This window comes from Salvelinus fontinalis, chromosome 28, assembly GCF_029448725.1.
Source record: "Salvelinus fontinalis isolate EN_2023a chromosome 28, ASM2944872v1, whole genome shotgun sequence".
NCBI classification, from domain to species: Eukaryota; Metazoa; Chordata; class Actinopteri; order Salmoniformes; family Salmonidae; genus Salvelinus; species Salvelinus fontinalis.
Window position 1 is genome coordinate 30942893 of NC_074692.1, and position 130785 is coordinate 31073677.

General features: G+C 43.3%; 1 protein-coding gene across 1 annotated transcript; it reads right to left on the reverse strand.

Annotated features, from left to right (window-relative positions):
• Positions 1 to 12994: 12994 nt before the first annotated feature.
• LOC129826586 (NMDA receptor synaptonuclear signaling and neuronal migration factor-like) lies at positions 12995 to 93910 on the reverse strand. Its single transcript, XM_055887487.1, has 16 exons — positions 93526 to 93910; positions 79375 to 79436; positions 71743 to 72510; positions 64683 to 64755; positions 60477 to 60482; positions 58150 to 58227; positions 46871 to 46935; positions 40179 to 40268; positions 37126 to 37253; positions 30077 to 30160; positions 29817 to 29850; positions 29598 to 29668; positions 28018 to 28097; positions 27779 to 27881; positions 20863 to 20938; positions 12995 to 18944 (listed from the first exon to the last, which is right to left on the reverse strand). The coding sequence occupies exons 1-16, from the start codon at positions 93594 to 93596 to the stop codon at positions 18847 to 18849; spliced, it is 1887 nt and encodes a 628-aa protein (XP_055743462.1). The 5' UTR covers positions 93597 to 93910; the 3' UTR covers positions 12995 to 18846.
• Positions 93911 to 130785: the final 36875 nt, after the last annotated feature.

The following is a 130785-nucleotide window of genomic DNA, read 5'->3' on the forward strand; positions in this document are numbered from 1 at the left end:
CAAACCCACTGGTTCCAGGTCATCTACAAGACCCTGCTAGGTAAAGTCCCCCCTTATCTCAGCTCGCTGGTCACCATAGCAGCACCTACCTGTAGCACGCGCTCCAGCAGGTATATCTCTCTAGTCACCCCCAAAACCAATTCTTCCTTTGGACGCCTCTCCTTCCAGTTCTCTGCTGCCAATGACTGGAACGAACTACAAAAATCTCTGAAACTGGAAACACCTATCTCCCTCACTAGCTTTAAGCACCAGCTGTCAGAGCAGCTCATAGATTACTGCACCTGTACATAACCCATCTACAATTTAGCCCAAACAACTACCTCTTTACCTACTGTATTTATTTATTAATTTATTTTGCTCCTTTGCACCCCATTATTTCTGTCTCTACTTTGCACTTTCTTCCAATGCAAACCAACCATTCCAGTGTTTTTTTAGTTTTTATTTTACTTGCTCTGTTGTACTCACTTCGCCTCCATGGCCTTTTTATATTTTATTTATTTATACATATATCTGTTTGCCTTCACCTCCCTTATCTCACCTCACTTGCTCACATTGTATATAGACTTATTTTTTTTCACTGTATTATTGACTATATGTTTGTTTTTACTCCATGTGTAACTATGTGTTGTTGTATGTGTCGAACTGCTTTGCTTTATCTTGGCCAGGTCGCAATTGTAAATGAGAACGTGTTCTCAATTTACCTACCTGGTTAAATAAAGGTTAAATAAAAAAAAAAAAAAAAAAAAAAACATGCTGGTCTCAATGGGTGAGGTCACCGCATGTGTGGGAGGTGGGACAAAGGAGGTATCAGAGGTACGGAGAGTGGAACTACGGGGTCCATTGCAAACCAAAACAAATGATAACTAGCCTGAACAACAGTATACAAGGCATATTGATATTTGAGAGAGACATACAGTAAGGCATAAAGTGATTGCAGGTCTTGATTGGGAGAGCTAGCTAAAACAACAGGTGAGATAACAGCAGCTAGTCAGCTAACACAGCAACAGCAGGTAAAAATGGCGACGACTAGGCAGAGAGGGTCGGATTAACTACACACAGAGCCTGAGTTAAAACACAGAGCCGACAGATAAAACACAAATAAACAGAATGGAGTACCGTGAATTCATGGACAGTCCGGCAGGCATCAGCTATGTAGCCAAGTGATCATAGTGTCCAGGCGGCAGCCGTAGATGGAGTTAAAAATCGAGAAGAGATAGATATGTTTTTTTTTTTAATATATACAAGAAATACGAAAAATACCAACTTCCACGAGAGGAGAAAACAAAAACACGTCTACAATGCTACGCCATCTTAGATGTGGATAGGGGGGTGCTCCCTCTGCTGTTTCCTGAAGTCCACAATCATCTCCTTTGTTTTGTTGACGTTGAGTGTGAGGACACCACACTCCGAGGGCCCTCACCTCCTCCCTGTAGGCCGTCTCGTCGTTGTTGGTAATCAAGTCTACCACTGTAGTGTCATCCGCAAACTTGATGATTGAGTTGGAGGCGTGCATGGCCACGCAGTCTTGGGTGAACAGGGAGTACAGGAGGGCTCAGAACGCACCCTTGTGGGGCCCCAGTGTTGAGGATCAGCGGGGTGGAGATGTTGTTACCTACCCTCACCACCTGGGGGCGGCCCGTCAGGAAGTCCAGGACCCAGTTGCACAGGGCGGGGTAAAACAAGGCCACATTGATATTGCATTGGCTAAAATGATTGCCACCGATTTCCAGCCATTTTCGATCGTGGAGGAAAGAGGTTTTAGAAATTATAGCAATAGCCTAAATCCAATGTGCACAATTCCAAGCAGGAAAACACTTTCAAAATCACTTATTCCACAACTGTACGAGAGCACACAGGCTTCAGTGTGTGAAAGAGTCCAAAAAGCTACTGCAGTTTGCCTTACTGGACATCAAGGGTAACCACTTCTTACATGTCAGTTACATGTCAATTCATTGAAGATATTTCGATGTCTAGCTGTCTTCTGGACTGCTTTGAGTTCAGCGACAGACACACCTCAGGGAACATGACAGAGGAACTGTTGAGAGTGGCCAGAGAATGGCAAGTAGATGGAAAAGTGGTCTGTTTTGTTAGCGACAATGCAGCGAACATAACCAAAGCCATGAACATTTTAAAATGGACCCATCATCCATGTCTTGCCCACACAATCAACCTGATTGTAAGAGATGCTCTGAAGGTGATGAAGCCCACTGTGGACAAAGTGAAAGCAGCTGTGGAATACTTCCACAGGAGCACAGTAGGTGCTGAAAAACTAAAGTCTACACAACGCCAGATGGGGATGCCTGAGCAGAGGCCTAAACAAGACTGCACTACAAGGTAGAATTCAACATTTTATATGTTGAAGTGGTTTCTTGAGTCAAAGGATGCCATCATATCTACCCTGGCCATTGTCAATGCACCTGTTGATGCTCTGACCCAAGAGGAATGGGAGGTGGTGGAGGAGGTGTACAGAGTCCTGGAACCCTTTGAGCAGGTCACTGTGGAGATTAGTGGAGAGAGGTAGAGTAAGCAGTTATTACTACATCATTATTTAATCCAGTATTATATATGTATATGAGTAGTAGATGATAATGTAGTATCAGTAGACAAAACATGAACCTGAACTAATAAGTTACTGTTCTCTCTTTTCAGCTATGTGACAGCCTCAAAAATGATACTCCTGTGTAAGGGTCTGTAGTGAATCACAGCCAGCCGCCAGAGAGAAGCAAATGTAACCACAGGACATGTGACAGAGTTCATGGACACCCTATCTTCATCAATGGACAGAAAATTCCACAGAATGGAATATAATCACGTGCTATCAGAAACCGTTGGACTTGACCCCAGGTTTAAGAAGTTAGCATTCAGTGATGCCAGAGCGATTGATGAGGCTCTTCAAAGAATAACCTCAGCAGCAGGGAGGGACAGCCCCAGCAGTCAGCTGGCTCAAGCACCAGGGCAACAGGAAGAAGAGGGATCAGATGGAGCAGAAGCACCAGCAGTAGTGCCACAAACGTCTGCGGTTTGGATGCTGTTTGACGAGAGAGCAACTGGGGACGCAGCACGAAGGAATCACTCAGCAGATGCCATAATGGAAGTCCGATCCTATTTGGAGGAGATCTGTTATTTATTTTTCTTTGATATGGTGCAATATTCTATTATGCTGTTCAGATTACATTCGTTTTGAATGGTCAGATTTATATGCACTTTGTTTATATACATTAAAAAGTTTGATTTTAATTCAAATGTTTAATAGCATTTTATTTTCATAACAAACCAATGCATTTTTAAATACATTGTGGTTAAGGTAGAGTATGATTTCATTTAATACTTGAATTAGAATTGTTTTAATACCAATCATAGTCAAACTATCGCAAACTATCTGACTTGAAAAAATACAAAACATTTTTTTTTAAAGAGCCGTTTGTGATCCAAAAGAGCCGGCTCTTTTTGGTGAGCTGAGCCAAACGAGCCGGCTCACTGAACAGAGCCGGAATGTCCATCACTACTGGCTGCAATGTTTGTGCGTAGTTCTAAAAATAGAACACACATTGGCCGCATGGGAAGCAGTGGTGCTTCTGCTTACATGCAAAAGTGAAATAGGTGTACTTATGCTGTTGTTGAAATGCACAGATCACTTTATACATTTTCCCAAAGAAACAACCACTAACTTGAAAACTTGGCATAATATTGCTGTCATGTGCTTTGTTGACAATGTGACCCCGCCCAGCTAAGGTTATTCAGCCAATCACAAACTACCACTGATTACCATCCTAATGGTATGAGGAAATATTCTGTCATTAAATAGCAGAAAACAAATCATTCAGTAGACATTAATGTCAGGTTTTGGCCAGGACTATTCAGGTTTTGGTCACTAGATGCCCCCATTGCGCCTTTTTGAACCTTTTGTTTTTCCCTTGTTCTAGTTATTGTTTGCACCTGTGCCTCATTTCCTTGTAGGTATTTAAACCCTTAGTGTTCATCAGTTCTTTGCTCTGTGTTTGTATGTTAGCACCCAGCCATGCTGTGAACATATTTTTCTCTAGTTGGATTTTCCAGAGGTACTCTGGTTTTGTTTGTTTATTTTTGATTAGTCATTTGAGGTTGTTTTTTCCCTGCTGTTCTTACCACTTTGTGGATTTTCATTGTATTTTGGGGGATATTCATTTTTTCACTTGGCTTTACTTTTGACGTTGTGGATTTATATTTTTTGCCTGAAGATCTTTTACCTTGATTAAACCACCGTCTCTAGTACTGCTGTGTCTGCGTCATCTTCTGGGTTCTGCCGACTATTAGTGACTGTTTCTCACCCCGGGTCCTGACACATTAATACCAGTTATAGACTATGGTGATATTGTTTATAATATGAATGCAGCTATCACTGTCTTGAATCTATTGGACACATTTTATCATAGCGTGAAAGTAGGCTGGCCCTCTTTGAAGTCTCATATATCGATGCATTAATTAAACTCTTTTGATTTATAAAGCCCTCCTGCATATTCTTCCGCCTGACCGTACTTCATTGTTACAGACATATGAGATTCCAGAACCGTTCTCAGGGATGGCTAATGCTGGATATCCCTTCAATCTCCACTGAGTTAGGTAAATCTGCTTTTAGTTTTTTTGCACCTTACTTATGGAAGAATCTCCAAGGCTCTCTAAAATTGGATGAATTGGTGCCTCTAGGGCAATGGTCACCAAGAGGTCGACAAATATTTCTGTAAAAAAAACAACTATAAAGCCTTCCTTTCCTATTTTCTTTTATTCCTCTCAAACTTTTGACGGTAGGTGCACCCGATTCAGCTGCCCTGAGTGCTGGGTAGGCGAAGTGTTCCCATTTTTAACCATTTCATGTGTCTGAAGGTACAAACTCTTCCTTCCCGGTGGGCCCGGACAGAGCAAATCAAGTGCACTATAGGTCTCCTGCTGGCTAATCGGATGTCTCAGATGACTTGGTCTGCAGTAACGTAGCAGGCATAAAAGAAAGCTACAGCAAAGCTGATACTATGAGATTTCAAAACTTTTAAGACCATAACTAGAGAGACTGTCAACGAATACAGAAAAGAGATGCTGTTTTTATGAGTGAGTTCATGTTTAAGTTTTACTCAGCCATGTCAACACTTTGTATTCAACACTTTTATAAGCCATAAAATGCACTTTCTTCCTACCTCCACTCGCACTACAACCAGCACTGCAGCTGTAATGAATGAGTAGGAAAGTGTATCTATAGGCTTGCATTGTTGTTGTTATGAGCGACTTGGGTCTTTTTTTTTATTTCGAGGAATATTTCACTTTCTCTGTTCATAGGAGTAACAACATTAATTTGTGAGACTGACCTTCAGATGCAGGCACCATCAGCCCAGTAAAAAAAAATGCGAATTATTTAAATGTATGTTCACTCAGCTGTGCCTCACATATAATACAACAGCTGGTCTATAACCAGTGTGATCCTATAGCCTATAGCCGATGTTTAAAGATACTCTATATATTTTTAAGCGGTCCGAACGACAATGCATTGGCAGGGAAATTCAAGCAAAGCCAATATGTGGTGATAATGTATTGGCCAATAGCCTACTGCACAATCCTCATTGCTACAGAACTGTTTTTAATTGGTTAATGTTGCGTAGGCTTACGTTTTTAAGTCATGTTAAAAGAAAATCTGAGCGGTAGATCTCGGCTTGCATTTTGACTCAGAACGTGATCTTGACTCTGCTCTAGGGCAATTCAAAAGGCTGACGGAGGACCATTTTACTGAAGAACATTTATTTTTATTTTTATGATTGTGTTTTGTTTCATGTATTCATGTGAATATTGACTGTATATTGCTGTGTATATTGCAGGACTCTCCACCCCTGTTTCTGTAGGTTTTCACTCCAACCCCAGTTGTAACTAACCTGATTCACCTTATCAATCACCTAATTATTAGAATCAGGTGCACTAGATTGGGGTTGGAGCAAAAACCTAAAGGACAGTAGCTCTCCAGGAACAGGGTTGGAGGGCCCTGGTATAGTGTATATTGATGTGTATACAGGGCTCATCTGTAAAAGAGACCTTGGTCTCAACATGACTCCTTCTCAAAATGAAGGTTAAATAAATAGAGGTGGACTACATCCCTAATGGCACCCTATTACCTATATAGTGCAGTACTTTTGACCAGGACTCTGGTCAAAAGTAGGGAACTCTATAGGGAATACGGTGTCATTTGGGACTCAACTGTGGGATGGAGCTGCAGCAGAGTGGGCTCCCCTGTCCCAGGTAATGAAGACGGATGCTTGGCCCAGTGCCGGGCAGCGCTGGGCAGGCAGACACAGCTGAGCACTCCCTGCTCCATGGTCCCTGACTGTCAGCCAGCCCTGCTGTGTAAGCGGGCAGAACCATGTTTGACCTTGTCCCAAATGGTACCCTATTCCCTATTATAGTGTACTACTTTTGACCAGGACCCATAGAGCCTATATAGGGAATAGAGTGCCATTTGGGACAAAGTCGTGCATGGTGTTTCCCGCTTACACACTGCTCTATTTCTGTCCACTTTTATTAGCAGGATTTGGTCTGTGTGCTCAGTGCTGGCGGGTGTATTATGTAATTATACCTGCCAGGGTATATCACATAAGACACTCAGCCTATGTGTGTGAACTGTGATGACGCATCGGGAAATATCGGGGGGTCTTGTATTGTATACTGGACAATCTCTTGATGCTCATAATATCCCAGCCAGTGCAGGATGGTGTGCCTCTATATCTTTTGAGGAGGTAAATGAGGGCTGGTTAATACTAGTGAGGGATGGTTAAGACTGGTTAGGACTAGTGAGGGCTGGTTAGGACTAGTGAAGGCTAGTTAGGAATGGTTAGAACTGGTCAGGATTAGTGAGGGCTGGTTAGGACTAGTGAGGGCTGGTATGGATCTCATTTGGGTGGAAAGCCACTGAGAGGTAGTAACTAGATTGTGGAACATGGAGTGTGTCCTAAATGTATACAGTAGTGCACTACTTATGACCAGACCACTATGGTGAAAATAAGTGCATTTTCAAGGGAATAGGGTGCCATTTGGGACACATGCTTATGCTTGCTGGGGTGCATCAGGCATTCATCATACATACTCGATATGGCGGAAGGATGGTTATTGAGCTCGGCAGTGATGGTAGGTACTATAGAGTACATTTATATTTTAGACATTTCAGCCTTCATGTACATCTCTGAAATTGATGTTTAGCTCCTAAACAAAATATTTTATGCTAGTGAAAAGTTTAAATATTGAGATTTTTTTCAAAACCGTTTTCCGTTATATCAACCTGTCTAATGCTATTAATGTGCAGAAAACACACTCATAATAAGTACTCCTTCAGATACGACAAATTCAGTCATTTTTGTAACTACTCGTGAAACAAAAATAAATGGTTACAATTTAATTAGTTCTGATTGTAATAATCTTCAATGCTAACCAAGGAAACAAACCAATGAGATTCTAAATCTAATCTTTAGAATATTTGATAACAGTGGAGTCTCCTCAGAGGATAAAGGGGAGGACCATCCTCCTCAATAAATTTCATTTAAAAAAACAGTGAAACATTAAAAAGCTATTATTTTCAGATAAAACTGTACTAAATATATTCACGTCACCAATAATAACCTTAAGCACACAGCCAAGACAATGCAGGAGTGGCTTCAGAAGAAAACTTTGAATGTCCTTGTTACGCTCGTCATTTGAATGAGGAGACCAAGGTGGAGCGCGGTAGGCGAACATCTTACTTTTATTAAAATGAACACCGAAAAACAACAAAATACAAAACGAACGTAAAGTTCTGCAGGCTACAAAGCAACTATACAAAATCAAGATCCCACAAACTAAGGTGGAAAAAAAGGCTGCCTAAGTATGATCCCCAATCAGAGACAACGATAGACAGCTGCCTCTGATTGGGAACCATACCAGGCCAAAATAGAAATACAACATAGATTGCCCACCCTAGTCACACCCTGACCTAACCAAATAGAGAATAAAAAGGCTCTCTAAGGTCAGGGCGTGACAGTACCCCCCCCCCAAAGGTGCGGACTCCGGCCGCAAAACCTGACTCTATGGGGGAGGGTCCGGGTGGGCATCTAGCCTCAGTGGCGGCTCCGGTTCGGGACGTAGACCCCGCGGATCCCTCCGCTTCCGTGGAACCGGCCCGTGGATCGTCGCCGGAGGTTCCGGGACCGTGGTTCGTCGCCGGAGGAACCGGAACGTAGATCGTCGCCGGAGGAACCGTAGATTGTCCCCGGGGACTCCGGACAGTGGATTGTCGCAGGAGGAACCGAACCGTGGATCCTCGCCGGAGGAACCGGACCGTAGATCGTCGCCGGAGGAACCGGACCGTAGATCGTCCCCGGGGACTCCGGACAGTGGATCGTCGCAGTTTTTAGTTTGTAAAAAATTTCAGTTTTTAGTTTGTAAAAAATGTGCAAAACCTTTTTTGCTTTGTCATTACGGGGTATTTTATGTAGATTGAAAAAAAAATATTAAATACATTTTTGAATAATGCTGTAATGTAACAAAATGTGGAAAAAGTATAGGGGTCTGAATACTTTCCGAATGCATTGTATATATTTTTTTGCTTTCACTTACTTAGCTAGCGAATGCAGCTAGGTAATTTAGCCTACTTAAACACCTGGCTCAAACAGAGAGGGATGTTATGTTAGCTAGCTGGCTATGGCTATCTAACACTGGAACTCTTCCAAGTCAAGGTAAGCTTTTGGTTTTATTAATTTATTGCCACAGGGGCCCGCAGGTGTAACTGTTAAACTGCTTGTTGTACACTGTACTGCATGATTGTAGCAGGTTTACTAACGCATTACTTCTAGTATATTGACTATGACGTTAATATGGAGAAATGATGTAGGCAGTTAGCAGTTATGTTTTAAAAGTTTGGCTTGCAAGGTTTTTTTCGCCTGGTTACAGACAGCTGTTGTATTGTGCACTGAAGTCCACAAGTGAAGGGAAAAGGTGAGAGGAGGAAAGAGTGTAGAAACAAGAAGTAATTATATACACAACGAGCAAAGTGATCATGCAGTTTATATGCTGCTGAGTTCTGTGATTGCATGTATTCATCCCACCGATTCTGTTGAAAAAAACTAGGATAAACATACCTGAATTTGTCCAATAGAATCTCTCGTTTGCAAATGTTGGACAATTACAACTTAGATCAGCTAGATGCAGACAAGAGTGTGCAAGGTGGTATTGAATGTGTCACTGTCTGTCACCTTGCTTACGGTAATTTCTCTCGACCTGCTAGGCTAGGTTGTAGCAACCTCATGTACAGTAGTAGCCTAAACCTATCAATGTTACATTGAACTGGGTGAATGGAATATGAATGACAGTCATCCAATATGCTGTAATAGAAATAAGGCCATGCTCCTCATTTTTGTTGTTGTTATAATTCTCCCTCCCTCCCTCAAACGGCACTGACCACCACTGTTGGATAATGATTTTAAGATGGTGGTGATAAATTGGTCGTGCGGAAATGGCAATGAAGTCCTGTGCTGAAAAAAGAAATGAAAATCACTGTGTAGGAGGAGGACTATGATTTATAGTTCCTTTCTAAGATTTAAGGGTTTAACAGAAACAGTAAAGCCTTGTGAGGTGTGCAGAGTATTGAAGTGAACCAGGAGGGTCTGCTCCTCACTGTGTTCCAAATTGCAGTCTTTCCCCTATATTGTGCATTACTTAATTAGAGCTCTATGTGCCCTGGTCAAAAGTAGTGCACTATATACTGTTGGGAATAGGGTGCCATGTGGGGCGCATCCTATGAGGGAAGTGCAATGACGCTGTGCCTTTGGCAGAGCAGGCGCCAGGGGGGAGAGGCAGTATGCTGTGTAGTGTGGAGTATAGCACCCTTCATCAGTGAAGACAGCGGTAGGGGAAGGGTTGAAAGGGACGCAGTCTGCCTCCTAAGTGTGTGTCAGCCTGTCATAGGGTGGTGTGGAGCTAGATCACAGTTCTTACTGGCCCTCATTTATACAGCCTGTTAATGCCCAGTGAAACCTACTACTTGGGAGACACACGAGTCCAGCTGTAAAATGCTTGTAAAAGCCATTCTTCACTCCACTCTGAGACATGCATGCACGTACACAGGCACATACACACACGCAGGCACATACACACACATTTTCAAGAGCGCTCTCTACTCTCTCTCTCAGCCAACCAGTCAGCCAATCCTGTGAGTGCTCAGCACCACTTTGTTGTTGTTTTGCAGTGTTGGTCCCTTCAATTATTCACTGCCTGCTGTAACAACCACCGCTCCATGAAAATACACACTTTAGCACATCTCCTATGAGCTGACAACCTATAAGCACCAGCTGAAGACCAGCCAGAGTGTCTGAGATGTGTGTAAGAGATTGGGATTGTGTGTGTGTGTCTCTGTGTGTGTCAGAGTAAAGATAGTTTATCAACCATAGGGTTGTACAGGCGGAGAGGCGAATAGTGGAGTAACTGCTATGGTTACCGATCATTGTACCACTTATTCCCCATCTCTAAACCAGAGAAAGCTTAGAAAATATAAATTCTCTGCAGTTTGTGCAGGTTTTTGCCTTTGTGATCTTTCTCCTCCTTTTCTCTCCCTCCCTCTCCTTCCCTCTCCTTCCCTTCCTCCATCTACAGACCTCTCCTTCCCTCCCTCCCTCTCCCTCCCTCCCTCTCCTTCCATCCCTCCCTCTCCTAACATCTCCTTCCCTCCCTCCCTCTCCAGACCTCTCCCTCTCCAGACCTCTCTTTCCCTCCCTCCCTCTCCTTCCCTCCCTCCCTCCCTCCCTCTCCAGACCCAGTCCTCCCTCTCCAGACCTCTCCTTCCCTCCCTCCATCTACAGACCTCTCCTTCCCTCCCTCCCTCTCCCTCCCTCCCTCTCCTTCCCTCCCTCCCTCTCCTTCCCTCCCTCCCTCCCTCCCTCTCCAGACCCAGTCCTCCCTCTCCAGACCTCTCCTTCCCTCCCTCCCTCTCCCTTCCTCTCCCTTCCTCTCCAGACCTCTCCTTCCCTCTCCCTCTCTCTCCAGACCTCTCCCTCCCTCTCCAGACCTCTTCCTCTTCAGACCTCTCCCTCCCTCTCCCTCTCTCTCCAGACCTCTCCCTCCCTGCTCTATTTCTGTCCACTTTTTTCTTTTCTTTTTCCCTGCTCTATTTATGTCCACTCCCTCTCCAGACCTCTCCCTCTCTCTCCAGACCTCTCCCTCTCTCTCCAGACCTCTCCCTCTCTCTCCAGACCTCTCCCCCCCTTTCCAGACCCCTCCCTCTCCAGACCTCTCCCTCCCCCCCTCTCCAGACCCTTCCCTCCCTCTCCAGACCCCTCCCTCCCTCTCCAGACCTCTCTTTCATGTGTTTCATGGCAATATAGAAATAATGAAGACACAACTTGATTAGAATTAGATCATTTTTTTACTGGGGGAAAAAAACACTTTGAAAACATTTATACTGGTTACTACCATTGTTGTACAATGTGAAACATACTGTTCTGCTTGTAAAGTTAGTTCAGTTACAGCAAGAACAAAAAAAATGGACTAAATTCTCATGATATACAGTGCCTTCGGGAAAACTAGTCAGACTTTTCCACATTTTGTTACATTACAGCCTTAATTCTAAAATGGAAAATTGTTGTTGTTTTTCTAATCAACGTACACACAAAACCCCATAATGACAAAGAAAAAACAGTTTGACATTTTTCTAATTAATTAGAAATAAAAAACGACATATTTTATATACACTGCTCAAAAAAATAAAGGGAACACTTAAACAACACAATGTAACTCCAAGTCAATCACACTTCTGTGAAATCAAACTGTCCACTTAGGAAGCAACACTGATTGACAATAAATTTCACATGCTGTTGTGCAAATGGAATAGACAAAAGGTGGAAATTATAGGCAATTAGCAAGACACCCCCCAAAACAGGAGTGATTCTGCAGGTGGTGACCACAGACCACTTCTCAGTTCCTATGCTTCCTGGCTGATGTTTTGGTCACTTTTGAATGCTGGTGGTGCTCTCACTCTAGTGGTAGCATGAGACGGAGTCTACAACCCACACAAGTGGCTCAGGTAGTGCAGTTCATCCAGGATGGCACATCAATGCGAACTGTGGCAAAAAGGTTTGCTGTGTCTGTCAGCGTAGTGTCCAGAGCATGGAGGCCCTACCAGGAGACAGGCCAGTACATCAGGAGACGTGGAGGAGGCCGTAGGAGGGCAACAACCCAGCAGCAGGACCGATACCTCCGCCTTTGTGCAAGGAGGTGCACTGCCAGAGCCCTGCAAAAATGACCTCCAGCAGGTCACATTTGTGTGGCTGCCTTAGGGCTAAAGTAAAGAGATAAAAAGAGGTAAAGAGAGAGAAAGCTCTTCAGTCTCATTGAGAGAGAGAATCCTAATGCACATTTGTGGCCTGCTGGAGGTCATTTTGCAGGGCGCTGGCAGTGCACCTCCTTGCACAAAGGCGGAGGTAGCGGTCCTGCTGCTGGGTTGTTGCCCTCATACGGCCTCCTCCATGTCTCCTGATGTACTGGCCTGTCTCCTGGTAGGGCCTCCATGCTCTGGACACTACGCTGACAGACACAGCAAACCTTTTTGCCTTTTTGCTGGAGGTCATTTTGCAGGGCGCTGGCAGTGCACCTCCTTGCACAAAGGCGGAGGTAGCGGTCCTGCTGCTGGGTTGTTGCCCTCATACGGCCTCCTCCATGTCTCCTGATGTACTGGCCTGTCTCCTGGTAGGGCCTCCATGCTCTGGACACTACGCTGACAGACACAGCACATTGATGTGCCATCCTGGATGAACTGCACTACCTGAGCCACTTGTGTGGGTTGTAGACTCCGTCTCATGCTACCACTAGAGTGAGAGCACCGCCAGCATTCAAAAGTGACCAAAACATCAGCCAGGAAGCATAGGAACTGAGAAGTGGTCTGTGGTCACCACCTGCAGAATCACTCCTTTTTTGGGGGTGTCTTGCTAATTGCCTTTAATTTCCACCTTTTGTCTATTCCATTTGCACAACAGCATGTGCAATTTATTGTCAATCAGTGTTGCTTCCTAAGTGGACAGTTTGATTTCACAGAAGTGTGATTGACTTGGAGTTACATTCTGTTGTTTAAGTGTTCCCTTTATTTTTTTGAGCAGTGTATAATGTAATTTAACTAGGCAAGTCAATTAAGAACAAATTCTTATTTTCAATGACGGCCTAGGAACAGTGAGTTAACTGCCTGTTCAGGGGCAGAACGACAGATTTGTACCTTGACAGCTCGGGGATTTAAACTTCCAAACTTTCGGTTACTAGTCCAACGCTCTAACCACTAGGCTACCCTGCCGCCCCTATATGTTTTAGACCCTTTACTCAGTACTATGTTGAAGCAACTTTGGCAGCGATTACAGCATCGAGTCTTCTTAGGTATGATGCTACAAGCTTGGCACACCTGTATTTGGGGAGTTTCTCCATTCTTCTCTGCAGATCCTCTGAAGCTGTCAGGTTGGATGGGGAGCGTTGCTGCACAGCTATTTTCAGGTCTTCCAGAGATGCTCGATCGGGTTCAAGTCCGGGCTCTGGCTGGAACACTCAAGGACATTCAGAGACTTGTTCTGAAGCCACTCCTGCGTTGTCTTGACTGTGTGCTAAGGGTCGTTGTCCTGTTGGAAGGTGAACCGTCGCCCCAGTCGGAGATCCTGAGCGCTCTGGAGCAGGTTTTCATCGAGGATCTTTCTGTACTTTGCTCGGATCATCTTTGCCTTGATACTGACTAGTCTCCCAGTCCCTGCCGCTGTAAAACATGATGCTGCCAGCACCATGCTACACCGTAGGGATGGTGCCAGGTTTCCTCCAGACGTGACGCTTGGCATTCAGGCCAAAGAGTTCAATCTTTGTTTCATCAGACCAGAGAATCTTGTTTCTCCTGGTCTGAGAGTCTTTAGGTGCCTTTTGGCAAACTCCAAGCGGGCTATCATGTGCCTATCATTTACTGAGGAGTGGCTTCCATCATGCCATTCTACCATAAAGGCCTGATTGGTGGAGTGCTGCAGAGATGGGAGAACCTTCTAGAAGGACAACGATCTCCACAGAGGAACTCTAGAGCTCTGTCAGAGTGACCATCGGGTTCTTGGTCACCTCCCTGACCAAGGCCCTTCTCCCCCGAATGCTAAGTTGGCCGGGTGGCCAGCTCTAGGAAGAGTCTTGGTGGTTCCAAACTTATTCCATTTAAGAATCATGGAGGCCACTGTGTTCTTGGGTACCTTCAATGCTGCAGACATTTTTGGTACCCTTCCCCAGATCTGTGCCTCGACAAAATCCTGTCTTGGAGCTCTACGGACAATTCCTTCGACCTCGTGGCATGGGTTTTGCTTTGACATGCACTGTCAACTGTGGGACATTAGACAGGTGGACTCCAATCAAGTTGTAGAAACATCTCAAGGACGATCAATGGAAACAGGATGCACCTGAGCTTAATTTAGACTCTCATAGCAAAGGTTCTGAATACTTATGTAAATAAGGTATTTCTGTATTATAAAAACCTATTTTCGATTTGTCATTATGGGGTATTGTGATTAGACTACAACATGTGGAAAAAGTCAAGAGGTCTGAATACTTTCCGAATGCACTGTACGGCTAAAAGTACACTACCCAGTGTATTTCCTTTAGTATCCTAGTATCAAATTCACCAGAGACATCAATCATTATCACTATGATAATTATCATTTTAAACAATACTTTTATCAAGACATTTGGAGATTCAACCTGACTAAAGATTTACAGTAGTAATAGTTATCACTGCTAAGATCTCTCTTTGACTTGTAGGATGCTACACAGATCTACTGAAAATGCAACGCACCGGCCCCTACATGTAAAGAAAGTTAAGTAAGACAGACAATACGAGAGTGTTGTGCGCCCCCCCCCCCCCGTCCCAAAATACAATCACTTCCCAACATGAGACATCAGAGCAATCAGAGCTGCATCAATCAATCATCAAAACTCAAACAGCTTCCCAACACAGAGCAGAGAACCAAGCAACGGCTGAGTCCCAAATCACACTCTTTTCCCCATAGGGCACTGGTCAAAGTAATGTACTATATAGGGAACGTTGTGCTATTTGGGATGCATATAATCTCTCTGAATAAAGTGGCAGCAGAATCAATGTGGGATAAACTCATCAATTAAAAATAGAATGTAATTCATGGATATGTCTTATTTCTTATTGGAGATGACAGAAGGTTTCATTTTGTATTAATAGAACTTGTGAGGCGTTGAAGATGGATGTCTTGATTTGTGTAATGATATTGCTCCTTGGAGAAATGGAAATGGCCATTTCATTGGCCAGGATGAGAAGTCAAACCACGATGAGCAGTCAGTGCACGCGTTGCTGGGTTTGGCTCCAGTATAATACATTACAGTGTATAGCCCTATGGGCTCTGGTCAAAAGTAGTGCACTAAATAGGGATTAGGTTGCCATTTGGGACACAGCCACTAGCTCTCATCTGATTAATAAGACAAAACTTCTCATTCATGTGTCTTTTGTCGCAATTGTAAAGTTCTAATATCTATCCATGCATGACATCTTAACTACCATCACAAATCACTTCTAGTGTGCCAACTCACAAAAGAGATTGCGATAGCCTTCGTACAGTAAAGTACTCTTCTTAGCTTCCTGGAGTCCATATACCATTTGGGACACATCCCACATATTATATATAAACCATATCTTAAAGCATAACCATACGTCAATGATTCATTAAAAAGGATTTCATTTACTGTACTTCAATGTTCTCAATTCATTCATTGTACTCAATTAACTATATTTCCATTTCCCATTACAATCCTATTTGTGTTAAAACAGAGGCATAAAATATTGCCCATTGGATGTCTTTTGATACAGTTACAATTAATGTATTGGTAATTCTTAAACCTAATCTCTCCCTGGGTTTGCCTTAAAGACAGGTACCAGTGAAGACTGAGGAGAGGAGGAAGGGGAAGGCCAGCTACTGTAGGGTGTCTAAGACCACACACAGTAGGCTACTGTCTGTGGAGCAAGATACACACAACCTCATCATCTATAGCACTGTACCTCACATATCAAATGTATGTAAGGTAATGCTACGCTGTATGTCACTGCCTCTCTATCTCTCTCTCTCTCTCTCTCTCTCTCTCTCTCTCTAATTCAATATCAAAGTGAGTAATGTTGGAGATTGCTGTGCCTTAGGGACAGTGTCCAGTTGGGACCAAAACAACACAAAACACATTTTCTAATGACAGTATAGGAAATGTTAAAAAGTATTTTGCTACAGGATATAGGGGTTGTATCCTTGGTGTGTCACACAACACAAATTAACAGTTTTGTAAAGGTACACATCAAACAGAGAAGTGAGTAGATATACAATAACCCATGTTAAAATGACTTCACAAGAGAGTAAAATACATGGTGTGCATCCCTCATTCTAGGAAGGTGAACAGAGAATTATTAGAAGTGTACACTATGTACCATCATTAATGAATACAAGCAAAAGTGGTCAAGGAATATAAAGAAAAGGGCCTCTCTCTTTTCTCTCTCTCTGTATTCAGCATGTCCACACAGATCCACAGCTCAGTGCCACAACCCGCTATGTTTCTGAGAAACACACACTCACACGTTAGCATGCATGCACACACAGACACACACACACCCACACTCACACACCCTCAAGAGGAGCAGCAAACACATTAGCTTATTTGCTCTGGTGGAACAGTTTAACGAGGAAATTTGAAAATCTTCCTTAAATTGTATTATTCTGCCACCTGAGCACAAGCAAAGGTTGGAAAGTAATCATTACAGGCTCCACAGAACTGCCCTATGTGTGTATATGACATGTACTGTATCACTGCTGATTGGTATCAAAGGCTGGACAGGAAGCCCATTAGTTAAGACCCAATAGCACAATACACAGGAAGTGGATGACAATAATATTAAGAGGCTGGTTTGATATCAGAATAGGGTGCCATTTGGGACACAGTCAAAGTTTTCAGGTAGGAAGGAGAAGGAGATATCACTATCCAATTTGTGTATCTGATCAAAACAAAAGTGGTGTTTTCACAGGAAAGGAGCAGTGTATTACAGATGTAGGATTCATTTGAGCAAGTTTGCTACAGCAGGAAATACATCCTACAGCAACAGGACATTTTAAATATTATGTGGATTATAATTAATGGACATTTTTGTAGGGGTTGATACATTTTTTTGTGAGGGAAAATAAAGGCTGAATTTTCAATGTGGAAATGACAGATTTATGAAGCCTTTTTAAACCTCAAATACATTACAAGTTTTCAATTTCCTGTAACAGGGTGATCAAAGGAAGATACTACATCTGTAGATATGATTCCAGTCATTTTGGTTTGTGCTATTGCGCCTCGGGAGTACATCATACAAGCATGAAGTAAAACACATACAGGACAGAGAGTAAATGAAGCAGCAATACAAGTTAAATATGAGTAAATATACTGTAGATATAAAGATAATAACCTTTCCCAAAATCAGTGTGACACAAGTCATCTAGGCTAGGTCTTGTCCACTTTCCATAAACCTCATGATAACAGTTATGTTTAGTTAACAATGTAATGCAGAGTAAGACAGAAGGGTCACAGCATAAGGGTATCAGTCCCTGGGTGTGAACTACAAGAAAGAAAAGCCTGTGTCCGTAGTTCAGTGTCACTAATGAATGCGTAATGAGTATTATGGCTCGATTCAATCCGTATCGCTGAAGTTCAGCGCTATGGAAAAGGTAATTTCCGATTGAGATGACATATGCAGCGTGTGCCGTGAATGCAGTCTCTGCGAACCCGGGAACATTGCCTTTAAATTTCAATCGCGCTATAGCGCGATACGGATTAAATTGAGCCCTTGAGCTACAATTGACCTAGTCTATGAAAAATCGTATCTATAAAACAACCTCCCTCATTCCAACACAAACATGTGCACGGTCAGACATAAATGGTTTCCCTGACAACTACTGTAAAATCTCAGATTCTATGTGTTGATATAGAGGCTGGGTGGAGAGGATCGGATGTAGCCGACAGACATCTCCGTACTATTCTGTCCTGATGGTGAAGTGACAACCGCTGCCAAGTAATAAACGAGGGATAGCAGTAACCCTGAGTTATTCAATTCAAACAGTCCATAAGAAATACCAATACAGGTAGTTAGAAATAAAAGCTGTATTATGTATAGATACTTTGAATTATTGGTATACTCTCTCTTCTATTTGTGGTAGATGTATAGATATTGGAAATCTATTCTCTAAAGCTCTGAAAACAACCAATACACTTTATAAATACATTTCCATCCTAAGGGAGATCTACGTACTTTTCTGGAAAAAAAAGCTTTCATCCATGTACGTCCTAGTTCACACAACAGACATGTAGGTAAGGGAGAAAATCTTTCACAATCTCTTCTCCCTTTCACAGTCTCTCTCTTCCCTGCAGCTGCTGCATCTCTCTCTATGACTAATTTAAAGAAGACTTGCTTGGCTCCCGAGCTCCAAACCTAGCTCTATTTTGTGTCTCTTGACACAGAGGCTAAAGGATGATCTCTCACTTCTCTCTTTTACCTTCTCTCCCTCACGGGTTCTCTGTCAGTAGAGGCATTTGGTTGAGACAGTGAAAATGGATGGGGGGAAATATACAGTTCACCTCTTGACAGTAATTGCTACTGCACTTGGTCTGAGAGCAGGGGATTGAAGCCTCCTCAGTGAGCAAAACTACCTGAAGCCTGTCGTCCACCTCTTCAACAGAGCGCTCCCGTCCAGGACCTCTCAAGGAAAGCCGTCACCATAGGCTATCGGTGATGAGATACACAGCCAATAGGCTGACAAAGGTCAGAGGTGAGCAGTGTCACAAAAGGTCATCATATTCGAGCATCTTGGCGTGCTGGCGGGTTTTCCACAGGCGGAATAGACGGAAGTCAAAGTACATCTCGATCATCTCCTTGCCTACGGGGGGGGGGGGGGGGGTCGAGGGGGAATGGATAAGTACAGATTAATTTATCTTCACCTCTCCCCTAGCTAATCTTTTTTTGTAAAGGAAGATAATCAACGTTTTTCTCTACCCAAATAGCTACTCTCAAACGTTGATTGAAATATAGTGTTGATTGAAATACAAGTGTTTATGTACTGTTGGGGTTAATGAAAGAATGGAGGAGAGACAAGAAAGAGAGATAGAGCGGTGGAGAGATAGAGGGGCCTCGTGGGTCAATAGAAGAGAGGAAAACACTCAGTGGAGATAATTATACTGAACAAAAATATAAATGCATTATGTAAAGTGTTGGTCCCATGTTTCATGAGCTGAAATAAAAGACCCCAGAAATGCTCTATAAGCACAAAAGGCTTATTTCGCTCAAATTTTGTGCACAAATTTGTTTACATCCCTGTTAGTGAGCATTTCTCCTTTGCCAAGATAATCCATCCACCTGACAGGTGGGTCATATCATGAAGCTGATTAAACAGCATGATCATTACACATGTGCCCCTTGTGCTGGGGACAATAAAAGGCCACTCTAAAATGTGGAGATTTGTCACACAACACAATGCCACAGATGTCTCAAGTTTTGAGGGAGAGTACAATTGGCAACCTGACCGGAGGAATGTTCACCAGAGCTGTTGCCAGAGAATTTAATGGTAATGCCTCCTCCAACGTAATTTTAGAGAATTTGGCAGTAAGTCCAACAACCACAGACCACGTGTAACCACGCCAGCCCAGGACCTCCACATCTGGATTCTTTCCCTGTTGGATTGTCTGAGACCAGCCACACGGACAGCTGATGAAACGGTAGGTTTGCACAACCAATTAATTTCTGCATAAAACTGTCAGAAACCGTCTCTGGGAAGCTCTTCTGCATGCTCGTTGTCCTCACCAGGTTCTTGACCTGACTGCAGTTTGGTGTCGTAACCGACTTCATTGGGAAAATGCTGACCTTCGATGGCCACTGGCACACTGGAGAAGTGTGATCTTCATGGAGGAATTCCTGTTTCAACTGTACCGGGCAGAGAGTGTGTATGGCATCGTGTGGGTGAGCGGTTTGCTGATGTCAACGTTGTGAACAGAGTGCCATATGGTGGCAGTGGGGTTATGGTATGGGCAGGCCTAAGCTACGGACAACAAACACAATTACATTTTATCGATGCCAATTTGAATGCACAGAGATACCGTGAGGCCAATTGTTGTGCCATTCATCCACTGCCATCACTTCATATTCAGCATGATAATGCATGGCCCCATGTTGCAAGGATCTGTCCCAGTTCTTCTATGGCCTGCACACTCTGTCCCATTTCTTCCATGGCCTGCATACTCACCAGACATGCCACCCATTGAGCATGTTTGGGATGCTCTGGATCTACGGGTATGCCAACTTGTTCCAGTTCCCGCCAATATCAAGCAACTTTGCACAGCCATTGAAGAGGAGTGGGACAATATTCCACAGGCCACAATCAACAGCCTGATCAACTCTATGGAGAAGGAGATGTGTCACGCTGCATGAGGAAAATGGTGGTCACACCAGATACTGACTGGTTTTCTGATCCATAGATTAGGGCCTAATTAATGTATTTCAATAGACTGATTTCCTCATGAATCTTTGAAATTGTTGCATGTTGCAAAATAAATATATTTTTTGTGTTGTTGAGAAGTAATTAGCATGACATCAATAAGTCTCAGGGTGAAAAGATTGATGAAGTGTGCGTTCAGACTTGTCTGCCAGCGTGTTCACTAATGTCCTGTTCATCTCAGTCTGCCTTGCTAGGTTTGATTAATGTTCAATATTTACATCCAGGGAACAATGTACGGCAAAAATAAGACAATGGAAAATGCATGTGTGTATGTGTGTGTATATGTCTGTGTGTGTCATACACTCACCCTGTGCAGACAGCTCTAGCGGGGATTTGAATTCGATGGCATGAGGTCTCATTAGCCTCTTCAGATTGTGGATTAGCTGTGGAGGAGAACATTTTACATATCAAAACACCCATCTGGCAAAACAGACAACCTCTTGAGAGGAGAGAAAAGTGTTCTGTTTACAATAAGAACAAATGCAGACATATTGCCACCCATTCTCTTTACAAAGGAAAATAACTGTCAGTTGTACTTCCAAGAGCAATACAACTGAAAAGGTCAAAATGTCATAACATCAGATTAAAATAACGGGAACAATGCATACAGCAGAATGGGAAGTGACCTGTGTTTGTCTCATTATCTGCTGTTGGGTGAGCTGTAGCGGGGCTGTTGTGTACGAGGAGAGTGCTTATTGCTGGAGAGAGCCTATCAGAGCACATTACCTTACATCAATCTCTCCCGTCCCTCTCCTTCCCACATCTCTGGCCTCTCTCTGCATCTCCCATCTCCCTACACCTCCCCTCTCCTGCCCACTACTCTGGCCTCTCTCTGCATCTCCCATCTCCCTACACCTCCCCTCTCCCGTCCCTCTTCTGCCCACTTCTCTGCTCTCTCTCTGCATCTCTCCTCTCCCTACACATCCCCTCTCCTGCCCACTACTCTGGCCTCTCTCTGCATCTCCCATCTCCCTACACATCCTCTCTCCTGCCCACTTCGCTGGCCTTTCTCTGCATCTCTCCTCTCCCTACACATCCCCTCTCCTGCCCTATACTCTGGCCTCTCTCTGCATCTCCCATCTCCCTACACATCCTCTCTCCAGCCCACTTCGCTGGCCTTTCTCTGCATCTCCCATCTCCCTACTCCTCCCCTCATCTCCCATCTCCCTACTCCTCCATCTCCCATCACCTCCCCTCTTCCTCTTTTCTCCTGCCCACTTCTCCACCTGCTACCTGCACCTTCCCGTCTCCCCGCTCCTCTGCAACTCCTCTCTCCGTGCACCTCTCCTCCCTTCCATATATTTTCCTCCCCTCTCCCTGCACTTCTCTTCCCCTCTTCTCACCTCCTCTCGCGCCCTGGGGTCTGGACCAGCGAGTGCCACCACCCCACGGTGCCTCGCAACCAATTAACATGTTTTTCCAGGAGCCAGTTTCCTCTTTGCTGACGCCATTCACACAGCAGCAGCAGCATGCTGAGGCACTAAATCAATCTACAGAACCTCTGGGGAGTCTGTGTGTGTATGTCTATGGATGAGGTCATGGTTCACGGCCCCTAGTGAGACTCTGACGCTGCTAATGTAACGTTCTGCAGGGTTATATTAACCTCAGCTCCCCTGACTAGGTTGACAAAGATAAACGACAATCCAGCTCATAATTAGTTTGTACCCTTACAACCTGGTCACTGTTTTAATTGCAGACTGGAATACTGTACAACAGTAGGATTTGGTCAGCAGACATCAGCAGACCCAATGATTAACAGAATCCAGAGGAGGAACTACTTGTTTTTGTTTTGTCCTTTGTAGACTAGATTAATGATTACTCGCCAAAAGAAGACAGTGATTAAATCAAATTAAAAGAGCGGAATGGGCTGTTTAATTAAAAGAAGCAGTATAACGAAGTAAAGGTCTGTGTCCCAAATTGCACCATATTCCCTATGGGCCCTGGTCAAAAGTAGGCTAGTTGTAACGGTAGTCTTCGTCCTCCTCGTCTGAGGAGTAAGAAACGTCCGACCAAGATGCAGCGTGGTGAGTATCCATTTGAATAGGAATACGTGAAACAAACAAAATAACAAATAAACGAACGAAGACGCAACAGTCCCAAAATAGTGAACACTAAACACAGGAACACACGAACAGGAACAATCACCCACAAACCACAATACAAAACAGGCTACCTAAATATGGCTCCCAATCAGAAACAACGACAAACACCTGCCTCTGATTGAGAACCATATCAGGCCAAACACATAGAAATAGACAAACTAGACAAACAACATAGAATGCCCACTCAGATCACACCCTGACCAAACAAAACATAGAAACATACACAGAAAACTATGGTCAGGGCGTGACACTAGTGTACTATAGAGGAAAAAGGTTGCCGTTTGGGAGACACACAAATTCAAGGAGATAGAGTTGAGTTGGTCGTTCCACCAACTTGTTCAAAAAAACTTTTGATTTTACATAATTTTAACATTCTGTCATAAAGAGTACATGTTCAACTTCATAAAAACATGTTTTCCAATTTTAAATAAAATATTTAACAAAAAAAGAAGAAAAAAAAGAAGTGTAAGTGCCTATCAGCAGTAGCAATGTTGACTGTTACAGGGTTCATCGTAAAAGGGTTGACCATAACAGGGTTGACCGTTACAGGGTTGACCATAACAAGGTTGACCGTAACATGGTTGACCGTAACAGGGTTGACAGTAACAGAGTTGACCGTAACAGGTTTGATTGTAACAGGGTAGACAATAACAGGGTTGAAGATTTAATGTTAAATCAGACATAAATCCCCTTGTGACATGGAAACTTAAAAAAAAGAAATTGCTAAAACACTTCTATCCTGTCTGTCTATAGATAGCAAGATAGAGTGCTGGAGGCAGGTAGAGGGATCATGAGGCGAAACTGTCACACACACACTGTGGGGCTGGGGACACCAAGACTGACACACCCAATCATCCCCCTCTGACACTCAGGTGTGCTCTCACACACACAGACACACACAAACGTACATACACACACACAGACACACAGACTCTGGAGAAAGGTTGAAGTGTTGATGCTCAACCTGCTCAGTTTTCCACAACAAAACACCAGAAAATGGCCAAAAAGAGTAGAACCAGCTCACCTGCTTTTACACTATGATTTGACTATTAGATGTTCAACAACCCAGGTACTGAAGGTAGGCTGGCTGTGTCCAGGTACGTAGGTCTCTGAAACTAGCAGACTATAAATAGACAGATGACTAAATCTTTCTGTTTGCATCACAGCTGAGGTAGCAGAGGAGAACATTGTTAAAAGCTCCATAAAATGCTTCACTATTTATTTTTCCCTACTGTGACTTCTACACAAAGACACAGACACACGCACACACACAGACACACACACACTGTAAAAGGGTCAGATAGACTGGAACAACACTGCTGTCTGTGTCAGACTATGGGCACAACCACACACTACCACGCTGCCATGCTATCAACCTACCATGCCAACACACTACCACACTACCCAGTGTGCTGAAGTGTTCCTGTAACCATGTTTGACTGCCTAACAGCGTACAAATACAGTACATTTCATAATTTCAATGAGTAAACACACATACTGTAGCATGTGTATGGAGTGTTGTTTCTTTGTGTGAGTGCATGGGCGTGTGCGTACATGCATGTGTTTACATGAAACTGTTTTTGTGCAGAGCAGCTTGTTCCCCGCAGTGTCTGTCAGTGTGGCTTCGTCTCTGTGGGGGTTGGGAGCCAGGGTCAGGGGAGTGTGTGTGTGTGTGTGCGTGTGTGCGTTTGCCTGTGTGTGCGTGTGCATGTGTGTGTGTGTGCGGAGTGTGTGTGTGATCCTCCTCGTAGCGCCTCTACCTGCCTCCAGCACTCTATCTGTCAACATGACAGCATGATGACAGTGTCAGTTTAGGAGCCAGCTATGCAGCTTAGGGCTTAGGGAACTGGTCACATCATACTGATGCATACTGTACATTCACAGTGTGTAAATTATGTACCACTGGTGTGTGGGTGGTGGGTGGCACGTGGCTCAATACTGACTAAAGTGAACCATGAATAAAAAGAGAGGGAGAAATACAGTGCATTTACTCTATAAAGAAGCAGTAAATTAAGTGGTAATAAAGAACAGCTCAAATCAAATCAAATGACAGTCACATGCGCCGAATACAACAGATGTAGACCTTACAGTGAAATGCTTACATACGAGCCCCTAACCAACAATGCAGTACAAATAAGAATAATACATAACAGTAACAAGTAATTAAAATAACAGCTGTAAAATAACAATAGTGAGACTATATACAGGGGAGTCAAGGTGTGGGGGCACCGGATAGTCAAGGTAAATGAGGTAATATGTATATGTAGGTAGAGTGATTTAAGTGACTATGCATAGATGATAACAACAGAGAGCAGCAGCGGTGTAAAAGGGGGGGGGGGGGGGCAACGCAAATAGCCTGGGTAGCTTGGGGGTAGAAGCTGTTAATAAGCCTCTAGGACCTAGACTTGGCGCTCCGGTACCGCTTGCCATGTGGTAGCAGAGAGAACAGTCTATGACTAGGGTGGCTGGAGTTTTTGACCATTTTTAGGGCCTTCCTCTGACAACGCCTGGTATAGAGGTCCTGAATGGCAGGAAGCTTTGCCCCAGTGATGTACTGGGCCGTATGCACTATCCTCTGTAGTACCTTGCGGTTGGAGGCCGAGCAGTTGACATACTAGACAGTGATGCAACCAGACAGGATAGTGCAATTGTAGAACCTTTTGAGGATCTGAGAACCCATGACAAATCTTTTCTGTCTCGTGATGGGGAATATGTTTTGTCGTGCCCTCTTTACGACTGTCCTGGTGTGCTTGGACCATGTTAGTTTGTTGGTGATGTGGACACCAAGGAACTTGAAGCTCTCAACATGCTCCACTACAGCCCCGTCGATGAGAATGGGGGCGTGCTCGGTCCTCTTTTCCCTGTAGTCCACAATCATCTCCTTTGTCTTGATCACGTTTAGGGAGAGGTTGTTGTCCTGGCACTACACGGCCAGGTCTCTGACCTCCTCCCTATAGGCTGTCTCGTTCTGTCTGTAATCAGGCCTACCACTGTTGTGTCATCGCCAAACTTAATGATGGTATTGGGGTCGTGCCTGGCAGTGCAGTCATGAGTGAACAGGGAATACAGGAGGGGACTGAGCACGCACCCCTGAGGGACACCTGTGTTGAGGATCGTCGTGGCGGATGAGTTGTTACCTACCCTTACCACCTGGGGGCGGCCCATCAGGAAGTCCAGGATCCAGTTGCAGAGGGAGGTGTTTAGTCCCAGGGTACTTAGCTTATTGATGAGCTTTGAGGGCACTATGGTGTTGAACGCTGAGCTGTAGTCAATGAATATCATTCTCACATAGGGGTTCCTTTTGTCCAGATGTGAAAGGGCAGTGTGGAGTGCAATAGAGATTGCATCATCTGTGGATCTGTTGGTGCGGTATGCAAATTGGAGTGCTTCAACATTGCTTGCTGTTTGGGGTTTTAGGCTGGGTTTCTATATAGCACTTTGTGACATCGGCTGATGTAAAAAGAGCTTCATAAATACATTTGATTGATTAATTGATTGATTAGGTCTAGGGTTTCTGGGATAATGGTGTTGATGTGAGCCATGACCAGCCCTTCAAAGAACTTCATGGCTACAGACGTGAGTGCTACGGGTCAGTAGTCATTTAGGCAGGTTACCTTAGTGTTCTTGGGCACAGGGACTATAGTGGTCTGCTTAAAACATGTTGGTATTACAGACTCAGACAGGGAGAGGTTGAAAATGTCAGTGAAGACACTTGTCAGTTAGTCAGCACATGCCCGGAGCACACGTCCTGGTAATCCGTCTGGCCTTGCGGCCTTGTGAATGTTGACCTGTTTAAAGGTCTTACTCACATCGGTTGCGGAGAGCGTAATCACACAGTCTTCCTTTTTTATTGATCGAGTCACTGATGCTTCCTGCTTTAATTTTTGCTTGTAAGCAGGAATCAGGAGGATAGATTTATGGTAAGATTTGCCAAATGAAGGGCAAGGGAGAGCTTTCTATGCATCTCTGTCTGTGGATAAAAAAGGAGGTCCAGAGTTTTTTTCCCCCTCTGGCTGCACATTTAACATGCTGATAGAAATTTGGTAAGACCGATTTACGTTTCCCTGCATTACATTTTCCCGGTCACTAGGAGACCCGCCTCTGGGTGAATGTTTTCCTGTTTGCTAATGACGGAATACAGCTCATTGAGTGTGGTCTTAGTGCCAGCATCAGTCTGTGGTGGTATGCAGACAGCTATGAAAAATGCAGATAAACTCTCTAGGTAGATAGTGTGGTCAACAGGTAATCATGAGATTCTCTACCTCAGACGAGCAAAACCTTGAGACTTCCTTAGATATTGTGCAGCAGCTGTTATTTACAAATATACATAGTCTGCCAGCCCTTGTCTTACCAGACGCCGCTGTTCTATCCTGCCAATACAGCGTATAACCAGCCAGCTGTATGTTGATAAAGTCGTCGTTCAGACACGTCTCCATGAAGCATAAGATATTACAGTTTTGAATGTCCCGTTGGTAGTTTAATCTTCCGCATAGGTCATAGATTTTATTTTCCAAAGATTGCATGTTTTCTAGCAGAATGGAAGGCAGTGGGGGTTTATTCGATCGCCTACAAATTCTCAGAAGGCAGCCCGCCGTCCGGACCCTTTTTCTCCGCCTTCTCTTCATGCAAATGACCGGGATCTGGGCCTGTTCCCGGGAAAGCAGTATGTCATTCACGTCGGGCTCATTAAAGGAAAAAAAGGATTCTGCCAGATTGTGGTGAGTTCTCAGTTCTTATGTCCATTAGTTACACAGAGATAGCAACAACATTATGTACAAAATAAGTTAAACAATAAATTACAAACACTGCAAGGAAACAACAACAAAAAACACAATTGGATAGGAACACGTAAAACATCAGCCTTCTTCTCCAGCCTTCTTCTCGGGCCCCAGCTGTTCAAAAGTGTAAGTTAACTGGATAAGGTAGCAACATTTCAGTAACTTTACCAAAAAATGCATTTTTTGCAGAGATCCCGGTTGGAAAATTCCCGGAATCAGGAAGGGTAACAGCAGGAAATGTAGGAATCTCCCAACTGGGATTTCTGGAAAACCTACATGGCGAATTTTGGAAAATGTTACCAGCATTTTGAAAGCCAAGTACAGGGAAAGTAGAAATCCATACCTTTTCTCCATTGGCGCTCCCCAGAACATAGCAGCCCATTATATGAATGAGGTTGGGCTCAGGATTCAGCTTGCTCATAAACTGACTCAACTTCTTCCAAAACCTGTCAAAGAAGAGAAGGAGAGATGAAATTATTCTACATGTCTGAAATAGTGTATGACTTTAGTCTACACTGTATGTATCTGAAATACAGTGACAGTTATCAAGGTGATATTGTTGTCAGAAGTGAGTTGTCTTACTGGATCATATCCTCCTCCTTCTCCACTTTGGCAAATGTGGCCACTTTGTTCTTGAGCAGGTACAGATGCCCCGGACCTCCCTGGAGAAACAGTTCATTTCAGTTACAGTATGTTCATGTAGAAATAACGGCAGCAGCAATAAGCTGACCTGAACACTGATTTTCAAACAGTAACACCACATTCTCACAGAGTGTTCTTTAATGGAAGCATTTCCAACATAATCCAGGTAGAGGCATACCCCAGGGCAGCTGTCGAGGCCCCCTGCTTTTTAAAGTGTTTACTAATGACCTGCCACTGGCACTGAGTAAAGCCTGTGTGTCTATGTATGCTGTCGACTCAACATTATACACGCCAGCTAACACGGCAAGTTAAATCACTGCAACACTTAACATAGAGTAGCAGTCACTTTTAGAATGGGTATCAAGTATTAAGCTTGTCCTACATATTTCAAAAAATAAAAGCATTGTATTTGGGACAAATCATTCACTAAAACCTAAACCTTAACTAAATCTTGTAATGAATAAGGTGGAAATTGAACAAGTTGAGGAAACTAAACTGCTTGGTGTAACCCTGGATTGTCATGGTCAAAACATATTGGTGCAACGGTAGCTAAGATGGGGAGAGGTCTGTCCATAATAAAGCGCTCCTCTGCTTTTTCTTGACATCGCTATTAACAAAACAAGTCCTACAGGCCCTAGTTTTATCACACCTGGACTACTGCCATAGACATAGGCAAATTACAGTTGGCCCAGAACAGAGCAGCACGGCTGGCCCTCAAATGTACAGGACGAGCTAAGATAAATAACAATCTCTCCTGGCCCAAAGTAGAGGAGAGATTAACTGCATCACTACTTGTCTTTGTGAGAGGTATTGACATGTTGAACAACTAGCACACAGCTAAGACACACATGCATACACCCACAAGACATGCCACCAGGAGTCTTTTCACAGTCCCCAAGTCCAGAACAGACTCCGGGAAACATACATTACCAGATCAAGTAACTCACACAGACAGAGCCCTTTCCTGCAGTCAAATAACCTATTGGCTTAATTGGTGGAACGTTATTCATATTTTTCATAATTTCATAATTAATCAACATTGTTTTTTAAACGTAGACAATCCGGTGTTTCTATGCCGAACAGTTTTGTTATATTTCTGTCTTCTGTGATGTAATATTAGGATGCAAACTAAAAATGTAATACATTTCAACTCTATTGCTGACATGGTACAAGTATGTTATTTTTTAAGCACATAACCATGTGTGTGAGATGTACACTTTTGTTTAAATGTAGATTTGTTTAAGACTACCAATAAACACTCTGTGTGGCCCTGATTTAGCTCACTGCAGAAAAAGGTTAAAAAACATCAAACTACACCTTATGGAACGACGCAAACTGTGAAGAGACACACACACAGGCATACACACACGCATTGTAATGTTGTAATATTGTTGTATTGTGGTATTATAAATGTTGTATTGTAGATATGTAGTGGTCGAGTAGTGGTGTAATAATGTGTTGTATGATACTGTTTTATAAAAAAAAAGGTTCTCAACCAGCTTCTCTTTCCTCTCTCTCACCTGACAGAAGATGAGCATGTTCCAGATCTTACAGCCTTTCCTATAGGCCGTCAGCTTCTTCTCTATCTCCTCTGTGATTGGAGGGAACGAAAGAGAAAGAGAAATAAATGTTACTTTCTGCTGTCATAAGACGGGAGAGAGGTCACATACGGTACTATGGACAGGATCCTTATTCAGTGCACGCAATGAATCTAAGAAAACATCACACAATCTACTTACCAATGATGTCATCGAATGTGGCATGTTCATGATCCTACAGAAAAAGTTCAAATAAGAGGACCCAATAAGACATCTACAAGACAGTTCTAACTACCGGGTGGTTTACGTTAAGCAGTCGATATTTTCCATATGAACTGTTTTCATTATGAAGTGTAGAAGAGACTCTCCAAAATCAATAGTACAGTAATCCGAATGTCTAAGGTATTATCATAACATACAGTAGGAGTCGCGTAACGGATGAGTAGATGAGAGGGACTCACATAAAGGATGGGGATGACGGAGGGATCATCCCTACGGATGATGTTAGGAACATATTCAGCCTTCGGGACCTTGGAAGATATCAGCTGGAAGAAGACAGACAGAAAGTCTCAACAACTAAACTAATGTCAATGAAAAGCTGTCTACAATGGGTACATTATATACTGTAAGAAATATCGCAATAAGAACAGAAGTAGTACAAATATAAGTTCAGAAACCAATCTACTTAGTGCCATGATATCGGTTGAAGGCAGTATTGCATAGAGCTAGAGATGTATTATACTACAGTTTACTCTTTTAATTCATAACTACACACTGTTAATGACTATTAACAACAACACACTTATTAACTATTAACAACAACACTGTTATTAACTATTAACAACACGCTGTTATTAACTATTAATAACACACACTGTTATTAACTATTAATAACACACTGTTATTAACTATTAATAACACACTGTTAATAACTATTAATAACACACTGTTATTAACTATTAACAACACACTGTTATTAACTATTAACAACACACTGTTAATAACTATTAATAACACAATGTTATTAACTATTAATAACACACTGTTATTAACTATTAATAACGCACTGTTATTACCTATTAATAACAACACACTGTTAATAACTATTAATAACAACACACTGTTAATAACACACTTATTAATTAATAACAACAAACTGTTATTAACTATTAATAACAATACACTGTTAATAACTATTAATAACACACTGGTATTTACTATTAATAACAACACACTTATTAACTATTAATAACACACTGCTATTAACTATTAATAATACACTGTTATTAACTATTAACAACACACTGTCAATAACTATTAATAACAACACACTGTTATTAACTATTAACAACACACTGTTATTAACTATTAACAACACACTGTTATTAACTATTAATAACGCACTGTTATTACCTATTAATAACAACACACTGTTAATAACTATTAATAACAACACACTGTTAATAACACACTTATTAATTAATAACAACAAACTGTTATTAACTATTAATAACAATACACTGTTAATAACTATTAATAACACACTGGTATTTACTATTAATAACAACACACTTATTAACTATTAATAACACACTGCTATTAACTATTAATAATACACTGTTATTAACTATTAACAACACACTGTCAATAACTATTAATAACAACACACTGTTATTAACTATTAAAAACACACTGTCAATAACTATTAATAACAACACACTGTTATTAACTATTAACAACACACTGTCAATAACTATTAATAACAACACACTGTTATTAACTATTAATAACACACTGTCAATAACTATTAATAACAACACACTGTTATTAACTATTAATAACACACTGTCAATAACTATTAATAACAACACAATGTTAATAACTATTAACAACACCCTGTTATTAACTATTAACAACACACTGTTATTAACTATTAACAACACACTGTCAATAACTATTAATAACAACACACTGTTATTAACTATTAATAACACACTGTTATTAACTATTAATAACAACACACTGTTAATAACTATTAATAACAACACACTGTTAATAACACACTTATTAATGAATAACAACACACTGTTATTAACTATTAACAACACACTGTTATTAACTATTAACAACACACTGTTATAACTATTACCAACACAATGTTAATAACTATTAATAACACAATGTTAATAACTATTAATAACACACTGTTAATAACTATTAACAACATCATGTTAATAACTATTAATAACACAATGTTAATAACTATTAATAACACACTGTTATTAACTATTAATAACACACTGGTATTAACTATTAATAACAACACACTTATTAACTATTAATAACACACTGTTAATAATTATTAATAACACACTGTTATTAACTATTAATAACAACACACTGCTATTAACTATTAATAACACACTGTTAATAACTATTAATAACAACACTGTTATTAACTATTAACAACACACTGTCAATAACTATTAATAACAACACACTGTTATTAACTATTAACAACACACTGTTATTAACTATTAACAACACACTGTCAATAACTATTAATAAAATACTGTTATTAACTATTAATAACACACTGTTATTAACTATTAATAACAACACACTGTTAATAACTATTAATAACAACACACTGTTAATAACACACTTATTAATTAATAACAACACACTGTTATTAACTATTAACAACACAATGGTAATAACTATTAATAACACACTGTTATTAACTATTAACAACACAATGTTAATAACTATTAATAACACACTGTTATTAACTATTAATAACACACTGTTATTAACTATTAACAACACACTGTTATTAACTATTAACAACACACTGTTATTAACTATTAACAACACACTGTCAATAACTATTAATAACAACACACTGTTAATAACTATTAATAACAACACACTGTTAATAACACACTTATTAATTAATAACAACACACTGTTATTAACTATTAACAACACACTGTTATCAACTATTAACAACACACTGTTATTAACTATTAACAACACAATGTTAATAACTATTAATAACACAATGTTAATAACTATTAATAACACACTGTTAATAACTATTAACAACACAATGTTAACAACTATTAATAACACAATGTTAAAAACTATTAATAACACACTGTTATTAACTATTAACAACACAATGTTAATAACTATTAATAACACACTGTTATTACCTATTAATAACACACTGTTATTAACTATTAACAACACACTGTTATTAACTATTAACAACACACTGTCAATAACTATTAATAACAACACACTGTTAATAACTATTAATAACACAATGTTAATAACTAGTAATAACACACTGTTATTAACTATTAATAACACACTGTTAATAACTATTAATAACAACACAATGTTAATAACTATTAACAACACAATGTTAATAACTATTGACAACACACTGTTATTAACTATTAACAACACACTGTTATTAACTATTAACAACACACTGTCAATAACTATTAATAAAATACTGTTATTAACTATTAATAACACACTGTTATTAACTATTAATAACAACACACTGTTAATAACTATTAATAACAACACACTGTTAATAACACACTTATTAATTAATAACAACACAGTGTTATTAACTATTAACAACACACTGTTATTAACTATTAACAACACACTGTTATGAACTATTAACAACACAATGTTAATAACTATTAATAGCACAATGTTAATAACTATTAATAGCACACTGTTAATAACTATTAACAACACAATGGTAATAACTATTAATAACACACTGTTATTAACTATTAACAACACAATGTTAATAACTATTAACAACACAATGGTAATAACTATTAATAACACACTGTTATCAACTATTAACAACACACTGTTATTAACTATTAACAACACACTGTTATCAACTATTAACAACACACTGTTATTAACTATTAACAACACAATGTTAATAACTATTAATAACACAATGTTAATAACACAATGTTAATAACTATTAATAACACACTGTTATTAACTATTAACAACACAATGTTAATAACTATTAATAACACTGTTATTAACTATTAATAACACACTGTTATTAACTATTAACAACACACTGTTATTAACTATTAACAACACACTGTTATTAACTATTAACAACACACTGTCAATAACTATTAATAACAACACACTGTTAATAACTATTAATAACACAATGTTAATAACTATTAATAACACACTGTTATTAACTATTAATAACACACTGTTAATAACTATTAATAACAACACAATGTTAATAACTATTGACAACACACTGTTAATAACTATTGACAACACACTGTTATTAACTATTAACAACACACTGTTATTAACTATTAACAACACACTGTCAATAACTATTAATAAAATACTGTTATTAACTATTAACAACACACTGTTATTAACTATTAACAACACAATGTTAATAACTATTAATAACACACTGCTATTAACTATTAACAACACAATGTTAATAACTATTGACAACACACTGTTATTAACTATTAACAACACACTGTTATTAACTATTAACAACACACTGTCAATAACTATTAATAAAATACTGTTATTAACTATTAACAACACACTGTTATTAACTATTAACAACACACTGTCAATAACTATTAATAACACACTGCTATTAACTATTAACAACACAATGTTAATAACTATTAATAACACACTGTTAATAACTATTAATAACAACACAATGTTAATAACTATTAACAACACAATGTTAATAACTATTAACAACACAATGTTAATAACTATTAATAGCAAAATGTTAATAACTATTAATAACACAATGTTAATAACTATTAATAACAACACACTGTTATTAACTATTAACAACACAATGTTAATAACTATTAACAACACACTGTCAATAACTATTAATAACACACTGCTATTAACTATTAACAACACAATGTTATTAACTATTAACAACACACTGTTATTAACTATTAACAACACAATGTTAATAACTATTAATAACAACACACTGTTATTAACTATTAACAACACAATGTTAATAACTATTAACAACACACACTGTTATTAACTATTAACAACACACTGTTATTAACTATTAACAACACACACTGTTATTAACTATTAACAACACAATGTTAATAACTATTAACAACACACTGTTATTAACTATTAACAACACACTGTTATTAACTATTAACAACACACTGTCAATAACTATTAACAACACACACTGTTATTAACTATTAACAACACAATGTTAATAACTATTAATAACACAATGTTAATAACTATTAACAACACACTGTTATTAACTATTAACAACACACTGTTATTAACTATTAACAACACACTGTCAATAACTATTAATAACAACACACTGTTAATAACTATTAACAACACACTGTTATGAACTATTAACAACACAATGTTAATAACTATTAATAGCACAATGTTAATAACTATTAATAGCACACTGTTAATAACTATTAACAACACAATGGTAATAACTATTAATAACACACTGTTATTAACTATTAACAACACAATGTTAATAACTATTAATAACACACTGTTATTAACTATTAATAACACACTGTTATTAACTATTAACAACACACTGTTATTAACTATTAACAACACACTGTCAATAACTATTAATAACAACACACTGTTAATAACTATTAACAACACACTGTTATCAACTATTAACAACACACTGTTATTAACTATTAACAACACACTGTTATCAACTATTAACAACACACTGTTATTAACTATTAACAACACAATGTTAATAACTATTAATAACACAATGTTAATAACACAATGTTAATAACTATTAATAACACACTGTTATTAACTATTAACAACACAATGTTAATAACTATTAATAACACTGTTATTAACTATTAATAACACACTGTTATTAACTATTAACAACACACTGTTATTAACTATTAACAACACACTGTTATTAACTATTAACAACACACTGTCAATAACTATTAATAACAACACACTGTTAATAACTATTAATAACACAATGTTAATAACTATTAATAACACACTGTTATTAACTATTAATAACACACTGTTAATAACTATTAATAACAACACAATGTTAATAACTATTGACAACACACTGTTAATAACTATTGACAACACACTGTTATTAACTATTAACAACACACTGTTATTAACTATTAACAACACACTGTCAATAACTATTAATAAAATACTGTTATTAACTATTAACAACACACTGTTATTAACTATTAACAACACAATGTTAATAACTATTAATAACACACTGCTATTAACTATTAACAACACAATGTTAATAACTATTGACAACACACTGTTATTAACTATTAACAACACACTGTTATTAACTATTAACAACACACTGTCAATAACTATTAATAAAATACTGTTATTAACTATTAACAACACACTGTTATTAACTATTAACAACACACTGTCAATAACTATTAATAACACACTTCTATTAACTATTAACAACACAATGTTAATAACTATTAATAACACACTGTTAATAACTATTAATAACAACACAATGTTAATAACTATTAACAACACAATGTTAATAACTATTAACAACACAATGTTAATAACTATTAATAGCAAAATGTTAATAACTATTAATAACACAATGTTAATAACTATTAATAACAACACACTGTTATTAACTATTAACAACACAATGTTAATAACTATTAACAACACACTGTCAATAACTATTAATAACACACTGCTATTAACTATTAACAACACAATGTTATTAACTATTAACAACACACTGTTATTAACTATTAACAACACAATGTTAATAACTATTAATAACAACACACTGTTATTAACTATTAACAACACAATGTTAATAACTATTAACAACACACACTGTTATTAACTATTAACAACACACTGTTATTAACTATTAACAACACACACTGTTATTAACTATTAACAACACAATGTTAATAACTATTAATAACAACACACTGTTATTAACTATTAACAACACAATGTTAATAACTATTAACAACACACACTGTTATTAACTATTAATAACACACTGTTATTAACTATTAACAACACACTGTTATTAACTATTAACAACACACTGTCAATAACTATTAACAACACACACTGTTATTAACTATTAACAACACAATGTTAATAACTATTAATAACACAATGTTATTAACTATTAACAACACACTGTTATTAACTATTAACAACACAATGTTAATAACTATTAACAACACAATGTTAATAACTATTAACAACACAATGTAAATAACTATTAATAGCAAAATGTTAATAACTATTAATACCAATAACTCCTCTCCTTGCACTACTATTTTTATTTTCTTATTTTTTATTTTTGCTATGAGAGGCTGAATAACTGGTATCTTAGGTGACCTGAGCATCTCACCATGATTTTGGGTGGGATGAAGTCCTCTCCCTCACAGGCTGCTCTCTCCATCTCTCTCTCCTCCTCCCAGTCTGCATCCTCCTGGGATCCTTCATCTAGAGCCCCTGAGGAGGACTGCAAGTCCCCACCTAACACACACGCACACACACATAGCGGGGGAGAGATGAAAGGATAGCAAACATACTATTAAAGGAGAGTTTGCAATCAGAAGCGGCACACCTGGCAGCTGGCTGTTTGCAGATTGAACATAGAACAGGCATCATAGAGACAACCAGAGGAAACAGAACACATTATCCCTTCCCTAGACATCAACATCAATAAAGGAAATATAACACATTATCCCTTCCCTAGACATCAACATCAATAAAGGACACAGAACACATTATCCCTTCCCTAGACATCAACAACAATAAAGGAAACAGAACACATAGACCACAGGTTACAGAGATATACAAAAAATGGAGATGAAAGACAATTCTTTGAACAGACAAGCACAGAGCTTGGAACAGACAATCATAGAGCTTGGAACAGACAATCATAGAGCTTGGAACAGACAATCACAGAGCTTGGAACAGACAATCATAGAGCTTGGAACAGACAATCACAGAGCTTGGAACAGACAATCACAGAGCTTGGAACAGACAATCACAGAGCTTGGAACAGACAATCACAGAGCGTGGAACAGACAATCATAGAGCTTGGAACAGACAATCATAGAGCTTGGAACAGACAATCATAGAGCTTGGAACAGACAATCACAGAGCTTGGAACAGACAATCATAGAGCTTGGAACAGACAATCACAGAGCTTGGAACAGACAATCACAGAGCTTGGAACAGACAATCATAGAGCTTGGAACAGACAATCACAGAGCTTGGAACAGACAATCATAGAGCTTGGAACAGACAATCACAGAGCTTGGAACAGACAATCACAGAGCTTGGAACAGACAATCATAGAGCTTGGAACAGACAATCACAGAGCTTGGAACAGACAATCACAGAACTTGGAACAGACAATCACAGAGCTTGGAACAGACAATCATAGAGCTTGGAACAGACAATCATAGAGCTTGGAACAGACAAACACCGAGCTTGGAACAGACAACCACAGGGCTTGAAACATACAAGCACATATTCAGACAGACCCAGGACATACAGTGAGGGAAAAAAGTATTTGATCCCCTGCTGATTTTGTACGTTTGCCCACTGACAAAGAAATGATCAGTCTATAATTTTAATGGTAGGTTTATTTGAACAGTGAGAGACAGAATAACAACAAACAAATCCAGAAAAACGCATGTCAAAAATGTTATAAATTGATTTGCATTTTAATGAGGGAAATAAGTATTTGACCCCTCTGCAAAACATGACTTAGTACTTGGTGGCAAAACCCTTGTTGGCAATCACAGAGGTCAGACGTTTCTTGTAGTTGGCCACCAGGTTTGCACACATCTCAGGAGGGATTTTGTCCCACTCCTCTTTGCAGATCTTCTCCAAGTCATTAAGGTTTCGAGGCTGACGTTTGGCAACTCGAACCTTCAGCTCCCTCCACAGATTTTCTATGGGATTAAGGTCTGGAGACTGGCTAGGCCACTCCAGGACCTTAATGTGCTTCTTCTTGAGCCACTCCTTTGTTGCCTTGGCCGTGTGTTTTGGGTCATTGGCATGCTGGAATACACATCCACGACCCATTTTCAATGCCCTGGCTGAGGGAAGGAGGTTCTCACCCAAGATTTGACGGTACATGGCCCCGTCCATCGTCCCTTTGATGCGATGAAGTTGTCCTGTCCCCTTCGCAGAAAAACACCCCCAAAGCATAATGTTTCCACCTCCATGTTTGACGGTGGGGATGGTGTTCTTGGGGTCATAGTTGGCCCCCTCCAAACACGGCGAGTTGAGTTGATGCCAAAGAGCTCCATTTTGGTCTCATCTGACCACAACACTTTCACCCAGTTGTCCTCTGAATAATTCAGATGTTCATTGGCAAACTTCAGACGGGCATGTATATGTGCTTTCTTGAGCAGGGGGACCTTGCGGGCGCTGCAGGATTTCAGTCCTTCACGGCGTAGTGTGTTACCAATTGTTTTCTTGGTGACTATGGTCCCAGCTGCCTTGAGATCATTGACAAGCTCCTCCCGTGTAGTTCTGGGCTGATTCCTCACCGTTCTCATGATCATTGCAACTCCACGAGGTGAGATCTTGCATGGAGCCCCAGGCCGAGAGAGATTGACAGTTCTTTTGTGTTTCTTCCATTAGCGAATAATCGCACCAACTGTTGTCACCTTCTCACCAAGCTGCTTGGCGATGGTCTTGTAGCCCATTCCAGGCTTGTGTAGGTCTACAATCTTGTCCCTGACATCCTTGGAGAGCTCTTTGGTCTTGGTCTTGCTTCTGTAGACACGTGTCTTTTATACAGGTAAGAAACTGAGATTAGGAGCACTCCCTTTAAGAGTGTGCTCCTAATCTCAGCTCGTTACCTGTATAAAAGACACCTGGGAGCCAGAAATCTTTCTGATTGAGAGGGGGTCAAATACTTATTTCCCTCATTAAAATGCAAATCAATTTATAACATTTTTGTTGTTATTCTGTCTCTCACTGTTCAAATAAACCTACCATTAAAATTATAGACTGATCATTTCTTTGTCAGTAGGCAAACGTACAAACTCATCAGGGGATTAAATACTTTTTTCCCACACTGTATACATAGGACGACAGAGACGTACAGTATGGGCGTAAAGAACGGACAGAAACGGTAGAGCGTCACAGTCTGACGTGAAGAGGACGTGTGTGTGTGTGTGTGTGTGTGTGTGTGTGTGTGTGTGTGTGTGTGTGTGTGTGTGTGTGTGTGTGTGTGTGTGTGTGTGTGTGTGTGTGTGTGTGCTCACAGGCACGTAGTGTAGATACAAGCTTTTCATGTTTGTGCCTGAAAATAATAGTTACAAAAATTATGTACATGCTTATGCCGAGTATGCTTGAGTGAAGGTGTGTTCGCGTATGTGTCATTGCATGTCAGCTTGCGTGAGTGTGTGTATAGTATTTGTGTGGACTCACTGTCTCTAGAGCCATGGAGAGAGTCAGGCTTCATGGGGATGGGGTCACTCCAGGAGCGGTTAAAACTCTTGGCTCGGCGGTCAGCATATGCTGATGAAGGAGAATGACAATGACTGGAGGATGACGAGGGGGATCCCACATACACTTTCCCTAAGTAACCCCATACACACACGCGCGAGCCCTAAACACACACATCTATATTCTCCTGAAGTGTACACTATTTCCCACAAATCTGAAAGCATTGGATTGGTGGAGGCTAGAGGGAGTTTTCACCATACTTTCAAATCTGTGAATGAAAGGGAGTAGTGATAATTGGGACATAACCACTCAACACAGACCCCAAAACACACTTCCCAAATGTACAACACATGCCGTTTCATTTAAATCTGCGCCCGTTTGGATGAAAACAGTTTAGTTGTATTCCTCTTACCGAGTCATCATAATGATATAGTGGCACTGAGTGGGTGAGCATCTGGTGTTCCAGCTCACAGCTGGGGCTGGCGAATCCAAACAACCCAGTCACTTAACGCCTGCTAATGAGATCCATTCCTCTACTAGCTTCTGCTAACAAGACATCCTACTGTAATACCCCTGCTAATATAATCCATTCCTCTACCAGCTTCTGCTAACAAGACATTCTACTGTAAAACCCCTGCTAATATAAACCTTTCCTCTACCAGCTTCTGCTACCAAGACATCCTACTGTAAAACCCCTGCTAATATAATCCATTCCTCTACCAGCTTCTGCTAACAAGACATCCTACTGTAAAACCCCTGCTAATATAATCCATTCCTCTACCAGCTTCTGCTAACAAGACATCCTACTGTAAAACCCCTGCTAATATAATCCATTCCTCTACCAGCTTCTGCTAACAAGACATCCTACTGTAAAACCCCTGCTAATATAATCCATTCCTCTACCAGCTTCTGCTAACAAGACATCCTACTGTAAACCCCCTGCTAATATAATCCATTCCTCTACCAGCTTCTGCTAACAAGACATCCTACTGTAAAACCCCTGTTAATATAATACATTCCTCTACCAGCTTCTGCTAACAAGACATCCTACTGTAAAACACCTGCTAATATAATCCATTCCTCTACCAGCTTCTGCTAACAAGACATCCTACTGTAAAACCCCTGCTAATATAATCCATTCCTCTACCAGCTTCTGCTAACAAGACATCCTACTGTAAAACCCCTGCTAATATAATCCATTCCTCTACCAGCTTCTGCTAACAAGACATCCTACTGTAAAACCCCTGCTAATATAATCCATTCCTCTACCAGCTTCTGCTAACAAGACATCCTACTGTAAAACCCCTGCTAATATAATCCATTTCTCTACCAGCTTCTGCTAACAAGACATCCTACTGTAAAACCCCTGCTAATATAATCCTTTCCTCTACCAGCTTCTGCTAACAAGACATCCTACTGTAAAACCCCTGCTAATATAATCCATTCCTCTACCAGCTTCTGCTAACAAGACATCCTACTGTAAAACCCCTGCTAATATAATCCATTCCTCTACCAGCTTCTGCTAACAAGACATCCTACTGTAAAACCCCTGCTAATATAATCCTTTCCTCTACCAGCTTCTGCTAACAAGACATCCTACTGTAAAACCCCTGCTAATATAATCCATTCCTCTACCAGCTTCTGCTAACAAGACATCCTACTGTAAAACCCCGGCTAATATAATCCATTCCCCTACCAGCTTCTGCTAACAAGACATCCTACTGTAAAACCCCTGCTAATATAATCCATTCCTCTACCAGCTTCTGCTAACAAGACATCCTACTGTAAACCCCCTGCTAATATAATCCATTTCTCTACCAGCTTCTGCTAACAAGACATCCTACTGTAAAACCCCTGCTAATATAATCCATTCCTCTACCAGCTACTGCTAACAAGACATCCTACTGTAAAACCCCTGCTAATATAATCCATTCCTCTACCAGCTTCTGCTAACAAGACATCCTACTGTAATACCCCTGCTAATATAATCCATTCCTCTACCAGCTTCTGCTAACAAGACATTCTACTGTAAAACCCCTGCTAATATAATCCTTTCCTCTACCAGCTTCTGCTAACAAGACATCCTACTGTAAAACCCCTGCTAATGAGATCCATTCCTCTACCAGCTTCTGCTAACAAGACATCCTACTGTAAAACCCCTGCTAATATAATCCATTCCTCTACCAGCTTCTGCTAACAAGACATCCTACTGTAAAACCCCTGCTAATATAATCCATTCCTCTACCAGCTTCTGCTAACAAGACATCCTACTGTAAAACCCCTGCTAATATAATCCATTCCTCTACCAGCTTCTGCTAACAAGACATCCTACTGTAAAACCCCTGCTAATGAGATCCATTCCTCTACCAGCTTCTGCTAACAAGACATCCTACTGTAAAACACCTGCTAATATAATCCATTCCTCTACCAGCTTCTGCTAACAAGACATCCTACTGTAAAACCCCTGCTAATATAATCCATTCCTCTACCAGCTTCTGCTAACAAGACATCCTACTGTAAAACCCCTGCTAATATAATCCATTCCTCTACCAGCTTCTGCTAACAAGACATCCTACTGTAAAACCCCTGCTAATATAATCCATTCCTCTACCAGCTTCTGCTAACAAGACATCCTACTGTAAAACCCCTGCTAATGAGATCCATTCCTCTACCAGCTTCTGCTAACAAGACATCCTACTGTAAAACCCCTGCTAATATAATCCATTCCTCTACCAGCTTCTGCTAATAAGACATCCTACTGTAAAACCCCTGCTAATATAATCCATTCCTCTACCAGCTTCTGCTAACAAGACATCCTACTGTAAAACCCCTGCTAATATAATCCATTCCTCTACCAGCTGCTGCTAACAAGACATCCTACTGTAAAACCCCTGCTAATTTAATCCATTCCTCTACCAGCTTCTGCTAACAAGACATCCTACTGTAAAACCCCTGCTAATATAATCCATTCCTCTACCAGCTTCTGCTAACAAGACATCCTACTGTAAAACCCCTGCTAATATAATCCATTCCTCTACCAGCTTCTGCTGACAAGACATCCTACTGTAATACCCCTGCTAATATAATCCATTCCTCTACCAGCTTCTGCTAACAAGACATTCTACTGTAAAACCCCTGCTAATATAATCCTTTCCTCTACCAGCTTCTGCTAACAAGACATCCTACTGTAAAACCCCTGCTAATGAGATCCATTCCTCTACCAGCTTCTGCTAACAAGACATCCTACTGTAAAACCCCTGCTAATATAATCCATTCCTCTACCAGCTTCTGCTAACAAGACATCCTACTGTAAAACCCCTGCTAATATAATCAATTCCTCTACCAGCTTCTGCTAACAAGACATCCTACTGTAAAACCCCTGCTAATATAATCCATTCCTCTACCAGCTTCTGCTAACAAGACATCCTACTGTAAAACCCCTGCTAATGAGATCCATTCCTCTACCAGCTTCTGCTAACAAGACATCCTACTGTAAAACACCTGCTAATATAATCCATTCCTCTACCAGCTTCTGCTAACAAGACATCCTACTGTAAAACCCCTGCTAATATAATCCATTCCTCTACCAGCTTCTGCTAACAAGACATCCTACTGTAAAACCCCTGCTAATATAATCCATTCCTCTACCAGCTTCTGCTAACAAGACATCCTACTGTAAAACCCCTGCTAATATAATCCATTCCTCTACCAGCTTCTGCTAACAAGACATCCTACTGTAAAACCCCTGCTAATATAATCCATTCCTCTACCAGCTTCTGCTAACAAGACATCCTACTGTAAAACCCCTGCTAATATAATCCATTCCTCTACCAGCTTCTGCTAACAAGACATCCTACTGTAAAACACCTGCTAATATAATCCATTCCTCTACCAGCTTCTGCTAACAAGACATCCTACTGTAAAACCCCTGCTAATGAGATCCATTCCTCTACCAGCTTCTGCTAACAAGACATCCTACTGTAAAACCCCTGCTAATATAATCCATTCCTCTACCAGCTTCTGCTAATAAGACATCCTACTGTAAAACCCCTGCTAATATAATCCATTCCTCTACCAGCTTCTGCTAACAAGACATCCTACTGTAAAACCCCTGCTAATATAATCCATTCCTCTACCAGCTGCTGCTAACAAGACATCCTACTGTAAAACCCCTGCTAATTTAATCCATTCCTCTACCAGCTTCTGCTAACAAGACATCCTACTGTAAAACCCCTGCTAATATAATCCATTCCTCTACCAGCTTCTGCTAACAAGACATCCTACTGTAAAACCCCTGCTAATATAATCCATTCCTCTACCAGCTTCTGCTGACAAGACATCCTACTGTAATACCCCTGCTAATATAATCCATTCCTCTACCAGCTTCTGCTAACAAGACATTCTACTGTAAAACCCCTGCTAATATAATCCTTTCCTCTACCAGCTTCTGCTAACAAGACATCCTACTGTAAAACCCCTGCTAATTTAATCCATTCCTCTACCAGCTTCTGCTAACAAGACATCCTACTGTAAAACCCCTGCTAATATAATCCATTCCTCTACCAGCTTCTGCTAACAAGACATCCTACTGTAAAACCCCTGCTAATATAATCCATTCCTCTACCAGCTTCTGCTGACAAGACATCCTACTGTAATACCCCTGCTAATATAATCCATTCCTCTACCAGCTTCTGCTAACAAGACATTCTACTGTAAAACCCCTGCTAATATAATCCTTTCCTCTACCAGCTTCTGCTAACAAGACATCCTACTGTAAAACCCCTGCTAATGAGATCCATTCCTCTACCAGCTTCTGCTAACAAGACATCCTACTGTAAAACCCCTGCTAATATAATCCATTCCTCTACCAGCTTCTGCTAACAAGACATCCTACTGTAAAACCCCTGCTAATATAATCCATTCCTCTACCAGCTTCTGCTAACAAGACATCCTACTGTAAAACCCCTGCTAATATAATCCATTCCTCTACCAGCTTCTGCTAACAAGACATCCTACTGTAAAACCCCTGCTAATGAGATCCATTCCTCTACCAGCTTCTGCTAACAAGACATCCTACTGTAAAACACCTGCTAATATAATCCATTCCTCTACCAGCTTCTGCTAACAAGACATCCTATTTTAAAACCCCTGCTAATATAATCCATTCCTCTACCAGCTTCTGCTAACAAGACATCCTACTGTAAAACCCCTGCTAATATAATCCATTCCTCTACCAGCTTCTGCTAACAAGACATCCTACTGTAAAACCCCTGCTAATATAATCCATTCCTCTACCAGCTTCTGCTAACAAGACATCCTACTGTAAAACCCCTGCTAATATAATCCATTCCTCTACCAGCTTCTGCTAACAAGACATCCTACTGTAAAACCCCTGCTAATATAATCCATTCCTCTACCAGCTTCTGCTAACAAGACATTCTACTGTAAAACCCCTGCTAATATAATCCTTTCCTCTACCAGCTTCTGCTAACAAGACATCCTACTGTAAAACCCCTGCTAATGAGATCCATTCCTCTACCAGCTTCTGCTAACAAGACATCCTACTGTAAAACACCTGCTAATATAATCCATTCCTCTACCAGCTTCTGCTAACAAGACATCCTACTGTAAAACCCCTGCTAATATAATCCATTCCTCTACCAGCTTCTGCTAACAAGACATCCTACTGTAAAACCCCTGCTAATATAATCCATTCCTCTACCAGCTTCTGCTAACAAGACATCCTACTGTAAAACCCCTGCTAATATAATCCATTCCTCTACCAGCTTCTGCTAACAAGACATCCTACTGTAAAACCCCTGCTAATATAATCCATTCCTCTACCAGCTTCTGCTAACAAGACATCCTACTGTAAAACCCCTGCTAATATATTCCATTCCTCTACCAGCTTCTGCTAATAAGACATCCTACTGTAAAACCCCTGCTAATATAATCCATTCCTCTACCAGCTTCTGCTAACAAGACATCCTACTGTAAAACCCCTGCTAATTTAATCCATTCCTCTACCAGCTTCTGCTAACAAGACATCCTACTGTAAAACCCCTGCTAATATAATCCATTCCTCTACCAGCTTCTGCTAACAAGACATCCTACTGTAAAACCCCTGCTAATATAATCCATTCCTCTACCAGCTTCTGCTAACAAGACATCCAACTGTAAAACCACAACTTGGAAGCTTTTATGCCATACAGTTAATAATCTTGACTCTTGGACCACTTTGAGGAGACTGAGAGTTCTGATCTCCTCACATATTTTATTATTTCCCAGACAGGTTTAAATGGTAATGGAAACTAGATTTACTTCCTAAAGTGTTTCCATTCCCCTTCATATTTAGAGTGCACCGAATCTAGAGGGGAGAATATGTGAAAAGTGGTGGGTGAGGTGGAATTCGATGTGTTTAGGAGACTTCACTACTAAAGCTGCACCACGCCCCCTGCACTGGACCACTTTCAAAGACGTGTGTTCGTTACTCTCACTGCAACTTGAACTAGATAATATGGAGCTATACCAAACTTAGTTCTAAATGCATACATCTACCTTTAATCTACCATACTGTCCATTCTATCCAGCACATGTACTGTATAGGCTACATGCATTTAGCACAAGAACACTAATGAAGTCCACATAATAATAAGCTACGACGCCACACTCACTGGGGAACTCACTCTGAGCCTTCATTCTGCGGCTGCCCACCATTCTCAGGTGCTTCCGGAAGTTTCTGTTGTAGAAAAGAAAAGAGGAGAGAAAAGAGGAGGGAGGGAGGGAAAAAGGGAACGAGTAAGAAGAGGGAGGAGAGAGAAGGAGGAGAAAGAGGGAGGTAGGGATGAGACAGAAAAGAGAGAAGGAGGGGCGAGGATTTCAGCATACAGGGAAAGCCACAGACACAGAGGGTGAAAGGCAGAAGAAGATGAACAGCTTAGTAACTTATCTGGACAGGAAAGTGAAACAGCTTTTCAATCAATGCCTGGTCATGGACTGCATTATCGACTGTTTGAAGTTATTCAGTCATATCTGATTCAGTTCAAACTCTCTCATGACCTGATCCAACTGCATCAGAAGAGATGAACTCTTTCACAAAGGTTGGCCGGTCTGACTCATCCAAAAACTTCTCAGAAAAAAAGATCTAAAACATTGTGGAACTGTGAGAAAACTATTCAAGCTTGTGAAACATGTTTCTGTCTGTGATTCAGCCGTCATCCACTGACAACCTCTTGAAAAAAATTATAAACATGTCAAGTTAGTCACACAGAAAGTGTTCTCAATGTAGGACACTGTAGAGAATATTTAGTAGTGAGTAGAGATAACCTTGTTACCTGAGCCTTGTACATTGCCTCCTCATAACCATGAGAAAAACAAATGTTTTATCTCTTTATTTGAGAGGCAATTCATAAAGGCCTTTTTCCTGAAACACATTCGATGATATGGCTTAAGGTGCAACTCATGTATGGTAAACCTCTTCTCTTTCTATCCCTCTCTCTCTGACTTAGAAGTTTAATACTGCCATCCCTCCCTCTCACCCCTCATTACTCCTCCTCTTTTCCACCCACTTCATCCCTTATTCCCTTGTCTCTCGCTCTACAAAGCTGTGTGTCTGGCATCACGCATCCATGGTTATTATGTATGCTTGCGTGTGTGCGCACGTGAAAGTTATTGTCTTCAGTTTACCCACAAACACTGCATGCCTTAAAGGATGAAAAGAGGGAAAGACAGGAAGTAGAGAGGGAAAGAGATAAGGTGAAACAGAGGAAAGAAACAGCCCGAAGTGAAACACAGTGGAAGAATTGAAACAAGCCTAAAACAGTGTTTATCATAATTCATGAAGGCTTGTTTGACTCATGGTGCTATTGTGCATGCATGCCTCTGTGAGACAGCTTTAGCGCCGTTGTCCCTGTTTTAGTGGACTATCTCAAAGTTATTTGTTACCACGTGTTTTCCAGCATGCATTACTGAACCTCTCTACTGTTGTAGTGGGGTCATTCTTGAATTGCAGTGATAAATGCTGTCCCTTGACTCGCAGAGGTGTAGTGATGTTGGGTATTTATAGATATCTACACTACATGACCAAAAGTATGTGGACACCTGCTAATTTTACAGGGTGTCCACATACTTTGTATATATAGTGCATTTATTATTTTGAATGCTAGAAAGTCAACAAAGTACGTAATGTAGTTTGTAGATCAATAAAAACAAAGAAGGCTATTAAAATACATTTTTTTATTAGTTTAATGTGTATCCCTCAGTTTTATGTCAGTGGTGTTACCATTTTGAAAATCACTTATTACTAAGATATACAAGGACCTTGAGCATTCTCTCCAGTTGCAAACTGTTATTTACTTAATCACACTATGTCACAAATTTGAGGATTCCATTGCTGATTTGGTGTGTCTCAGTGGAGGCTGCTGAGGGGAGGACGGCTCATAATAATGGCTGGAATGGAGTCAATGGAATGGCATCAACCACATGGAAACCACGTGTCTGATATGTTTGATACCATTCCATTGACTAGACATTATTATGAGCCGTCCTCCCCTCAGCAGCCTCCACTGGTGTGTCTAAATCCAAAGTGTCAAAATGAAAGGTTGATGACCTTAGATTTTAGCATTTGTAGCCTCCATTTTAGAAAATGTAACAAATGTATCTTTGGTGATACCATCAGTAGCTAGGTTTCCATCCAATTGGCGACAGAGTTCCATGTAAATATTTAAAAATCTGCATAAAAACAATACGTGCATTTCCCCACCAGAGAATTGTTTCCATCAAATTGACTTGTTGCAGATAAAAGTCTGTGCGTAAATATGTAGTGCACATAAAAATACAGTTTGCGGTTATATTCCCCTGTACCGAATAAAAAATACAATTTAAAGGTGTTTCCATCGCATTTTCAATTCTACTGATGGTTTTCTCACAAAAAGGTTTACTTTATATAGCGAGTGTTCCCACTCTGGTTTTGGCATGCGCTCTAGCCAACAGCACACAGATGCAGATACTGTATATGCATGCTGTTGACTAGAGCACACATATAGCCTACATGATGAGATTGTTATGGACAAAAGAGCAAGGTTATTTTTATTTGTCAAATGGCAACCACGCATTGATGATCAAGTCACCAGAATAAGACCCTCAATATTTATTGGAAAGGAGCATCAAACTCATCACCTTGTGCTTTCACCACCCTGATAAATTCATAATGATTTATTTAATCTGTAGCCTAATAAACTGCATGTTTTCTAGACGAGTCGTAGTGGGAGGCACAACATGTCATCGTGTGACTAAGTTTAGTTCGATATGAGGGATATTATGTCAACATTTGGGCAAAAAAGCGTTTCCACTGAATTTGTCACGTTCTTTCAAAATCGAACCCAGAAGCAGACGAGGACAAGGAGCATAGGAAGAAGGTGAGTATTTATTTACAAGTGAATGGGTAGATATATCCAGGTGGCGTAGCGGGCAGCGGTGGTGAGTTGATGGGAGTAAATAGGTGAATCCAATGGGGTAGCGGAATCCTCCGTCGACCAGGCAGGAATGGGGTAAATGATCCGGGTTAGTAACTGAAGACAAAACAAACGGAGGTAAGTTTAAGGCAAGCAATACGTAAAAAACAACAAAACAAATACTATCCAACTTGAGGCTGATACTATGGCACAACATACTGTTCATGGCTAACGATCTGGCAGGGAATGGATGTCAGGTCCGGGCTTATGAAGAGGAGAGATGATGATCAGGACCAGGTGTGCAGATAGCTGATGGGATACAGGTGCGGGTAATCAGAACTCCCAACTGGCTACATTGCCCGGCAACCAGACAGGGTGCGTTCCAGGACGCCGGAAAAAACACTCCAGGACAGAACACAGGCAAAAAAACGACTCAGGAAACGGGATTCGTGACAGTACCCCCCCTCCGACGAACGCCACCGGGCGGACTACCCGGAGCGCCAGGGTGGAGGCGGTAAAAGTCACGAAGCAGGTCATCGTCAAGTATCTGACGCCGAGGAATCCAACTCCTCTCCTCTCTGATACCGGTCAGAAACTCTAAGGAGAGCCTTCCTGGCCCGATGCCAGGTCCGGTGGCAACGACGAATGTGGATCTGGACAGAGGGAACCGAGAGATCCCTTTCCTGAGAAGGAAACAAAGGAGGTTGGTAACCGTACAGGCACTGGAAGGGAGACATCCCAGTAGCAGATGAAGGGAGAGTATTATGGGCATACTCGACCCAGGGTAATTGAGAGGACCAAGAGGTGGGATCAGAGGAAACAAGACAGCGCAGCGTGGACTCCATCTTCTGGTTGGCTCTCTCCGCCTAACCATTAGATTGGGGGTGAAATCCAGAAGTGAGACTGACTGTAGCTCCAATGGCCAAACAGAAGGATCTCCAGACAGCAGAGGTAAACTGAGGACCACGGTCAGAAACAATGTCACAGGGCAACCCGTGGACCCTGAAAACCTCCCTAACCAGGATCTCGGACGTCTCAGTGGCAGAAGGCAGCTTGGAGAGGGGGACAAAGTGAGCAAACTTGCTGAATCTGTCCACAATGGTCAGATTAACCGTGTTACCAACAGAAGAGGGCAACCCCGTGACAAAGTCCAGGGCCAGATGCGACCAAGGTCGCCGGGGAATAGGAAGAGGGTGAAGAAGCCCAGAGCTGGGCCGATTGGTACTCTTATTCTGCGCACAAACAAGACAAGCGGCAACAAACCTCCGGGTATCTTCTCCCATAGCAGGCCACCAAAATCGTCTGCGCAGTAGCGCCATAGTCCGAGCAATGCCAGGGTGACAAGCTATCTTGCTGGCGTGGGACCACTGAAGGACAGCAGAACGGACCGACTCAGGCACGAACAACCGACCGGGTGGACCGTTACCGGGCCCGGGCTGCGTCCGAAGGGCAGCCATCACATCCTCCTCAATCCTCCATGTAACGGCTCCCACGACAACATTCTGGGGAAGAATCGTCTCAGTCTTGACCCCACTCTCCTCCGTCTTAGAGAACATCCGGGACAGGGCGTCCGCCTTCCCGTTCTTCGACCCAGGTCGGAATGTCAGGGAAAAATTGAAGCGTCCAAAAAACAAAGCCCACCTGGTCTGACAGGAGTTGAGACGTTTAGCCGATTGCACGTAAGCCAGATTCTTGTGGTCAGTCCAGACCACAAACGGTTGCTCCGCTCCCTCCAACCAGTGACGCCACTCCTCCAAGGCAAGCTTCACAGCGAGAAGCTCCCGGTTACCCACATCGTAGTTTCTTTCAGCTGGAGAAAGACGACAAGAGTAGAAGGCGCAGGGATGGAGTTTACCGTCAGTGGAGCTACGCTGGGACAGGATGGCGCCCACCCCCACATCAGACGCGTCCACCTCAAAAACAAACTGACGGGAAGTGTCAGGTTGAGAGAGAATCGGGGCGTTGGTGAATCGGCTCTTCAAGTCCAGAAATGCTCGGTCTGCCTCAGGAGTCCAACAGAAATTTCTGGTGCAAGACGTCAGGGCAGTTAAAGGAGCGGCCACCCGGCTGTAATCACGGATAAACCTCCGATAGAAGTTCGCAAACCCCAGGAATCTCTGGAGCTGCAATCTCGTACCGGGCTGGACCCAATCCCGAACCGCCCGAACCTTCTCTTGGTCCATCTTGATCTCTCCCATGGAGATGATGTACCCGAGGAAGGACGTCGTGTGGGCGTGAAAATCACACTTCTTAGCCTTGACGAACAGACGGTTATCCAATAACCGCTGCAGGACCTGCTTGACATGCTGAACGTGGCTAGAAAGCTCCTTCGAGAAGATGAGGATATCATCCAGGTAAACGAACACAAAAATACCAATCATATCTCTCAGAACGTCATTCACCATACTTTGGAACACAGCAGGAGCGTTGGTCAGTCCAAACGGCAATACCTGGTACTCAAAATGTCCCATCGGAGTATTGAACCCAGTCGTCCCCCTCTTTGATCCGAACCAAATGATAAGCATTACGTAAATCAAGCTTCGTAAAAATCGTAGCGCCCTGTAAGGAATCGAAAGCCGAGCTCATCAAGGGCAGAGGATACTTGTTCTTGACCGTAATATCATTCAAACCCCGATAATCAATACACGGTCGAAGAGAGCCATCCTTCTTGCTCACAAAAAAAATCCTGCTCCTAGAGGTGATGACGAGGGCCGAATGAGACCTGCAGCTAGAGACTCCTTGATGTAGGTCTCCAAGGCCTCACGTTCAGGTCGAGAGATACTGTATAACCGTCCCTTGGGAAAGGCAGCTCCAGGAAACAGATTAATCGCACAGTCATAAGGTCGGTGGGGAGGAAGGGACAGAGCCTTCTGTTTACTGAATACTTCACCCAACTCGTGATATGTTTCTGGAACCAGGGACAAATCAGGAGGAGCAGAGTCACTGACCTGACTGGAAACAGCAGGAGAACAGGCAGTTAGCATGACACTCAATGCTCCAACTAGTTACCTTAACCGTCACCCAATCAAACGAGGGATTGTGTTCCTTCAGCCAGGGGTAACCAAGAACCAGAGGAACATGGGGCGAGGACAGAATGAAGAAAGAGATAAACTCTGAATGATTCCCCGACACCAACATCTTAACCGGTTCAGTCCTCATAGTGATCCGTGCCAGACTACTGCCGTTCAGAGTGGTTGCTTCAATGGCTTCCGGCAATTGCTCCTTGGAAAGCCCCAGCTGTTCCACCAAGTCGGCATCAATAAAGCTGCCATCGGCACCTGAATCGATAAGAGCGTTCATCTCTAAGCTCTGATCCTTATTCATAAGGGTCGCAGGAAAACGGGGTCTGACAGGATCTTTGAGAGGTTGAAACTGGCTCGCTAACATTCCTCCCGAAACTAGCGAGCCGGGCAGTTTAACGGGCTCTGTGGACAAGCAGAGATGTAATGTCCCGAGCTACCACAGTAGAAACAGCTGTTGGTCTCACGTCTACGTTGGCGCTCCTCCTTAGTTAGCCCGTGTCGTCCCACTTGCATTGGTTCAGAATCTGGTGGCAAGACCCCTCCACTAATCCCGTGTGGGGAATAACGATCAATACGTTCTGGTTCACTTCCTGAACCGAATGGTACCCGAGTTGCTGATTGATTGGATGGACCCCACTGCTTCTCCCTCCTCTCTCGGACTCTATTATCTACCCGAATAGATAAAGTGACCAAGCTGTCTAGGTCACTAGGCTCTGGATAGGATATCAGCTCGTCCTTGAGTTGCTCCGACAACCCCTTGTAAAAAGCCGCTTGTAGTGAATCCTCATTCCAACCACTCTCCACAGCCAATGTCCTGAACTCGATCATAAAGTCTGCCACACTGCGAGCTCCTTGGCGAAGAGTGAACAAACGTTTAGCTGCGTCCTTACCTCGGACTGGATGGTCAAAAAACTCTCATCTCTCCCGTGAACTCCTGATATGAAGCCATGCAGGTCCCCTGTCGTTCCCAAACGGCTGAAGCCCATTCCAGAGCTCTTCCACACAGCAGATCAATAACAAAGGCTATCCTAGCCTTGTCAGTGGCGTAAGAATGGGGCTGCAGATCAAACACTACCCCACACTGCATAAGAAACGAACGGCATCTTCCCAAATCCCCTTCATATTTATCAGGCGTCGGTACCTTGGGTTCACGGAAGGAAACCGCTCCAGACACGGCAGGTGAGATGGGTGAAACAGGTGGTGAATGAATCGCCGGCAAACTGAGCTGATCCTGGATTTGTGTCAAGCTAGCAGATAAGTTCTGGATTGAACCCACTATCTCCTGTAGCGCCGTCTTGTGTTGTCCCAATGTCTTCCCCTGCTGGGTAATGGCATGGCAAACGGAGTCCAGGTCCGCTGGGTTCATCCTTGGCCGGATCGTTCTGTCACGTTCTTTCAAAATCGAACCCAGAAGCAGACCAGGACAAGGAGCGTAGGAAGAAGGTGAGTATTTATTTACAAGTGAATGTGAATGGGTAGATATATCCAGGTGGCGTAGCGGGCAGCGGTGGTGAGTTGATGGGAGTAAATAGGTGAATCCAATGGGGTAGCGGAATCCTCCGTCGACCAGGCGGGAATGGGGTAAATGATCCGGGTTAGTAACTGAAGACAAAACAAACGGAGGTAAGTTTAAGGCAAGCAATACGTAAAAAACAACAAAACAAATACTATCCAACTTGAGGCTGATACTATGGCACAACATACTGTTCATGGCTAACGATCCGGCAGGGAATGGATGTCAGGTCCCTGCTTATGAAGAGGAGAGATGATGATCAGGACCAGGTGTGCAGATAGCTGATGGGATACAGGTGCGGGTAATCAGAACTCCCAACTGGCTACATTGCCCGGCAACCAGACAGGGTGCGTTCCAGGACGCCGGAAAAAACACTCCAGGACAGAACACAGGCAAAAAAACGACTCAGGAAACGGGATTCGTGACAGAATTTCTCGCATAATTAAATTTACCGACACAAAAAGATCCCACCGTGTCTAGAGTATTTTGTTTTGTTGACATTTGGAAAGTTCACAGGAACATTTTCTGTTTCCATCAGGCCTGTCATTTTTATCTGACGTGTACTTTAGGCACATACAAAGGTTGAATGGAAACCTGCTTATTGGTGTTACTACTCCTACTGGTGGCTCAATGTTATCAACATGGTAAATGTGCATTATTTAAAGTCATTACGCTATCATGTACACTGAACGAAATATCAATAAAGTGTTGGTCCCATGTTTCATGAGCTGAAATAAAAGATCACAGAAATAATAAATTATGCACGAAAAGCTTATTTCTCTCAAATTGTGTGCACAAATTTGTTTATATCCCTGTTAGTGAGCATTTCTCCTTTGCCAAGAGAATCCATCCACCTGACAGGTATGGCATATCAAGAAGCTGATTAAACAGCATGATCATTACACGGACGCACCATGTCTTGGGGACAATAAAAGGCCACTCTAAAATGTGCAGTTTTGTCACACAACACAATGCCAGATGTCTCAAGTAGTTTTGAGGGAGTGTGCAATTGGCATGCTGACTGCAGGAATGTCCACCAGAGCTGTTGCCAGAGAATTTAATGTTAATTTCTCTACCAAAAGCCGCCTCCAACGTCGTTTTACCGAATTTGGCAGTACAACCAAACAGCCTCACAACCGCAGACCAAGTGTAACCACGCCAGCCCAGGACCACCCGGCTTCTTCACCTGCAGGATCATCTGAGAACAGCCACCCGGACAGCTGATGAAATTTTGGGTTTGCACCACCGAAGAATTTCTGCACAAACTGTCAGAAACTGTTTCAGGGAAGCTCATCTGCGTGCTCATCATCCTCACCACGGTCTTGAGCAGTCTGTAACCGACTTTGGTGGGAAAATGTTCACCTTCGATTGCCATTGGAACGCTGGAGAAGTGTGCTCTTAACGGATGAATCCCGGTTTCAACCTTCCCGGGCAGGTGGCAGACAGCATGTATGGCGCCGTGAGGGAGAGCGGTTTGCTGATGTCAACATTGTGAACAGAGTGGTGGTGGGGTTATGGTATGGGCAGGTATAAGCTACGGAAAAGGAACACAATTGCACTTTATCAATGGAAATTTGAATGCACAGAGATACTGTGATGAGATCTTGAGGCCCACTGTCATGCCATTCATCTGCCGCCATCACCTCATATTTTAGCATGAAAATGCACGGTCCCATGTCGCAAGGATCGGTACACAATTCCTGGAAGCTGAAAATGTTCCAGTTCTTCCATGGCCTGCATACTCTCCATACTCCAATTCCTGCTAATATCCAGCAACTTTACACAGCCATTGAAGAGGAGTGGGACAACATTCCACAGGCCACAATCAACAGCCTGATCAACTGCGATTTAGATGGTGGTCACACCAGATACTAACTTGTTTTCTAATCTGTGACCAACAGATGCATATCTGTATAGTCATGTACAGTATATCCATAGATTAAGGCCTAGTGAATTTATTTCAATTGACTGATTTCATTATATTAACTGTAACACAGTAAAATCTTAGACATTTTTGCATGTTGCGTTTTTATTTTTTGTTCACTGTAAATTGATTTAGAATGAGAGATGTACCCAAAGATGTACCCAAATAAAAATATAGAAAATTAAAGTTAATTTTTTCCAAAATGCCATGCCCAAATGCCACCGTAATTGAAGAATGACCCAGTGTGAATATCCTAATTAGCTAACCATGTTGGAAAAAGCATACCTCATGCTGTGCATTCTGCGTCCAATTTATAATGGTTATTCATTTCCCAAACTATTTCCCTGAGACTGTTGCCCAAAAGCTTGCATTAGCAAGCCAAAGGTAATTTGTGTTTTCTAGACAGCTGGGTTTCAAATGAAATATTGTCAAGGTCTCTTACACAAATCAACTGGATGCCTGTGATGGCACGATGTTCTGCCTGGAATGACTACCGAATGACTCAGAGAGAGAAAGAGAGAGAGAGAGTTCTCTGTGAGCTATAAAGAACACTATAAAGAACAGATCATGTGTGTTGGTGCTGACTGATATTATCCTTCAGACCTAGATTAATAAGGAAGGTTCCGGTGTGCATGCGTGTGTGTGTGTTACTCTTCTTCATCCTATCGCCACCCATCCATATTTTTTCCTTTCATCTAAATATAATAAATCTAACCAAATCGATACAATCAAGAGCCCATCTTATACACATGAGAACACTGGTGCACTGAATACACTGACAATATACGGTACCCTTCATGCTGTAAGGACAGAGCTACACTGTGACACATTGATGCATACAGTCACAGCCAAACAACACTATCCAGGGGAAACGTGAGCTACACTCCAGTCTCGATGAACACAGTCACACCTCAGTGTGCACTGCAGCAGCTCAATGTTTAAAACGGTCACACCAACACCTGCACCATGAAAAATGGCAAACGTTGATTCATCGGCTATTGTTGCACAGCCAACGGGACTGCGGATTGAAAAGTAGAACAATTTAGCAAATGGCTACATTTGACCAAAGACTTATGGGTCCTGATCAAAAGTAGCACACTACATAGGGAATATGGTGCAATTTGGGACAGCTGTACCGCTGTAGATGGGACCAGGAGCTGGGTTGGAGTTAGTGAGACTGACACTGTGCTACAATAGCCTTCCTCCTTTTTCCACCAGCCCATCCATGTCCAGACAGCAATCACAGCAAACCAGACACTCACGCACACCAAATTACTATTGACTTCTGGAGTCAATTGTCTGGCCCTTTCTGGTGACAGGCAAAGGTTTCCCTGATTTTTCAAACCCTTTCTTTATACAACAGCAAAATACATCAGAAAAGGATCTCCAATAATATTTTGGTCAGGGTAGATTTTGTAACTTTAACATGGCCACCTGTCAGCATACTCCTTTGGAACGCTTGGAAAATGTGTAATTTGAGGGTATTGTGAAAATGCCATAATCTGAAAAAGTTCAAAGTTATATGATTTTAGTGTACAATTTTACATGTCTCTGAGCTCACATGCTCGACATTGTACTGTTGAGAATGCAATCAGAACTCCATTTCACGTTTTACATTTGATCGAGCTATTCCAGTTAGGAAATATACCGGGCCTGGGATTTTAAAGTGGTTTTCACAAAGTGTTGTATCATAAAGATCCTTAGAACAGTGAGAGGCTATTGAGACAAGGTTGGTCATTAAAGTTGGTCTGACGGTCTGTGTGTGTGTGTGTGTGTGTGTGTGTGTGTGTGTGTGTGTGTGTGTGTGTGTGTGTGTGTGTGTGTGTGTGTGTGTGTGTGTGTGTGTGTGTGTGTGTGGGGGGGTGGGGGGGGGGGGTGGGGGACACAACAACAATGCTAGAAGGTACAGTGTGTGTGTGTGTGTGTCTGTCTCTGTTTACGTGCGTCTGTGTCTCTGTGCAGGGGTTGTTGGGGCGTGGGGGGGACAACACTACAGCACTACGTACAGGTGCAGGACAGTCAGGTCAGACATGGATCGTACCTCTCAGTCTCGGTTACTGGAGCGGTTGCCTCTTGTTCCCTTTTCCTCCTCTTTCTCTCAGCAATGCCCCGGAATGCCCTGCTGGGATGTCACAGTGTTAACGGGGTCAGAGGTGAGGGGCTAAGGGTGTGAGTGCAGGGTTATAGAGCGTTAGTGAGATGGGATCCACGTCACAGAGGGTTAGCCACTACAGTGTTGCAACAGGTCAGCGGCTAGTGGGTTAGAGCCAGCAGAACAGGAAAGTGTTGTACACCACACACAGACATGGTGCACACTGCAGACTGATAAACACCGCAAACTCACACACACTGCAGACTGACACACACTGCAGACTGACACACACTGCAAACTGACACATACTGCAAACTGACACACACTGCAAACTGACACACACTGCAAACTGACACACACTACAAACTGACACACACTACAAACTGACACACTCTGCAGACTGACACACTCTGCAGACTGACACACTCTGCAGACTGACACACACTGCAGACTGACACACACTGCAGACTGACACACACTGCAGACTGACACACACTGCAGACTGACACACACTGCAAACTGACACACACTGCAGACTGACGCACACTGCAGACTGACACACACGGCAGACTGACACACACTGCAAACTGACACACACAGCTAACATACACACACTGCAAAAATGCACACACTGCAAACATACACACACTGCAAACTGACACACACTGCAGACTGACACACACTGCAAACATACACACACTGCAAACTGACACACACTGCAAACTGACACACACTGCAAACTGAAACACACTGCAAACTGACACACACTGTAAACTGACACACACTGTAAACTGACACACACAAGGATACTACCAAGCCACCAATCAGAGACCAAGAGGAGCAGAGCTTAGACAGAAACAGGGCCATAAAGGTAAAGTACACAGGAAACTATCCATTGCACCAATTGTGTGTGTGTATGTGAGTGTTTGAGTGATTGAGTGATTGAGAGTGTGGGTGGTTCCCTCTGAAATGGATATATGCTGTGACAGGGTGCCAAAAGAAGTAACCATCATGTCTGACAGCATTTATCAGAGTCCTATCCATGTCCTACGCACTAGGCTCAAACATTGTCAGACAGATGATGAGAGCTGTGTGTGTGTGTGTGTATAAACTAGACTGTTGTATGCTGTGGTATAAAATAATAATCCCTATCAAGACGATACAATAGATTACTTTACAAGCAGGTCTAAACCAGATCTATGAATACTGAACAACTCCCATGACATATAATCTATTCACTCTCTGTGCGTCCCAAATGACACTCTATTCCATTTGTATTGCACTACCTTTGACCAGGGTAGTGCACTATAAAGGGAATAGGGTGCCATTTGGGATGAAACCTCTTCTTCTATCTACACAGGGACCACTAAAATTATTAGTGGTATAATTACTTCATCTTGGAACTACCTACAATGTGGACTTTTCATTACACCTACTGTAGGTATAATACAATACTGCGTAACTATAGTACATTACTGTAGGCAATTCTCTGTTCCTTCTGAAAGGTTGTCCTTTTGTTGCACTGAATTAACTCAGATAGAAGAGAATGATGTGTGTGTGTGAGTGTATACAGTATATATATATATATATATATATATATATATATATATATATATATATATATATATATATATATATATATATACATATATATATATATATATATACCAACTCCTGCCTGCACCAACTCCTGCCTGCACCAACTCCTGCGTCTACAGAATATCGTGAGTCTCCTTCCCTCAGTAATGTTTTATATATATATATATATATAGAGGTATTACCCTGGCTGTGTCTGGTACAGAGGAGCAGAACACTATGCTACCATCTCATCTGACTCATTGTTCTATATAACTCTGTCTGTCATAAATTCTACCTTGTTGGATCCATATATTAATACAATATAATACTAGCTATACTGTAAGACAAACCAGTTCAATTGAAAATCTTTATTAATGGACGATAAAGATGTTTTTTTAAGCCATCTAGTGATAAATCAATCTATGCTTATTTACAATTTAGACCCATTATGTTGAATATGTTTATTCATTGGATATTTTGAAACTCAGTAATGTTTTATTCATTGGAGATTTGGATACTCAGTAATGTTTTTCCATAACTTCAAACACTCAGCCCAGCAAGGGGGTTAATAGAGGTTAATGAGGACACTGGAGACGGTAGGTAGTAGCACAGGAAGAGATAGATAGCCAAGAGTCAAAAGGAGAGTAAATTGTCTGAGGCGCACAGGGAAGGAGAGGGAAGGAGGGAAGGAGACTCACGATATTCTGTAGACGCAGGAGTTGGTGCAGGCAGGAGTTGGTGCAGGCAGGAGTTGGTGCAGGCAGGAGTTGGTGCAGGCCAAGTGGAGAGGGAAGGGAAGAGAGGACAAAAAAGTTAGACACTTCAGTAATAAATATTGGACTTGACAGACAGATATACTGTACACTTGGGAGGGTTAGCTGTTAATCATATGATATTCCAGTCAAGGACACTGTATGCATCCCAAATGGCGCCGTATTCCCTACAATGTACACTACTTTTTACCGGTCAACAAAGTACACTATATCTGGAATATAACACAGGGCCTGTGACACCAGGTGTGGATCCAAGGGGAGTGAGTACTAAGTAAGAGGAGAGGACAGGTGACGCAGAGGAACGGAGTGACAGAGACATGTGGAGAGATAAGGAAACAAAGACATTGAGAGATGTGCTCAAAGAGGGAGCGAGGGAGAGAGAGAGCGTGGGATCCTGAGAGACATCCGGAGAGGAGAGGATAGATGAGTGGAGCGAGAGAGCAGAGAGAGAGAGAGAGAGAGAGCGTGGGATCCTGAGAGACATCTGGAGAGGAGAGGATAGATGAGTGGAGCGAGAGAGCAGAGAGAGAGAGAGCGTAGGATCCTGAGAGACATCTGGAGAGGAGAGGATAGATGAGTGGAGCGAGAGAGCAGAGAGAGAGAGCGTAGGATCCTGAGAGACGTCCGGAGAGGAGAGGATAGATGAGTGGAGCGAGAGAGCAGAGAGAGAGAGAGCGTGGGATCCTGAGAGACGTCCGGAGAGGAGAGGATAGATGAGTGGAGCGAGAGAACAGAGAGAGTGTGGGATCCTGAGAGACATCCGGAGAGGAGAGGATAGATGAGTGGAGCGAGAGAGCAGAGAGAGAGAGAGAGAGAGAGCGTGGGATCCTGAGAGACGTCCGGAGAGGAGAGGATAGATGAGTGGAGCGAGAGAGCAGAGAGAGAGAGAGAGCGTGGGATCCTGAGAGACATCTGGAGAGGAGAGGATAGATGAGTGGAGCGAGAGAGCAGAGAGAGAGAGAGAGCGTGGGATCCTGAGAGACATCCGGAGAGGAGAGGATAGATGAGTGGAGCGAGAGAGCAGAGAGAGAGAGCGTAGGATCCTGAGAGACGTCCGGAGAGGAGAGGATAGATGAGTGGAGCGAGAGAGCAGAGAGAGAGAGAGCGTGGGATCCTGAGAGACGTCCGGAGAGGAGAGGATAGATGAGTGGAGCGAGAGAACAGAGAGAGTGTGGGATCCTTAGAGACATCCGGAGAGGAGAGGATAGATGAGTGGAGCGAGAGAGCAGAGAGAGAGAGAGAGAGAGAGAGCGTGGGATCCTGAGAGACGTCCGGAGAGGAGAGGATAGATGAGTGGAGCGGGAGAGCAGAGAGAGAGAGAGAGCGTGGGATCCTGAGAGACGTCCGGAGAGGAGAGGATAGATGAGTGGAGCGAGGGAGCAGAGAGAGAGCGTGGGATCCTGAGAGACGTCCGGAGAGGAGAGGATAGATGAGTGGAGCGAGGGAGCAGGGAGAGAGAGAGAGCGTGGGATCCTGAGAGACGTCCGGAGAGAAGAGGATAGATGAGTGGAGCGAGGGAGCAGAGAGAGAGAGAGAGCGTGGGATCCTGAGAGACGTCCGGAGAGGAAAGGATAGGATAGATGAGTGGAGCGAGGGAGCAGGGAGAACAACAGAGGCGCGCTGGGAGGGCAGAATGTGTGTGTGGGCCGTAATTACGAGTTCAACCAGACAGGTGATAATTAAGCAGTCAGCAGAGAAAGTGTGCGTCTGTGTGTGTGTGTGTGTGTGTGCGTGCGTGCGTGGAGAATGGGGTTGCAAAGCTACCTGTAACTTACCAAAGTTACTAAAATCTTTAGTACTTTTGGTAATTAACAGGTAATCTATTTTAACTTTAGTCATGTATACTCGAATAACTTAAAAAATATATTTTCATATATAGTATAAATGTTTTATATCTGTGTCATATTGTCCATGAGTTTCTAGTGGATAGACCATATGGTTCAAGAGAAAATAGCTTTTTTAATGAAAAAAGTATCTAATCAAAAATTGCATTATATACAATTAACTTCTTATGGCTGGGGGGCAGTATTGAGTAGCTTGGATGACTAAAGTGCCCAGAGTAAACTGCCTGCTACTCAGGCCCAAAAGCTAGAATTTGCATATAATGTAGATTTGGATAGAAAACACTCTGAAGTTTCTAAAACTGTTTGAATGATGTCTGTGAGTATAACAGAACTCATATGGCAGGCAAAAACCTGAGAAAAAATCCAACCAGGAAGTAGGAAATCTGAGGTTTGTAGGTTTTCAAGTCTTTGCCTATCCAATATACAGTGTAAAATGTCGTCCGATTGCACTTCCTAAGGCTTCCACTAGATGTCAACAGTCTTTAGAACATTGTTTCAGGCTTCTACTGTGAAGGGGGAGAGAATAAGAGCTGTTTCAATCAGGTGTCTGGCAGAATGCCATGAGCTCAGTCAGGAGCGTGCCCGTGAGAGTTAGCTGCGTTCCTTGTCCTTTCTAAAGACAAAGGAATTGTCCGGTTGGAATATTATTGAAGATTTAATTGCCTCTTGAATTTGGATTTGTGAACTAAACGCGCAAACAAAAAGGAGGTATTTGGACATAAATGATGGACTTTATCGAACAAAACAAAACATTTATTGTGGAACTGGGATTCCTGGGAGTGCATTCTGATGAAGATCATCAAAGGTAAGTGAATATTTATAATGCTATTTCTGACTTCTGTTGACACCACAGCATGGCGGGTATCGTATCTGTATGGCTTGTTTTGGTCTCTGAGCGCTGTACTCAGATTATTGCATAGTGTGCTTTTTCGAAATCTGACACAGCGGTTGCATTAAGGAGAAGTATATCTTTAATTCCACGTATAACACTTGTATTTTCATCAACATTTATGATGAGTATTTCTGTAAATTGATGTGGCTCTCTGCAAAATCACTGGATGTTTTGAAAGCAAAACATTACTGAACATAACGCGCCAAAGTAAACTGATATTTTTGGATATAAATATGAACTTTATCGAACAAAACATTGTATAACATGAAGTCCTATCTATGAGTGTCATCTGATGAAGATCATCAAAGGTTAGTGATTCATTTTATCTCTATTTCTGCTTTTTGTGACTCCTTTCTTTGGCTGGAAAAAATGGCTGTGTTTTTCTGTGACTTGGCGCTGACCTAACATAATCGCATGGTATGCTTTCGTCGTAAAGCCTTTTTGAAATCGGACACTGTGGTGGGATTAACAGCAAGTTTATCTTTAAAATGGTGTATAATACTTGTATGTTTGAGGAATTTTAATTATGAGATTTATGTTGTTTGAATTTGGCGCCCTGCACTTTCACTGGCTGTTGTCAAATGGATCCCGTTAACGGGATTTCATCCATAAGAAGTTTTAACTCTGCGACTTTTCCAACTATTTACTTTTTTCACAACTGCCACCAGTTTGGTGCCAAAACATTTACAAGAAAAACATATTCACATAGTAAAATAAATAAGTGTTTAAAAAATATATAAAGGATATTTAATGCTGAAACCCCCATACCCTCATATGGGGCGGCAGGTAGCCTAGTGGTTAGAGCATTGGAAAGGTTGCAAGATCGAATCCCCGAGCTGACAAGGTAAAAATCTGTTGTTCTACCCCTGATCAAGGCAGTTAACCCACTGTTCCTAGGCCGTCATTGAAAATAAGAATTTGTTCTTAACTGACTTGCCTAGTTAAATAAAATATTAAACACCAATTTTATTCACTATGTTGATGGTTAATATTTAGGATATTGTTTTCCAGCTGTCATCAAATGTATTACATAAAATGTGTCCTATAAAACCACTGGCCTCCAACTGTCCCCTATAAAACCACTGGCCTCCAACTGTGTCCTATAAAACCACTGGCCTCCAACTGTGTCCTATAAAACCACTGGCCTCCAACTGAGTCCTATAAAACCACTGGCCTCCAACTGAGTCCAGGGCACAGCCATGTGAAGGAGTCTAAGGCTACATCCCAAAAAGCACAGTATACTGAGAACTACTGTGTATAGGGAATATTGTGCATATTTGGGAGGCACTCTAGAACTCATCCATCATTAGCACACAGAACTCTTTGAGGCAGCCATGTCGTGTTCAGTAGGAGTGGAGCAGAGTTGTGAGGTTATATCTGGTATCCTATACTCACGCCTGCATTGTTGTGGTAGCCGTCTGGAAGCTGAACATGTTCTCTTTGGGGAACCAGCTATTAGGGTTGTCCTCTACAAACAAAGGAGACAAAGCAGAAGTTTAGCCCACAACATTACACTTCAAATGTTGTTGTCTGTCAGCTGTTACCCTTCTCCACACAATGTGCTTTGAGTTTGAGAAAAACATTATACCGCAAATGAGTCTTATCACAGGGGACAAGGGATGGGGATAAAGAGACACAAAGACAACTAAAGGCCCCACTCCCCTCCATCCTCCTCCATCATCATCATAATACTTACGTAAAATTCGGTAGAAATTGGATTTCAAACAGCTAAATGCTTTTTCAACTGTATTTTTGAAAAATGTCAATCTGGTTTTGTGCCCACCACAGCACAGAGACAGCCATTTTATTGTGTTTTTTTTATTGTAAATTCAGCAAAATAAGAAAACATCCTCTCACTGTCAATTGCGTTTATTTTCAGAAAACTTAACATGTGTAAATATTTGTATGAACATAACAAGATTCAACAACTGAGACAAACTGAACAAGTTCCACAGACATGTGACTAACAGAAATTGAATAATGTGTCCCTGAACAAGGGGGGGTCAAAATTAAAAGTAACAGTCAGTATCTGGTGTGGCCACCAGCTGCATTAATAAGTACTGCAGTGCATCTCCTCCTCATGGACTGAACCAGATTTGCCAGTTCTTGCTGTGAGATGTTACCCCACTCTTCCACCAAGGCAACTGCATGTTCCCAGACATTTCTGGGGGGTATGGCCCTAGCCCTCACCCACTGATCCAACAGGTCCCAGACGTGCTCAATGGGATTGAGATCCGGGCTCTTTGCTGGCCATGGCAGAACACTGATATTCCTGTCTTGCAGGAAATCACGCACAGAACGAGCAGTATGGCTGGTGGCATTGTCATGCTGGAGGGTCATGTCAGGATGAGCCTGCAGGAAGGGTACCACATGAGGGAGGAGGATGTCTTCCCTGTAACGCACAGCGTTGAGATTGCCTGCAATGACAACAAGCTCAGTCTGATGATGCTGTGACACACCGCCCCAGACCATGACGGACCCTCCACCTCCAAACCGATCCCGCTCCAGAGTACAGGACTCGGTGTAATGCTCATTCCTTCGACGATCCGACCATCACCCCCGGAGAGACAAAACTGCGACTTGTCAGTGAAGAGCACTTTTTTTCAGTCCTTTCTGGTCCAGCGACGATGGATTTGTGCCCATAGGTGACATTGTTGCCGGTGATGTCTGGTGAGGCCCTGCCTTACAACAGGCCTACAAGCCCTCAGTCCAGCCTCTCTCAGCCTATTGTGGACAGTCTGAGCACTGATGGTTGAATTGTGCATTCCTGGTGTAACTCAGGCAGTTGTTGTTGCCATCCTGTACCTGTCCCGCAAGTGTGATGTTCGGATGTACCGATCCTGTGCAGGTGTTGTTACACGTGGTCTGCCACTGCGAGGACGATCAGCTGTCCGTCCTGTCTCCCTGTAGCGCTGTCTTAGGCGTCTCACAGTACGGACATGGCAATTTATTGCCCTGGCCACATCTGCAGTCCTCATGCCTCCTTGCAGCATACCTAAGGCACGTTCATGCAGATGAGCAGGGACCCTGGGCATCTTTCTTTTGTTGTTTTCAGAGTCAGTAGAAAGGCTTCTTTAGTGTCATAAGTTTTCATAACTGTGATCTTAATTGCATACCGTCTGTAGGCTGTTAGTATCTTAACGACCGTTCCACAGGTGCATGTTCATTAATTGTTTATGGTTCATTGAACAAGCATGGGAAACAGTGTTTAAAAACCCTTTACAATGAAGAACTGTGAAGTTATTTGGATTTTTACAAATTATCTTTGATAGACAGGGTCCTAAAAAAGGGACGTTTGTTTTTGTTGCTGAGTTTCCATCACATCTGGATAGATAGTACTTATACTGTACAATATACATTGTGTTTTCAGTCATAACTATTCTAGAACATGAGCTTTAAAATCCACCCCTAAGTCCATCCCACCTATCTCCCTAAACCACCATCTTATGATTTCTATGAGCCATGTCGAGAGCTTCTGGTCAGCGGGGTGGTGGCACCGGGATCCTCATCTCTCCCAAGTGGTCATTCTCTCTTTCTCCCCTTACCCATCTGTCTATCGCCTCCTTTGAATTCCATGCTGTCACAGTTACCAGCCCTTTCAAGCTTAACATCCTTATCATTTATCGCCCTCCAGGTTCCCTCGGAGAGTTCATCAATGAGCTTGATGCCTTGATAAGCTCCTTTCCTGAGGACGGCTCACCTCTCACAGTTCTGGGTGACTTTAACCTCCCCACGTCTACCTTTGACTCATTCCTCTCTGCCTCCTTCTTTCCACTCCTCTCCTCTTTTGACCTCACCCTCTCACCTTCCCCCCCTACTCACAAGGCAGGCAATACGCTTGACCTCATCTTTACTAGATGCTGTTCTTAAACTAACCTCATTGCAACTCCCCTCCAAGTCTCCGACCACTACCTTGTATCCTTTTCCCTCTCGCTCTCATCCAACACTTCCCACACTGCCCCTACTCGGATGGTATCGCGCCGTCCCAACCTTCGCTCTCTCTCCCCCGCTACTCTCTCCTCTTCCATCCTATCATCTCTTCCCTCTGCTCAAACCTTCTCCAACCTATCTCCTGATTCTGCCTCCTCAACCCTCCTCTCCTCCCTTTCTGCATCCTTTGACTCTCTATGTCCCCTATCCTCCAGGCCGGCTCGGTCCTCCCCTCCCGCTCCGTGGCTCGACGACTCATTGCGAGCTCACAGAACAGGGCTCCGGGCAGCCGAGCGGAAATGGAGGAAAACTCGCCTCCCTGCGGACCTGGCATCCTTTCACTCCCTCCTCTCTACATTTTCCTCTTCTGTCTCTGCTGCTAAACCCACTTTCTACCACTCTAAATTCCAAGCATCTGCCTCTAACCCTAGGAAGCTCTTTGCCACCTTCTCCTCCCTCCTGAATCCTCCTCCCCCTCCCCCCCCTCCTCCCTCTCTGCAGACGACTTCGTCAACCATTTCGAAAAGAAGGTCGACGACATCCGATCCTCGTTTGCTAAGTCTAACGACACCGCTGGTTCTGCTCACACTGCCCTACCCTGTGCTCTGACCTCTTTCTCCCCTCTCTCTCCAGATGAAATCTCGCGTCTTGTGACGGCCGGCCGCCCAACAACCTGCCCGCTTGACCCTATCCCCTCCTCTCTTCTCCAGACCATTTCCGGAGACCTTCTCCCTTACCTCACCTCGCTCATCAACTCATCCTTGACCGCTGGCTACGTCCCTTCCGTCTTCAAGAGAGCGAGAGTTGCACCCCTTCTGAAAAAACCTACACTCGATCCCTCCGATGTCAACAACTACAGACCAGTATCCCTTCTTTCTTTTCTCTCCAAAACTCTTGAACGTGCCGTCCTTGGCCAGCTCTCCTGCTATCTCTCTCAGAATGACCTTCTTGATCCAAATCAGTCAGGTTTCAAGACTAGTCACTCAACTGAGACTGCTCTTCTCTGTATCACGGAGGCGCTCCGCACTGCTAAAGCTAACTCTCTCTCCTCTGCTCTCATCCTTCTAGACCTATCGGCTGCCTTCGATACTGTGAACCATCAGATCCTCCACTCCACCCTCTCCGAGTTGGGCATCTCCGGCGCGGCCCACGCTTGGATTGCGTCCTACCTGACAGGTCGCTCCTACCAGGTGGCGTGGCGAGAATCTGTCTCCTCACCACGCGCTCTCACCACTGGTGTCCCCCAGGGCTCTGTTCTAGGCCCTCTCCTATTCTCGCTATACACCAAGTCACTTGGCTCTGTCATAACCTCACATGGTCTCTCCTATCATTGCTATGCAGACGACACACAATTAATCTTCTCCTATCCCCCTTCTGATGACCAGGTGGAGAATCGCATCTCAGCATGTCTGGCAGATATATCAGTGTGGATGACGGATCACCACCTCAAGCTGAACCTCGACAAGACGGAGCTGCTCTTCCTCCCGGGGAAGGACTGCCCGTTCCATGATCTCGCCATCACGGTTGACAACTCCATTGTGTCCTCCTCCCAGAGCGCTAAGAACCTTGGCGTGATCCTGGACAACACCCTGTCGTTCTCAACTAACATCAAGGCGGTGGCCCGTTCCTGTAGGTTCATGCTCTACAACATCCGCAGAGTACGACCCTGCCTCACACAGGAAGCGGCGCAGGTCCTAATCCAGGCACTTGTCATCTCCCGTCTGGATTACTGCAACTCGCTGTTGGCTGGGCTCCCTGCCTGTGCCATTAAACCCCTACAACTCATCCAGAACGCCGCAGCCCGTCTGGTGTTCAACCTTCCCAAGTTCTCTCACGTCACCCCGCTCCTCCTCTCTCTCCACTGGCTTCCAGTTGAAGCTCGCATCCGCTACAAGACCATGGTGCTTGCCTACGGAGCTGTGAGGGGAACGGCACCTCAGTACCTTCAGGCTCTGATCAGGCCCTACACCCAAACAAGGGCACTGCGTTCATCCATCTCTGGCCTGCTCGCCTCCCTACCACTGAGGAAGTACAGTTCCCGCTCAGCCCAGTCAAAACTGTTCGCTGCTCTGGCACCCCAATGGTGGAACAAACTCCCTCACGACGCCAGGACAGCGGAGTCAATCACCACCTTCCGGAGACACCTGAAACCCCACCTCTTCAAGGAATACCTAGGATAGGATAAAGCAATCCTTCTGACCCCCCCCCCCCCCCCCTTAAAAGATTTAGATGCACTATTGTAAAGTGGCTGTTCCACTGGATGTCATAAGGTGAATGCACCAATTTGTAAGTCGCTCTGGATAAGAGCGTCTGCTAAATGACTTAAATGTAATGTAAATGTAAATGTAGTTTTAATCTGTGCTGTGATGTTTTACATACATTCTGAACCTGTCTAATCGCATGGTATCTACAGATTGCGATTTAAAGATAAAAGTATTATTATATTGTTGATTGCTAGACTATGGCTTTCTAAATCTCCCAACAGTGTTATTTATAGGGTTAATTTTAGATACATGTTGTGAGACAGCCTTACAGCTTTCTGTACGTTTGGATTGAAATGCTGCATTTGACACTGTTGACAATGATGTCCTTCTGGACAGACTGGAGAGTTGGGTTGGCCTCTCTGGTCCAGTTCTAAATTGGTTTAGGACCTATTTAAGTGGTCAAGAGTTTTTTGTCACCCTTGGTGAACATAACTCAGAGAAAATAGATATCGCACATGGCATTCCACAAGGTTTGATTTTGGGTTTTACATACAGTACCAGCCAAAGGTTTGGACACACCTACTCATTCAATGGTTTTGCCTTTATTTTTACTATTTTCTACATTGTAGAATAACAGTGAAGACATCAAAACTATGAAATAACACACATGGAATCATGCAGTAACCAAAAAAGTGTTAAACAAATCAAAATATATTTTATATTTGAGATTCTTCAAAGTAGCAACCCTTTGCTTTGATGGCAGCTTTGCACACTCTTGACATTCTCTCAACCAGCTTCATGAGGTAGTCACCTGGAATGCATTTCAATTAAAAGGTATGAGTTGTTAAAAGTTAATTTGTGTAATTAATTTCCTTCTTACTCTTGAGCCAATCAGCTGTGTTGTGACAAGGTAGGGGTGGTAAACTGAAGATAGTCCGATTTGGTAAAAGACCAAGTCCATATTATGGCTAGAACCGCTCAAATAAGAAAAGAGAAATGACAGTCCATCCTTACTTTAAGACATGAAGGTCAATCAATACGGAAAATTAAGGTCAGTCAATACGGAAAAGTGCAGTCGCAAAAACCAAGAGCTATGATGAAACTGGCTCTCATTAGGACCGCCACAGGAAAGGAAGACCCAGAGTTACCTCTGCTGCAGAGGATAAGTTCATTAGAGTTACCAGCCTCAGAAATTGCAATTAACTGCACCTCAGATGGCAGCCCAAATAAATGCCTCAGCGTTCAAGTAACAGACACATCTCAACATCAACTGTTCAGAGGAGACTGAGTGAATCAGGCAGTCATGGTCGAATTGCTGCAAAAAAAACATGACTAAAGAACATCAATAACAAGAAGAGACTTGCTTGGGCCAAGAAACACGTGCAATACTTTGGCGGCTAACAATTCCCTTCAGCTAAATCAAGACCAGGCCGAGGTTCTTACTGTATTATTGGAGCCAAAGCAATAAAGATAAAACACCAGGAAAAAACCTAGTTTCAAATTTCAAATCAAACATTAGGAATGTGACCAAAGTAGCTTTTCACCACCTGATGAACATTACCAAGGTGCAGTCGTTTCTATCTCAGGCTGATACAGAGACTCATCCATGATTTTATTACAAGCAGGCTTGACTACTGTAATGCTCTCCTGTCTGGTCTACCCAAGAAAGCCATTTGTCAACTGCAAAACATACAGAATGCTGTAGCACGGGTACTGACCAAGACCAGACGAAGAGCACACATTACACCGGGTTTGATGTCTCTGCACTGGCTGCCTGTGGGTTTTAAAATTAATTTGATTATTGTTCTATTGGTTTTTAAATCAATCCACGAATGTGCACCCCAATACATGTCAGACATACTTTGTGTTATGAACCCAGTAGGTCCCTCAGGTCCTCTGGCACTGGCCTTTTAACTATCCCAAAGCCTAGGACCAAGAGGCATGGAGAGGCAGCCTTTTAACTATCCCAAAGCCTAGGACCAAGAGGCATGGAGAGGCAGCCATTATTAATTATGCCCCCAGCCTCTGGAATAGCCTGCCAGAGAACCTGAGGGGGGCCGAAACTGTGGACATATTTAAAAGAGATCTTAAAACACACCTTTTTAATTTTGCTTTTCCTTAGGGTGCTTTTTAGTCATTCAGTTTTTATTGTTATTCTTTTGTTTTTGTGTAGTAAAGATTTCTGTTAATTTTCTTTATTTTTCTTCTTTTCCTGTGAAGCGCATTGCATTGCATTCATGTCTGAAATGTGCTATATAAATAAGCTGGATTTGATTTGGTCATCATCATCCTCCTCCTCCATCCTCCATCCTCCTCCTCACCTCTCTCCTCAGCAGAGCCTCGTCTGTCTCTGCCTTGGTCTTGGCTGTACATCCTCTCTAGCTTCTTCCTCTGTTTTCCTCCGTCTCGCGGAGACGTCTCCAGATCCAGGGAGCGCTGGCTCGGACATGGGGCCCTGATGCAGGTGACACAGTCTGGGGTGCAGTCCTCCCGCGAGCCCCCCCTCCTCACCACCCAGTCCCGGATGTTATGGGCACTCCCTGAGCTCTGCAGGGGCTGGGACTTGGGCCTGTGGCCCTGTGGGCCATGACTATGGTTGCCGCGGGGGTGTTTGCTTCCTGGTGGTTGTTGGTTGGAAAAGGAGGGCTGGTTGGCGGAGGGAGGAGGGGACAGAGGCTGCTTCAGCACCTCCAGCTCCAGACTCTCCTCGCTGCCTCGCCCCCCAAGCATGCCTCCCTCCCTGGTGATGGTGTAGACCCGCTGGGCAGCTGGCTTCAAGCTGGTCAGGCTCCCCTCAGAGGACCTGGGAGGTGGCTGCTGCTCCTCGGAGGAGAAACTTCGTTCTGCTGAGAGCCTGTGCTTGGAGGGGCCTGTGGACTGCAGACTGCTTGGCTGCAGGGTGCTGGGCTGGAGACTGCTGTGATGGGGATGCAGTGTGCTGAGCTGGGACTGAAGACTGTGGGCCTGGGACTGGTCCTGGCTGGCCTTGGCCCCACAGTGGCTCTGAGGGTGTAGGTTGTTGTTGTGAAGATGACTGATGTCAGGGGAGTCTTTGTCTTGGCCAATGAAGGTATTAGATAGAAGCTGATCTGGAGAGAGCAAGCGCAAGAGCAAGAGAGAGAGGACAAAGAGATGAGCTGTTCATCTTGTGCTCTAAAGGGCTTGGCAACATTTGAGCAAACATCAGAGAGCAAACAAAGCTTTTCGGAGATGAGAGGAGGAATGAGATGTGAAGAGATGGATAACGGAGAAAGAAAATGAGAGAAGGGAGGAAATTAGGAGGTATTTTGAAAGGATGAGTTGGAAGATAGAAGGGGTTTGGCAGACTTACCTGGTCCTCTGCCTCGGGAAGATACACCCTCTCACAGTGAAATTTGCCAGATATAGTGTGGTAATGATTTCAGAGCATTTAGTGCTGCTATACAGTGGGATGAGAGGAAAGCCATGTGATGAGGAAAGTTACAGGAAATGTGAAGCCATGTGATGAGGAAAGTTACAGGAAATGTGTAGCCATGTGATGAGGAAAGTTACAGGAAATGTGAAGCCATGTGATGAGGAAGGTTACAGGAAATGTGAAGCCATTTGTGACTCGTTTCAGGAAACTAGGCGTATGTTGTGCGTCACTACTTCACAGCAGAGGCATTTGAACGTTAGCTTCTTTGTCAGAAATGCCTTCTGGAACATGTGAACTTTCATGTGCCTTAATAAAAAACGTGTATGCCATCTGAAAATATGAATAAAATTGTTAATTTATGAGCCTAGTTGGTTTAGCTACGGAAAAATACTTTCCTGCTAGCCATGACTGGCTGAGATAATGGATCGGCTGGACATGCTGAGAGATGAGCTCGGATTGGTATGCCATGTAGCCCGCTTCTGTCTAAAACATAAGCTAGTCAGTAGGTGTCGGTAATCCTTTCTAACGCTGCTTTTTTGAAAGATATCACGTAGTATTACTGCAAAAGTGTTGTTCTCCACTTTCTGGGGGACCGAGTTTTGAAATCAGTGGAATTCCGATGGAATTAGAATATGATAACTAAGGAGATGGAGAAAATTCTGGCGTTTGATTGCAAATATTCAGAGGGAGTCGAAAAGAGAACACTGTTGTATAAAACACCTGTCTCCGGATTACATCTTCAAACTAATGGCAACCATGGCATCCGTGACAGAGAAGGAGAATCGTCCATCCGTGTATACGGGTAAGATATTCTAGATAGCTACATTTTCAGATGTTATACGTTTCTAATTTTGGCAGAAAGTATTTTTCATTTCAAGTTAAAGCATACTGTTAGCTAGCTAGCTAACGTTATCTGTCTCGCTAGCTAACGTTACGTGTATGATCTGTGTACTAATATTATTTGTATCTCAGAGCCATTTGCATTGCTAGTTATAGCCTAATGTTAGCTAACTAGCTAACATTGAAGCTGGTTGCCTGCAGATTCATGCAAGTAGTAACGTTATAGGTTGAGATTATGGTTCATTGTTTAGCTAGCTAGCTAGAAAGCTACATGTCTTAACAAAACACTCTACTATGCAAGTAACCATTTCACTCTATCTTCTGTATCCTGTGCATGTGACAAATTCAACTTCAATTTTATTTGATATATTATGTGTTAACCAGAGACGGTAATGTGGAGAACATGACCTGCACCAAAGTCAAATTAGGATATAACGTTAGGCAACTGTGTCCATGTTCTAAAATTCTCAGGTCGAATTCCCTGCTTTTATTTCATCACACTCACAATCATAAGCTATTTTCTGTAACTGGCTCGCCATTAATTTCCTGTAATAATGAAGTCGAATGAGCTAAAGTGAAGATGTTGTCATCTACATGATATGGTCATTATTTGAACTGGCTAACCAGCTAACTTAACATTAGCTAGTTAGCTAGAAACGAACCAAAACATTGTTTAGACAGTTGCTTTTAGTTGCCTGGTTTGATAGACTGACATACAGTACAAGTCAAAGGTTTGGACACACCAACTCCTTCATGATTTTTCTTTATTTTTACTATTTTCTACATTGTAGAATAATAGTGAAGACATCAAAACTATGAAATAACACATATGGAATCATGTAGTAACCAAGAAAGTGTAAAGTAGCAACCCTTTGCCTTGATGACAGCTTTGCACACTCTTGGCATTCTCTCAACCAGCTTCATGAGGTAGTCACATGGAATGCATTTCAATTAACAGGTGTGTCTTGTTAAAAGTTAATTTGTGGAATTATTTCCTTCTTAATGCGTTTGAGCCAAACAGTTGTGTTGTGACAAGGTAAGGGTGGTATACAGAAGATAGTCCCAATTGGTAAAAGACCAAGTCCATAATATGGCAAGAACAGCTCAAATTAGCAAAGAGAAACGACAGTCCGCCATTACTTTAAAACATGAAGGTCAGTCAATCCGGAAAATTTCAAGAACTTTGAAAGTTTCTTCATGTGCAGTCGCAAAAACCATCAAGCGCTATGATGAAACTGGCTCTCATGAGGACCACCACAGAAAAGGAAGACCCAGAGTTACCTCTGCTGCAGAGGATAAGTTCATTAGAGTTACCAGCCTCAAAAATTGCAGCCCCAAAAAATGTTTAACAGAGTTCAAGTAACAGACACTTCTCAACATCAACTGTTCAGAGGAGACTGAGTGAATCAGGCATTCATGATATAATTGCTGCAAAGAAACCACTACTAAAGGACACAAATAATAAGAAGAGACTTGCTTGGGCCAAGAAACACTAGCAATGGACATTAGACAGTGGAAATCTGTCTTTTGGTCTGATGAGTCCAAATTTGAGATTTTGAGTTCCAACCACCGTGTCTTTGTGAGACGCAGAGTAGGTGAATGGATTATCTCCTCATATGTAGTTCCCACTGTGAAGCATGGGGGAGGAGGTGTGATGGTGTGGGGATGCCTGTCTGTGATTTATTAAAGATTCAAGGCACACTTAACCAGCATGGCTACCACATCACTCTGCAGCGATACGCCATCCCATCTGGTTTGCGCTTTAGTGGGACTATCATTTGTTTTTCAACAGGACAATGACCCAACACATCTCCAGGCTGTGTAAGGGCTATTTGACCAAGAGGGAAAGTGATTGAGTACTGCATAAGATGACCTGGCCTCCACAATCACCCGACCTCAACTGAATTGAGATGGTTTAGGATAAGAGGGACCACTGAGTGAGGGAAGAGCTGCCAACAAGTGCTCAGCATATGTGGGAACATCTTCAAGACTGTTGGAAAAGCATTCCAAGTGAAGCTGGTTGAGAGAATGCCAAGAGTGTGCAAAGCTGTCATCAAGGCAACGGGTGGCTACTTTGAAGAATCTCAAATATAACATATATTTTGATTTGTTTAACACTTTTTTGGTTACTACATGATTCCATGTGTGTCATTTCATAGTTTTTATGTTTTCACTATTATTCTACAATGTAGAAAATAGTAAAAATAAAGAAAAACCCTGGAATGAGTTGGTGTGTCCAAACTTTTGACTGGTACTGTATACTAAATTCCTTTTTAAATGGGTGGATTTATTGATGTTAAAACAAAATACACTAGTTATACTATTTTGGACCACCAGGCTGCTGATGTCGGACCACAATAGAATATTAATGATGTCACTGCGACAACTGTAGATAGACCTAGTATTAACCAGCCTTTAGTCTTCAAATCTTTGGTTGTTTTAATACATGGCCTCACATGTGAATCCTTAAAGAGCTGGGTGGGGCTAAAGCTTAAGAGGGTGTGAACGATGCTGAATGGGTGTAGACAAAGAAGAGCTCTCAAGTAGGTTTACCAAAACTTTCAAGTGGAATTTTCTCAAAAGTGAGGTTACAAGTTTATCAACTTTCAAAGCAGAATAACTTTCCCACTGTTCCTCAACTGTGGTTGTAGTGTATGATATACCATTTTCTAGCTCTGAGTCTCTACTTTTATTCAATGTAAAAAACACATTTTCAAATTTTGCCACATAAGACATAATTGAGCCGGTGGGTTACATTTGAAGAGGAAAGTTATAGGATATGTGAAGCCATGTGAAGAGGAAAGTTATAGGACAGGGGTCGGGAACCTATGGCTCCCGAGCCAGGTGTGGCTCTTTTGATGATTGCATCTGGCTCGCAGATAAAACAAAATATTCTCACTTTTTATTTATTTATCACTTTTTTGGTATCCAATCGCTAGTAATTACTATCTTGTCTCATCGCTACAACTCCCGTACGGGCTCGGGAGAGACGAAGGTCGAAAGCCATGCGTCCTCCGAAGCACAACCCAACCAAGCCGCACTGCTTCTTAACACAGCACGCCTCCAACCCGGAAGCCAGCCGCACCAATGTGTCAGAGGAAACACAGTGCACCCGCCCACCTCGGTTAGCGCGCACTGCGCCCGGCCCACCACCTGAGTCGCTGGAGCGCGATGAGACAAGGATATCCCTACCGGCCAAACCCTCCCTAACCCGGACGCCACCCGGGACCACTGCGCCACCCGGGAGGCCTATTCTCCCTTGTTTTAATCCATTCATCGATTTTTCACTGCTCATGTCCTGTTCAGGGCTGCAGGAGCAATTGTCCATTATTTTAATTAAATGATACTGGCCTACGTTGGCCGTTGCTAGGTAAAACAGGTAAACGCCTCCTTTTGAATCAGTCTGCTCGGTCATTAGCTCAAAGCTAACCCTTCGACGAAGAAGATGGCGAAAAGAAAAAAAGATGACGAGTATCGTACATTTCAGGACGAATGGACCGAAGAATTCGCCTTTGTGGAGAGAGCAGGTTCTGCGGTGTGTCTAATTTGCAATGACAAAATTACATCGATGAAACGGTCGAATGTAAAGCGGCACTTCGACAAATTCAGAGGCTTATTATACTGACATTTAGTTGAATTCACTTTTAAAATATATTATATGGCTCTCAATAAATTTCCAAATGTTTTGCTTTCATGGCTCTCTTAGTCAAAAAGGTTCCCAAGGCCTCCCGGGTGGCGCAGTGGTCTAGGGCACTGCATCGCAGTGCTAACTGCGCCACCAGAGTCTCTGGGTTCGCCCCCAGGCTCTGTCGCAGCCGGCCGCGACTGGGAGGTCCGTGGGGCGACGCACAATTGGGCTAGCGTCGTCCGGGTTAGGGAGGGTTTGGCCGGTAGGGATTTCCTTGTCTCATCGCGCTCCAGCGACTCCTGTGGCGGGCTGGGCGCAATGCGCGCTAACCAAGGGGGCCAGGTGCACGGTGTTTCCTCCGACACATTGGTGCGGCTGGCTTCCGGGTTGGAGGCGCGCTGTGTTAAAGAAGCAGTGCGGCTTGGTTGGGTTGTGCTTCGGAGGACGCATGGCTTTCGACCTTCGTCTCTCCCGAGCCCGTACGGGAGTTGTAGCGATGAGACAAGATAGTAATTACTAGCGATTGGATACCATGAAAATTGGGGGGAAAAGGGGATAAAAAAATAAAATAAAATAAAATAAAAAAAGGTTCCCGACCCCTGTTATAGGATATGTGAAGCCATGCGAAGAGGAAAGTTATAGGATATAAGAAGCCATGTGAAGAGGAAACTTATAGGATATGTGAAGCCATGTGAAGGGGAAAGTTATAGGATATGTGAAGCCATGTGAATAGGAAAGTTATAGAATATGTGAAGCCATTAGAAGAGGAAAGTTATAGGATATGTGAAGCCATGCGAAGAGGAAAGTTATAGGATATGTGAAGCCATGTGAAGAGGAAAGTTATAGGATATGTGAAGCCATGCGAAGAGGAAAGTTATAGGATATGTGAAGCCATGTGAAGAGGAAAGTTATAGGATATGTGAAGCCATGTGAAGAGGAAACTTATAGGATATGTGAAGCCATGTGAAGAGGAAACTTATAGGATATGTGAAGCCATGTGAAGATGAAAGTTATAGGATATGTGAAGAGGAAAGTTATAGGATATGTGAAGCCATGTGAAGAGGAAAGTTATAGGATATGTGAAGCCATGTGAAGAGGAAAGTTATAGGATATGTGAAGCCATGTGAAGAGGAAAGTTATAGGATATGTGAAGCCATGTGAAGAGGAAAGTTATAGGATATGTGAAGCCATGTGAAGAGGAAACTTATAGGATTTGTGAAGCCATGTGAAGATGAAAGTTATAGGATATGTGAAGAGGAAAGTTATAGGATATGTGAAGCCATGCGAAGAGGAAAGTTATAGGATATGTGAAGAGGAAAGTTATAGGATATGTGAAGCCGTGTGAAGAGGAAAGTTATAGGATATGTGAAGCCATGCGAAGAGGAAAGTTATAGGATATGTGAAGAGGAAAGTTATTGGATATGTGAAGCCATGTGAAGAGGAAAGTTATAGGATATGTGAAGCCGTGTGAAGAGGAAAGTTATAGGATATGTGAAGCCATGTGAAGAGGAAAGTTATAGGATATGTGAAGAGGAAAGTTATTGGATATGTGAAGCCATGCGAAGAGGGAAGTTATTGGATATGTGAAGCCATGCGAAGAGGAAAGTTATAGGATATGTGAAGCCATGTGAAGAGGAAACTTATAGGATATGTGAAGCCATGTGAAGAGGAAAGTTATAGGATATGTGAAGCGGAAAGTTATAGGATATGTGAAGTGGAAAGTTATTGGATATGTGAAGCCATGCGAAGAGGAAAGTTATTGGATATGTGAAGCCATGCGAAGAGGAAAGTTATAGGATATGTGAAGCCATGTGAAGAGGAAAGTTATAGGATATGTGAAGCCATGTGAAGAGGAAAGTTATAGGATATGTGAAGCCATGTGAAGAGGAGAGTTATAGGATATGTGAAGCCATGTGAAGAGGAAAGTTATAGGATATGTGAAGCCATGTGAAGAGGAAAGTTATAGGATATGTGAAGCCATGTGAAGAGGAAAGTTATAGGATATGTGAAGCCATGTGAATAGGAAACTTATAGGATATGTGAAGCCATGTTATGGGATGTACTAGATGAGGCTGGACACTGATAGAGTACCTGATCCGTTGCGGTTCTCAGGGTGTGTGTGAGACAGGTAATCTCCGAAAGCTCTGGCTGCTCTGCAAAGAGAAGCACAACACAACACTCTGATTAGCACTGGACCACTGGCTGCCTGACTCTCACCGTGAGCCTGACTGGCTGCCTGTCTGTTTGCCTCTCACTGTGAGGCTGCCTGCCTGTCTGTCTCTCACCGTGAGCCTGACTGGCTGCCTGCCTGTCTGCCTCTCACTGTGAGGCTGCCTGCCTGTCTGTCTCTCACCGTGAGCCTGACTGGCTGCCTGTCTGTCTGCCTCTCACTGGGAGGCTGCCTGCCTGTCTGTCTCTCACAGGGAGCTTGCTGACTCCAACTGAGAGTGACTCACCACTCACCAGACCAAGACATCTCCTACTCAATAACAGCATCCCAAATGGCACCCTATTCCCTATATAGTGTACTACTTTTAACCAATAAGGTGTCATTTTGGAAGAAACCAGTGTTTTATGATTGTCCCACCAAATAATTGAATAACCTGAACATTTGTCTCATTAGCTTTCCATCCAATTGGCAACAAATTTTCATGCAAATATTCCAAAATATGCGCATTTTCCCAACAGAGACGTGTTTGTATCAAATTGACTTGTTGCAATTCAAACACGGTGCTGATGACGTAGGGCGAAGAAGAAAAAAAACTTTTGCTAAACAAGTCCCATGTACCGGATAAAAAATATATGTTTAAATTGGTTTCCATCCAATTTTCAACTCCCACAAAAAAACACTCTGCTATTGGCTCGTGCGCTCCAGCCTACATGATGAGATTATTATTATGGACAAAAGAGCTAGATGATTTATCAAACCGCAGCCAAGCATCGATTATCAAGTCACCAGAATAAGACCCTCGATATTTATTGGAAAGGAGCATCAAGCGCATCGCCTTGCACTTTCACCACCCTGATAAATTCATAATTATTTATTTAATCTGTAGCCTAATAAATTGCATGCTTTCCCGATTAGTCGTAGTGGTGCGCATAAAAGCGTCACAAAAAGCGTATTTTGTCTAGAGTATTTTGTTTTGACGACAATTGGAAATTAGGCCTGTCATTACATTTTTCATCTGACATGTACTTTACCCGCATAAAAAGGTTGAACGGAAACCTGGTTAGTACCTTGGTTTTACTCGGATTTCCCTATGGAACTGTCTTCTTCAACCGACACTACTCGAGGTCTCTTGACGCTGGTGATCTATCTATACATTCCGAACATGTTCATGACACGTGCCGAAACCATTATTTTGAGTGTGAAATCCAATATGCAGGTGTGTTCCAGACCGGTTTGATATGATTCCTCGCTCTTGTACACGGCTCTAGGGCCACACATATGAGTGGCGATAGTACAGTAGGGGAGTAAACCCTTTCACATTTACACACACAGACAGCGGGAGGGGAGAATTGCCATGGAGAGTGTAAAGAGGGATATGGGAGGCTGAGTATGTACATGAGTTCAATCTATACCTTCATCAAACAAAAAAGCACTTATTTCATGTGTCATAAATTGCATCTCCCCTGTGGTTCACTGAAGTGGGTCTGGGGATGGATTTGCAATATGAAACAAAAGATGTGTGAAATTCTTTCTCCTACATAATATGGCCCAACATGTACTGTACCACACACATCATCAGGGTAATTTTGTGTTTGTTCTATTGTTCTTACTCTCTTAATTGGCAACAGAAAATAACATGGTCATCTGTACTATGTTGTTTAATAACTCTCCCACACAAACACATTTCTATAGCAAGTACTCCCACATAGCTACCCATACTGCACATAATGTAGGCTAGAGACAAGAGAGGATATGGGCTAACACAAGCAATGCACGTGTGTGTGTACACACAGTATATATACACACACAAAGACACGCATGCACACAAACACGCACACACACACACATGCACACACACACACCTACAGCAATACACATTCCCACAGTCAGTGAGTTGTGCTGGTGTTGGGCAGTCTGTACACATCTCTGTGTGGATGCTGCTCTGAAATGCCATGCCGCCCTCCCTGCTACGACACACACTCTAACTAATTAAATATGAAGTAGCAAGTGCAGCAGCAGAGGAGAGAGAGAGAGAGAGAGAGAGAGAGAGAGAGAGAGAGAGAGAGAGAGAGAGAGAGAGAGAGAGAGAGAGAAGAGAGAGAAGAGATAGAGAGAGAGAGAGAGAGAGAGAGAGAGAGAGAGAGAGAGAGAGAGAGAGAGAGAGAGAGAGAGAGAGAGAGAGAGAGAGAAGAGATAGAGGGAGAGGAGAGGAATGCTTTCATCCCTTATCTCTCTGGCTCTCCACTCATTCCTATAAACATTCTAAAGTGCTGTGTATAAAGGTAATGCGGAGGACCACACACATCCAAGACAACCACTTCCAGAGGACAAACTAGCTACTGTCATGGAGCCAATTATGGAACTACTATGTGTAACAGTGTTCCTTCCATCCCTATCCTCGCCCCAACCTGGGCTTGAACAAGGGGCCCTCTCAACACATCGACAACAGTCACCCTTTGAATCATCATTACCTATCGCTCCACAAAAGCCGCAGCTCTTGCAGAGCAAGGGAAACAACTACTTCAAGTAAGTGACGTCAGCAATTGAAATGCTACTACCGCACACCACTAACTAACTAGCCATTTCACACCGGTTACATATGGTCCAATACAACAACAACAACTGATATTTCGCTGATACTAGTCCAGCCTGCATTGCAATCAGCAGTAAACCCATTCCATCATGTACTTCCCCCAACTCATAGAATTACAGTATATATAAAATCCTTAATTATAGGAGCTCTATGGCTCAACTCATATCTGTGGCTTCCTTCCTTATGCTCCGTAAATGTTAATGTCTCTGCTTCTCAAGGACAGTCCACAGAGAACCAGAGACAGTATGTAGATTCAAGCGTAAGCCAATTACACAGCCACCATATTAATACATTTCTTTTTCCCCCAGCACTTTGAACATCGATTAAAAACCACAAAAGAAAACTCAGTGGGGAAGTATTAAGACATTCATTAGAGAGAAGAGTGGCATAGTTAGATAGGAGGAGTGTACCACCCCCATGTATCTCTCTGTCTCCATCCCAAATGGCACCCTAGTCCCCTTACAGTGACTTGGTCAGAAGTAGTGCACTATATAGGGAACAGGTTGTCATTTTGGACATATGGTCTGTGTGCCTTGCCTTGCTCTGCCCTCACGTTGTCTGCGAAAACTGTCTGGCAGATTGTATTGTGCTTTTATGAGCAAAGATTCCTGCATGTTTTCAGCCATGTGACGAGGGGAGCGAAGGGAGGGGGGAGACGAGTGGGCCGGGGAAACAGGAAGACGATGACAGTGGGGAGATGTGTTTAAACAACATAAATAGAAAGCAGGAATGATAAGGATGAGAGGTTTTTTAAAGAAAAAAAGCAGCGAAAAGAATTGAAGAAAGGAGATGTACTGTACTATGTAAACCCTAAATGCATGTTCTGTAAAAGCAGGGCAAATGCAGTGCCTTGCAAAAGTATGCATCCCCCTTGGCGTTTTTCCTATTTTGTTGCATTACAAACTGTAATTTAAATTTATTTTTATTTGGATTTCATGTAACGGACATACACAAAATAGTCCAAATTGGTGAAGTGAAATGAAAAAAATAACTTATTTCAAAAAATTCTAAAACATTTTTTACGGAAAATGTGAAGCCCCTAAATAAGCTATGAAGCCCCTAAATAAGATCTGGTGCAACCAATTACCTTCAGAAGTCACATAATTAGTTAAATAAAGTCCACCTGTGTGCAATCTAAGTGTCACATGATCTCAGTATATATACACCTGTTCCGAAAGGCCCCAGAGTCTGCAACACCACTAAGAAAGGGGCACCACCAAGCAAGCGGCGCCATGAAGACCAAGGAGCTCTCCATACAGGTCAGGGACAAAGTTGTGGAAAAGTACATATCAGGGTCGGGTTATAAAAAATATCCGAAACTTTGAACATCCCACGGAGCACCATTAAATCCATTATTTAAAAATGGAAAGAATATGGCACCACAACAAACCTGCCAGGAGAGGGCCGCCCACCAAAACTCATGGACCAGGCAAGGAGGGCATTAATCAGAGAAGCAACAAAGAGACCAAAGATAACCCTGAAAGAGCTGCAAAGCTCCACAGCGGAGATTGGAGTAACTGTCAATAGGACCACTTTAAGCCCCCAGATGTGCCCTGGACACCATATGTGAATTGATCTTCAGAGTTCGTACTGTTAGGTGACCTAAGCTGGGATATGCTTAACACCCCGGCCATCCTACAATCTAAACTAGATGCCCTCAATCTCACACAAATTATCAAGGAACCTACCAGGTACAACCCTAAACCCGTACACACGGGCACCCTCAGAGATATCATCCTGACGAACCTGCCCTCTAAATACACCTCTGCTGTCTTCAACCAGGATCTCAGCGATCACTGCCTCATTGCCTGCGTCCGTAATGGGTTCGCGGTCAAACAATCACCCCTCATCAATGTCAAATGCTCCCTAAAACACTTCAGCGAGCAGGCCTTCCTAATCGACCTGGCCCGGGTATCCTGGGAGGATATTGACCTCATCCCGTCAGTAGAGGATGCCTGGTTTCCTCACCATCTCACCTCACCAAGTGCTTTCCTCGCCATCTTAAATAAGCACGCCCAATTCAAAAAATGTAGAACTAAGAACAGATATAGCCCTTGGTTCACTCCAGACTTGACTGCCCTTGACCAGCACAAAAACATCCTGTGGCGTACTGCATTAGCATCGAATAGCCCCCTCGATATGCAACTTTTCAGGGAAGATAGGAACCAATATACACAGTCAGTTAGGAAAGCAAAGGCTAGTTTTTTCAAACAGAAATTGCATCCTGTAGCACAAACTCCCAAAAAATGTGGGGCACTGAAGTCCATGGAGAATAAGAGCATCTCCTCCCAGCTATCCACTGCACTGAGACTAGGAAACACTGTCACCAGTGAAAAATCTATGATAATCATTTCAATTAGCATTTTTCTACGGCTGGCCATGCTCTCCACCTGGCTACCCCTATCTCGGCCAACAGCTCTGCACCCCCCACAGCAACTTGCCCAAGTCCCCCCCCCCCCCCCCCCCCCCCCCCCCCCCCCCGCTTCTCCTTCACCCAAATCCAGATAGCTAATGTTCTGAAAGAGCTGCAAAATCTTGACCCCTACAAATCAGCTGGGCAAAACAAACAACAGTCTCTTTCTAAAATTATCTGCTGCAATCGTTGCAACTCCTATTACTAGCCTGTTCAACCTCTCTTTAGTATCGTCTGAGATCCCTATAGATTCAAAGGGGGAGACACTCTAGACCCAAACTGTTACAGACTTATCCTGCCCTGCCTTTCTAAAGTTATATATCTATCCTGCCCATCTAAAGTCTTCGAAAGCCAAGTTAACAAACAGATCACCGACCATTTCAAATCCCACGTACCTTCTCCGCTATGCAATCTGGTTTCCGGGCTGGTCATGGGTTCACCTCAGCCACGCTCAAGGTCCTAAATTATATCATAACCTCCATTGATAAAAGAGAGTACTGTGCAGCCGTCTTCATCGACCTGGCCAATGCTTTCGACTGTCAATTACCGCATTCTTATCGGCAGACTCAACAGCCTTGGTTTCTCAAATGACTCTCGCCTGGTTCACCAACTACTTCTCAGATAGAGTTCAGTGTGTCAAATCAGAGGGCCTGTTGTCCGGACCTCTGGCAGTCTCTATGGTGGTGCCACAGGGTTTAATTCTCAGGCCGACTCTCTTCTCTGTATACATCAATGATGTCGCTCTTGCTGCTGGTGAATCTCTGATCCACCTCTACGCAGATGACACCATTCTATATACCTCTGGCGCTTCTTTGGACACTGTGTTAACAAACCTCCAGGCGAGCTTCAATGCCATACAACACTCCTTCCGTGGCCTCCAACTGCTCTTAAATGCAAGTAAAACTAAACGCATGCTCTTCAACCGATCGCTGCCCGCACCTGCCCGCCCGACTAGCATGACTACTCTGGACGGTTCTGACTTGTGGACAACTACAAATACCTAGGTGTCTGTTAAGACTGATCTCTTATTCCAGCCTCACATTAAGCATCTCCAATCCAAAATTAAATCTAGAATCGGCTTCCTATTTTGCAACAAATCCTCCTTCACTTATGCTGCTAAACATACCCTCGTAAAACTGACTATCCTACCGATCCTTGACTTCGACGATGTAATTTACAAAATAGCCTCCAACACTCTACTCAGCAAATTGGATGTAGTCTATCACAGTGCCATCCGTTTTGTCACCAAAGCCCCATATACTACCCACCACTGCGACCTGTATGCTCTCGTTGGCTGGCCCTCGCTTCAAATTTGTCGCCAAACCCACTGGCGCCAGGTCATCTATAAGTCTTTGCTAGGTAAAGCCCCGCCTTATCTCAGCTCACTGGTCACCATAGCAACACCCACCCGTAACGCACGCTCCAGCAGGTATATTTCACTGGTCATCCACAAAGCCAACACCTCGTTTGGCCGCCTTTCCTTCCAGTTCTCTGCTGCCAATGACTGGAATGAATTGCAAAAATCACTGAAGCTGGAGACTTATATCTCCCTCACCAACTATAAGCATCAGCTGTCAGAGCAGCTTACCGATCATTGCACCTGTACACAGCCCATCTGTAAATAGCCCACCCAACTAAAACTGAAATTCTGAAATTCTTGTAGGAAATCCTGTTTCAGTCTTCCAGAGATTTGAGACTGGGACGGAGGTTCACCTTCCAGCAGGACAATGACCCTAAGCATACTGCTAAAGCAACACTCGAGTGGTTTAAGGGGAAACATTTAAATGTCTTGGAATGGCCTAGTCAAAGCCCAGACCTCAATCCAATAGAGAATCTGTGGTATGACTTAAAGATTGCTGTACACCAGCGGAACCCATCCAACTCTGAAGGAGCTAGAGCAGTTATACCTTGAAGAATGGGCAAAAATCCTAGTGGCTAGATGTGCCAAGCTTATAGAGAGATACCCCAAGAGACTTGCAGCTGTAATTAATGCAAAAGGTGGCTCTACAAAGTATTGACTTTGGGGGGATGAATAGTTATGCACGCTCAAGTTTTCAGTTTTTTTGTGTTATTTCTTGTTTGTTTCACAAGAAAAAATATTTTGCATCTTCAAAGTGGTAGGCATGTTGTGTAAATCAAATGAAACAAACCCCCCCAAAAATCTATTTTAATTTCAGGTTGTAAGACAACAAAATAGGAAAAATGCCAAGAGGGGTGAATGCGTTTGCAAGCCACTGTGGCTTATCTCTTTGGTTCTGTAGGGTATAAGGGAATAAACACACTCATGTAAACAGTGGCCTGGTCAGACATGAATACTGTAGCCAACAGTGGAGGCTGCTGAGGGGAGGACGGCTCATAATAATGTCTGGAACGGAACAAATGAAATGGCATCAAACACATAAAAACTTTGTGTTTGATATCATTCCACCTATTCTGCTCCAGCCGTTGCCATGAGCCCGCCCTCCCCAATTAAGATGCTACCAACCTCCTGTGGTAGCCAAGCCTATACATCAAGCCGCTGTGGTAGCCAAGCCTATACATCAAGCCACTGTGGTAGCCAAGCCTATACATCAAGCCACTGTGGTAGCCAAGCCTATACATCAAGCCACTGTGGTAGCCAAGCCTATACATCAAGCTGCTGTGGTAGCCAAGCCTATACATCAAGCTGCTGTGGTAGCCAAGCCTATACATCAAGCCACTGTGGTAGCCAAGCCTGTACATCAAGCCGCTGTGCCTGGGGATATATACAGTACATACAGTGGGGTGCAATGTAGAGGCATTACACTGATGTGTGCAGAGGGCTGGGACGACAAATACATGAGGGGCCCTAATCGAGGACATGAGTATGGTTACCTGACCTGGAAAAATTCCAGGCCCTAGTTCAAAGCTATAGGGTATATAGGCTATAAGGGCCCAGAGTTGTTCCTCATCAGGTTGTCAGGAAGGAATGCTGGCCCTATACATGATATTAAAATAATCTGTGAAAGACAGAAACTAGTAGAGTTCAGCTCCATGAGATAGTGCCTGGATGTGTCTCTCTGAAGCCTCTCTCCTATCTGTGTCAAGGAGCAAGCCTTCTGTGTTCTGGCCCTGGGTGTCTCAGTGAAAAACAAGAGTGTCTCAGGGACACCAAATTAGGCTCTTAAATTACATGTCAGAGTAATTTGGTAAAAGAGGGGCACAGTGTATTCCTCCTCAGCCACTGAATCTCACCACTCAGATCATCTCTCTGAGAGGATTACCTATTTCTGAGACACCCCAAATATCTACCTTATCTGTCTCCCTCACTCTCTCTTTCTGAGACACCCCAAATATGTACCTTATCTGTCTCCCTCACTCTCTTTCTGAGACAGCCCATCTTCCTCATTCCCGCTGTTACCTTCCTCTCTCCATCTCCCTCAGTCTCTCTCTCGTCTTCTCCTCTGAACTCTGTTCTCTCTCCAATACAAGTACACCAAATCAAGTGAAATGAAATTGAAACAACAAACATCAAGTTGACCACTTAGCGCCTTAGTTTCTTGTCCTCGCTTGTTCACTGTCTCGGGGAGTCAAATGTAAATCTCTGATTTGGCAGGCTTCCCAAGTCCCTGCTGGCTGTTTTCTCAGTCTCACTCTCTACACTGTGGTTGTTAGGTGATTAAATGAATGTTTGTCAGAGTCCGTAAGAAATATTGCTTTGTAATTGGATTAAACCACCAACACCAGATGTAGGAAATCACTGGGTAGTTAACGCCTAGTAGAGTTAATGTGTATTTTGACCACATGCAGATAGTCTCAGTCTGCATCCCAGATGGCACCCTATTCCCTACATACTGTACTACTTTTGATCAAGGCCTGTATAGGGAAAAGGGTGCCATTGGGACGCAGGCTCAGCCCGACTAAGCATAACATGAGAATCATGAGCGCCGTAGCCGCCCAGACAATGAGTATTCAGTGTTAGTTCCTGACCCGCTGTATCCTGCATTCCATCCAGCTTTTCCGCCTGCCGTCGGAGCAACGGTGACATGGGTGTAATTACTCAGATCAATGAGGTCAGGCAGCCTCCCTCGCTCTACAGGCTGTAATCAGAGTAATTACAGCAGATACCTCTCCTCTGCACTGTAATCCCTGCCATACAGAGAGAGAGAGAGAGGTTTGGGTTTGGGTGAAAAGGCTGGTGGCTTAATTAAGAAACATTGGTACTGAGATGGCCTGAGATTCAGACAATAAACACTAGGTGTCAAGCAGACAATTACCCCTCTGTCAGACGTGGCTGTAGGTTCAGCCCTAGGGCACTGTGACTGAGTAATACCAATGTGGTGGGCCAAATGTCACCCTATTCCCTATTCCACTATATAGGGAATAGGGTGCAAGTTCGGACGCACCCATCCGAAGACCAATGTACTGTATCCTATCGGAATACAACTATAGGCTGTTGAACCAGCTATTCCTCATGTTTATACCATGGCAGCAGAAGCATTTCAGGCTTGTAATGTGGATGTAGAATCCCAGAAGTGCTGTAATAACCAAACCGGGCTAATGGTGACTGTGATGGAGCGATCTCCACTGTGCTGTCCCTGCTGTGGTTAGTACTGCACACTGCCTGGAATGATGAGTGAAGCCATGAAATTACATTGTACCACAGATTCAACCGTTACGTCAACACTTCAGGAGTTCTATTGAGTGCTATACTCAACTATTTTAGACATAGGATTCCAAAAGTAGAAGGCCACTTTATCCTATCCTAGGATAGGATAAAGCAATCCTTCTGCCCCCCCCCCCCCCCCTTAAAAGATTTAGATGCACTATTGTAAAGTGGCTGCTCCACTGGATGTCATTAGGTGAATGCACCAATTTGTAAGTCGCTCTGGATAAGAGCGTCTGCTAAATGACTTAAATGTAAATGTAAATGTAAAACATTAAAGTGAATGTCAGATGGTGTCAACACGTATTTGTATCATAGTTTCCTTACAAATCAAATCTCTGTAAACATTTATGTCATGACAATTAATGTTTAATATGGGATGTAAACTTGAACAAATGCTAAATAAATATGTGAACAAATCAAAACAGACTGATTTTTAAAGAAATGATGCTGCTGATGTCAACTTGATGAAGAGGCAGCAGAGCAGCGGTCCCATCAGGGAGTGATTTAGACTGGCATTTAGAAAAACAAATCTCTCTCCCCTATGTGTCCTAAACTCACACTGCACTGGGAGATATTAAACAGACAAATTGGGTCTTATGAGAAACGAGCCGGGAGGATTCAGAATATACAGCAGGTTAAATACATTTTGGGAGAAAAGATAAATCAATTCACCTTTTGCAATAATATTCCTCCGAATTCTACTAAAAGACCCAGTGTAGTCAAGTGTACACGTATTCCAATGTTACCCGGCCAAACGCATCAATATTTTGTTGCACTACACAGATCAGTCCATTACCTTGGGGGTATGGATGGACCTCGGGGCTGAAACCACCCTTAGTCCTGTGTCTGCTCTGCAACACTCCTGTCTAGCCCATTCTACTGATGAAACCTGCGTTAGTCTAGCCAAGGAAGATTAACAATAGAAAATAACAGAACAGAGGAGACAGTGTCCTGTCTGTGTCCTTAATGTGTTACCTACATTCTAGCAGTACATACATAATATGTGTGGTAAGATATGTCCTGAGTAACACGGGTTAGTTGTCAGAACTACTTGGTGCACGACTCTCTTCTCTGTATACATCAATGATGTCGCTCGTGCTGCTGGTGATTCTCTGATCCACCTCTACGCAGACGACACCATTCTGTATACCCCTGGCCCTTCTCTGGACACTGTGTTAACTAACCTCCAGGCGAGCTTCAATGCCATACAACTCTCCTTCCGTGGCCTCCAACTGCTCTTATATGCAAGTAAAACTAAATGCATGCTCTTCAACCGATCGCTGCCCGCACCTGCACGCCCGTCCAGCATCACTACTCTGGACGGTTCTGACTTAGAATATGTGGACAACTACAAATACCTAGGTGTCTGGTTAGACTGTAAGCTCTCCTTCCAGACTCACATTAAGCATCTCCAATCCAAAATTACATCTAGAATCGGCTTCCTATTTCGCAACAAAGCATCCTTCACTCATGCTGCCAAACATAGACTCATTAAACTGACCATCCTACCGATACTCGACTTCGGCGATGTCATTTACAAAATAGCCTCCAACACTCTATTCAACAAATTGGATGCAGTCTATCACAGTGCCATCTGTTTTGTCACCAAAGCCCCATATACTACCCACCACTGCGAGCTGTACTCTTTCCTTGGCTGGCCCTTGCTTCATACTCGTCACCAAACCCACTGGCTCCAGGTCATCTACAAGTCTCTGCTAGGTAAAGCCCCGCCTTATCTCAGCTCACTGGTCACCATAGCAGCACTCACCCGTAGCACGCGCCCCAGCAGGTATATCTCACTGGTCACCCCCAAAGCCAATTCTTCCTTTGGGTGCCTTTCCTTCCAGTTCTCTGCTGCCAATGACTGGAATGAACTGCAAAAATCACTGAAGCTGGAGACTCATATCTCCCTCACTAGCTGCCAGAGCAGCTCACAGATCACCGCACCTATACATAGCCCATCTGTAATTAGCCCATCCAACTACCTCATCGACATACTGTATTTATTTATGCTCCTTTGCACCCCAGTATCTCTACTTGCACATTCATCTTCTGCACATCTACCATTCCAGTGTTTAATTGCTATATTGTAATTACTTCACCACCATGGCCTATTTATTGCCTTACCTCCCTTATCCTACCTCATTTGCACATGCTGTATATAGACTTTTTCTACTGTATTACTGACTGTATGTTTGTTTATTCCATGTGTGACTCTGTGTTGTTTTGTGTCAAACTGCTTTGCTTTATCTTGGCCAGGTCGCAGTTGAAAATGAGAACTTGTTCTCAACTAGCCTACCTGATTAAATAAAGGTGAAATAAAAATAAAAAAAATAAAAATGAAACAGTGACCTTCAGCATTCAGTCTCTGCAGATATTCAGAGCTGCAATAGGATCAGTGGCATTTCTCTCCATAGGTGGCTAAAGCACATATAGTACTTGGCTAAATAAGAACAGTGTTACCAGTCATTTACTTTTGCAGATGTTATCGCAGGTGCAGCGAGATGCTTGTGTTTCTAGCTCCAACCGTGCAGTGATAATACTTAGCAATACAAAACAATACACACATAATCCCAAAAGTAAAAAGAAAGAAAATAAGAAATATCAGTTTAATAAAGTTTGGGCAGCTTTAAGGGATTCAATTCTTCTAAGCAGATGTAACTTGTCCATTCATTGGCTAGATGCAGTTGTCAAAAGTAGGACTCAATAGTTAATCAAGCCATTCAGACTCAGAGACAAATACACAACGCAGAAGAGATTGGGTCTGTTTGTCAGTCGGAGGGATGAAATGGTTTTACACTCGAGGTCCAAACTCATCTGACAACCAATCAGTCAGTGATTGTGATTCTGAGGCAAAAGTGATGTGATACCACATCACCATTACATCAGTGGGTTGTCTAGGCTATCTACGGGTAAAACGGTACACTAAAGCTCTGGGGGATTGCTTCCTGAAGAGCCATAAACACGTCTCGACATCTGTCATAGAAAGAGTGGAAAACATGGCTCTTGGGCCTCAGTCCAATAATATGTATTTGACACTGTGATCAGTTTGATTTATGCTGAGAGAGCGAGAGAGAGAGCGAGAGCGAGAGCGCGAGAGAGAGAGAGAGAGAGAGAGAGAGAGAGAGAGAGAGAGAGAGAGAGAGAGAGAGAGAGAGAGAGAGAGAGAGAGATCGATCAATGCCTGCACAGTGAGATCAGTCTGTGGGTAGCATGACATGGGGTGCTGCAAGTTCTTCTGAAAAGCTCATAATCTTGCAATATTACAATATTCAGCACACAGGATTAAGTGACAGCGTCCTGACACATCTGGAACTGTGTGAAAGGTGTGAGGGCATGACTCATGGTTCTTCAAGGGAAATAATCACCAAACCTGATGCGTTAGAGATGAGTCATAAACGTTGTGTCATCCCTAATTATAGATCTTGCAACAAAAAAAAGGACCAAATTCGGGTTTCATGCTGTTTTGGTGTTTATTGGTTGCATACACATATTTAGCAGATGTTATTGCGGGTGTAGCAAAATGCTTGTGTTCCTAGCTCCACGGTGTGTCATGCCCAATTATAGCTATTTCAAAACAAACATTTGACCAAATTCAGGCACGTTTCTTGTTGTTTTGGTGTTTAAATAATAGTGTAGAATACATTTTCTGGCACACTGTAGATCCCAGAGCCTGTGCGTTGGAAAGCTTAAAACAGTTGAAACATTTTAAAAAATGTGTTGTTGCCAACCATGCTACATGCCATTTACAATCAAGGGTTTAGGATTCAATGTTGTGTGCAGTTGATTGGTGGCATTTCATATGCCTTTTCATATCAGATCAAACATTCCTAAGTAACTTATCTAAAAAGTATAAAATACTAATAACCCCCTTTAGGCTACTGGGCTTCAAGAAGCTTGATAGTAGGAAGTGTAACGCTTGAAGAAAAATACAGTAGTCTACAGTACATAAGGAGTGTACAATTAAACCGCTTATTTTACTAACTCTTATTGCTCAAAAAATGATTCCAAAAAATCCATAACAGCATGTTCTGTTGCCAAAAAAGCTGTTAAATTCCCAATGCTGTCCAAGGACCTGGAAAGATGCATTATCATTGTTGCCTAATGCAAATAAAATACAGTAGAGGAATATAATTTACAGGAAGGTAGCTATGACAGCAGATTTAGCCTATCATTGCAATGTAAATACTTTTGTAAAGCAGATATTTGATCACATAACGCCACAGCAGTAAACTGGGAAACAAATATATGATAGGCTAGCATTTGTATATAATTATAACTTTAGTTTCAGCTAGTTTGCTATTACTGCTCGAACAATTCAGCGTTGTCGCTACTTCGCCCGGTAGACGCGTCTACATCAGCACCGTGACATGCACCATGCATCCCTCCAGTTATTATATCAGAGAGCTACGAAGGAGCTCCGGCCCCCGAGCACTCACCTAACTTTTGCGGCCACAGAAGAAATTGCATCGGTCCTTAAAGTCTTCCTTTTGGACCCGGCAGTTCCCATGCTGAAGTGGAAACGACACAAGATAAAAGCCAGATCATTCCACTGATGGGCGAGCAGATATGAAGGAAGAAAAACGTTCGTAGAAAAAACGGAGGGAAAGCGGAACCATCGCACCTGGAGAAAAACTCCCCCTTTTCGCTGAGTATTTTTTTAAACCAGTTTTGTTATTTCATACTCATTTAATTTCAATCTATAAAGCTCACGTTAAAGATGGAAAGCTTGTAGTGTGTGACTGCAAGCGCACCAACAGCAGATGCACTGGTGGCTCGTTGCGCGCGGTTGACTGCCTCCCTCTGTTGCGCTCAACTCCTCATTGATTCAACTGAAGCGGAGAGGAATGGACGGACAGGAAGGAAACGACAGCCATAAAAGGACTGCACCCCCCCCCCCCCCCCCGAAGTAAATAAATAAATAAATAACACACACACACACACACACACACACACACACACACACACACACACACACACACACACACACACACACACACACACACACACACACACACACACACACACACACACACACACACACACACACACACAGTCAAGTCACGGAATGACATGACTGTAGCGGGTGAGGGCTGGGTCATTCAGAGCCGTCTATGGAACATACCAGAAGTGTGCTGTTTGAATAGAACAGCCCTAAAAATTGTCAAAAAACCCAAGCCACTCCAGTCATAGACTGTTCTCTCTACTACCGCATGGCAAGCGGTACAGGGCTAACCGGGCTATCTGCGCTGTGTCCCACCCACCACCCGCCAACCCCTCTTTTACGCTACTGCTACTCTATGTTCATCATATATGCATAGTCACTTTAACCATATCTACATGTACATGCTACCTCAATCAGCCTGACTAACCGGTGTCTGTATGTAGCCTCGCTACTGTATATATATATATATCCCATTGAATTGTGCATCCTATGGCACAATTATTATTTATGAAGAGGAAGTAAGTCAGCCCTTGCCTCAAAGCAAAGCCTGAATCATCATCTATCTTGGTGACCTTGTCACTGACATCAACACATTATATACCGAGATGACATCATTGACCAACCACACCATCCATCTAACCAAATTCTATTGGCAGGTGTGGTTTACTGCTGTGGACAACACCCCAAGCTCCAATAGCTATTTCAGCACCATGGACAACCCCCACTCCACTCTCCACAACAACTCTTTCAGCACCACGGACAGTGTCTATGATGGAACGGCAGCATGTAACAGCAATGTAAAAAAAGAAGAAAAAAAAGATATGTGGCATCATCCCAGATGGCACCCTATTCCCAATATAGTGTACTACTTTTGACCAGCGCCCGTCAAAAGTAATGCACTATATAGGGGGTAGGGTGCCATTTGGGATGTGTCATGTGTCTTTGGAACCACAGGACTGACGGGTTGCTACTGAGGACAGCAGAGACTTCCAGACAGAGACCAAGGGATGGGTAGAGAAGTGGAGAAAGTATGGTTCATTTACACACACTTGACACTGAGATATCAGTGTGAATTTTTCCCATGCCTGCTGAAAAGCAAGAAGGAAATTCATTTATTGAAAATGAAAAATTAATTTCTGTTTTGTCTATTTGTGTGTGCGAACCACCCTTCACTTTTGAAATATTGTAGAGGAAGAAAGTAGCGTGAATGTTTTCCCCATATTTGTAGAAGAGATTACAGCCTGATAGATTAGAAACAGAGTTCCATGTGGACATCATAGAGAACACAAATGCTAAGAGCACATTTGGACATCTGACCATGCAGATGTACTTACTAGCGAGTCCTCTTCAGATTTGCAGCCAAAAGAGGAAGAGTTAAGACAGTCTCCTGGGGGTGTGTTTATTAGTACAATGGGCAGATAGTGAGAGAGAAATTCAGACCACAACATTAGCCAGGGATGGGTTTGGCTTTAGGAGAGAAGTTTAGGTCTTTTTAGAGAGGTTTTGGGCAATTTTAAATAATCAAAATGATTGCGAGACAGTTATAGAGATGAGTACCTGCCTTTTTCTATACTTAAAGGTGCCGTCTGGCAAGCATGGTGGGTACTTGTCTGCTTGGCCAGACCTATGGTTGGCCCTGCCCAGTCTTAGAGATGGATGGAATATAGGATTTAACTAGGACAAACGCAAATGAATAGGCATGAAGTGCAGGCAGCATTCACACACAGACAAGCCGTGGGCACCCATCCCAACCTCCAAATAACATTAAAAGGTCTGAATACAAACAAAGCCTGTCTCATAATTATATTATACTAACAATTACTAACAATTATATTCACAGGCAATGTAAATGTACTTTCTTTGCAAATAGTTTCTCCTGTTGGGTCTCCACGGTTTTTGTTTACATGAGTGCAGCCAGTATTGAGCATCTAAAAATGGCCGTCACATGGTCACCAAGATGACCGCCAACATGGGCGTGTCTTCCCTCCCAGAGAATCCAGTTCAACAGCACCTCACGTACACTCCCCTGTGTCTTTGTTTGTACAGGGAAGCTTGAAGTTCTCCTTCTCTCTCTCTCGCAGTGACATGCTGGGAGTTTTTTTGGAGTTTGAGTGTTTGGTGTGGAGGGCTCTGTCCTAACTTATTTTCTTGATTATGTCCTTGGTCTTTTCTTTCAATTTTTATTTTCTATGGTGGAGGGTTAATGCACTATTTGTTTTAGCGGTATCCACTGTTTTTTCCCCCTCAAAGTTAGGGTGGAAGAGGACAGAGTTTTAGTTTCCTGGGGTTTGGAAGGTGTGGTGTGCATGATGGCATCTCAGCCTAGCACGGAGGAGACGCTGTAGTTACGGCATGGTTTCAGGTGTGTTCCTGAGAATGGAGTTAAGGTGGAGGAGGTTCTGCTCGCGGTCTGTGAACAGGTAGGAGCTGAATTTAAACATTCCGCTTCCAGAATGCGATGGCTGTGTTCATGAAAAGAGCTAATTTGGTGGGTAGGCTCATTGCTAATGGAATATTTTTAAGGGGTGTGTTGGTGCCAATTTCGCCTCTTCCTACCCATTTGAACAGGGTGGTAGTCGCAAATGTGCCTCTATTTAATACGGATGATCAAATCAGGAAAGAGCGGAGTAGTTTTGGTAAGTTTGCTAGCGGTTTTTGTGTACTGTCGGTAGGTTTTCAAGCAGATGCCGTTAAGCATGTTGTTTCGTTGCGGAGGCAAGTGTTCATGTTTCTGAATAACAATGAGCAACAGCTAAATGTGCATTTTAAAGTGAGGCATGGGGAGGGGCTCTACGCAGGGTTTGCCAGCACAGATAGTCTACGGTGTTTTGAGTGTGGGGATTTGGGGATTTGGGGCATAAGAGCTTTGCGTGCCCATATAAAGGCCGTAGACAAGGTGAGGGTACAAGAGCCAGTGGGGGAAATCGAGGTCAATGTGCAGGGGGCAATGAGACGCAGGCAGCAGAGGCTGGGCCTAGTCATACCAGTGATGGTGGTGTAGATGAGGCTGAGCCTAGTCAGGCTAGAGATGGTGGGGTAGCTGAGCCTGGGCCTAGTCATGCTATGGAGGATGGTGTAGATGAGGCTGGGCCTAGTCAGGTTATGCTAGTGGATGAGAAGAGTATAGTGGGGAAGTGTAAGAAACTGGGGGGAGGAGGAGGGTGTCAAGCGGAAAAGGAAAAAGGGGGAGAAGAAAGGAGGTTAGAGGGGAGAGGCTGGGGTGGTCAAAGGCACCAAGGAACCATTTCCTGGTGCTGGGGGGAGGCCCCGACTAGAGAGAAAGGGCAGGTGGTCAGGATGGGAGATGGAGATGAGGAGGAGGAAAACGAGTCTGAGGAAGAGGATGATGAGGGGGCCTTTTTTTCAGACTCCTCCTCAATGGGTCCAGAGCTGACAGCCAGTCAAGTAGAGGAGGGGTCAAAGTACACGGTGAGGGAACTGACAAGGTTCCTGAAAAGTGGAAAAAAGTATTGTTTTCTGATCCGAGAATGTTTGTAAGATCAGCACAACATCCTATGAGAAATGAGGGGCATGGTGTCCTCTCACCCAGGAAATGGTTTATGTTGAGGAAGTGGGTCACAATAGTGCATAAAGGTCTATCTTCAGACGCTGTTCAGATGAATAGTTTCTTTCTGGCACTGGGGCTTTTTGAGCAATGCTATTGGTCTCTTTCTTTGCTGACTTTTCTCCCACTTCTTATGGAGACTCTTTAGATAGGCTCGCTTAATATAAATGGCGCCAGAGATCCGGGAAAGATGAGTGTGTTGGGTGAATATGTGTAACAAAAAAAAGTACAGGTGTTGTTTCTGCAGGAGACGCATAGTGATGTGGTGAATGAAGTCAGTTGGGGGCTCTGGTGGAAGGGGGCAAGTGTGTTGTGCCAAATTTTAGTGCAGAGGTGGCAGTCCTTTTTGTACGGGATCTGTCTGTAAAGATGTGCTCCTAAAAGGAGGTGTGTAGGGTTAGGCTGCTTGTTGTAAAAGCAGAAATTAACAACGTGGGGTTTGTCTTTATAAATGTGTATGCGCCTAACACAGGGAGAAAGAGGGGGGGGGGGGTTCCTTGTGGGTGTCTTAGACAGGAATTCTAACAGGTAGCGCCCAAGGAGACGGCGGGGACTGGAACTGCACAATGGATTTTACGAAAGACAGAAATGGGGAAGAGCCTCATTCAGTGTCAGTGGGAGTGTTAAGGGACATCATTAATCAGTTTGACCTAGTGGATGTTTGGAGAACTAAACTTCCTGACACAAGACAGTATACATGGGTGAAGGTCTTTGGGGCTAGGGTGAGTGCAGTCCGACTTGATCATTTTTACATGTCTAGGAATCAGAGCAATAGGCTGTTGGGCACTACCATTCTCCCTGTGGGTTTTTCGGATCACCACATAACCGTGGCTTGGCTGTCCATTTCACCAGGGCCTCGGCATGCATCCAATTGGATGCTTTAATGTAAAGCTCTTACAGTATGCTACTTTTTGCTCTGGTTTCCAGATTTTGGGGGAAAGTTGGGGGCAGCAAAGAGAGAGGAGTATGAGTCAATGGTGGGATGTGGGGAAAGTCCAAATTCGGCTCTTCAGTCAACAGTATACAGCTCTGTCATCCTCAGAGGCTAGGAGAGTATTGGAGGAACTCAAGCGTAGTATTAGTGAGATGGAGGTAGAGATGGTGGGGCAAAGCAATGTAGGCCTCCAGGCTAATTTAGCTGAATTAAGTAGGGACCTGGGCAGTTTTTACAGGTTAAACCAAAGGGAGCACTTGTAAGAGCTAGGTTCTCAATGCTCAAGGAGATGGACACTCCCAGCTCTTTCTTATTTGGTTTGGAAAGACAGAGCGGTGAAGCCAAGGGTATGCATTGTCTAAGGCTGTCTGATGGGCGGGTGACCTCTGTGGTAGGGGAGATGCGGACTGTGGAGTTTTATACTGAGTTGTATAGGGCAGAACTGTGTGATCCTATGTGTGTTCAGGTCTTGTTTGCAGAGCTCCCTAAGCTCTCTCTGGCACAGAGGGATGAAATGGACATTCCTCTGTTGTCCCATGAACGGGCAGTGGCTGTAACCCAGATGTCCCATGGCCATGCACCAGGGGTCGATGGACTCCCAGTGGACTTTTAAAAGAAATTCTGGGGAATAATTGGACTGGACTGTTTTTGCATGTTGCGTGAATGCATCGGGGTAGGAGAGTTGCCGATGAGCTGTCGTCGGACGGCTCTGACTCTCCTGCCAAAAAAGGGGACTTGTGTGAACTTAAGAACTGGATGCCGGTGGAATTGCTCTGTGCAGACCACAATATATTTGCCAAGGTCCTCTCTAACAGACTGAAGTCCCATCTGGACTCTATAATACACAAGGACCAAACATATTGTGTACCGGGATGCACAATCACGGACAACATGCTCTTAATCAGGGACATGTTGGACTTGTCGCGAGGTTTTAATGTGAACTTTGGACTGGTCTCTTTAGATCTTGGCCATGTTCTGTTATAATCTCCACCCGGCACAGCCAGAAGAGGACTGGCCACCCCTCATAGCCTGGTTCCTCTCTAGGTTTCTTCCTAGGTTTTGGCCTTTCTAGGGAGTTTTTCCTAGCCACCGTGCTTCTACACCTGCATTGCTTGCTGTTTGGGGTTTTAGGCTGGGTTTCTGTACAGCACTTCGAGATATTAGCTGATGTACGAAGGGCTATATAAAAAAAACTTGATTTGATGATCAAGAGAAGGCTTTTGATAGAGTGGATCATGAGTATATTTTTAATGTGATGTCTGTTTTTGGATTTGGGGAAAGGTTTTTGACCTGTGTGAAGATGTTGTATGCTGGGGCGTTATGTATGCTCAAGGTGGGAGGGGGGCTCAGTAGGCCAGTCTGTGTGAGATGGGGCATTAGACAAGGATGCCTTCTATCGGGGCAGTTAGCCATTGAGACTTTTTTGGGCCTGCTACACAGGAGACTGCAAGGAGTGTGCTGGACAGGCATGGGTGTGTTGGCAGGCATAGCAGTGTCAGCGTATGCAGATGACATTTCTGTGATTGTTAGGGATGGTCAGGATATGCAGGCACTGGAAACTAGTCTGAAGGTGTTTGAGGGAGCTTCGTCAGCTGAGGTAAACTGGGGCAAGAGCAAAGCTCTGTTATGTGGGGCATGGGGGGATTAGGGCCACTCCTCTGCTTCCAGGGGGTTTGCAGTGGGGTTGTGAATGGCTTAAAATGTTGGGGGCGGGAGGCCTCGCGGGTGGCGCAGTGGTCTAGGGCACTGCATCGCAGTGCTAACTGCGCCACCAGAGTCTCTGGGTTCGCCCCCAGGCTCTGTCCCAGCCGGCCGCGACCGGGAGGTCCGTGGGGCGACGCACAATTGGGCTAGCGTCGTCCGGGTTAGGGAGGGTTTGGCCGGTAGGGATTTCCTTGTCTCGTCGCGCTCCAGCGACTCCTGTGGCGGGCCGGGCGCAGTGCGCGCTAACCAAGGGGGCCAGTTGCACGGTGTTTCCTCCGACACATTGGTGCGGCTGGCTTCCGGGTTGGAGGCGCGCTGTGTTAAAGAAGCAGTGCGGCTTGGTTGGGTTGTGCCTCGGAGGACGCATGGCTTTCGACCTTCGTCTCTCCCGAGCCCGTACGGGAGTTGTAGCGATGAGACAAGATAGTAATTCCTAGCGATTGGATACCACGAAAATTGGGGAGAAAAGGGGATCAAATTTAAATAAAAATAAATAAATAAAAAATAAATAAATAAAAATGTTGGGCTCGGAGAGGTGGGTCAGGAAGAACTGGGAGGGGCTGTCACAGGCAGTGACTGCCCCCTGGGAGGGGCAGCCCCCTGGGAGGGGCTGTCACAGGCAGTGATGTTAAGACTGGTCAGGTGGAGGTAGGGTGCTGATAATCAACAACCTGGTGGCATCTTCCCTGTGGCATAAACTGGCTGTCCTCAACCCCCCCTGCTCGCAGACCTGCAACACAAACTGGAGGATTTTTTTCTGGTCGTTCCATCACTGGCTGAGGGCGGCAGTGTTGTACATGACCGTCCACGAAGGAGGGCAGGGTGGCTGCTTTCCGACTAAAGGCGGTGCAGAGCCTGCTGTACCATACTGATGTCGGCTGGAGGGAACCAGCATGCGCGCTGCTGAGGAGAACTGGCGGATTAGGGTTGGACTGGCAGCTGTTCCTCATGAAGCTGGAGAGGATGAGTACAGCAGGTCGCTCAGACTTTTACTCCGCGGTGCTGAGGGCCTGGCAGCTGCTAAGGACCACACGAGAAGGGGGTGTGGAGCCTGGGCTGTGGGTGTGGGAGGAGCCTATCTTCCACAACCCAGTCATGCCTTTGAGATCGGATCAGTCGGCCACCCTGCAGAGGCAAGTGATGGCAGCGGGTTTGCTAAGGCTGGGTGACCTGCGACTGCTGGGAGAGGAGGAAGTCCTGGCACAACAAACAGGAATAACGTCTCTTAGGCTGCTGGAGAGATTCGTGAAGGAGGGTCCAGAAGGCACTGTCTGAGTCGGTAAGGGGGATGTTTGAGCGGCCAAAGGGGGAGGGTCCACCAATGTTTCCGCCACTGCAGGTGACGGCAGAGACTGGGGACTGGCAAGGGGTTTTGGAGGACTTGTTCGATTTTAACACTCCGAGCCTAGGCGAGTTTGAGGGGGTGGGAGGTAAAGCCGTCTACAACCTCTGCATTAAGGTAAGGAACATTAGGAGCCTAACAGGAGTGAAGGCACATCATTAATGATTACTGAAATGAAGATGTTTCATTAAAGGAAGACAAAAAGTCAGTCTCTCTCTCAAGCAGCACTAGCTCCAACACACATAGCTGACAAATGGACTCCCATGAATATTTAAGAAGCCATCTGTGTTCTCCTCCTGTTGTGGTCTAACGCTGCTCGCGTCCCGCTGCCCATCTAAAATGACAGTAGGTTTAACACTACACACACACACACACACACACAACCCTAACACTGCTCCCGTAGAAAATCCAGGTTGGAATATTCCTGGAATCAGGAGGCAATAAGCAGGAATTCCGGAATCTTCCAACCAGGATTTCTGGAAAATGTGGGAATTTTGAGAGTTACTGGAATGTTGTAACCCTACACAGAGAGGAAGGCTGCGTGGAGAAGTGAAGAAGTGGAGACAGAGCGATGTATAAGAAAGGACGGAGCAGCTCTCAGCAAAGTGTGAATAAATACAGCCCTACTGAAATCCTACACACTGTGAATAAATACAGCCCTACTGAAATCCTACACACTGTGAATAAATACAGCCCTACTGAAATCCTACACACTGTGAATAAATACAGCCCTACTGAAATCCTACACACTGTGAATAAATACAGCCCTACGGAAATCCTACACACTGTGAATAAATACAGCCCTACTGAAATCCTACACACTGTGAATAAATACAGCCCTACTGAAATCCTACACACTATGAATAAATACAGCCCTACTGAAATCCTACACACTGTGAATAAATACAGCCCTACGGAAATCCTACACACTGTGAATAAATACAGCCCTACTGAAATCCTACACACTGTGAATAAATACAGCCCTACGGAAATCCTACACACTGTGAATAAATACAGCCCTACTGAAATCCTACACACTGTGAATAAATACAGCCCTACTGAAATCCTACACACTGTGAATAAATACAGCCCTACTGAAATCCTACACACTGTGAATAAATACAGCCCTACTGAAATCCTACACACTGTGAATAAATACAGCCCTACTGAAATCCTACACACTGTGAATAAATACAGCCCTACGGAAATCCTACACACTGTGAATAAATACAGCTCTACTGAAATCCTACACACTGTGAATAAATACAGCCCTACTGAAATCCTACACACTGTGAATAAATACAGCCCTACTGAAATCCTACACACTGTGAATAAATACAGCCCTACTGAAATCCTACACACTGTGAATAAATACAGCCCTACTGAAATCCTACACACTGTGAATAAATACAGCCCTACTGAAATCCTACACACTGTGAATAAATACAGCCCTACTGAAATCCTACACACTGTGAATAAATACAGCCCTACTGAAATCCTACACACTGTGAATAAATACAGCCCTACGGAAATCCTACACACTGTGAATAAATACAGCTCTACTGAAATCCTACACACTGTGAATAAATACAGCCCTACTGAAATCCTACACACTGTGAATAAATACAGCCCTACTGAAATCCTACACACTGTAAATAAATACAGCCCTACTGAAATCCTATAAAGTGTGCATAAATACAGCCCTACTGAAATCTTACACACTGTGAATAAATACAGCCCTACTTAAATCCTATAAAGTGTGCATAAATACAACATTGTACCTACAGTGCCTTCGGAAAGTAGTCAGACCCCTCGACTTTTCCCAAATTTTTATAAATTAGAAAACATTTCTAAAAACGTGTTTTTGCTTTGTAATTATGAGGTATTGTGTGTAGATTGATGAGAAAAAAAAACACAATTTATTCAATTTTAGAATGAGGCTGTAACGTAACAAAAATTGTTATTTTTTCACCGAATGCACTGTACAGTACAGATGATTTCAAACATAATGAATATTATTGTACTAGATTGCCAGAGAAAATAGCAGTCTATTTGAATGAATATGGATGGACCTAGTGTACAGTTGAGTGTTGTACTGTACTGACAGGACTATCACAACTTGAGGACAGAGCACTGAGTGTCCCACACATTTAGTTGTGAAATGCACTTTGTTGGAGGACCAAGTCAATAAATGATACTGTCATACTGCTGGTAAGCTGTTGCTGATGAGGGCACCCACCAGGTTGTAGGTACCAGTAATGAACAGGGGTGAAGGATGGAGACAGACCCAATGAGAATAGTGGTGGGAACATACACTCTGCTCCGTGCTTTCTCTTTTACATACCAGACCTGGATTCAAATACTAGTTGAAATCTAACAAAAACTTGTAGCATTTGCTTTAGACTGCCTTGAGTGACAGATAGGCAGGGTTTGCAGTTTTGCTTCTGTTCTATTGGCTTCATTGTGCCAGGCAAGCTCTATCAAGCCAAGCTCTATCAAGCCAAGCTCTATCAAGCCAAGCTCTAGTATTTGAAATTATTTCCAATAGAGTTTGAACACAGGTCTGTTACACAGAAGTCCCAGACATGCAGTACTCTCCAACTGTACTTGTACTACTGTTCAACATGAACAGAGAACAGACATGCCTCTGCTCTGTGACTCCCTATCCCTGCCTGCCATACACACGCTGGAGATCCAATGAATCAGACCCTACTCAGCTTCACAGCAGGACATATAGCACACTGTGTCATGAAAAACACCAAAACAGACTTACCTATGAAATGAAAATAGTATTGGAAAGGACAGTGATGGAAAGCGGGGCTGAATCCACATACTGTATAGGCTGTATATTTTACACAGACACAGTCCATGAAATGCTTTCATGCTATGCTCTTTGCTTCATATATATTTACTTCATACAGTAAATTATCTTTGACTACAGGCAATCATGATTGTGGAGAACAACTGGTTCATGCTGCGCTCTTTGCTTCATATATCTCATGATTGCATTGCGGAGGACAACTAGAAATAATAGCAGAATTGTTTGTTGATCCTACTGGTTGGTTGTCAATGCAGCATGATAACTGTCAATGAGGTGAGGGAGAGGGACGCTACAGTTAGGTTTAACAGGGCCAGGTGAGGCAGAGGGACGCTACAGTTAGGTTTAACAGGGCCAGGTGAGGCAGAGGGACACTACAGTTAGGTTTAACAGGGCCAGGTGAGGCAGAGGGACACTACAGTTAGGTTTAACAGGGCCAGGTGAGGCAGAGGGACGCTACAGTTAGGTTTAACAGGGCCAGGTAAAGCAGAGGGACGCTACAGTTAGGTTTAACAGGGCCAGGTAAAGCAGAGGGACACTACAGTTAGGTTTAACAGGGCCAGGTAAAGCAGAGGGACACTACAGTTAGGTTTAACAGAGCCAGGTGAGGCAGAGGGACACTACAGTTAGGTTTAACAGGGCCAGGTGAGGCAGAGGGGCGCTACAGTTAGGTTTAACAGGGCCAGGTAAAGCAGAGGGACACTACAGTTAGGTTTAACAGGGCCAGGTGAGGCAGAGGGACGCTACAGTTAGGTTTAACAGGGCCAGGTAAGGTAGAGGAACACTACAGTTAGGTTTAACAAGGCCAGGTGAGGCAGAGGGACGCTACAGTTAGGTTTAACAGGGCCAGGTGAGTCAGAGGAACACTACAGTTAGGTTTAACAGGGCCAGGTAAGGCAGAGGGACACTACAGTTAGGTTTAACAGGGCCAGGTAAAGCAGAGGGACACTACAGTTAGGTTTAACAGGGCCAGGTGAGGCAGAGGGACGCTACAGTTTGGTTTAACAGGGCCAGGTGAGGCAGAGGGACACTACAATTAGGTTTAACAGGGCCAGGTAAAGCAGAGGGACTCTGCAGTTAGGTTTAACAGGGCCAGGTGAGGCAGAGGGACACTACAGTTAGGTTTAACAGGGCCAGGTAAAGCAGAGGGACAATACAGTTAGGTTTAACAGGGCCAGGTAAAGCAGAGGGACACTACAGTTAGGTTTAACAGGGCCAGGTAAAGCAGAGGGACACTACAGTTAGGTTTAACAGGGCCAGGTGAGGCAGAGGGATGCTACAGTTAGGTTTAACAGGGCCAGGTGAGGCAGAGGGACGCTACAGTTAGGTTTAACAGGGCCAGGTGAGGCAGAGGGACACTACAGTTAGGTTTAACAGGGCCAGGTGAGGCAGAGGGACACTACAGTTAGGTTTAACAGGGCCAGGTGAGGCAGAGGGACGCTACAGTTAGGTTTAACAGGGCCAGGTAAAGCAGAGGGACAATACAGTTAGGTTTAACAGGGCCAGGTGAGGCAGAGGGACACTACAGTTAGGTTTAACAGGGCCAGGTAAAGCAGAGGGACACTACAGTTAGGTTTAACAGGGCCAGGTGAGGCAGAGGGACACTACAGTTAGGTTTAACAGGGCCAGGTAAGGCAGAGGGACGCTACAATTAGGTTTAACAGGGCCAGGTGAGGCAGAGGGACACTACAGTTAGGTTTAACAGGGCCAGGTAAGGCAGAGGGACGCTACAGTTAGGTTTAACAGGGCCAGGTAAGGCAGAGGGACGCTACTGTTAGGTTTAACAGGGCCAGGTAAAGCAGAGGGACACTACAGTTAGGTTTAACAGGGCCAGGTAAAGCAGAGGGACACTACAGTTAGGTTTAACAGGGCCAGGTGAGGCAGAGGGACGCTACAGTTAGGTTTAACAGGGCCAGGTAAAGCAGAGGGACGCTACAGTTAGGTTTAACAGGGCCAGGTAAAGCAGAGGGACACTACAGTTAGGTTTAACAGGGCCAGGTAAAGCAGAGGGACACTACAGTTAGGTTTAACAGAGCCAGGTGAGGCAGAGGGACACTACAGTTAGGTTTAACAGGGCCAGGTGAGGCAGAGGGGCGCTACAGTTAGGTTTAACAGGGCCAGGTAAAGCAGAGGGACACTACAGTTAGGTTTAACAGGGCCAGGTGAGGCAGAGGGACACTACAGTTAGGTTTAACAGGGCCAGGTAAGGCAGAGGGACGCTACAGTTAGGTTTAACAGGGCCAGGTGAGGCAGAGGGACACTACAGTTAGGTTTAACAGGGCCAGGTAAGGCAGAGGGACGCTACAGTTAGGTTTAACAGGGCCAGGTAAGGCAGAGGGACGCTACTGTTAGGTTTAACAGGGCCAGGTAAAGCAGAGGGACACTACAGTTAGGTTTAACAGGGCCAGGTAAAGCAGAGGGACACTACAGTTAGGTTTAACAGGGCCAGGTGAGGCAGAGGGACGCTACAGTTAGGTTTAACAGGGCCAGGTAAAGCAGAGGGACGCTACAGTTAGGTTTAACAGGGCCAGGTAAAGCAGAGGGACACTACAGTTAGGTTTAACAGGGCCAGGTAAAGCAGAGGGACACTACAGTTAGGTTTAACAGAGCCAGGTGAGGCAGAGGGACGCTACAGTTAGGTTTAACAGGGCCAGGTAAGGTAGAGGAACACTACAGTTAGGTTTAACAAGGCCAGGTGAGGCAGAGGGACGCTACAGTTAGGTTTAACAGGGCCAGGTGAGTCAGAGGAACACTACAGTTAGGTTTAACAGGGCCAGGTAAGGCAGAGGGACACTACAGTTAGGTTTAACAGGGCCAGGTAAAGCAGAGGGACACTACAGTTAGGTTTAACAGGGCCAGGTGAGGCAGAGGGACGCTACAGTTAGGTTTAACAGGGCCAGGTGAGGCAGAGGGACACTACAATTAGGTTTAACAGGGCCAGGTAAAGCAGAGGGACTCTGCAGTTAGGTTTAACAGGGCCAGGTGAGGCAGAGGGACACTACAGTTAGGTTTAACAGGGCCAGGTAAAGCAGAGGGACAATACAGTTAGGTTTAACAGGGCCAGGTAAAGCAGAGGGACACTACAGTTAGGTTTAACAGGGCCAGGTAAAGCAGAGGGACGCTACAGTTAGATTTAACAGGGCCAGGTAAAGCAGAGGGACACTACAGTTAGGTTTAACAGGGCCAGGTAAAGCAGAGGGACACTACAGTTAGGTTTAACAGGGCCAGGTAAAGCAGAGGGACACTACAGTTAGGTTTAACAGGGCCAGGTAAAGCAGAGGGACGCTACAGTTAGATTTAACAGGGCCAGGTAAAGCAGAGGGACGCTACAGTTAGGTTTAACAGGGCCAGGTAAAGCAGAGGGACACTACAGTTAGGTTTAACAGGGCCAGGTGAGGCAGAGGGACACTACAGTTAGGTTTAACAGGGCCAGGTGAGGCAGAGGGACACTACAGTTAGGTTTAACAGGGCCAGGTGAGGCAGAGGGACGCTACAGTTAGGTTTAACAGGGCCAAGTGAGGCAGAGGGATGCTACAGTTAGGTTTAACAGGGCCAGGTGAGGCAGAGGGACACTACAGTTAGGTTTAACAGGGCCAGGTGAGGCAGAGGGACGCTACAGTTAGGTTTAACAGGGCCAGGTGAGGCAGAGGGACGCTACAGTTAGGTTTAACAGGGCCAGGTGAGGCAGAGGGACGCTACAGTTAGGTTTAACAGGGCCAGGTGAGGCAGAGGGACACTACAGTTAGGTTTAACAGGGCCAGGTAAAGCAGAGGGACACTACAGTTAGGTTTAACAGGGCCAGGTGAGGCAGAGGGACACTACAGTTAGGTTTAACAGGGCCAGGTAAAGCAGAGGGACGCTACAGTTAGATTTAACAGGGCCAGGTAAAGCAGAGGGACGCTACAGTTAGATTGAACAGGGCCAGGTAAAGCAGAGGGACACTACAGTTAGGTTTAACAGGGCCAGGTAAAGCAGAGGGACACTACAGTTAGGTTTAACAGGGCCAGGTAAAGCAGAGGGACACTACAGTTAGGTTTAACAGGGCCAGGTAAAGCAGAGGGACGCTACAGTTAGGTTTAACAGGGCCAGGTAAAGCAGAGGGACGCTACAGTTAGATTTAACAGGGCCAGGTAAAGCAGAGGGACGCTACAGTTAGGTTTAACAGGGCCAGGTAAAGCAGAGGGACACTACAGTTAGGTTTAACAGGGCCAGGTGAGGCAGAGGGACACTACAGTTAGGTTTAACAGGGCCAGGTGAGGCAGAGGGACACTACAGTTAGGTTTAACAGGGCCAGGTGAGGCAGAGGGACGCTACAGTTAGGTTTAACAGGGCCAAGTGAGGCAGAGGGATGCTACAGTTAGGTTTAACAGGGCCAGGTGAGGCAGAGGGACACTACAGTTAGGTTTAACAGGGCCAGGTGAAGCAGAGGGACGCTACAGTTAGGTTTAACAGGGCCAGGTGAGGCAGAGGGACGCTACAGTTAGGTTTAACAGGGCCAGGTGAGGCAGAGGGACGCTACAGTTAGGTTTAACAGGGCCAGGTGAGGCAGAGGGACACTACAGTTAGGTTTAACAGGGCCAGGTAAAGCAGAGGGACACTACAGTTAGGTTTAACAGGGCCAGGTGAGGCAGAGGGACACTACAGTTAGGTTTAACAGGGCCAGGTGAGGCAGAGGGACACTACAGTTAGGTTTAACAGGGCCAGGTAAAGCAGAGGACACTACAGTTAGGTTTAACCGGGCCAAGTGAGGCAGAGGGACACTACAGTTAGGTTTAACAGGGCCAGGTAAAGCAGAGGGACGCTACAGTTAGGTTTAACAGGGCCAGGTGAGGCAGAGGGACACTACAGTTAGGTTTAACAGGGCCAGGTGAGGCAGAGGAACGCTACAGTTAGGTTTAACAGGACCAGGTAAAGCAGAGGGACGCTACAGTTAGGTTTAACAGGGCCAGGTGAGGCAGAGGGACACTACAGTTAGGTTTAACAGGGCCAGGTGAGGCAGAGGGACACTACAGTTAGGTTTAACAGGGCCAGGTGAGGCAGAGGGACACTACAGTTAGGTTTAACAGGGCCAGGTGAGGCAGAGGGACGCTACAGTTAGGTTTAACAGGGCCAGGTGAGGCAGAGGGACACTACAGTTAGGTTTAACAGGGCCAGGTGAGGCAGAGGGACACTACAGTTAGGTTTAACAGGGCCAGGTGAGGGAGAGGGACGCTACAGTTAGGTTTAACAGGGCCAGGTGAGGCAGAGGGACGCTACAGTTAGGTTTAACAGGGCCAGGTGAGGCAGAGGGACACTACAGTTAGGTTTAACAGGGCCAGGTGAGGCAGAGGGACACTACAGTTAGGTTGAACAGGGCCAGGTGAGGCAGAGGGATGCTACAGTTAGGTTTAACAGGGCCAGGTGAGGCAGAGGGACGCTACAGTTAGGTTTAACAGGGCCAGGTAAAGCAGAGGGACACTACAGTTAGGTTTAACAGGGCCAGGTGAGGCAGAGGGACACTACAGTTAGGTTTAACAGGGCCAGGTGAGGCAGAGGGACGCTACAGTTAGGTTTAACAGGGCCAGGTGAGGCAGAGGGACGCTACAGTTAGGTTTAACAGGGCCAGGTGAGGCAGAGGGACGCTACAGTTAGGTTTAACAGGGCCAGGTGAGGCAGAGGGACGCTACAGTTAGGTTTAACAGGGCCAGGTGAGGCAGAGGGACACTACAGTTAGGTTTAACAGGGCCAGGTAAAGCAGAGGGACACTACAATTAGGTTTAACAGGGCCAGGTGAGGCAGAGGGACGCTACAGTTAGGTTTAACAGGGCCAGGTGAGGCAGAGGGACGCTACAGTTAGGTTTAACAGGGCCAGATGAGGCAGAGGGACACTACAGTTAGGTTTAACATGGCCAGGTAAAGCAGAGGGACACTACAGTTATGTTTAACAGGGCCAGGTGAGGCAGAGGGACGCTACAGTTAGGTTTAACAGGGCCAGGTGAGGCAGAGGGACACTACAGTTAGGTTTAACAGGGCCAGGTGAGGCAGAGGGATGCTACAGTTAGGTTTAACAGGGCCAGGTGAGGCAGAGGGACGCTACAGTTAGGTTTAACAGGGCCAGGTAAAGCAGAGGGACACTACAGTTAGGTTTAACAGGGCCAGGTGAGGCAGAGGGACACTACAGTTAGGTTTAACAGGGCCAGGTGAGGCAGATGGATGCTACAGTTAGGTTTAACAGGGCCAGGTGAGGCAGAGGGACGCTACAGTTAGGTTTAACAGGGCCAGGTAAAGCAGAGGGACACTACAGTTAGGTTTAACAGGGCCAGGTGAGGCAGAGGGATGCTACAGTTAGGTTTAACAGGGCCAGGTGAGGCAGAGGGACACTACAGTTAGGTTTAACAGGGCCAGGTAAAGCAGAGGGACACTACAATTAGGTTTAACAGGGCCAGGTGAGGCAGAGGGACACTACAGTTAGGTTTAACAGGGCCAGGTAAAGCAGAGGGACGCTACAGTTAGGTTTAACAGGGCCAGGTGAGGCAGAGGGACACTACAGTTAGGTTTAACAGGGCCAGGTAAAGCAGAGGGACGCTACAGTTAGGTTTAACAGGGCCAGGTAAAGCAGAGGGACACTACAGTTAGGTTTAACAGGGCCAGGTGAGGCAGAGGGACGCTACAGTTAGGTTTAACAGGGCCAGGTAAAGCAGAGGGACGCTACAGTTAGGTTTAACAGGGCCAGGTAAAGCAGAGGGACACTACAGTTAGGTTTAACAGGGCCAGGTGAGGCAGAGGGACGCTACAGTTAGGTTTAACAGGGCCAGGTGAGGCAGAGGGACACTACAGTTAGGTTTAACAGGGCCAGGTGAGGCAGAGGGACACTACAGTTAGGTTTAACAGGGCCAGGTAAAGCAGAGGGACACTACAGTCAGGTTTAACAGGGCCATGTGAGGCAGAGGAACACTACAGTTAGGTTTAACAGGGCCAGGTGAGGCAGAGGGACACTACAGTTAGGTTTAACAGGGCCAGGTAAAGCAGAGGGACACTACAGTTAGGTTTAACAGGGCCAGGTGAGGCAGAGGGACACTACAGTTAGGTTTAACAGGGCAGGTGAGGCAGAGGGACGCTACAGTTAGGTTTAACAGGGCCAGGTGAGGCAGAGGGACAATACAGTTAGGTTTAACAGGGCCAGGTGAGGCAGAGGGACAATACAGTTAGGTTTAACAGGGCCAGGTGAGGCAGAGGGACAATACAGTTAGGTTTAACAGGGCCAGGTGAGGCAGAGGGACGCTGCAGTTATAACCTCACCAGGTCCCTGAGCTGTAAACTCTTGGTCTTTTAGAAGTAGCATGTCTCTCTCTCACACACACTCAGAACACACTGACAAATGCACACATACAACTACACACGTACGCACCCACATACACACACACTTAAACATACTCGGCTGCCCAAAATCATGTCTGACATTGAATCCATTCTCTGCCCACTATGGTAATTACCATATTGTACACATGTCTTCACATTGCATAGCTGTCTTTTGATCTACACATTGAAGCAGGGTTGCATTATTGCTAATTACTGTTCCGACCTTGCTCAAGGATACAGCAATATACCTCTAATTCACCAGCAGGGATGTTATGAGAATTCATTTAAATATGACCTTGGAGAGCCAACTGACAATACAAACATTCAGCTGATGGATTGGCCGCCAATGAGATGACAGTCCTGGTGAGAGAGTTAGTTGCTCTTTAATGATCATGGAGAGATATTGGAAGATGAAAGGAAGAGTGATGGAAGAGGAATGGAGGAGAAGAGTTATGAAGGAGGATGGAGCAGGAGGAGGATGAGGAGAAGGGATGGAAGAGAGCAAAGGAGGAGAGATACGTAGGGAAAAAGACATGTGTGTTGGAGCAACGAAGGAGAGTCAGTAGACAGATGGAGAGGAGAGATGGGCAGATGCAGGGGAAGAGATAGAGAGGGAGGGGTGAGAGGAGGTAGAGGGGGAGGGGTGAGAGGAGGTAGAGGGGGAGGGGTGAGAGGAGGTAGAGAGGGAGGGGTGAGAGGAGGTAGAGGGGGAGGGATGAGAGGAGGTAGAGAGGGAGGGATGAGAGGGAGGGATGAGAGGAGGTAGAGAGGGAGGGGTGAGAGGAGGTAGAGAGGGAGGGGTGAGAGGAGGTAGAGGGGGAGGGATGAGAGGAGGTAGAGAGGGAGGGATGAGAGGGAGGGATGAGAGGAGGTAGAGAGGGAGGGGTGAGAGGAGGTAGAGAGGGAGGGGTGAGAGGAGGTTGAGGGGGAGGGATGAGAGGAGGTAGAGAGGGAGGGGTGAGAGGTGGTAGAGGGGGAGGGGTGAGAGGAGTTAGAGGGAAGGGGTGAGAGGAGGTAGAGGGGGAGGGGTGAGAGGAGGTAGAGGGGAGGGGTGAGAGGGGTGAGAGTAGGTAGAGAGGGAGGGGTGAGAGGAGGTAGAGGGGAGGGGTAAGGGGTGAGAGGAGGTAGAGAGGGAGGGGTGAGAGGTAGAGAGGGAGGGGTGAGAGGAGGTAGAGAGGGTGGCATGAGAGGAGGTAGAGAGAGGGATGAGAGGTAGAGAGGACCTGATGAAAGGAGGTAGATAGAAAGGAATTACATCAGTATCATTAGGTGGAGTTTGGCAGCATTGGTTGTGTTGCGTTGGAGGATCAGACAGTGAGTAGGCTGCAAATCATGTGTAGGAAGTTAATTGGATTGCTGAAATGGCTAATTGGATCAACCTTCTGTCACGCTGAAGAGTCACTGAGCCATGAATGTCAACACTCAGACAACTACTCCCAAATCAGCCTCACTACTTGGGGTGCAGCCGTTCCCTCTTTATCATCCCAAGGCTACATCTTTCTTCTACTTCATCTTGCCAAGATATTGTAGATATCTGAATGTGAAGCACTGGTTGATTTTAGTAATAGGATATAGTTTATAGAGAACATAATCTAATTGTGTGGCCATTTCAACTAAAACCATGCATGAACAAACAGGAACTTGCAGTAAATGTCAACAGACTCCATCTAGTTCCCATTCTGGCCCATATTTCACACACATCAGTCTCAGTTCCTTTTAGCGAACATCCATCTGTAGAATTAGACTGAATTCTAACAGAATTTAGAATTCATTCTATGATTCTAACAGAATTAGAATTAATTATATGATTCTAACAGAATTAGAATTAATTCTATCAGTCATTGAAGAGTGTTATCATCTCTTCAAATGGAGTTGCTGAAGCCTCTTCAAATGATGTTGTTGAAGAGAGAAAGATAGAGCTTGCTTGCCTTGACAATGCCCCAGAGGACATGAAAGTGGAGGATTCCAAAGCTTACCAAAAGGCATTGTAATGGAGCAGGCAGTATTCCTTATAAAGGCAAGTCTTTCAGAAAATAAAAAAAGTGTCACAGTCATTTGAACTCCACTGTGTTCTGCAACAAGCCAACAACTGAGGGGAAATGCAAACAAAAGTCATTCAGGTCTCTGCATCTGTAGACGTAGATCATCAACAACATAGCTCAGGCAGTAGGAAGCTCTCTCATCCATTTATATGCAGATGTTTTTTACCATTCCGACATCAGATTTGCCAGCAATGCTCCTTATAGGACACATCACTGCACTCTATACTCCTCTGTAAACTGGTCATCTCTGTAAACCCGTTGCAAGACCCACTGGTTGATGCTTATTTATAAAACTCTCTTAGGCCTCATTCCCTCCTATCTGAGATATCTACTGCAGCCCTCATCCTCCACATACAACACCTGTTCTGCCAGTCACATTCTGTTAAAGGTCCCCAAAGCACACACATCCCTGGGGCGCTCGTCTTTTCAGTTCGCTGCAGCTAGCGACTGGAACAAGCTGCAACAAACACTCAAACTGGACAGTTTTATCTCCATCTCTTCATTCAAAGACTCAATCATGGACACTCTTACTGACAGTTGTAGCTGCTTAGCGTGATGTATTGTTGTCTCTACCTTCTTGCCTTTTGTGCTGTTGTCTGTGCCCAATGTTTGTACCATGTTTTGTGCTGCTACCATGTTTTGTGTTGCTACCATGTTGTTGTGTTGCTACCATGCTGTGTTGTCATGTGTTGCTGTATTGCTATGTTGTTATCTTAGGTCTCTCTTTATGTAGTGTTGTGTTGTCTCTCTTGTTGCGATGTGAGCTTTGTCCTATATTTCTATTGTATTTATTTATTTATTTATTTTAATCTCAGGCCCCGTATGAGGCCTTTTGCCTTTTGGTAGGCAGTCATTGTAAATAAGAATTTGCTCTTAACTGACTTGCCTTGTTAAATAAAAGTTGAATAAAAATGAAATAAATAAATAAAATCAATTCAAATCAAATTTGATTTGTCACATGCGCCGAATACAACAGGTGTAGACCTCACCGTGAAATGCTTACTTACAAGCCCTTAACAAACAATGCAGTTAAGAATAAGAGAAGAAAGTATTTACTAAAATAAACTTAAAGTTAAAAAAAGTTGTAAAAAATAATAAAAAGCAACAATAAAATAACAGTAGCGAGGCTATACACAGGGCGTACCGGTAGAGAGTCAGTGTGCAGGGGCACAGGTTAATTGAGGTAATATGTACATGTAGGTAGAGGTAAAGCGACTATGCATAGATAATAACACAGAGTAGCAGCAGCGTAAAAATGGAGGTGGGGTCAATGCAAATAGTCTGGGTAGTCATTTGATTAACTGTTCAACAGTCTCATGGCTTGGGGGTAGAAGCTGTTAAGAATCCTTTTGGACCTAGATTTGGCGCTCTGGTACCGCTTGCCGTGCGTTAGCAGAGAGAACAGTCTATGACTAGGGTGGCTGGGAGTCTTTGGCAATTTTTAGGGCTAGAATTCTAACAGAATAATAATACATTTCTATGAAACATTGAAGAGAGGTCCGTCTCATATGTGTTAAAATGCACACATTTAAAGTCATAAAGTCTCACAGTCTTCTGCAACAACAGAGGCAAAAAGCAAACAAAAGTCATTCAGGTCAATGTAAAATATCCACACAATGATTCTTATCATCATTATCACCTCTCCTTTCAATTCAAATTCAGGTGAGCCATGAAGTGAGAGAAAGAAAGTGACTCTGTTATAATTGTAAACAAGAATGGGAGAAGAACCAGAGTCCAAAAACAATATACTGTAGAATAAAAAACAGACCATTTCTTTCCGTACATTAAGTTCAACATTTGAATAACTGAGACGCAGTTGTGAGTACATGATGATTATTACACATTCTCAATTTTTCAATTACAGCATATGAGTAGGCAGGAATGACATAGGATACCATTTATTTTTCTCCACAACACAAAAACCTTGAGAGTGACAGGGAAGTGTGGAGACATGGAAAGTATGTAGGAGGTGGAAAATAGAGAGAATGTCAGCGAGGTGTGGAAGAAGGACACGCTGCAAATCAGTGTGAGGCGGAGAAGGTGAGAAAGAAGGAAGGAGGAGGAGGAGAGGAACATGATGTTGGCACAGTAAGACTTTTTGAACTCCATCAAAACGCACGGCAATGAATGCAGAAACAACTAGCCACTTATGTTGAGATTTCTAAATGTCATGGGCTGCGTCCCAAATGGCACTCTGTTCCTTATATAGTGCATTACTTTTGACCAGAGCCCATGAAGTGCACTGTGTAAGGAACAGCATGCAACTTCTGACGCATCCATGTAGAAATGTGAAGAAAAAAACGACTGCAGGGTGCAATGAGGAGGGAGAGGATCCCTCCTGGTGTACAGCGCAGATGGTCGAGGATATGTACCATACTTATTGCTATGAGCACGAGTGTTCAGTCATGTGTTGACTATATGGACCAGTGGGTATATCACATCCTCTCCCCATTAAGCACCAAGCACCTTGAGAGCACCACTGGGACGTGCGCCATCACAGGGCAGAATCCCTCTAACCAGAACAGAGTCACACACAAACATATTTGTCAAACCAATCTTCCTAAACCATTCATCACTCAAGCTGGGAGATACACTACATGACCAAACGTATGTGGACACCTACTGGTCAAACAGCTCATTCCAAAATCATGGGCATTAATATGGAGTTGGTCACCCCCTTTGCTGCTATAACTGTAACGGCTATCGTCATATTCTTCCTCCTCCTCGGACGAGGAGAGGCGAGACGGATCGGACCAATACGCAGAGTGGTTAGGGTTCATAATGATTTATTAAAACGAAACTGAATACTGAATTACAAAACAAATAAACAAAGTGCATAAACCGATACAGTCCCGTGTGGTGCAACAAACACAGACACGGAAACAAACACCCACAAAACACACGTGAAACCCAGGCTGCCTAAGTATGATTCTCAATCAGGGACAACGATTGACAGCTGTCTCTGATTGAGAATCATACCCGGCCGAACACAAACATCCCAACATAGAAAATAACACATAGACAACCCACCCCAACTCACCCCCTGACCAACTAAATAAATACAAGAAAAAGGAAAAACAGGTCAGGAACGTGACAATAACAGCATCCACTATTCTGGGAAGGCTTTCAACTAGATGTTGCAACATTGCTGCAGGTACTTGCTTCCATTTAGCCACAAGCATTAGTGAGGTCGGGCACTGATGCTGAGCGATTAGGCCTGGCTCACAGTCGGCGTTCCAAATCATCTTAAAGGTGTTCGATGGAGTTGAGGTAAGGGCTCTGGGAAGGCCAGTCAAGTTTTTCCACACCGATCTTGACAAACCATTTCTGTATGGATCTCGCTTTGTGCACAGGGGCATTGTCATGCTGAGACAGGAAAGGGCCTTCCCCAAACGATTGCCACAAAGTTGAAAGCACAGAATTGTCTAGTATGTCATTGTGTGCTGTAGCGTTAAGATTTCCATTCACTGGAACTAAGGGGCCTACCTCGACCATGAAAAACAGGACCAGACTATTATTCCTCCTCCACCAAACTTTACAGATGGCGCTATGCATTGTGGCAGGTAGCGTTCTCCTGACATCCACCAATACCAGATTCATCCGTTGGACTGCCAGATGGTGAAGAGAACACGTTTCCACTGCTCCAGAGTCCAATTGCGGCAAGCTTTACACCACCCCAGCCGACGCTTGGCATTGAGCATTGGGTTTCTTAGGCTTGTGTGTGACTGCTTGGCCATGGAAACCCATTTAATGAAGCTCCTGACAAACAGTTCTTGTGCTGACGTTGCTTCCAGTGGCAGATTGGAACTCGGTAGTGACTGTTTGCAACCAAGGAAAGAGGATTTTTACTCACAACGCACTTCAGCACTCGCCAGTCTCGTTCTGTGAGCTTGTGTGGCCTACCACTTCGCGGCTGCCACGTTGTTGCTCCTAGAAGATTCCACTTCACAATAACAGAACTTATAGTTGACCGGGGGAGCTCTAGCAGGGCAGAAATTTGATGAATGTGAAATTTTGGAAATGTGGCATCCTATGACGGTGGCACGTTGAAAGTCACTGAGCTCTTCAGTAAGAACATTCTACTGCCAATGTTTGTCTACGGAGATTCCATGTGGTGTGCTCAATTTTATATACCTGTCAGCAACGGGTGTGGCTGAAATAGCCAAATCCACTCATTTGAAGGGGTATCCACATACTTTGGTATATACAGTGCATTTGGAAAGTATTCATACCCCATTACTTTTGTTATAGATTTATTCTAAAATGTATAAAAAAGTTTACACACAAAGCCCCATAATGAGAAAGCAAAAATAGTTTTTATTTTATATACAACAAAAAAATGAATTATTACAGTTCCATAAGTATTCAAACCCTTTACTCAGTACTTTGTTGAAGCACCTTTGGCAGCGATTACCGACTCAAATCTTCTTGGGTATGACGCTAGAAGCTTTGCGCACCTGTATTTGGGGAGTTTCTCCCATTCTTCTCTGCAGATCCTCTCAAGCTCTGTCAGGTTAGATGGAGAGTGTCGCTGCACAGCTATTTTCAAGTCTCTCCAGAGATGTTCGATCGGGTCCGGGCTCGCCACTACATTCAGAAACTTGTCCCGAAGCCACCTCTGCGTTGTCTTGGCTGTGTGCTAAGGGTTGTTTTCCTGTTGGAAGGTGAACCTTCACCCCCAGTCTGAATTCCTGAGCGCTCTGGAGCAGGTTTTCATCAAGGATCTCTCTGTACTTTGCTCCGTTCATCTTTCCCTCAAACCTGAGTAGTCGCCCAGTCCCTCCCGTTGAAAAACAACATGATGCTGCCACCACCATGCTACACCATAGGGATGGTGCCAGGTTTCCTCCAGACGTTTGGTATTCATGCTAAAGAGTTCAATCTTGGTTTCATCAGACCAGAGAATCTTGTTTCTCATGGTCTGAGAGTCCTTTATGTGCCTTTTGGCAAATTCCAAGTGGGCTGTCATGTGCCTTTTACTGAGGAGTGGCTTCCATCTGGTCACTCCACCATAAAGGCCTGATTAGTGGAGTGCTGCAGAGATGGTTGTTCTTCTGGAAGGTTCTCCCATCTCCACAGAGCAACTCTGGAGCTCTGTCAGAGTGACCATCGGTTTCGTGGTCACCTCCCTGACCAATGCCCTTCTCTCCCGATTGCTCATTTTGGCCGGCGCGGCAAGCTCTAGAAAGAGTCTTGGTGGTTCCAAACTTCTTCCATTTAAGAATGATGGAGGCCACTGTGTTCTTGGGGACCTTCAATGCTCCAGACATATTTTGGTACCCTTCCCTCAGATCTGTGCATCAACACAATCCTGTCTTGGCACTCTACGTACAATTCCTTCAACCTGATGGCTTGGTTTTTGCTCTGACATACACTGTCAGCTGTGGGACCTTATATAGACAGGTGTGTGTCTTTCAAAATCATGTCCAATCAATTGATTTTACCACAGGTGGACTGTAGAAACATCTCAAGGATGACCAATGAAAACAGGATGCACCTGAGCCCAATTTCGAGTCTCATAGCAAAGGGTCTGAATAGTTATGTAAATAAGGTATTTGTTCATGTGTAATACATTTGCAAAAATAAAAAATAAAACTGTTTTCGCTTTGTCATGGGATATTGTGTGTCGATTAATGAGGATTTAAAACAAATATAAAGTTTAGAATAAGGCTGTAATGTAACAAAAATATAGAAAAGGGAAAGTGGTCTGAATACTTTCCGAATGCATTGTATAGTGTATTTTAAAACCTGCTCTGTTACATACTCGTCTCTCGTGAAAGATGTGTGATTTGGTACTGGGTTGCTGAGATGAATCACATGCCAATCCCATATGGACCTTTTCTCTGAATTTAACACACATATTAGACGTGCTAGCCTAGGTGTTCCAGTATAATTAGCTGGTCTGTTGTGCTGTAGTAAGCCCATTGCTCAGTTTTTACAGGGCGGGTAGGGGTGTGAAGCTTGGTACCTTGGTAGTGTGGTTGTGTGAGTCTTCACGTGCATCGAGCAGGAGCTGTTTTTAGAAGCTTCACTGTTGCCTGACGCACATCACAGGCACACTAGCATCCTACCCTCCCACTGAGAAAACAGCAGCAGGCAGAAATAGCTGCACAACGGGGCTCACGTTGCCTCCCAATTGGCACCCTATATTCCCAACATATTTTCACCAGTTTTGACCAGAAGCAGTGTACTATATAGCAACTAGGGTGCCATTCGGGGAGCTATTCTTACCTGTAGGTCCCTCTATCATCACTCCCTATTACTGGACCAATCAGACCAGCTCCCCCACTGTCATCAGGAGGCCTCTGCCAAGTCTGGGTTCCAAAATGGAAACCTATTCCCTAGTGTACTGCTGTTGGCCAGGGACCTTAGTACGTGGTGCACTAGGGAATAGGTTGCCATTTCAGATCCAGCCTGGCTGGGTCTAATTACTGGGTCTAATTATAGTTAGACTCATCATCACCTGACAAAATAGCATAGCTGCCATAGCATTCCAACTGTACTGTACAAGCTCAGCGTAAACACAGAAAAGCTTTAGCTCCATAACTTAAAAATCTGCCATTCATATTTAGGTAATTCATGTGTGAGGGATTGAATTCTACATTTGAACACATAATTTAAGAATGAATCTCTGTGAATATGTGTATTTCTTTCTATGGTGTGCAAAACGCTGTCTCCAAATGGATAAGCGACCCCTTTGGTCATCACTAGTTAACACAGCTACACAGTCAGATGGTCTGCCCAAAATGTGAACATTTATGTGAAACTGTGTATTTTTACCTTGGGGATTTTGAAAATAAAAATCTGAAATGAAAATGTGTCAATTTGTTTGTCTACATTCCATTTGAAAAACAATGCAGATATTGGAGTAAACCTATTTTCAGTTAAGACAAGTAACTAAAAGTAAGGGCAAATATCATGATAAGCTTGCATGCTGAGTTTGAATAAGGCATCCGATTAGCACTTTGCATTTATAACGGTTGGTTTTACTATATTTAATAAATAACCAAAGCTTTGATGGACCAATATATAAAACAAATGCATGTCTCTCTTCTGCCCCTGCAAGCAGGTTAGCATACGTGTCATCACATTCCCTCATCTGATTGGTCGAGAAGGCGGGCCTTCTGACGTTGTGACAGTTGTAACTAGTGACGACCACTGCGTTCGCTTCCTATTCCCCAACTCAAATCTAATCATAGATATTTTAGATTGATGTTGTCCTTGAACTCCTTAGAGAATCTTGAAACCACTGTGCTCAGAACTGGTGAGTGGACCAAAGCAGAACATATGATTCAGTGTAAAAGGTATACACTTCAAAAAGAGTTTTGAAAGGTCCCTGAAGTCTGTCAAATGAAAACATAATGGCAGCTGAAAGAGGTTGCTGTCCTGAAGTCCCTGACTTTTTTCAGTCATTCTAAAGCACAGTAACTTTCTGGAAAGGTGTCCTTGTCATTTCCTCCCGGATGTCACTAAGAATCCTTACGAGCAGCTTCTAAACATAAAACTGCCCTTACATAGAAAATACAAACTTAAGCGGACTCCATAACTTAAATTTGTAATTGTTTTTCATGTTTGAATAACCAACAAGATTGAAAATAAAATCTAATATAGGTCAACCAAAAAAACTCAAACTTTGCCAATTTACATAAGAATTAACCCAACACACAAATTACTCAATTAACAACAGACATAATTCATAAAATAATATATAAACCTTGCCCACATCTTTATTCCATTTTGCAAGATAGATTATCTGGCCAATCTGGGATTTCAAAAAATAACAAAGCAGCAGTTGTTTGGTATCAAAACATCGTTTGATCTCTACAGCTTCACTCATCAAAAACACACTAGAGTGAAAGAATGATTAAGCAGAAGTCAATCAGGGTCCTCTCTGCCAAATGTCTAATATTCCACCTGTCAATCAACCAAGCTGTGCACCCGGGTGAACTGTCAGTCCCTAGTCTCAGCAGTGTCTAGGCCATTATTATGTAAATCCTCTTCATTATCATAGATTCCCTCTTCCCTACTGTCTCCTGACTCAAATGAACAACAGACTTCGACACTTTCTGCAACGGCTCTATATTAAAATGTAAAGCGACTGTAAAAGAGAAGCGCCACTCTAACGCCCGGGGTGTAGTGGAGGAAGAAGTCAGGCGCAGGAAGCAGAGAGTTCAGGGTAGCTCTACTTTTAATGCACCACAATGGTGAACAGACGCCAACCCAAACAAATGCCCCAAACACGGGGAACTTAAACAGTCCAGCAAAAATACAAACACACAGACAACCGTGACCTACAGCCGTGTACACACGTACACTGAAATAATCCCGCACAACAGCAAGCGGGCCAGCTGGAAAATAAAGCCCAACCAATTAGCATAACTAAACACAGGTGCAACTAATAAACAGAAAAGGAAGGAAACGGGATCAGTGGCAGCTAGTAGGCCGGTGACGACGACCGCTGAGCGCCACCCGAACAGGAAGGGGAGCCACCTTCGGTACGAGTCGTGACAGTAGTAGGCCAAACAATAACATCAAAGACGGAATGCGTTTGAAGTGATGATGCGGCGCCGAGAACAGCCAGCATGTCCAGCAAAGTACATCGCCAGCGGAACGCACACACTTCGTGCAGATCAGCAGCTCCACAATGATGTGATCGACTATCTCCAAGATTGGGGTTTTCATGGCAGCCAGACGAGACAATCGAAACAGTGTAATGTCCTGAGCAAACTTACTGGGTTCAAATTTAGTCAAGCTTGCTCTATACAGTTGAAGTCGGAAGTTTGCATACACTTAGGTTGGAGTCAGCTTGTAAAATTCCAGAAAATGATGTCATGGCTTTAGAAGTTTCTGATAGCCATCATTTGAGTCAATTGGAGGTGTACCTGTGGACAAAAATCATAAGATATCAGCCAAGACCTCAGAGTCTTGGCTGGTTCATCCTTGGGAGCAATTTCCAAACGCCTGAAGGTACCACGTTTATCTGTACAAACAATAGTACGCAAGTATAAACACCATGGGACCACGCAGCCGTCATACCGCTCAGGAAGGAGACACGTTCTGTCTCCTAGAGATGAACGTACTTTGGTGCGAAAATTGCAAATCAATCCCAGAACAACAGCAAAGGACCTTTTGAAGATGCTGGAGGAAACAGGTACAAAAGTATCTATATCCACAGTAAAACAAGTCCTATATCGACATAACCTGAAAGGCCGCTCAGCAAGGTAGAAGCCACTGCTCCAAAACCGCCATAAAAAAGCCGGACTATGGTTTGCAACTGCACATGGGGACAAAGATCGTACTTTTTGGAGAAATGTCCTCTGGTCTGATGAAACAAAAATAGAACTGTTCGGCTATAATGACCATCGTTATGTTTGGAGGAAAAAGGGGGAGGCTTGCAATCCGAAGAACACCATCCCAACCGTGAAGCACGGGGGTGGCAGCATCATGTTGTGGGGGTGCTTTGCTCCAGGAGGGACTGGTGCACTTCACAAAATAGATGGCATCATGAGGGAGGAAAATTATGTGGATATATTGAAGCAACATCTCAAGACATCAGTCAAGAAGTTAAAGCTTGGTTGCAAATGGGTCTTCCAAATGGACAATGACCCCAAGCATACTTCCAAAGTTATGGCAAAATTGCTTAAGCACAGCAAAGTCAAGGTATTGACGTGGCCATCACAAAGCCCTGACCTCAGTTCTATAGAACATTTTGTGGGCAGAACTGAAAAAGTGTGTGTGAGCAAGGAGGCCTACAAACCTGCCTCAGTTCCACCAGCTCTGTCAGGTGGAATGGGCCAAAATTCACCCAACTTATTGTGGGAAGCTTGTGGAAGGCTACCCGAAACGTTTGACCAAGTTAACCAATTTAAAGGCAATGCTATGTAAACTTCTGACCCATTGGGAATGTGATGAAAGAAATAAAAGCTGAAAAATCATTCTCTACTATTATTCTGACATTTCACATTCTTAAAATAAAATGGTGATCCTAACTGACCTAAAACAGGGAATTTTTACTTGGATTAAATGTCAGGAATTGTGAAAAACTGATTTTGAATGTATTTGGCTAAGGTGTATGTAAACTTCTGACTTTAACTGTAGATTGATGCTTCTAATTGTGCATGTTATAAACAAAACAAAAATTGTTTGATGACGATAGGCTATACTCTATGGCTAGATTTATGTATGCTAGATTGTATCCAATGCTAGATTAATTTGGCAGACCTAACTTGATTCATCCTCTTTCTACAAGGGCTAGTCTATGAGACCTAATCATATTTGTATGAATATTTTGTTAACGCCTATAGAGATGCATTCTGGTAATGAACTCATTATTATACATCAACATTTTCATTTGATTACAATTATTTATTGTCAATCATTCTTGAATTAATTGTTGTATTGTAAATGAGATTGTAAATGAGAACTTGTTCTCAACTAGCCTACCTGGTGAAAAAGGTGAAATAAATAATAATAATAATGAAATTAGACAAAAATGTTAAATAGTCTACTCTATTACCCTATACATCACGTTACATGAGTTTGGATTGCATGTTTTTTGTCAGGAATAAAGAAACTGTCACAAGTTATACGTCCCATTGTTTCATTTCTCATGGTTATAACAACATTGTAACATCTGCCTTCTTTTAAAGAAAAATAGCATAGGAATATTCATGGAATAATAAAACTCTTGAAGCTCACATTTGGCCTAGACTAGAGCCTGCACAAGAGCCTAGGACAATGTGCTAAAGTACTGTTATTTTTTAGCTCACCTGACTTTTCTGGGGGGAAAATCCATTAAAACATTGAATAACTTTTGTCTGGCCTTAACAAAAAATACATATTTTCAATGTCCGGAAAATAAATGTGTTTTTGACATTTTATTTATTTATTTAACTAGGCAAGTCAGTTAAGAACAAATTCTTATTTTCAATGACGGCCTAGGAACAGTGGGTTAACTGCCTGTTCAGGGGCAGAACAACAGATTTGTACCTTGTCAGCTCGGGGATTTGAACTTGCAACCTTTCGGTTACTAGTCCAACGCTCCAACCACTAGGCTACCCTGCCACCCCAACATACAGAAAATACATATTTTCACCTTTCATTCAAGCACCTAAAAGGCACCTGATTCAACGTCTGGAAAATACGTATTTTCGATCCCCAGAAAATACATTATTTAGACGCCTGGAAAATGCATTTCCAACATCTGGAAAATATGTATTTTTACCTCATTCAGCACCTAAAATGCTCCTGATGTCAACATCTAAAGTATGTATTTTGAACATAATTTTGCTCACTGGGTTACCAACTAGAGTAGGGAGAAGACTGTCACATAGCTGAGAAAGACAACCCTGAGGAATTACATTTTACTGTGGCTGCGTCCCAAATGGCACCCTATTTTCTATGTAGTGCACAACTTTTGACTAGGGCCCATAGAGCTCTGCTCAAAAGAAGTACACTACAGCAAATAAGGTGCCCTTTGAGACGCAACCTGCATGATTCATACAGTATCTGACACATTTTGGCAACTTTATGTATGATATGTCCACGGTATTAGTCAGTTAAGAGAAGTGAGAGAATCTGGCCATGCGTGGTGTGGTGAATCTCTAATGCTGCAGACTGAGTCAGGTCTCCAGTGTTCATCTCATCTTTCAGCGTTTGGAAGAAGAAACACATAGATCAGCATTCATTACATCTAGGATTTGATGAGCCTTAGCTTTGAAACGTGTCATGGTCATTCTCCTGACATAACTGTAGGAGGGAGAGAGCGGGAAAGCGAGTAAGACAATACAGCAGTCTACATTAATGTTGATAAATTGATCATGTAGGAGATAACAAGAAGATTACTTTAGTCGGGGGCATTTCTTGCAAACTCAGATACTACTGTATGTATAACTGGCCAATTTGCTGTGAACCATACAATACACTGCATCATACAATAAAATCACAGAGAATACTATTTTTAAAGACAGAAATCATGGGAAAGATATCAATTATGTCAGTACTGCATGTAAAATGGTAGGTGTTATAATGTTTTAAACTGTACCTATATAGGAATATTTGTGGATGAAACATTCCCATATACTGTAGGTACAGTTTGAAACGTTCTAACACCTACCTCAAACTTATGATATTAAAGTTTAAACACTGTGGTAAACACTAACGCTCAGGCACTATTTAAAAAGGAAAAAAACACAATAAAAAATCTTATTCAGATTCAGAGGGTTTCTATGTACCCTTCTTGCCTCTCAATAATTATTTCCTCCAGATATAGTATCTTAATTTGATCACCCTGTTGCATTTCCTGCAATGTAGGAAATTAAAAACTTGTAGTGTTTTTGAAGTTTAAAAAGGCTTCTGAAGAATGTAATCTCCACTTTAAAATGTCAGACTTGATTTTCCCTTACGAAAAATGTATCAACCCCTACAAAAATGTTCATTTATTATAATCCACATAATCATTCACATTTCCTGCTGCTGCAGGATTATTTTCCTGCTGTAGCAAACTGACTCAAATTAAGATCCTACATTTGTAGGATGAAAAGTGTTCTACGTAGAACCCTTTGCCTTTCAAAGAACCTTAGTCTTTCTAAGAACCCCCCCAAAAGGGTAAGATAAACAGTTCTTGGTAGAACCCTATCCCTCTGCAAATAACCCTTTTTGACAACATTTTATCTAAGAGAATATAGGAAATAGTATGTTTACGGCACACACTTGGCTCATTGATTTGGTTGTGTGGCCCGACTGTCTGAGCAACGTGCCACCATCGTCACCACATGCTAATTACTCAGCGAGCTAATTGGTCATGTGTGCTGCATGTATCGCATGAGAGCTGGAGGGGCTTTCGGACTGGAGCTGTCTGCCGCTGCGCGGTGCCCCACTTACCTGCCTCGCTGCCTGAGGGACCAGAACCCCCCCCCCCCCCCCCCCCCCCTTCAAAATGGATGATATTGGAAGCTGGGATCTGGAGGAGGAGGAGGAAGATGGTGGAGGAGGAGGGGGGAGGAAAGGAGGAACGGAGAAGGAAAAGGATCGGGGAGAAGGAGGAGAGTTCTGTGCTGAGGATTGAAAATGGGAGCAAGACGGGCCACTAAAACAGATTAAATCAATACTGCCCTTAGGGTTTTAGCCATATTGCTAGCGATCACTCTCTCCATTTTTATTTTCAGCTTTCTCTACCAGGTGGCTCTGCATGGGCTTTATATTCTTTATGATCTAGTGTGGTTAATTTCTTCCAAAGGCCCGAAAGTATGTGGACACCTGCTCGTCAAACACCTCATTCCAAATCATGGGCATGTATATGGAGTTGGTCCCCCCTTTGCTGCTATAACAGCCTCCACTCTTCTGGGAAGGCTTTCCACTAGATGTTTATAGCCTTATAAACAAAAGGAATGTCAAACCAAGCCATTAGGCAAGATGCCCCCCCCCATCCCTCTACCTCCCTCCTCTCCCTCTTTTTCTCTCTGTTCCCCACAGGTCCATCCCTCTTACTCTCTCCTCTTTCACCTCCCCAGCTAGTTCATCTCATAATCCGATTCTTCCATAACTTCCTCTGCCTTTCATATTCAATCACGTTTCCATATCACTCTCTGTCGTACACACTCAACACTTCAGAATATTATGCACAATGCCACCACCCTATGGTTAATGAGAGAGGTGCAGTATCACACTATCGCACTCCAGCTCATTGGGTCTCCACTCTCCATGGTTTGATTATGTCCCAGATAATGCATTTTATGAATTATTAAGATATGCAGAGGATGGCAACAACAACAAAAAATGTAGTTTGTTAGACTAATCTCCCTGACTTTTGACCCTACCAAATCATTAAAGTGGAACTGACAATATTTTAATAACTACTTTGCAGATATGAAACAAACAGACAATCATAATCTACAGTACCAGTCAAAAGTTTGGACACACCTACTCATTCCAGGGTTTTTATTTATTTTGTACTATTTTCTACATTGTAGAATAATAGTGAAGACATCAAAACTATGAAATAACACATATGGAATCATGTAGTAACCAAAAAAGTGTAAAACAAATAAAAAATTAATTTGAGATTCTTCAAAGTAGCCACCCTTTGCCTTGATGACAGCTTTTTACACTCTTGGCATTCTCTCAACTAGTACGTTATTTGCTGCCTCCACCCATTTGGGATGCACTGTTTTAGTTTCAATGACATTTGAATAGTCTGGGAATGTCAATACAATGAAACTAACAAGGGCAATGATCACAAGGCATTCATAACGTGGCTAATAGACTAGCACACATGTGTCAAACACAAGGCCCGCAGGGCTGAATAGGACACACAAGCGAGTACAAATGTGTCAACAGTTGAGTCATCTCCTTTACAAAATTACAGCCTGATTACAACTTCAATTGTGCTGCTTTTGTGTGTCCCGTTGACAGCGTGCAGCGGAGGGAAAGTGTACAAACACAAGCCGCGGCCAGCCTAGGCCACGAAAAAATGTTGCAATCTGGCTTCGGTGTCTCCCCTGCGGGACGGTTGAGCTAACGTAGGCTAATGGAATTAGCATGAGGTTGTAAGTAACCAAAAAAAATCCCAGGACATAGACATACAGTTGAAGTCGGAAGTTTACATACACCTTAGCCAAATACATTTAAACTCAGTTTTTCATAATTCCTGACATTTAATCCTAGTAAAAAATCCCTGTTTTAGGTCAGTTAGGATCACCACTTTATTTTAAGAACGTGAAATGTCAGAATAATAGTAGAGAGAATTATTTATTTAAGCTTTTATTTTTTTCATCACATTCCCAGTGGGTCAGAAGTTTACATACACTCAATTAGTATTTGGTAGCATTGCCTTTAAATTGTTTAACTTGGGTCAAACGTTTCGGGTAGCCTTCCACAAGCTTCCCACAATAAGTTGGGTGAATTTTGGCCCAATCCTCCTGACAGATTTGGTGGAACTGTGGCAGATTTGTACATTATGGCCTTTCTCTTTCGTTTCAAAGATTGTACAAAAAAAATTAAAAAGAGTTGAGTTTTTCGGGGTTGAGATCATATTTTACCAGATCTAATGTTTTATATTCTCCTATATTAATTTGACATTTAAACAAACTTCAAAGTGTTTCCTTTCAAATGGTATCAAGAATATGCATATCCTTGTTTCAGGTCCTGAGCTACAGGCAGTTAGATTTTGGTATGTCATTTTAGACGAAAATTGAAAAAAAGGGTCCGATCCTTAAGAGGTTTTTAAAGCTTGACAATTAATAACCAAAAACTAAACCTGTAACAAAACACCATGCAAAGAAGAAACATGAAGGGCTATTACAGCAACATTTGACAAGTATCTTAGGCTGCCTCAAGTACCATACTGTAATGAAACAGCAGGGAGCAGGTCTCGAACCCTTGACCTTCTAGTCCGAAGTCTGGCGCGCTATCGACTGTGCCGTAAAAGCATGCTCGTGCGGCAGAGTCGATTTCCGCAGTTATAAACCAAGGGTCATTACAATACATTTTGAGTGCACCATACAGCAATGCTGCATTCACCCACACAGGTGATCCAAGCTGCAAACATTTTTAAAAACACATTTCAAGTTAAAATGTAACAACAATCTATAGCCATATTTTTGTTATTTGGAGTTGTTAAATACTTCTTTATTAGGGTCACAGAATATTGTGCACATATGCAAGCACAGCAACAAAGGCTGGACAAATACTATTTCTCTCTTTTGTTTTAATATGTTAAAATGGTATATACAGCATCCTATAAATGTAAATTATAAAAGGGCCATTTTCTTCTAATAAAACAAAAGCCAGTTTGCATCGGAGTTGCACGTTTTTTTGTAAAAACAAATCGGCTATATCTGGCTCGCAAATTCGTTGTTTTTTCAATATGGTTCGTCCGGTGATTAAGTTTGACACCCCTGGGCTAGCGTATCTATTTATGTAGCTAGCTATTTATTTAGCAAGCTAAAAACACAGAGCCTAATATTATCTAGCTAGCAGCTGGGAGGATGTCATGTCATTAGAGGAGGGGGTGAGTGACCGACTCCACTCAAATCGTGTTTTGGTGGCTACAGCTAGAGAGACAAGGTATCATTTGTTTAGATGGCAAGAAATGTGAATCACTTTGCTAGCTAGCTATGCTGAACTTGAACGACTGTTATCCACAATTAGCATATCTCTTAGTTGTCAATCAATTGTATTTGGCATCGATCGAATGGGCGGGCAGGCAGGCATGTTCCCATTCTGTTGTCAAAACATGGGTTGGGACAAGCATGCAGGATGAGCAAGCTACTATTCCCCATCGTTTCGTGCAATTCTGACAGCCAACTAGTTTTAAAAAGTTTGAAAGGTTCACTGAATGTTCCCTCGTTAGATTTTTAGCTTATCTCATTCTGGCTAGCATTGGCTGTTGATCTTGTTGTTGTTGTTGATGTGCATAACGGAAGGAGAGCCTACCTTTTCATGGTTGTTTGATCAATAGGACTGTGAAGTTCCCAAATTTAAATGGACTCCCGTGGTATTTACATATTTGCAGAAATTCATTCAGGTGGCTTTTGGCAAATGCATTCTAATCTAATGTCGCGCTGTTGCTAGTGTCGGTAAACACCCCAGTCCAGTTCAAAGTGAATGATGGCAGGCCCATGTGGCAAATGGCTTATTTGCATATAGGCCTACTGTAGCTCGGATTGGCTATGGCACACCGGTCTGTGTAGACAACGACAAGACGGATGTTTTTATTCGGTTTTATTTACTGCAGTGTCTATTAATTGTTCATATACATGGCCGCTTTCCCACTCTGTATTGCTATAGAATTTTCACAAAAGCCTTACTATATATCATTCCCAAACATTCTAGACATTTATGAAAATGACCATATCTAAGTGCTTGTTTGTCAGAAAATGTAAAAAAAAAAAAGGGGTCATATGCCTCCCGGTGGCGCAACGGTCTAAGGCACTGATTGGTGCTAGAGGAGTCACTACAGATCTTGGTTCGATCCCGGGCTGTGTTGCAGCCGCCCGAGACCGTGAGACCC

Bases quoted from the DNA above. Each gene is read 5' to 3' on its own strand.
- LOC129826586 (XM_055887487.1), bottom strand. From the start codon at position 93,596: ATGGGAACTGCCGGGTCCAAAAGGAAGACTTTAAGGACCGATGCAATT. The intron at 46,936-58,149 runs GTACGATCCATG...TTTCTACAACAG, and splicing joins CCAGTAACCGAGACTGAGAG to AAACTTCCGGAAGCACCTGA. The intron at 20,939-27,778 runs GTATGGATTTCT...TCTCCTCCACAG, and splicing joins GGAGCGCCAATGGAGAAAAG to CTAATCCACAATCTGAAGAG.